At 42.3% G+C, this 130,574-nt stretch overlaps 4 protein-coding genes and 1 pseudogene across 4 annotated transcripts; 4 read left to right on the top strand and 1 right to left on the bottom strand.

Moving 5' to 3' along the window:
• Positions 1-14,259: 14,259 nt before the first annotated feature.
• LOC115642735 (olfactory receptor 1019-like) lies at positions 14,260-15,247 on the top strand. The gene is made up of 2 exons (XM_030546452.1): positions 14,260-14,504; positions 14,644-15,247. The coding sequence occupies exons 1-2, from the start codon at positions 14,260-14,262 to the stop codon at positions 15,245-15,247; spliced, it is 849 nt and encodes a 282-aa protein (XP_030402312.1).
• A 24,978-nt stretch (positions 15,248-40,225) lies between these two features.
• Positions 40,226-41,158, top strand: LOC115642734 (olfactory receptor 6F1-like). The gene has a single exon (XM_030546451.1). It carries the CDS (start codon positions 40,226-40,228, stop codon positions 41,156-41,158), a length of 933 nt encoding a protein of 310 aa, XP_030402311.1.
• A 25,400-nt stretch (positions 41,159-66,558) lies between these two features.
• Positions 66,559-111,948, top strand: LOC115642733 (olfactory receptor 11A1-like). Its single transcript, XM_030546449.1, has 2 exons — positions 66,559-67,320; positions 111,859-111,948. The coding sequence occupies exons 1-2, from the start codon at positions 66,559-66,561 to the stop codon at positions 111,946-111,948; spliced, it is 852 nt and encodes a 283-aa protein (XP_030402309.1).
• A 42-nt stretch (positions 111,949-111,990) lies between these two features.
• LOC115642732 (olfactory receptor 6N1-like) lies at positions 111,991-112,863 on the top strand. The gene has a single exon (XM_030546448.1). The coding sequence runs from the start codon at positions 111,991-111,993 to the stop codon at positions 112,861-112,863; it is 873 nt and encodes a 290-aa protein (XP_030402308.1).
• A 9,990-nt stretch (positions 112,864-122,853) lies between these two features.
• Positions 122,854-123,794, bottom strand: LOC115642798 (annotated as a pseudogene).
• Positions 123,795-130,574: the final 6,780 nt, after the last annotated feature.

Genomic DNA, 130,574 nt, shown 5'->3' with positions numbered 1-130,574 from the left:
TGAAATGCAGAAATAAAATTTCTCAATACTTTAAATGACTGCTTCATGGAGCAGCTGGTATGGGAACCCACAAGGGGAGAGACAACTCTAGATCTAATCCTGAGTGGAGCGCAGGAGCTGGTCCAAGAGGTAACTATAACAGGACCACTTGGAAATAGTGACTATAACACAATAGCATTCAACATCCGTGTGGTGGGAAGAATATCTCAACAGCCCAACTCTGTGGCATTTAATTTCAAAAGGGGGAACTATACAAAAATGAGAGAGTTAGTTAAACAAAAGTTAAAAGGTACAGTGACTAAAGTGAAATCTCTGCAAGCTGCATGGGCGTTTTTTAAAGACACCGTAATAGAGGTCCAGCTTCAATGTATACCCCAATTAAGAAACACAGTAAAAGAACTAAAAAAGAGCCACCATGGCTTAACCACCATGTAAAAGAAGCAGAGATAAAAAGACTTCCTTTAAAAAGTGGAAGTCAAATCCTAGTGAGGCAAACAGAAAGGAACATAAACACTGCCAAATTAAGTGCAAGAGTGTAATAAGAAAAGCCAAAGAGGAGTTTGAAGAACGGCTAGCCAAAAACTCCAAAGTAATAACAAAATGTTTTTTATGTCCATCAGAAGCAGGAAGCCTGCTAAACAACCAGAGGGGCCCCTTGATGATCGAGACACAAAAGGTTTGCCTAAAGAAGATAAAGTCATTACGGAAAAACTAAATGGATTCTTTGCTTCAGTCTTCATGGCTGAGGATGTTAGGGAGATTCCCAAACCTGAGCTGGCTTTTGTAGGTAACAAATCTGAGGAACTGTCACGGATTGAAGTGTCACTAGAGGAGGTTTTGGAATTAATTGATAAACTCAACATAAACAAGTCACCGGGACCAGATGGCATTCACCCAAGAGTTCTGAAAGAACTTAAATATGAAGTTGCAGAACTATTAACTAAGGTTTGTAACCTGTCCTTTAAATCAGCTTCGGTACCCAATGACTGGAATTTAGCTAACTGTAACACCCAATATTTAAAAAGAGCTCTAGAGGTGATCCCAGCAATTACAGACCAGTAAGTCTAATGTCGGTACCGGGCAATTAGTCGAAACAATAGTTAAGAATAAAATTGTCAGACACAAAGAAAAACATAAACTATTGAGCAATAGTCAATATGGTTTCTGTAAAGGGAAATCATGTCTTACTAATCTATTAGAGTTCTTTGAAAGGGTCAACAAACATGGACAAGGAGGATCCACTGGACATAGTCTACTTAGATTTCCAGAAAACCTTTGACTAGGTTCCTCAGCAAAGGCTCTTACATAAATTAGGCTGTCATGGAATAAAAGGGAAGGTCCTAGATTGAGAACTGGTTAAAAGACAGGGAACAAAGAGTAGGAATTAATGGTAAATTCTCACAATGGAGAGGGCAACAAGTGGTGTTCCCCAAGGGTCAGTCCTAGGACCAATCCTATTCAATTTATTCATAAATGATCTGGAGAAAGGGTAAACAGTGAGGTGGCAAAGTTTGCAGACGATACTAAACTGCTCAAGATAGTTCAGACCAAAGCAGACTGTGAAGAACTTCAAATAGATCTCACAAAACTAAGTGATTAGGCAACAAACTGGCAAATGAAATTTAATGTGGATAAATGTAAAGTAATGTACATTGGAAAAAAATAAGTCAAAAAATACATACATTATCCTCGGGGCTAATTTAGCTACAACTAGTCATCGTGGATAGTTCTCTGAAGATGTCCACGCAGTGTGCAGAGGTGGTCAAAAAAGCAAACAGGATGTTAGGAATCATTAAAAAGGGGATAGAGAATAAGACTGAGAATATCTTATTGCCCTAATATAAATCAATGGTATGCCCACATCTTGAATACTGTGTACAGATGTGGTCTCCTCACCTCAAAAAAGATATGCTGGGACTAGAAAAGGTTCAGAAAAGGGCAACTAAAATTATTAGGGGTTTGGAGAGGGTCCCATATGAAGAAAAATTAAAGAGGCTAGGACTCTTCAGCTTGGAAAAGAGGAGACTAAGGGGGGATATGATAGAGGTATATAAAATCATGAGTGATGTGGAGAAAGTGGATAAGAAAAAGTTATTTACTTATTCCCATAATACAAGAACTAGGAGTCACCAAATGAAATTAATAGGCAGCAGGTTTTAAACAAATAAAAGGAAGTTCTTCTTCACGCAGCGCACAGTCAACTTGTGGAAATCCTTACCTGAGGAGGTTGTGAAGGCTAGGACTATAACAGCGTTTAAAAGAGAATTGGATAAATTCATGGTGGTTAAGTCCATAAATGAGTATTAGCCAGTATGGGTAAGGAATGGTGTCCCTAGCCTCTGTCAGAGGATGGAGATGGATGGCAGGAGAGAGATCATTTGATCATTGCCTCTTAGGATCACTCCCTCTGGGGCATGTGGCATTGGCCACTGTCGGTAGACAGATACTGGGCTAGATGGACCTTTGTTCTGACCCGGTAGAGCAGTTCTTATGTTCTTATGGGGTGGAGGTCTCTCCTTTTGTCAGTACTAAAGCATCCTTGAAATTTCTAAATATTATAGATGACAATTTTCTAACATAAAAAGTGTTGCATCTAACACAGGGAAATTCTGTACTGAACCTCATCTTGACAGATAAGTAAGAACCGATCATGGAACTAAAAATTAGTGGTAGCTTAGGCATAAGTGATTATAGCTTGATCACATTTACAATGTGCAAACAGAATAAAATCCAAACCAATGATCGATCGATCAATCTAATCTATCTATCTATCTATTGTGTTTTAAAAGAGCCAATTTACAATGTGCAAACAGAATAAAATCCAGACCAGTGATCGATCAATTGATCTAATCCATCTATCTATTTATCTATCATGCTTTAAAAACGCCATTTTCACAATGCTGAAAATAATCATAAGTCAAATCAGCTGGGAGAAAGAATGAACAGAAAAAAATGTGACTGATCACAGGGTATTGTTTAAGAATATTTTACTAAATGCCCAAAAGACCACAAGCTCATAGTTGAAACAGAAGCCCACAGTTGTGATAAAATAAGAGCCTGGCTTACAGGGGAAGCACAAGCAACTTAAAAAAAATAACTCCCTCACTGAAAAGCAACTATATATGACAAAAATTTTACCTGTGTATTTGGCACAGATGCGGCCACTACTGGAATATGGTGTCCAGTTCTGGTGCCAACAAGTTGAGAAAATTGGAGGGGGTTCAGAGAAGAGCCATGAGAATGATCAATGTTTGGAACACATGCCTGAGATACAAGGAGAGAGAGTGAGTGAGCATGAGAGAGGGGTATGACGAGACATAGATGGGATTGTATGAGGTTCTACCCTGCAATCTAGTTGCTCTTAGCTTCTCCAGAGGTAAGCAGGCTGGGTGAAGAGAGGAGGGGATTTAACCCATTGTATGCCAGTGGATCTGGTAATATCCTGATGGAAGAAGCAGCCATGAGCTCTTCCCACTGATGTGCAGGCAGAAGATCTTCAGAACAGCACAAGTCAAATTCTCTCTCTCCCGAGGCTGATGTGCTGGCTGAGCTGTTTCACGTGGGTGAGATTGGCATGCAGGGCTGGACTCCCCTGAAGGTTTGCACACCAGCACTGAGTTTAGAAATGCTGATCACAAACAATAACACACCCCACAGTTCACTAGGGTTTTTAAGCTAGATTGTATTATGCTTAATAGAGGAGCAAGACATCTTTGCATTGATCAGATACGAGGGCATTGACCCAAGGAGGAGAACTGAGGCATCTTGAATCACAGGCCCCTGCTCTAACCCACTAGGCTACACTCTTCTGCAATAGCTGTGCATAAAACCCAGGAATCCCAGCTCCCAGCCCCCTTCCTCTAACCCACTAGATCCTGCTCTTCTCCCATCCCACAGCTGTGGGGGTGGAGGTAGAACCTATGAGTCCTGACTCTCATTCCGTCAGGAGAACTTGAATAGAATAGAAAAGAATTATTAAAGTGTCAAGAGGAATCAGACCCAAAGAGATATGTTTCCTGAAACATAAGTACTGCCTGTCCTATAACAGTCCTTAGTGCTGGAGACAGGGACTAGAAATCTGGACTCATGGGAGGGAAATGTGGCCTAGTCGGTGGGGAGGTAGAGTTGATCTAATTTCTCTGTCTCATTGTTCCATCTCTGAAATGGCACTAATAATACAACTGGCCGGGAACTTTTGGTTAGTTGGGGTTTCTTACTGTTATTGTAATACAAATATTAATAACAACATTTGAGATGCAAAAGCAGAGGAATTTCACTTTAGCACATGTCTGTATCCAATCTCAAGTAATATTTCACTTCTACTTTAAGAATTCTTCATGCTGATGAAGGTCAAAATCCAAAGAGTTGGGTGGCTGAATCTTTAAATCAGAGATCTTTTCTCCAAAGTGTATGTCAGACTTTTGAGTTATACAGCAATGTGTTGGCATTGGTCTGTTACTCAATAGAAGGGGCATGAAGCAGTGAATCTTTAACAGAGGCAGATTTCCTTCCCTGTGTGTGTCAGATGTCTGAGTAAAATATGTGGTAAGAAAAACAACAGAACAACAAAAAAACAAGTGAACAAACAGGGTGGGTCCTTGCGCGGGGTGGAAAGAGGTGGATCAAGGGCAGGGCCTCAAGGTAAGGGATGGAGTTGGGGGAGGGTCTTGGGGCAGAGTGGGGTTGGAGCACCCACCAGGAAAAATAAAAGGCAGCACTTTGTGGTCCCGCCAATTTACACAATGGCATCAGGACATTATTTAACACTTGCTTTTCTGACTGCTGGATTTTCCAAGGTGCCCAGGGGAACTGAGAGTGGCCAGTGCTAATTTTGGCTGGCAATTTCAAGGAATCATAAGGGATTATATTGAATTTGGACACCTAATTTCCTTTGGCTCCTTGAAAATCCCAGGCATGTGTGAGTTGTTCCAGTCATCCCCTCTAATGGGCCTGGCCTTGCAATGGCCTTCACTGGATGCCATCAGCCACTGTGTTGCAGTGACAGACCGACACTATCTCGCAATGTGCTAGACAAACCCTATGGAATTAAGACAAAAGCTTATTGACCTAGCTTTAATATCTTCCATTGCATTAAAATACAGTAGTGTGTATGCTGTGGTGGATTTGTGTGTTAGTCTTCTAGGATCTCATGTAATTCCTCTGTTCTCAGCCCTTGGACGCCATCCCCAGAGAGGTTCACATACACTAGTTCAAATTGGATTCTCCAGGGACCAGCAGACAAAGAGGATTTTTGGATAAATAGCCTGGTTTTAAACTGGCTCAGGGCCTTCTTCCTGATCCAGCAAATGGACAGGACCCATGGTCCATGGAGGGCCCCAATTCTTAGGGTAAAGTTGGAAGGACTGGGCCTACTGATGCTTCATATGCCTGGGAGCTTGTTCTGAGCTGAAGCTGTGATGAACTTGAATCCACAAGGAAACCCCTTGAATGGAGTTTGGAAGGATTGCTCCAGCCAGAGTCCCTGATGGAGTCGAGGTGATCTCTAATAAGCTTATAGCATAAGCTTGGGTTCTTTTATTGTTTTTAATATATACACCTCTACCCCGATATAATGAGACCCAATATAACACACATTCGGATATAACATGGTAAAGCAGATCTATGGATGGGGGGGGGCACTGCACACTCCAGTGGATCAAAACTAGGAGTTGTTAAGAAAGGTTTACTTGGTTGCCAAAAAAGCCACCATTTCCCATTTTTGAAAGAAGAAAAATTGGTCAAAAGCCTCATCTTGGCTCAGAGGGGAAGTGAAAATTGCTGTTAAAACAGAAACAAAAATATAAGCATAACAAATGAAAACAGAGCAGTAGATAATGAATACATATTAGAATTGTAATCACAGTCATCCAGGAGACTCCATCTTCCCTAGAAATCTTTTCCTTCAGGATTGCCTCATCGAAAGCTGCCGGTTGGTGCCTTCTGTTTGCCATACACAACACATTTTTCTCCACCTTCACAATGAACATTAGTTTCGCTCTCAGTAGGTGATGATCGCTACCGATATTGAATGATGGCACTACTGAAATATCCCGCATGATGCGTCGTCTATTGATCAGAAAGTAATCGATTTCAAGGAATGGTCTTTGAAAATTGTCTCATGCCATTTGAAGTCATCGTATATCGGGGTGCTTTACCTCTGATTGAACCGAAACAGCACCCTCAAAATCATCCAGATCTATGATCCCACAAGTGCATGCAAAAATGATGATGTGAATCAAGCAATGTCTCACCCTGTTAGATAGTACAACAGTCCATCAAGCTTCCATACACAGGCTAGAAAAACCCTTTAGCCTGGCACCAGTACTTCCCCAAGTCCAGTCTTCGTTTCTCAGGTGTTTCCAAGTGTTCTCTTGTGTGGGGATTGGGCTGCTGTGATGATATCACTTCCCCCCTTTATAGTTTATTCCATATGGAAGAAATCCCTTGGTTTCAAGCCAATTTCCCAGCCCAGTTTATGGAAAAATATAGATACCAAAATGGAGCTCAGCATCATATGATCTCATCACACGCCCTTGCCTGCTGCCAATGAGTCATGCAGGCATTGTCCATAGGCTGACTGAAGCATCCACAGGTGAGGATAAGCTCTTCCATGGTCCATTGTCTTTGTTGCTGGTCCATTAGCATAGTTGTATCTGAAAGGCTAGTGGTGGGTGTTTCCAACTTCACAACATCTTTCAGTAACACACAAAACTTCATAACTTCATGTACAATGACAGCACATACAATCCAATGGGATATTTATGTTAAACAAATCAAGACTTTTAGAATGATACCTCAGAAGGCATTTTTTGTACAAAACATATCATAATTATATGACAATGTTGAATGTGGGGGTGCCAGGGTGTTGCTTTGGGGCACAGAGTGTCACAGTCCCCCTATGCCTGAGGGGAGAAAGTATTTATACAGGGGTGTCCCAACTCTTGGAAGTGTGGCCAAACCATTGACCTGTGTAATATTCTAATGTAGACCTCCCTCAGTCTCTACGGTTGAAGTTGCTCCACTGTCACTGAAGAAGGAAAACTAGACTAGACTCCAGGTCTCCCACCTCAGAGATGGAGGCCCAAACCACCAAGCTATCAAATCATCCATATTGACAGTCTCTTTCTGGCCCAGTGACTATTCAATTATTTAGCGCACAGTGAAACAGCTTCAACAGGAGAGCTGTCTATCAAAATATCCCATATCTCAGTGGTTAGCACACTGTCCTGAAAGATGTGAGAGACCTTGGCTCAGATCTTTGTTCTTCCTTTCAGGGAGAGCAGGGAGTTGAACCTTGTTATGAGAACTGGGGCTAAAAATTTACCCTAGCTTTGACCATAACTGTAAAAATTATATGAAAGTTCATAAGATGTCACAATAACCTATAATAACAAACTCTCATGGGAGAAGTTTTAAAGGGAGACAGAAAGACTGAATTAGTCTAAACAAAAAGCTCTTGTTGATATAAGTCAGGGACTGCTGAAATCATTCTTGCTAAAAACAAGAGATGTGGAGCCAGAAATCAGTGAACCAAAATTGATGTGTTGGATATTAGGCCTAATTGGTGGACAAAATAATAACAGGATGGGCTATTCCACCCATTGCTCCCCTTTGTGAGTCCTTAAAGAAGGTGGGGGTAAGGAAGAATGGACGCAGGCTACTGGAGCAAGGGTCATCATCATAGTTGCCACCCCTACCATCTTCTGGGAACTTGGGCTTCCTTTGTCCTCATCCTAGAGATGTCTGGACCAGACCAGGCCAGAGAAAGGGACACAGATAAGTCCAACACCTCAACCAGCTCCAGCTGAATCCCACAGGCTGGCTGCAATGAAAGGGCATTAACAGAGCAGCAATAAAAATGCCTCCAGCTCATCTCAACTAACTTCTTTTATTTTACTGAAAAGGACAGTTATTACCATCTTTGATACCATCTGCGAGACTGTAAAACAAGAGGTGTTTTTTTCTTCTATAAGCTTTCTTCAGCTAAAGGGAAAAGGAACAAGGGATGCTGTTAAAATGAAAGCTTTATTTAATACTTTATGCTGAGCATGCCTACTGGATCAGGTCCTGCACACTAAACAGGTCATTGCCTGCCTATCTTATGACAATTCACCTATCATATTGGGGCTTATGTGGGAGTTAAGTGCCTGAACTTCTAGAGTGAGCCAGGACTGCCCATACCCAGTGGCAGAAATAGAAATGCCTAGGGAAATTTGACTCTGAAAACATAGGTACCATGTTTTTGGCCAGAGTTTTAATTTGCAGTGAAGGCTAAAACAAGGATTTAGGTGACTGAGTCACGTTGTGAGTCACTTAAGCACCTGGATGCTTAACTGTAGATCTTCATGTCTGGAAACTTTAGCTTAAGGAAATTTCCCCAGATAGCAAAAAGAATGTAGCCACAATCTGTTGGCACAGATATAGATCTGCTGACAGAGAAATAAACATCTAGTGAAAGAAACATTTATTCTTTATTATATACACTTAAAAGTCCCAAATGAGGTCAGGAGTCCATTCTCTGCTGCTCAGTGAGGAGGGGGAAACAGTAACGGAAGACTTGGAAATGGCAGAGATGCTTAATGACTTCTTTGTTTCGGTCTTCACTGAGAAGTCTGAAGGAATGTCTAATATAGTGAATGCTTACGGGAAGAGGGTAGGTTTAGAAGATAAAATAAAAAAAGAGCAAGTAAAAAATCACTTAGAAAAGTTAGATACCTGCAAGTCACCAGGGCCTGATGAAATGCATCCTAGAATACTCAAGGAGTTAATAGAGGAGGTATCTGAGCCTCTAGCTATTATCTTTGGGAAATATGGGAGACGGGGGAGATTCCAGAAGACTGGAAAAAGTGCCCATCTATAAAAAGGGAAATAAAAACAACCCAGGAAACTAAAGACCAGTTAGTTTAACTTCTGTGCCAGGGAAGATAATGGAGCAAGTAATTAAAGAAATCATCTGCAAACACTTGGAAGGTGGTAAGGTGATAGGGAATAGCCAGCATGGATTTGTAAAGAACAAATCATGTCAAACTAATCTGATAGCATTCTTTGATAGGATAACGAGCCTTGTGGATAAGGGAGAAGCGGTGGATGTGATATACCTAGACTTTAGTAAGGCATTTGATACGGTCTCGCATGATATTCTTATAGATAAACTAGGAAAGTACAAGTTAGATGGGGCTACTATAATGTGGGTGCATAACTGGCTGGAGAACCGTACAGAGAGTAGTTATTAATGGCTCCCAATCCTGCTGGAAAGGTATAACAAGTGGGGTTCTGCAGGGGTCTGTTTTGGGACCGGCTCTGTTCAATATCTTCATCAACAATTTAGATGTTGGCATAGAAAGTACGCTTATTAAGTTTGCGGACGATACCAAACTGGGAGGGATTGCAACTGCTTTGGAGGACAGGGTCAAAATTCAAAATGATCTGGACAAATTGGAGAAATGGTCTGAGGTAAACAGGATGAAGTTCAATAAAGATAAATGCAAAGTGCTCCACTTAGGAAGGAACAATCAGTTTCTCACATACAGAATGGGAAGAGACTGTCTAGGAAGGAGTATGGCAGAAAGAGATATAAGGGTCAAAGTGGACCACAAGCTTAATATGAGTCAACAGTGTGATACTTGTTGCCAAAAAAGCAAACGTGATTCTGGGATGCATTAACAGGTGTGTTGTAAACAAAACACGAGAAGTCATTCTTCCGCTTTACTCTGCACTGGTTAGGCCTCAACTGGAGTATTGTGTCCAGTTCTGGGCACCGCATTTCAAGAAAGATGTGGAGAAATTGGAGAGGGTCCAGAGAAGAGCAACGAGAATGATTAAACGTCTTGAGAACATGACCTATGAAGGAAGGCTGAAGGAATTCGGTTTGTTTAGTTTGGAAAAGAGAAGACTGAGAGGGGACCTGATAGCAGTTTTCAGGTATCTAAAAGGGTGTCATCAGGAAGAGGGAGAAAACTTGTTCACCTTAGCCTCCAATGATAGAACAAGAAGCAATGGGCTTAAACTGCAGCAAGGGAGATTTAGGTTGGATATTAGGAAAAAGTTCCTAACTGTCAGGGTAGTTAAACACTGGAATAGATTGCCTAGGGAAGTTGTAGAATCTCCATCTCTGGAGATATTTAAGAGTAGGTTAGATAAATGTCTATCAGGGATGGTGTAGACAGTATTTGGTCCTGCCATGAGGGCAGGGGACTGGACTCGATGACCTCTCGAGGTCCCTTCCAGTCCTAGAGTCTATGAATCTATGAAAGATGATTGTCTCCATTTTAAAGATGGGTAAACCAAGGCACAGAAGGTATTTGCATACTTGCAGGGATTTTCAATAGCATCTGGGTGCCTAAAACTCATTGGTTCCAATGGGTGTTTGGCACCTAGTTACTTTTGAAATCCCACTAGGTGCCTAAATACCTTTACAAATCTGCCTGAGTGACTTGTTCAAAGACACAAAGAGGATCTGCTTCAGATGGATAGAATTTGAGGTAAGGTTTTCTGAGCTTCACTCCACTACTTTAACCACAACCCCAGGTGTGTTCCTTCTCAGGTTCAAAGCACTGGAAGTTATGCTGTAGACTTCAATGAAAGGAAAGCTCAAGGCCGTGATGGTGAAATACCACTAACTTTTTAACAATGCCCACTGGGAAACCTTAGAAAGTTATATGATCAAGATTGTTGCCATTTAAAATTAAATAGGAGAAAGCACATGAGGATTCTGTAAGAAACAATCCTACTGAGTCAAGAGAATGGGCAAGACACTCAAGGGGGTCTTAACCATCACTTGCGTCTGTGGGTCTATAATTTATAAATGCTCCTTGGATCACATTTTTGCAGATTAAGCAGAACAAGTATCCTGCAGCAATCTGTATCATCAGAAAGGTGAGGAAACCAATTAGAACATCTCCAAGACTTGGGAGAATGGACAACCAGCAGAAGGTTTTCAGAAACTGAATTTTTCAAGGTCTGTTTTCTTCTGGAGATCTGCTGCCTCATGGAAAGAGCATGGTGAATGGAGCATGTAGGTAAATGCATGTCAGAAAGAAACAATTTGTTTAATATCGGAATATGTAACACCCAGCATGAAAACACCTAGGTGCAGAACAGTGTCTATCCTTTCTTTGTGAAAAGAACAGACAGTAGTTAATATTTCATTTTATAGTTTCATTGACAAAAAAAGTACAACATGGGATGAAAAATAATAGATTTGAAGAAGGAGTAGAAGTGCAGTTCATAATTTTGCAGAGATTATGTATTTAAGAACCCAGTCATGCAAAGACGCATAGGTGCTTTGCTTTACAAACTCTGAAAAATCTGTTTGATTTTCCCATTGATTTATCTGAACATATTTAAAATATTTTATGAATTAATTAGATCTTATCAAAAAATAGAAAACACTGTGAGGAAATGCATAATTTGAAAGATTTTTGTTAATTCATTTCTTTGTCTTTTTGGTGTGATTTTCCATTTTTTTACATTTTCAGTGTAATTAAAAATATTCTGTGCATGTGAAAGGATTTTAAAAACATTTTTAAAAGAACAAAGAAGAAATAAATCTCTCTTTCTCAAAAGTAAGATGGAAACAATTTTCACATAGGAAGGGATTAATATTGTTCCACCTTCATATGAAAAATATTTTTAAAAATTTGAATTTCAAAGACAAAACAAGCTTTGCTTTAGAATTTCAATTAATGTTTAGATTTATTTCTGCAAGGTGTGAAATGGTAAATCCCATTGTACAGATGGCAAAGTGAGGTACCAATGCTGAGAAATTTTTGAAGGGAACTAAAGGAATCATAGAAGATTAGGGTTGGAAGAGACCTCGAGGGGTCATCTAGTTGAACCCCCTGCTCAAAGCAGCACCAACACCAACTAAATCTTCCCAGCTAGGGTTTTGTCAAGACGGGCCTTAAAAACCTCAAAGGATGGAGATTCCACCACATCCCTAGGTAACCCATAACAATGCTTCACCACCCTCCTAGTGAAATAGTGCTTCCTAATATCCAATCTGACCTCTCCTACTGCAGCTTGAGACCATTGTTCTGTGTTTGTGATCTGCCACCACTGAGAACAGCTGAGCTCCATCTACTTTGGAACCCCCCTTCAGGTAGCTGAAGGCTGATATCAAATCCTCCCTCACTCTTCTCTTCTGCAGACTAAACAAGCTTGATTCTCTCAGCCTTTCCTCGTAAGTTATGTGTCCCAACACTCTAATCATTTTTATTGCCCTCTGGTGAATTCTCTCCAATTTGTCCGCATCCTTTCTGAAGTGGGGGGCCCAAACTGGATGCAATGTTCCAGACGTGGTTTCACCTCTGCCAAAGAGAGGGGCATAATTACTTCCCTTGATCTGCTGGCAATGCTCCTACTACTGCAGCCCAATATGCCGTTAGCCTTCTTGGCAACAAGGGCACATCCCCACGTCCTTTTCTGCAGAACTGCTGCTTAGCCAGTCGGTCCCCAGTATGTAGCAGTGCATGGAATTTTTCCATTCTAAGTGCAGGAGTCTGCACTTGTCCTCTTTGAACCTTATCAGATTTCTTTTGGCCCAATCCTCCAATTTGTCTAGGTCACTCTGGACCCTATCCCTACCCTCCAGCGTATCTACCTCTTCACCAGCTTAGTGTCATCTGCGAAATTTCTGAGGCTGCGATCCATCCCATCAACCAGATAATTAATAAAGATATTGAACAAAAGTGGCCCCAGGACCAACCCCTGGGGCACTCCTCTTGATACCGGCTGCCAACTAGATATCAAGCCATTCATTACTACTCGTTGAGCCCGACAATCTAACCAGTTTTCTATCTATCTCTTAGTCCGTTCATCCAATCCATTCTTTTTTAACTTGCTGGCAAGAATATTGTAGGAGACTGTATTGAAAGCTTTGCTAAAGTCAAGATATATCACGTCCACTTCTTTCCCCATATCCACAGAGCCAGTTATCTCATCATAGAAGGCAATCAGGTTGGTCAGGCATGACTTGCTCTTGGTGAATCTATGTTGACTGTTCGTGATCATCTTCCTCTCCTCCAAGTGCTTCAAAATGGTTTCCATGAGGATCTGGTCCATGGACTGAGGTGAAGCTGTAGTTTCCTGGGTTCTCCTTCTTCCTTTTTTTAAATATGGGCATGATATTTGCCTTTTTCCAATTGTCTAGGACCTCCCCCGATCATCACGAGTTTTCAAAGATAATGGGCGATGGCTCTGCAATCACATCAGCCAATTCCCTCAGCACTCTCAGATGCATTAGATCTGAACCCATGAACTTGTATATGTCCAGCTTTTCTAAATAGTCCTTAACCTGTTCTTTCACCACTGAGGGCTGCTCACTTCCGCTCCATCCAGTGTTGCCCAGGACAGCAGTGTCTAAGCTGACCTTGTCTGTGAAGACCAAGGCAAAAAAAGCACTGAGTACTTCATCTTTTTCGAAAACATCTGTCATATTGCTCCTGCACCTTCAATGAGGCTTCTTTAAAATACAGCCAGCTTTCCTGGACTCCTTTCCCTCTTATATTAGCCACCCAGGGGATCCTGCCCAACAGTTCCCTAAGGGAGTCAAAGTCTGCTTTTCTGAAGTCCAGGGTCCATATTTTGCTACTCTCCTTTCTTCCTTTTGTGAGGATCTTGAACTCAACCATCTCAGGGTCACTGCTGCCCAGGTTGACCAGGGAATCAGGAATTCATCCATCCATACTGAGGAAAACACCAAAACATATGTTTAACTTTAGGCATGCACTTTCTCTCCTCAATCAAGATGGATTCCAGCATGTGCTTGTACATTTTTGGGGGCAGAAAAATTTCCACCAGCCCTGATAAGAAGTTACCATTTTCACAGAAGTTTTAAACCTTTATTTTAAAAGAATCTGTCATTAAGATGGAAAAAAATTGAAACATAGAATATAAACTTTGGGTAGCTGCTGAATTTCCATGATGGATTGATTGATGTAAATTAGGACTGTGCAGCCAGAATAAATATTGAGCATCAAGTGTTATTATTTAGGTTGTTACATGGGAATATATCTAGTAAGTAATAATAATAATTAATAATAAACATCAGTGCTTAAAGCTTACTTATGTTCGAAAGAGCTTGATAGACAGAAATGTTCCCTGAACTACAGAATGTGGTCTGAAAACGAAGAGATGGTGGAGCATATGTTTAGCATACATATACTCTTTCTCCGTTCCACTGTCTTGTATTATCCACATGTTGTTTTCAACTGAGTATATTCACTTTATTTGTTCCTGCATGCAGGCAAAGTGACAAACATGGACAATCAAAGCACAGTGACAGAATTCAGACTCCTGGGCCTCTCGAGGTTCCCAGAAATGCAGCCGTTACTCTTCATGTGCTTCCTGATTATCTACCTGCTGACCTTGGCTGACAACCTTTCCATTTGCTTGGCTATCTGGACGGATACCACTCTCCATACTCCTGTGTACTTTTTTCTGGTCAACGTGTCTCTCTTAGACATCTCATACTCTTCTGTCATTCTCCCCAATATGCTAGTGACATTGGTTGCCAAGAGTAAATCTCTTTCCTTCTCCAGTTGCATTGCCCAGCTGTATTTTATCATCTCCTTTGCTGGATCTAAATCTTTTCTTCTTGCTCTGATCATACTCTTCTGTCATTCTCCCCAATATGCTAGTGACATTGGTTGCCAAGAGTAAATCTCTTTCCTTCTCCAGTTGCATTGCCCAGCTGTATTTTATCATCTCCTTTGCTGGATCTAAATCTTTTCTTCTTGCTCTGATGGCTTATGACCGCTACATGGCAATATGCCAGCCTTTGCACTATGCAACCATCATGAACCACAGGACTTCTTTGTGCTCTGCCATTGCTATATGGATAGGTGGTTTTGTCTACTCAGTGTTACATACATTCTTCATAGCCAGGCTACCTTTCTGTGGTCCCAATGAAATCAACCACTTCTTCTGTGAGATTCCTCCTTTGATCAAATTGGCCTTCATGGACACCTATTTTAATGAGGTGTTGGTTTTTCTGCTCAGTGGAGTAGTAGGTGGAAGTTGCTTCCTGCTGATTTCCACATCATACGCTTACATACTATCCACCATCATGAAAATCTGCTCAACCCAGGGCAGATTCAAAACCTTCTCAACTTGTGTTTCCCACCTCATCACCGTCCTGCTGCTTTATGGCCCAGGTTTCTTCACCTATCTCCACCTCTCCTCCAGCTACTCCATGGACACTGGGAAAGTGGTCTCTGTGTTTTACACCGTGGTCACACCATGCTGAACCCAATGATCTACAGCCTCAGGAACAAGGATGTGCAAGCCGCCTTCAAGAAAGCCATGGGAAGGAGTAGGAAATAGCCATGAAGAGGGAGCCAGTTCTTTCTGTGAATGAAACAATGTGTTGCCCCAAAAAAAGTCTCCCTAAATTATTTGGCAGCTGATTGAGCACCAGGATTCAGAGTAGGGATGGAGGGAACTTGACTTTTTCTTCAGTTACCTCAGCCCCAAGTCTGGTGCATTCCCATTTAGCATAGATACCAATCAAAGACATTCCCATCCATTATGGCAGTGTACCTGGCCATTCCCACTCGCCAAAGACATTGATTTATTACAATAATCCCACTCACCCAATCTAAGGGCTTAAAATATTCCCAGCCACCACATCCACAAGAGAGGCACCATTCCATCCATGACTCTGATCTTGTGAGATCATTCTAGACTCATGAGACATTGCTGTGAAAGTTTAGTAGCATATATCTCATGTACTTTGTACTGAAAACACCCTGGAAACTTTATCATTGTTAAATTATTTCAGTAATAAATAAATTAATTTTGTTTGGTCTGAGCATGTCCACCGCTGACTCACTCCATGTGGCCAGACACTTAAGCCCCAGTATGATTTTGAACTGAGGGAAGATAGGAGTGTTAGAGGGCTTTCCCTTCACCCTTCCTCTGGTTCTTGTCATGCAGACAGAAAGCAGAAGACCAGAAGTCTGAAGTGCAGGCAATGCAAAGTTTATTGGGGTTAGTTCCAAGCAAGCATATCCATAGCTCTACACGCAGCTGGAGTCTGTTTCCCAGTGTTCTGTTCCCAGCTCTGAAACCACAGAGCCTTGCCTGTGTCCCCATTCCCACCTCCTCCTTCTTAACAGGACCAAATATACCTGAAATGAACATCTACAGTCCCACCCATTTTTGTACCCCATGGGAGGGGTGAGGAATGAGATTGTGCTATGGTCAGAGACAGGAATTTTGGGGAAATAAGAAATAGGAAATGGGGGCATAGATGTTAGAATGCTTTCCCTTCATCCCTCCCCTGTTTCTTGTCACACAGACAGAAATCAGTGTTTATATTAAAATATATAAATGTGGGGGCAGGGGAAGAAACAAAAAATGCCTCCAAATGAATAACTCAACCCCACCAGTTTCTTCAGCACAAAGCTTCCAAAATGTAAAGTGAGGCATTGGAGTCAAACTTAATGGATGTTAGTCACCTATTAAGTCATCTGCTGAGTCATTGCTGACCTCATTTCCCCAACATACTACGAAGGGATGAGTAAAACTCGAGGCCTCCTGGGGGGGGGAAACAAGTGGGGCAATTTGCCCCAGGTCCCGGGGTCCGCAAGGGCCCCCAAGAGAATGGGTGAGGTTCCTGCCTCAGCCCCTGCCCGACCCTGCCTCCGCCCCTCTCCAGGAGCCTCACTTGGCGCATCATATCCAGGAGCATCCATGAACAGCGGTGCAGCATGGCTCCGGTGGGGCCTGAGCTTTGCCCTGCTCAGAGCTGTGTGGTAAGGGGGTGAGGCTGTGAGCTCCAATTGGTTAGGATTAGCTCTGCAACGCTGTTCAGGGACACTCCTGGATAGGACACGCTGAGGCTCTGGGTGAGGGGGGAGCCGGGGGTAAGAGGCTGGGCTAGGGGAGTTGGATAAAGGGCAAGGAGTCCCGGGGACAGTCAGGGGACAGGGAGGGGGCAGAGGTTGGGGGGGCGGTCAGGGGACAGAGAACAGTGGGGTTGGATCGTGGGAGTTTTTGGGATCTGTCAGCACTCAGAGGGGGGGGTGGATAGGGGTCACGGCAGTCAGGGGACAGGGAGCAGGGGTGGAGTCCCGGAAGGTGGTTGTGGGGGGGGGTCTCTGAGGGACGGTGAGGGGGCAAGGAGCAGAATGGATTGTGGATTCTGAGGGGGGCAGGCAGTTGAGGGGCAAGAAGTGGGTGGGGGTCACATAGGGAGCAGGGCCAGGCTGTTTGGGAGGCACAGCCTTCCCTACCCTAAAGCTAATTCAGCAGTTTGAGGCTTGCAGAAGAGTCAAACTGTTAGCATTTCCATTAGGGCTACCATTCCTTTTGTTTCTTAAATACCAAATTATAGTCTATATTTAATTTCAGTGCCATAGGGAGATTCATGTCAGGGAAGGGTAGCTTCATTTAAAATTAGCTACTGGGGGAGGGATCACGTGAGAAGAGCAATATCCTACACCACCTACCTCCTTCCCAACCCTGCCAAAGGAGAGCTCTTCTCCCTTCCCTGCATTCCCTGAGGCTTCAGAGGGGTTAATTCAATGGTTCTCAAACTTTTGTCCTGGTGACCCCTTTTACATAGCAAATCTCTGAGTGTGACCCCCCCCTTATAAATTGAAAACACTTTTTTATATATTTGACACTATTATAAATGCTGGAGGCAAAGCGGTGGTTGAGGTGGAGGCTGACAGCTCGCGACCCCCAGTAATAACCTGGTGACTCCCTGAGGGGTCCTGATCTCCAGTTTGAGAACCCCTGGGTTAATTTAATTTTTAGCACCCTGTGTCCATTCACATGCATGTGCTATTTTAAGCATGTCAGTTTTCACAACATAGGCTCCTTCCAGATTCTGGAACAAGCTCAGATGCTCAGTTCGTGGAGTATGTACATAAGCTATACTAAAGACAAACCCACAGTAACCGTCTCCAGTTTGTTAGGGATCCCATGGAGCCAGTGTCGAGGAAACAGATAAATGCACGGAGATTAAGTCCATTAATGACTATTAGTTGGGATGGGTAAGGGATGGTGTCCCTAGCCTCTGTCAGAGAGTGGAGATGGATGGCAGGGGACAGATCACTTGATCTTTATCTGTTAGGTTCACTCCCTCTGGGGCACTTGGCTTTGGCTACTGTTGGAAGACAGGATACTGGGCTGGATGGACCTTTGGTTTGACCCAGTATGGCTGTTCTTATGTTCTAAGCTAAATGAATCCAAAGTTATGGAGACAGATATGAGTTACGGAAGCCAGCAGAGTATCAGAAACCTGGAAAATTCTCTGACTGGATAGGCTCAGGCATTTGGTCACAAGCTGAGGTGGTTCAAAAGTTTTGGATCTTTTTTAAGCAGAATTTTTTATTGTTTCTATAAACAATCAAACACAGCAAACAGCAAATATTTGGCCATACGCTTCTGAAACCCCAAACCATCTTCAGGTTTTGGCAGTCTAATTTCAGCTTTTCAATTAAAATAACCACAACAAATTTTGAAGGAAAGCAGACATTGTCCGTGATTTTTTTCTGCTTTTTAAAAACCCCTAGTTTTTGATCCAAAAAAAGTTTTGACAGAAAATATTTGTCCATCCCTTTTAATGAGCTTTAGTGCCTTTTAGCTGATGCTGAGAACCAGTGATATCTTGTAAAGAAGTTCTCTCAAAACTGGGTTTGTGCCGAGATGTGGAAGGTTTATTTTTCCCAGGGCTGCCTGTGGGGGGGGCTAAGCGGAGCAATTTGCCCGGGCCCCGCAGGGGCCTCCATGAGAATATAGTATTGCAATTTTTTTATGGAAGGGGCCCCCGAAATTGCTTTGCCCTAGGACCCCTGAATCCTCTGGGAGGCCCTGGACTGCAATACAGTGACATCATTTTACATCAGCCTAGAGTGTGGCTCTATTTATTTACTCATAGCTCTTTTCCCCCAGCTTTATCTACTAAATGCCAAAAACATCATTAACACACAGTTAAGGTTTCTCGGTGTTGCCTCTTGCCCTTCCAGAATATGGAAAGTGGCTAGACTTAAAACTCTGAAAACGAGAAAATACAAAGTTAATGTATCAAAGATTTGATCACCAGGTGTAGGAACAAATATTGGAAGAATCAAGAAAAAATATTCCATCTCATGACTTTTCAGGGACTTTTATCTCATAAGAAACATAAGAACAGCCATACTGGGTCAGACCAAAGGTCCATCTAATCCAGTATTCTGTCTTCCGACAGTGGCAAATGATATTTCAGAGGTAATGAACAGAACGGACAATCACCAAGTGATTCATCCTTTATTGCCCATTCTCAGCTTCTGGTGAACAGAAGATAGCGACACCATCCCTGCACATCCTGGCTAATAGCCATTGATGGATCTATCCTCCATGAATTTATCTAGCTCTTTTCTGAATTCTGTTATAGTCTTGGCCTTCACAACATCCTCTGGCAAAGAGTTCCACAGGTTGACTGTTCATTGTGTGAAGAATGCTTCCTTTTGTTTGTTTTATACCTGATGCTTATTCATTTCATGTGATGACTCCTAGTTCTTGTGTTATGAGAAGGAATAAATAACACTTCCTTATTTACTTTCTCCACACCTGTCATGATTTTATAGACCTCTATCATATCCCCCCTTGGTCGTCTCTTTTCCAAGCTGAAAAGTCCCAGTCTTATTAATCTCATGTCATCTCAGGAACCCCTTGCTCTAACAACCCCACATTTTGACCTCTAACCCTACATTGGGACTCTTTGAGGTTCAGCAATTTTAAAGACAATCCCAGTAAGCATGCAGGTATTAAAACACTTAGAAAAATCATGTGTTAAAGCAGTTAACTGTCAACCTTAACTGTAGTAGAGCTGTCATTCCTCTATAAGATACTATGCCCTACATTCTCTAACTAGTTTCAGATGCCTTCAATTTTGGGGTGCCCAACTTATCATCAATCCTCTGAATACCAGGCTTTTTTAAGGTGTCTCAAGCAGAGCACCCCAAAATTGAGGTACTGAAAATTACTGGATATGTTTGAAAATGTCTTATGTCTCTCTGTTACATCAGTGGAAGGCGTCATGGAGGGGAAGATGTATAGGATGATAGGAATAAGTGATGAAATGGAGAGAAACAGGACATTGAGAGAAGCGATGAGGAAATAAGTTTAGGTATTCCGAAACTTAACGCTTGTTCCTCAGGAATGTTTTTCTCAGGGCCTTTTTCACATACCTATTCCTCAGCGTGTATATGATCGGATTCAGCAGCGGCATTATCACCGAGTGGAAGACTGATACCACTTTATTGATGTTAGGCCAGGGGTCGGCAACCTTTCAGAAGTTATGTGCCGAGTCTTCATTTATTCACTCTAATTTAAGGTTTCGCGTGCCAGTCATACATTTTAACATTTTAGAAGGTCTCTTTCTATAAGTCTATAATATATAATTAATCTATTGTTGTATGTAAAGTAAATAAAGTTTCTAAAATGTTTAAGAAGCTTCATTTAAAATTAAAATGCAGAGCCTCCCCGACCGGTGGCCAGGACTCAGGCAGTGTGAACTGAAAATCAGCTTGTGTGCCACCTTCGGCACCAGTGCCAGAGGTTGCCTATCCCTGTATTAGACTCATACTTCACTGTAGGGTGGACACACATGAAAATGAGGATCCCAAAATAGATGGTGACCACTGAGAGGTGTGAGGCACAGTTGGAAAAAGTCTTCTTGTGGGGAGCAGCTGATGACATCGTCAGTATGGTAGCTATGATTTGGACGTAAGAGGCCATGGTGAAGAGGACAGCAGACATGATGATGACAGTGCTGAAGGCATTGCCTAGAAGTTACAACATTTCCCCAGTTTTCACATTAGTCACATCTCCTAGAAAAGTTACATATAGTCCTACAGTAACGCATAAACAATTGCACTTGTAATACAATGGACTCCAAATATGTTAAATGTAATTCAAAAAAATCTAACTTAATTCAATAAGATTATGACCCCAAAACTCCTTTCCAATTGACAAGAAGATTACAGGAATGTTCTTATTCTGGCATGCACATTCCGAATGGCCAAAGATCATAATGTGAGGCCTTAGATAAAAACTGGGGTCGCACTGGTCATTAATATTATTGTGAAATGTACGTACAGATAGACCGTAATGAGTTATGTAAATATGACGAAAACACATTCCTTGAGTCTGTACCACTGTCTGAGTCACCAGCAGAAGTGAAGAAAACAGGCAAAAGATGTGTATTGACCTCTCTCTCTGTCAGATGTAAATTAAAAATTGTAAGCTAACATAATGGATGCCTGTTTACATATGAAGTTATCAAAGAGATGTGAAGTCAGTAAGGAAAAAAGTAGTGTGTGTTGTGGGACAAGCCATGGGCAGTTAAACTGTCTCTGAGTACAATGAACTTTGGGGTTCCCCAACCCAGATGCCTGCTCCGTCCACTCGACCTGACTCCTCTTCTAATTACTAAGCCAAAACCTACATCCCAGTGCATAAGAATGTCTTTTTGCAGTGGGTTAGTGAGATAAGTGTTTTCATTTGTATGTGCCCAAAAGCTAAAAGAAAGGGTGAAAACTTCGCATTAGCATATGGCACCCAGCTGTGTTTGAGTCTTTTTAATCTGTTGTCATCTTTTCATTTTTGCAATGATCTTTTACTAAAGAATTATTGGAGTCCAGGTCCGGGGGATCCCCTCCCAGCTCTGCCACTCACCTGATGAATCATTTTACCCTCTCTCTACCTCACATTCCCTGTATCTAAAGTTGAGGATACTGATATTTACTTAGTTTGTTCAGGCATTTTGAGGTCTATTGAGGAAAAGTGCTGTTTCAAAATGAGGTTGATGAAGAGTATTCCCAATTTGCATAGGACAGAATAAAGTCATTTTAAACCCCCTCCTTCTTTAAGTTAAGTTTAGTCTCTAGAAAATGTGTTATGATTTTGTTTTATATGTAAACATTTGTTTACAGTCTTCTTACTCACTATCACTTGAATCTTGAACATTTGATAATAAACTTATTCTGCTGTCCCTTGTTGAAGGCAATGTCTTGTGCTGAATGTGAGTGTTTCTGTATCAGTTTGTGTGTCCTGGCTACCTCTGCTGGAGGACATGAGCCCTGATGGTGTATGTGCATGTGAGAGAGAAAAAGAGAAAGCAAGAGGGTGAGCTTTGGCTGTCTGCTAGACTGAGTGAGATCTGCTCCGTCTCCATGTTAGTGTGTTTAATGTTATCGATATAAATTATGACTGTATAGATCATTGTTGCAACCAAGATCCTGTAGTGGCACCAAATATTGTACAAAGATTGTTGAGTGAGGTGTCTATGACAAGGTTATGATTTGCTGGTTATGATTATGCAGTATGTATGTTTGTATTGTTTTCATAGTTGAAGTTATGAATATGGGCTATATACTTGTATCTCAAAAGTATTTAATTCCAAGTAGCCTCAGTGAAGCTTTTGGTAAGCTTCCTAAGAAAGGACTAGTCACAGGAAGTGCCAATCAAGAAACACTTAACTGATAATGGACTTTGGGAGACACTAATCCACATCTAAGCTTTCCTGGGAATGTTCAAACAAACATGTAAACAATGGCATTGGCCTGCAAATTGAGTCATGCATAGACATGTGACTTGCCCATGTGACTCCAAACTCCATCTTGCTCCTGTGATTTTTCCACAATAAGAACAGAAGGGTGTTGTCATTGTATAATTCCCCACTCTGAACCTTAGCGTCCTAAAGATGGGGTACCAGCATGAATTCGTCTAAGCTTAATTACCAGCTTAGAACCTGTAGCGCTGCCACCAACCAGGAATTCCAGTGCTTGGTACACTCTCGTCCCCCAAAACCTTGCCCGAGGACCCCCAAGACCCAGACCTTCTGGATCTTAAAGGAAAGTAAACCCTTTCCCCCACTGTTGTCTCTCCCAGGCTTCCCCTCTCTGGGTTACCCTGGAAGATCACTGTGATTCAAACTCCTTGAATCTTAAAACAGAGAGAAAATCCACCTTCCCCCCTCCTTCTCTCTCTCCCTCCCAGACTCTCCTTGAGAGAGAAAGTAATCCTAACACAGAGAGAAAATAACCTTTCTCTCCCCCTTCCCTCCTTTCTCCCCACCAATTCCCTGGTGGATCCAGACCCAGTCCCCTGGGGTCTCACCAGAATAAAAAAACAATCAGGTTCTTAAACAAGAAAAGCTTTTAATTAAAGAAAGAAAACAGTAAAAATTATCTTTGTAAATTTAAAATGGAATAGGTACAGGGTCTTTCAGCTATAGACACTGGGAATACCCTCCCAGCCTAAGTATACAAGTATAAATTAAAATCCTTTCAGCAAAATACAAATTTGAATTTCTTCCAGACAAATACACATTTGAACTCCTCCCAGCCAAATACACATTTGCAAATAAAGAAAACAAACATAAGCCTAACTTGCTTTATCTACCTAGTACTTACTATTCTGGACATATAAGAGACTGTATCAGAGAGATTGGAGAGAAACCTTGTTGCACGTCTGGTCACTCTCAGAATCCAGAGAGAACAACAACCAAAATCTAACAGCACACACAAAAACTTCCCTCCCTCAAGATCTGAAAGTATACTGTCCCCTGCTTGGTCCTCTAGTCAGGTGACAGGCAGGCTCACTGATCTTGTTAACTCTTTACAGGCAAAAGAGATATGAAGTACTTTTGTTCTATTAACTTTTACTTATCTGTTTATGACAATGACTGTGAAAAGTACCCACACCATCCCTATTCCCAGTGGCCTATTACAGCACACATGGTACAACTTTTAGATGTCAAAGGGCTATACAAATGTTCTGGGCCATCAGATCTGTGCATTTCCTTTGCAAAATCAGGGCCATGAAACGAAGGTGCAGAATGGTGCTATCACTTACTAGGCAAAGTTGGAATTGGCTTTCACTCTGTACAATATTGGTTGGTTTATAGAGCTACTGAAGTAGCTGCATCCAGCAGCATGAAAACAGGATGACTTGGGATCAGATCCCCATATGTAGATTTATCTATGTAGCTAAACCCATCTTCATGGCAGCTGAGTCTCTGTATTTCTGGAGTTCACCATCCAAGATAACATTCCTAATGAAGATCAAAGAACGAAGTATACATCCCAAGGCCGTGATTTCCCAAGGGGCTTAAGGGATTGAAAGTCAGTGGAGCAGGGAGTCAAAGGACCAGATTTTCAAAACTATTTATTCATCTATAGATGCAGATAGGTGCCAAGTGGGATTACAAAACTGTCTAATCTGGTTAGGATCCCAGAACTAGATTTTTAAAGGCATTTAGGATCCTCACTCCCACTGATTACAATGGGAGTTAGGCATGAAATTCCTTTAAAAATATTACTCCTAACTCCTATTGATTTGTAATGGAAGAGAAACACTTAACCTCCTGAAGTGCTTTGCAAAATTGCACTAGGGACTGCTGTGTATTTTCAGGTGTCCAATAACCTTTGAAAATCCCAGCTCCCAGGTTTCATCCACTGATCTCCAAGGAAGTGGACGTCTTTCCATGGACGTTGGTGGGATTGGGTCTCACCAGAGGAGTGCTGGACAGGAGCATTGGAAGGGGCCTATTCCAGCTTTAGGTTGGAGGAACAGCTGGTAGTCAGCTGAAGTGGAATTTATGCTCAGTTCTGCTATTGAACCAGCTGGTGCCTCAGTAGAGCCACAAGTAGAGGAGGAAGATTAAGATCAAAGGGACCTGATTCTGCTTTCGCTTCCAAAAGTCTAAATCAGGACTGACTTTCCTTGGCATTAGGGGGATGAGTCATGCTGACAAGCACAGTAAAGCAAGGGTAATAATAATCATTTGTAGCTTGCTCTTTTCCCTAGTAGATCTCAAAGCACTTTACAAAGGAAAGCACTAGCATTATCCCCCTTTTACACACTGTGGGGATCAAGGTCACCCAACAAGTTAGTAGCAGAGATGGGACTAAAACCCAGGACATCTAGGGCCCAGGCTACTGCTTGCTCCACTACACACCACAGTGCCTCCGAAGTGTATATAACATCTAAAAGTGTGTGAGTGACTGGCCATTCAGGCCTACTCATCAGAGGACATACATTAATTTGACTTCTCACCAAACCTGTCAGATTTTAGTTTAACTCAAGGAAAACACCATTTCAGGGAATTTTGGGATTCAGGATCCAATCAAGAGCCTGAAAGGTTGATGCAAGATTCCAATTTCCCCCTGAGGGATGGTTGTTCTTGTGGCGCGGTCAGGAGAATGTTCTGATCCCACTGTAGTAGTTTAGTAGTAGGTTTGTTACCGTATTGTCTAGGAGCCCTAGTCATAGCCATTATGCTAGGCACTGTACAAACACAGATCAAATTATGGTCCCTGTCCCATGAGAATAATGTTTGCTTATGAGGATTAGAATGTGTTGAAACACAAGTAGAGAGCAGGCCATTAGGCCGAAAGTTAAGGCTTCATATTAGCTAAAATTCAATTGTTAGCATGAGTGAGCAAATGTTATTCATAGAAGTGAGTCACGGGAGAACCTCGGGTCACGTAGTCAACAAGCTTTTGTTTTAATTGGTTTTAGCAGGTGTTGTACAGGGATTTGGAAATGTTTTAAACTATTGGTAACTGCAGTATTTTCATTGATGGAAATATAATTAGAATAAAGTTTGATATTCATAGCCAATGAAGAAGTACAAGATATTTGGTTTTTGAAGGTATGGAAGTTTGGATATGGTAGCAGAAGAATAGATATGGTTAAAAGGTGGATTTAAGGTTAGTTAGGTTATTATAGTTGATTATAAAAGGCCAAGTGTGCTTCATTTAGATTAGTGCGCTTATCCACCATTAAGGTATCATTAGAGGAAGGAGTCTATACCCATTTTTCTCACTCATATGCACCCATATCCCCCCATATGCACCATTTCATCCTGGAATGGTAATATGAATGTAGTATATGCCTGTCTTGTAATGCCTGTTTGATTTCACTAATTATTTTATTTAAAATAAAATCTTCAATTCTTCCACTTACTGTATCATTCACAGTCCTCTGTTGAATACAATGATCTGTTCAGTTGGGTTCTATTCCTTATTTTTAAACTATTAATTGGGAACACATACATTAGGATTACAGGGTACAGTCTTGTGTGACACCAGCTCCCTGTCTGTTTGGTAGGACACTGACTGTCCCACATGCCTAGAGGCAGGCATTGCAGGAGCTCCAAGCATGGAGATCTTCAAACTCTAGCTATCTCCAACAGCAACAAGCATCAGATGCTTCAGAGGAGTACAGCAGGCTCCAGACTGAGTCTTGAGTATATTGTTTGCACCGTCTGGTCTAGTCCCCAGTAGGTGGAATTCAACCCTATACAGAATAACCTTCAATAAGTCACTTCCCCTCTCCCTGTGGCTCTGTTCCACCTTCCCTCCCTATGTCTGTCTTGTCTAATTAAATTGCAAGCATTTTGTGGCAGGGATTGTCGGTCATGACTTGGGGTTTCTAGTCCCAGCTCTGCCACTGAGGTGGATAATCTCATTTGAGTTCCCCTTCGATTCCCCATCTGTGAAATAAGGATGATGATATGGTCCTTTTTTTTTGCAAAGAGCTTTGAGATCTTTGGATACAGGAAAACTAAGGCAGACAGCCTCTGAGCCCAGAACTCAGCTGTAAATGAGAGAAGCGCCAATGATGTCAAACATATTCCAGCACTTTACACCACTCTAGATTACAATCTGGAAATTTAAATCAAATGCTTTCATAACCTGCCTTTACCATCCTCTTTTCTTCAATAACTTATGTCTCTTCTTTCAAATTTCCTTTTTTCTCTAAACCTTATTCAAACTCTCTTTTTCCATCTTTACACTCTCTCACTCTCTTCTTTTAACCTTTTTCTCTCCATGTACTCAAGCACAAACATGCACAACGCTTCCCCTAGTCAAACACATATACACACTAGCAGTTACTTTTTTTTTATTTATTGTGTGCCTTGTGGTAGAATCTTAAGGTCTCACCTATGGGTGGGAGCCCATCATGCTAGGAACTGTAACAACATAGCATAGAAGCCATCCCTATTTCACACATCTTACAATCCAGAAGACAAGACAGACAAACAAGTAGAGGCAAACAACAAACAGATTCCCAGATGTTCCTCTTCCAATCCTAATATGTCTTTTTAAGATGAGGAGACCAGAACTGTACACAGTATTCAATGTGTGGGAGTACCATTGATTTACATTGAGGTATTATGATATTTTCTCTCTTATTATTTATCCCTTTCTTAATGTTTCCTAACACCTTGTTAACTTTATTGATTGTGGCTGCACGTTGAGCAGGTGTTTTCAGAAAACTATTCACAATTACTCCAATATCTATTTCTCGAGAGATAAGAGCTAATATAAATCCCATCATTTTGTATGTATAGCTGAGATTATTTTTTTCAATGTGCATTACATTAAACTTACAAACACTGAATTTCATCTACTATTTTGTTGCCAAGTCACTGAATTTTAGTGAGATCCCTTTGTATCTCTTTTCAGACAACTTTGGATTTAACTATGATAAGTAAATTTTATTATCTACAAATGTTGCCACTTCACTGTTTGCCCCATCTTCCAAATCATTTATGAATATGATAATAGCAGATCTCCCAGTACAGACCCATGGGGAAATCTCTCCCTATTGTGAAAACTGATAATTTATTCCTACCCTTTGTTTCCTATCTTTTAAGCAATTATTGATCCATGAGAGGACCTTCTCTCTTATCCCATGACAGCTTACTTTGCTTAAGAGACTTTGGTGAGAGACCTTGTTAAAGGCTTTCTGAAAGTCCAAGTACTCTATATCCATCAGATCCCCTTAGTCCACATGTTTCTTGCCCCCTCTAAGAATTATAATAGATTGGTGAGGCATGATTACAAAAGCTGAGTTGACTCTTCCTCAACATGTCATGTTTAGCTCTGTGTCTGATAATTCTGTTCTTTACTACATTTTCAACCAATTTGCCTGGTACTGAAGTTAAGTTTACCATCCTGTAATTACCAGGATTGCCTCTGGATTCTTTTTAAAAAATCAGCATTAAATTGCAGAAGGTGATGGGTTAGCCAGGAAGAGCTAGTTAATATCTTTCACACACACTGTTTTAACATCACAAAATGTGGTTTATTTGAAATCAAAATTTTCCATAGGAAAAATGTTAATTTTGACAAAATACCTTGTTTTTCTGTTGGAAAATCAAAACTATGTTTAATTTAGATGTGACATTAAAAAGAAAACAGCATTTTTGTTCTAAAAGATCAAACTGAAACAAATTGTTTCAGTTTCAAATATGGATTTAAAATAAAAAACTTGTTAGTGGTTGTTTTCCTTTCCAAATTCACATATTGACTGAGATTGAGAGTGATGTGACCTGTTTCAACGTAATTTTCCATCAAAATGTCAGTTATAACTGATTTCTTTTATTATAAATTGACAGTTTGAAATGAAAGGAAGCCAGTGGAAACAGGGTGGGAAAGCGGGGCATAAGCCCTAAAAGGAGCATGGAAACCTGTCAAAAATGCATGGTGATGAATACTATCAAGAGATATACTACTTACGTCCTAACCATAGTAGGAATATGTCCATAATAGTCCTAGTGAGGACCCACCCATGCCTGCTCACACTCATGTACTTCTTTCTCTGCAATCTCTCCTTCCTTGAGATCTGGTACCCCACAGCATGTGTTCCCTTTGGTCTCATGCTGGGCACAAGCCAAACCATCTCTTTCACTGTCTGCCTCCCACAATTGTTTTTCTTTCTCTCCATGGTTCTACAGAATGTTTCCTCCTGGCTGGCATAACCTATGACCACTGTCTGGCCATATGCCACCCATTGCGCTACAGCTCCCTCATGAACAGCAACTTCTGTGCTCAGCTGGCACCCCTCTCCTGGCTTTGCATGTTCCTGGCTGTCTCTGTGCTGGCGTCTCTAATATCCAGGTTTGCTTTCTGTGGCTCTAACATCAACAATCATTTCCTGGATAGCACTCTCCTTCACTGACACATGCCTCATTGGGAAGGTGATATTCATCGTCTCAATCATTGTTGTCTTGGTCTCAGGCTTGATAACCCCGATCTCCTACATTTACATCATCTCCACCACCTTGAGAATCCCATCATCCCAAAGCCAGCAAAAGTCCTTTTCCACTTGCTCTGCCCACATCACTATTGTGACTATCTGGTACGGATCCATCAATTTCTGTATGTCAAGCCTTCTGCACAGAGCTCATTGGATTTGAACAAAACAATCAACATCTTTAACACTATGGTAACTCTGCCCTTAAACCCTTTCATTTACACTCTAAGACAGTGTTTTTCAAAGTTAGGGTTGTGACCCAGTAATGGGTTGCAGCAAGTGAGGCACTGGGTCACCTTGCTCATCACCTAGGGACCCTAGCAGCTCTGGTCAGCACCGCTGAATGGGACATTAAAAGTCCTATCAGTGGTGCTTCTCAGCTAAGGCAGGCTAGTGCCTATCTGTTGCAACACCACACTGTGCCCCAGAAGTGCCAGCAGTGGGTCAGGCTTCTAGGCACGGGGGCACATGGCTCCGTGCACTGCCCCTGCACCCAAGCTTGTGGGTGAGAGCCACATGGAGCCACTTGTGTGCCTCCAGCTAAGAGCTGGACCTGCTGCTGGCTGCTTCTGGGGTGCAGCACAGTCCACAGTGCCAGGAAAGGCAGGAAGCCTGCCCCTGCACCCCAGCTGCACCACTGAGGTAAGCCCATGCCCCAACCCCACACCCCAAACCCCTGCCCCAGCCCTGAGCCCTCCCAAACCTAGAACCCTTTATCTCTGTCCTTACCCCAGAGTCTGCAACCCCAGCCCAGAGACCTGACCCCCTCTCACAACTCAATCCAGTGCCCCAACCCTGAGCCCCCTCCCACACCCTGAATCCTTCATGCCCAGCCCCACCCCAGAGCCCTCATCCCACACTCCAACCCTCTGCCCCGGCCCTGAGCCCCTCTCACACCTCAAACCTCTCATTCCCAGCTCTGTTGGATTGTGGGCATCTACAGTTTTCTTCAACTGGGTCCCCAGAAAAAAAGTTTGAAAACAGCTACTGGAGTAGATGATCATAATGGTCATTCTGATTTTAATGTCTATGAGTCTGATATGTTAGGATTGGATGACACTTAGCATGATCTTTATATATGCCTCCATTATTAATTACATTATGACTAAGGGAGTTAGGTTCCCAACTCCCATTGGATGTCAGATCTAGTTTGAAGCTGGCATTTTCAAAGAAGCCTGTGGGAATTATTTTCCCAAATCTCAATGAATTTAAATATATCTCAGGTTTCTAATTTAGGCTTCTGTGAAACTGTCCCATATTCTGGTGTCTATAGAGAAGGTTTTGGAACAAAATGATAAATGAAACAATAATAAGTCATCAGGACCAGAGGGTATTTACCCACGAGTTGGAAAAAACTCAAATATGATATTGTGTACTACTAACTGTAGTATTTAACCCATTGATTAAATCAGCCTCTGTACCAGATGCCTGGCAGATAGTTAATGTAATGCAAGAGGCAATCCTGGCCAATTACAGGGATAACTTCAGTATTAGGAAAATAGGTCACAACTACAGTAAAGAAGAGAATTATCAGACACATAGATGTACATGATATGTTAGAGAAGGGTCAACATAGATTTGTAAAAGGAAATCATGCCTCACCAGTCTATCAGAATTCTTTGAGGAATCAAAAAACGTGGACAATGGTGATCCAATGGACATAGTATACTTGGATTTTCAGAAAGCCTTTGAAAGGATCACCAATCAAAGTCTCTTTAGCAAAGTAAGCAGTCAACGGATAAGAGGAAAGGTCCTCTCATGGATTAGTAACTAGTTAAATACTCAGAAACCAAAGGTAGGAATAAATGGTCAGTTTTCACAATGGAAAGAGGTAAAGAGCAGGGTCCCCCAAGAATATGTACTGGGACCTGTGCTGTTCAATATATTCATGAATGATCTGGAAAAATGGGTAGACAGTGAGGTGGCAAAGTTGCAGACAGTAGAAAAATACTCAAAATAGTTAAATCCAAAGCTGATTGTGAAGAAATATAAAGGTGATCTCGCTAAACTGGGTGACACATCAGTTCAAAGGCAGATGAAATTCAATGTTGATAATTGCAAAGTGATGAACATTGAAAAACATAATCCTAACTATGCATATGAAATGATGGGATCTAAGTTAGCTGTTACCACTCAGGAAATTGATCTTGGAATCATTGTGGATAGTTCTCTGAAAACATCCACTCAATGTGCAGAAGCACTGAAAAAAACTAATGCAATATTAGGAGCCATTAGGAAAAGGATAGATAATAAGACAGAAAATATCAGAATGTCCTTATAGAAACCATAACCTTGAATACTGAAAATAGTTCTGGTCACCTCATCTCAAAAAAGATATAGTAGAATAGAAAAAAGGAGAGAAGGGGGCAACAAAAATTATTAGAGGTATGTGAGATGGATTAGACCACAGAAACCTCCTGGGAGCTGTGACCCGGATGTGTCAAGACCACTTTTACCCCTGCTTTCCTGCCTTGCCAGCTTAGGACTTCAGTGCCTTGCCTGGTTTGAGCCAGACTTGCTAGTCTGCTGCAAACCCAGACCCAGGTCTCAATCACATCCCCTAACAGCTGTAGGCTTACCCTGAAAGCAGCTAACAGAAGTGTTCTTGTCTTTAACACTCAGATGCCCAATTCCCAATGGGGTCTAAACTCAAATAAATCTGTTTTACCTGTATAAAATGTGCAAATCTATGTCTAATCAAACTAAATACTGATAAGATCCTCACCAGTTCCAGAATGCTCTCTTTTACAGACTAATCACCTTTTAGCCTGGGTCTAGCAATCACTCACACACCTTGCGGTCACTGTTCTTTGTTCCAGTTTCTTTCAGGTATCCTGGGGAGTGGAGAGGTTCTCTCTTTAGCCAGCTGAAGACAAAATGGAGGGGTCTCCCACGGGCTTAAATAGACTTTCTCTTGTGGGTGAAGACCCTCTCCTCTCCCCTATGCAAAGTCCATCTCCAAGATGGAATTTAGGAGACACTTGGCCAAGTAACATGTCCATGCATGACTCACAGTTTCTTACCAGGTAGCAGCCATGGGTCACATGCTACCTTGAATGTCCTCAAGTAGACTTCTTATGTGGATTAGAGTGTTCCAAGATTCCTTGTCCATTAAGTGTTTCTTGATTAGTTACTTAATTTCAATATTCCTTTCTCCAGGAATGACCAAATGGTCTATTATAGTTATTTAGAAATCAAACCAGTACACAGCCAATATTCATAACTTTGAATACAAAAATGATACATGCATACAGATAGGATTAATATATTCAGTAGATTATAACCTTTACATAGATATGTTTCATAATATATGTGGCATAGCACATATTCCAGTTATGCCATATATATTCATAAGCATATTTCCATAAAGCATTAGGGGGTACAGCATCACAGTATGAAACACCTTCCCTATGAGGACTGATTAATAAGACTGGGACTGTTCAGAGTGGAAAAGAAATGACTGAGTGGGGATAGGAGAGAGATCTATAAAATCATGAATGTCGTAGAGAAAGTGAATAAGGAAATGTTATGAAACCATCAGTTTCTATTAGCCAAGATGGTCAGGGATGCAATACGATGCTCTGGGTGTCCCTTAAACTCTGACTGCCAGAAGCTGGGACCAGACAATGGGGATGGACCACTCAATAATTACCCTGTTCTGTTCATTCCCTTGCAAACATCTGGTATTGGGCATCACTGGAAGACAGTCTACTGGGCTAAATGAGCCATTGGTCTGACCTAGTTGGCCATTCTTGTGTTCTTTGAAAATCCCACTTTAACAATTGAGCTCCTCTCCTTATGTTTACTGTATAAAATTTGTGTTTCACTAGCTGGAATTTAAGTATTGCCATGGAACCTGGAGAAAGAAGGCCATACTGTTTAAAAAAATCACCTGGTCTGGAGGGGAAGTGAAGGCATTATATATATAAATACACACACACACACACACACACACACAAATACACCCTTCACCTCCAAACCAGGTGAGGTTTTTAAACAGATATATATCTATAGATATATAGGTATATATTAGAATTTAGGAAAATTGATACAGGAAGCAAAGGGACACAAGGAGATATTTATGGCCAGCAGAGTTAAGGACAATTATTATGTTGTTGTTTTTTAAATATAACAAAAAAAATCCTGAAAGTGCTATTGGGCCATTACTAGATGTAAATTATAGAATTATCCATAATAATGCAAAAAGGCAGAAGGGTGTAATAAATATTTCTGGTCTTCATTGGGGAAATCAAAAACAGATGATGTAGTCATATTGTATTGTGATAATCACACAATTTCCCTTCCATTAATATCTCTGAAAGATGATAAGCATCAGCTGTTATAGTGGGAAATTTTAAAATCAGAAGGGCTGAAGAATTTGCATTCAAGAGTTTTAAAAGAGCTTTCTGAGGAGATAACTGGACTGTTAATATTGATTTTCAATAAGCCTCAGAGCCTGGAAAAGTTCCATAAGACCCGAAGAAAACTAATGTTGGGCCAATATTTAAAAAGGGAAAATGGGATGACCTAGGTAATTATAGGCATATCTACCTGCCATGGATCTCAGGCAAGATAATGGACTGGCTGATACGGGACTCAAGAAATAAAGAACTTAAAGGGAGGTACTATAATTAATGCCAGTCCATGTGGGTTTATAGAAAATAGATCCTGTCAAACTAATTGGATATCATTTTTGGATGAGATTACAAGTTTGGTTGATAAAGGTAATAGTATGGATGTAATAGATTTAGACTTCTATAAGGCATTTGACTTGGTACCTCAAGACACTTTGATTAAAAAAATAGAAAGATATAAAATCAACAGGGCAAACATTAAATGGATTAACAGATTGATAACTGATAGGTCTCAAAATGTAACTGTAAATGAGAAATCATCATTGAGCAAGGTGCGTTTGTAGTAGGGCCAAGCAAGAATTGGTTCTTGGCCCTAATCTATTTATCATTTTTATCACTCATCTATAAGACAACATAAAATCATCACTGATAACACTGGTCTACAATTTTTGAGAAGTCGTCTGCTTCAGAGATAATATGTGATATTTATTATGTATTTTGATGTGCTGAATTCAATATGACAATTAAAACAACTAATTGGCTACTGTTTCTAAGATATTTAAGTTTTTACATTTTATGTCTATGTATATTGTATAGATAGTAGAGTTTTAATCATAAATTGTAAACCTAGGTCTTTTCATGTGTTTATGGTTACTTTACATGATAATATTTCACCTGTCCTGTTTATGTAACACTTTAAAAATCAGCAAAAGGGCTATATAAATAAAATTTATTGTGAAACAAAAGGCAAAAAACTATTATGCACATAGTTTAGTCCTATTCAGTGTCTACTCGGTGCTTCTTGGCTTGTCTCTTGCATTCATTAAATGGAGCATCTCTTGTCACTGTCCAGCAATAGTCTGCAAGCATTGATGGGCTCCATTTGCCCTGATAGCCTGCCAGGAGATTCCACTGCTGTAGTCTGGAGCCCAACAGCTCTGCCTTACTCTTGGGTAGTTCCAAATCCCTGACAAGGTCATTCAGTTCACCTTGTGTTATGAGGTGTGGTTCAGAGGAGGAGGATGGGAGAAAATGTGGGTCCTGTGACATTGATGGCTCAGGACCAGAAGTTTCATCCTCTTCCTCTTCCTCATCTGACTCAAGTGAGAATGATTCTGGTGCATCAGGAACCGGCAGTCCTTCTCCTTGGGGTACTGGGCGTATAGCTGATGGAATGTTTGGATAATGCACAGTCCACTTTTTCTTCTTTGACACACCTTTCCCAACTGGAGGCACCATGCAGAAGTAACAATTGCTGGTCTGATCTGTTGGCTCTCTCCAAATCATTGGCACTGCAAAAAGCATAGATTTCCTTTTCCTGTTCAACCGCTGGCAAAGATTTGTTGCACAAGTGTTGCAGCATATGTGTGGGGACCACCTCTTGTCCTGATCTCCAATTTTGCAGCCAAAATAAAGGTGATAGGTTTTCTTAACCATAGTGGTTATACTACGATTTTGTGATGCAAAAGTCACTTCACCACAAACATAGCAGAAGTTATCTGCACTGTTCACACAAGTACGAGGCATCTCTGCTCACTTTGGCTAAACAGAAATGTGTCCCTTTGCAAAATCAAACACTGACAAATAAGAGAGTACGACACTGTACGATTTCTAGAGCTGATATAGGACAATTTGTTCAGCAGAGTGATGTAAGCTTCATTATGATTGCATCATCCATGACTTCTAGGAATAACATGATGCAATTCATATCATGTATGATGCAATACCAGCTTCAGATTGCATCATTCATTGTTTTGCCTAAAAAGCAAGTACTGTCCAAACCCAGTCATAGATTTATTCATAGATCCAGTCAAAGATGTATTTTAGTCTTTTTTGGTTTCAATTGAGATCCCTTCCCTTTATAACTCACTTATCCTCCGCCATTCCCAAGTCAAGGGTTGTATATACTGACCCAATAGCGTATCTTGAAAACTAGAGCCAATCAACAATTTTAAGCATTTTCGTTCTCAGTGACCCAGAATTAGTAAAGTTGGACTACATTTGTTTCAGAAGCATTTTGGCTGTAGAGCAGTGTAATGTTGCAGATAACAGAAAAATTGGGGGAATGGTAAATAACAAAAAGGCAAAATCTTGGATGCCTTAATAATCTGTATGTAAGCAAACAATATGGGGGGACTCTATTGATGGGAAGCAGTGACTCTGAAAAAGATTTCAGGGCCAGAGTGAATAATCAGCTGAACATGAGCTCCCACTGAGATGTTGTGGCTAAAAAGTTAATGCATGAATGAGGAATCTCAAATAGGAGTAGATGAGTTCATTTTTAATCTGTGTTTAGAACTGATGTGGCACTGCTGAAATACTGTGTCCAGTTCTTGTGCTCACAATTCAAGAAGGATGTGGATACATTTGAGATGGTTCAGAGAGGAGCCAGGCAAATGGTTACAGAACTAGAAAACAATGATAGACTCAAAGAGCTCAAACTATTTAGCCTAACAAAAAGAAGATTAAGGAGTGAGTTAATCAGAGACCATAAATTCATTCATGGGGATTAAATATTTATAATGCACTCTTTAATCTGGCAGAGAGGGTCTAACAGGAAAGCTGAAGCTAGAGGAATTCAAACAGGAAATAAGGTGCTTATTTTTACAGGGAGAGTAATAAATCATTGGAACTATTTACCAAGTCTACTGATGAATTTGCTGTCACTGGCAATTTTCAAATCGACATTGGATATTTTTTTCTAAAAGCCAGGATCCAGGAATTATTTTGCAGAGGCTGTATGGCCTGTGTTATATGAGAGGCCTTGGTATCTATGGATTTGTGTACTGGTGCCTTCCCCTCTAACTGGAGTGCTCGATAGCTGTTTATCTGTAAATGGTGAATAGATCAGGTACTAGTGGATTGCACTCAAGTATATGCAGCATAAATCCTTGCTTTTCTAGGACTAATAAAACTCAGAGATGTGGCTTCTTCTGGGAGCTCTTTGTCTGTGCCCAGCAACAGGGAAGGGTCAAATTACGGTATTTATCATTATTTCACAGAAGGGGAAAATGAGGCAGCGGGGAGAGGAAGGGGGCTGGCATAACATACTGACATTCACAATGCAGAAAGCATTTGGGAAAGACAGGGTTAGTATGCTTGTTTCCTATGCTTTAACCAGGAGACCAGCCTGACTTAGCAGAATATGTTACACACTCTAGTGACATTCTATTGAGTTCACATGTCCCCAGGGTGTGGGGAGCTGAAGGTGGAGTACAAAACAGGTTCCCTCATGTGGTCAATTTGAGATGCAGTTCATGAACAAGGTAGGTAGGAGTAAAGACAGTTGGATGGTGATGGAAAGAGATTCTAACTGATGTAGAGATCTATTGAATTTGCCAGATCCTTTCGGTTTTGAACTGGCAAATTCTTTTATACACACAATATTTCACAGCACACTAACAGTGTAAGGGTTCTATAAAAGGGAAGTGTTTTAGAATGATCCTCTTGAAACTGCTACAGTGGTATAAAGTGACCTTCATGGAAATGAGAATCTGGTATGAAATCTTCTTATAATTGATATATGTCTAGGTGCAGGAAAAGCAAAATATAGCACCTTACAATGCAGCACTGAGCAGCAGCCAGAACTATGTGTGTCCTCTGGAGAGAAAAAATTATATTGACAAGCTCCGTCAGCACAGATGGTAAGTTACATCCACTAGACAGGCATAGCTGGAGCTGAAATTGAAAGCAACCGTATTGTGAAACAACTTCACCTTTTTTGGTAATGCAAGCCAGCTGGAAATTCCTCCTGCTGATCCAAAAGTTTACGTCACTGAGGAGTTACCAGACCTGTACTGGAAGACTGGACTTAACTTGTTCCTCTGTTTTAATGTAGTGCATAGTCTAGGAGGAATACAAGGAAATAGTATTCTTTATCGATTCCATAACTAATACAATCAATTCATTCTTTGGCATCAAATATGTGGACAAAAACACAAATATTTTAGCTTTCATCAAAAATGTTCATGGTTTTTTTTTGTTTTTCAGTTTTCATCAAAAGACCAACATGTTTTGGTTAATTAAAAATGTTCATTTTTAAATCAAAAGATTCCTTTGATAAGTTATTGGAGTAGTGGATGGGGAGAAAACAGTAGCTGTGATTTATCTTTATTTAGGTAAGGCTTTTGATACAGTTCCCCATGACATTCTCATAAGCAAATTAGAGAAATAAGAACTAGAGGAAACTACTATATGGTGGGTACACGACCCATTGAAAGATGGTACTCAAAGAGTAGTTATCAGTGATGTGCTGTCAAAGTAACAGGGTGAATTTAGTGGGTTCCTGCAGGTGTCAGTCCTGGGTTCAGTACCATCCAATATTTTCATTACTGATTTGGATAATGTAGTGGAGATTGTCCTCAATAAAATTGCAGATGACACCAAGCTGAGTGGGGTTGCAATCATTTTGGAAGAAGGATTAAAATTGTAAATGACCCTGACAAATTAAACAATTCGTCCATATTCAGCAAGGTGAAATTTAAGAAAGGCTAGCGTAAAGTACTTTACTTTGAAAGGAGAAGTCAAATGCACAACTACAAAACTTGGGGTAAAAGACTAGATGTTAGGTCTGCTGAAAAGGATCTTAGGAATCACAGATGGAATATGAGTCACAAATGTGATGCAGCTGCATAAAAGACAAGTAACATCCTGGGGTGTATTAAAAGGAAAGTGGTATGTAAGACAAGGGAAGTAATTATCCACACTGCTACTGTGGGTGAGGGTGAGGCCCCAGTGGAGTAGTGTGTCCAATTCTGGGCACCACACTTTAGGAAAGATGTGGACAAATTGGACAGGGTCCAGAGGAGAGAAGCAAAAATGATAAAAGGTTTAGAAAACTTGAAAAGAAGACTTGTGTGAGGGGAAACTAACAACAATCTTCAAATATATTAGGGGTTATTATCAAGGGAGTGGGAATTGATTGTTCTCCATGTACACTGAAGTTAGGACTAGAAGTAATGGGCTTAATCTGCAACAAAGTAGTTTTAGGATACATCTTAGGAAAACTTTCGAATTATAAGGGTAGTTCAACTCTGGAATCAGCTTCCAGGGGAGGTTGTAGAATCCCCATCACTGCAACTTTTTGTAAACTGGTTGGACTTTTCACTGATAACCCAGGGTTATGTGGCCTTGCTACAGGACAAAGGGCTGGACGTAATGACTTATTGAGGTCCTTTAATTTCTATAATTAAGATATTGGAAACTGAATTTTTCTGTTTATGAAAATCCCAAATTGTTTTATGAACATATTTTTTGCTAAAGTCTCTATTTCATCAAAAAGACACAAAAATGTTTAAAGAGAAATATAAATGTTTTAAGGAGCTCTAATAAATTAAACTCTTTAATTTACTGGTTCAGTAATTTAGCTCAGACAAATAGAGAAGTTATCTATACATAAACATAAGAATGGCCAGACTGGGTCACACCAATAGCCCATCTTGCCCAGTATCCTGTCTTCTGACAGTGGCCAGAGCCAGATGCTTCAGAGAGAGTGAACAGAATAGAGCAATTTTGAGTGATCCCTGCCTTCTTCTCCAATACCAACTTCTAGTAACTGGAGATTTCTGGATGTCTATATCTGAGATTAGGGCACAGGGTACAGAAATGGGAATTTGAATTCTTATATTCAATGCCCAGTTGCCTCTCTGCTTTGCATAAAACCCTTCACCTCCCTGACTTATTTTTTGCTGAGGTAAAATGGGAACAATGATACTTATCTAGTCAACCTTTCATTCTACTATGCCTTCAATCAGGCCAATAGCCTGCCAGTGTGTGTGTGGCTGAGTAGCCATTCTCTACACATAGCAGCCGTAAAGAACTAGTATTATTATCTATACAAGGATGATACGAAGCTGAAATACTGAGGAAGGACATTGCAGCTGGAATTTTCAAAGAAGCCTAAGGGAGTTAATCGTCCAACTTCCACTGAATGTTACAGAGAACTGGGTACCTAACCCTCATAACCTCTTTGAAAATATCCAGCTACAATGACGATTGACCATTTATTCTTCCTGCCATACACTGACATCTCTCTCAGCTTCGGGAGCAATGGCCTTTGCAGAATGTGGCAAAAATACATGCAATAACCAGGTGGGTTATAAGGCTGGTTTTTTTTAAGCATTTGGCATTTGACAGGGCTTGGAAGGTGATTCCTAAGTATTGTTCTGGTCTAGCTCAGACTGTGAAGGTGTGAGTGGAGCTAAGTCTAAGGGAGGTAAGTGGAAGAAGGGGCCTGTTTTGCAAAAGGAAACTGGGAGCCATTGCACTGTATAACTGGGAAGCTGTTTCTTTGTTGTCTGCCTCTACTTATTTGTCTTGTCTTCTGGATTGTAAATGGGGCGAATAGGCTAGAACATCAAGAGAGAAAAGATATCTTAGGGTCAGACAAGGCACTGCCTCCTCACGGGCCTCAGAGAATGAAGAGTGGCAATCTCATCTCTACTGTGGAGGTAGAAAGATGCATAAGAAAGGAGGGTGTTGAGTAGCACCCATTTTGTCTTCTCTTCTCTTAGTATCAGGTTTCTGGGGCCTGCACTATTGCAGATCCACATGTGTGTTCAGCATATTTAAATGTCTTATTATCTCTCATATCTTGACAGGTGGACGTCATGGCTGAGACAGAAAGAAATCAAACCAACGTGCAGGAGTTCATCCTTCTGGGTTTTCCTGGCACTTGGTATTTCCGGGTGGTCCTTGCTGTGCTGTTTTCTGTGATGTACGTCCTAACGATCCTAGGGAACATGTCCATCATAGCCCTAGTGAGGACCCACTCACGCCTCCACACCCCCATGTACTTCTTCCTCTGCAATCTTTCTTTCCTTGATATCTGGTGCACCACAGCATGTGTTCCCAAGGCCATTGGTGTCATGTTGGACACAAGCCAAACTATCTCTTTCACTGTCTGCCTCCTGCAATTAATTTTTCTCCTCTCCATGGGTGCCACAGAATGTTTCCTCCTGGCCGTCATGGCCTATGACCGCTATCTGGCCATATGCCATCCATTGCACTACAGCTCCCTCATGAACAGCACCTTCTGTGCTCAGCTGGCACTCCTCTCTTGGCTGTGTGGGTTCCTAGCTGTCTCTGTGCTGGCAGCTTTAATATCCAGGTTGTCTTTCTGTGGCCATAATGTCATTAATCATTTCATTTGTGACATAGATTCATGGATTGCACTTTCCTGTGCCAAGACACACCTCATTGAGCTGGCAACTTTCATCGACTCATTCATTGTTGTCATAGTCTCATGTACAATAACCCTGGTCTCCTACATTTTCATTATCTCCACCATCTTGAGAATCCCTTCAGACCAAGGCCGGAAAAAGGCCTTTTCCACTTGCTCAGCCCACCTCACTGTTGTGACTATCTGGTACGGCTCTGGTATTTTTCTGTATGTCAAGTCCTCTGCACAGAAATCATTGGATTTGAATAAAACTATCAACATCTTTAATACTATGGTCACTCCACTACTAAACCCTTTTATTTATACTCTAAGAAACAAAGAGGTGAAGGAAGCCTTGGGAAAGATAGTTAGGGGCATGTAAAGTGGTCAAAGACCCTAGATTTAGTAGAAATTCCAAGCTGTTAGGTTTGAGTGTCACTTACCAGTATCTGTATGGATAGAACCATTGTTAATTACATTACGCCTAAGGGAGATAGGTTCCCAGCTCTCACTGGATATTTAGGCTTTGCTGGGGCCCCAATCGTGGGTAACAATACCAACCAAAGTAGGCTGTCAGAATATCGGCTAACCAAATAAGCACATTCCTGATCTGAGACGATGCTACTGGAACACAAGGATCTCTTAAGTCACTGCATAAACAAATTGCTAACAGGGTGGTAGAGAAACACACAGACTGCTTGTAAAGAAAAAGATGGGATGACAGAATAATGGATGGGGATGTTTTGTTCGAACTACACTATAGAAGGATTGTAATAAGATATGGAAAGTAATATGTAACTTGTTGGTATACTGTATATGAGGAAGAGAGATAGGAGGGGCAACTTAGTATTGAGCAGACACCTTGTCGCAGGCTTAAATATGTTAGTAAACCTGTAGCATGATACGCACGGAACCTGTACCATGTTTTGTTGACAATAAAACTGTCCCAACCTTTGACACTGAACCGAGTGTGTGGTCTTTCCTTATGAGTAACTGTCATAGATCTCACCTCCACTCTGAACTTTAGGGTACAGATGTGGGGACCTGCATGAACACCTCTAAGCTTAACTACCAGCTTAGATCTGGTCTCACTGCCACCATCCAGATTTCTGAGTTATCTGGAAAACTCTCTTCCGCCCTAAAACCTTCCCCTCCCTGGGTAGCCTTGAGAGAGTCCTCCACCAATTCCCTGATGAGTCCAGATCCAATTCCCTTGGATCTCAAAAACAAGGAAGAATTACTCCTTCCCCCTCCCTATCCCCCCCCCTCACCAGTCCCTGGTGAGTCCAGATCCAATTCCCTTGGATCTAAAAAACAAGGGAAAAATCTATCAGGTTCTTAGAAAGAAGACCTTTAGTTAAGGAAAAGAAAGGTAAAAGAAAAAATACCTCTGGGAGACAGCATATAAGCTGATCTCACAGACAACAGATTTAAAACACAGGATGTTCCCCTGGATAAAAACCTTAGTACACACAAGAATACCCAATTTGATAATTCCTCTAATTGCACAAAGACAAGTTACAAAAGAAAATAAACATAAACCTATTTATTCCTTTCTAAAACTTACTACTCTGATAAAAGACTGGTTCCTTGATCTTTTTCACTCTGGCTGAAACTGAAAACTGACTCTAAACAAAGGAAACTTCCCTCCTTTCTTTTGAAACATTTTGTTCCCCCATTGGTTCCTCTGGTCAGATGTCAGCTAGGCTGGGTTAACTTCTTAACCCTATGCAGGTAAAAGAGGCATTAACCCTTAACTATCTGTTTATGACAGTAACATTGAAGTCTGCTGAGTCAATACGGTGCAAGCTACACTGGTGCAGCTAATAACAGACTTCTGGGCACAGCACAGGGGAAATATTAAGAGACACAGTAGCGCCAACTACACATATCAGACCAAATTTCAAGCTAGCACTTTCAAAGGAACCTGTGTGAATTAACTGCCTAAATCCCATTGAATCTGAATAGATGAAAAGTGGCTGAATTCCTTAGGCTTTTGAGGGACTGGCTTAAATTGAAGTGTCAAAAGAAAAAATGTTGGAACAAATTGATAAATTAACCAGGACCAGATGTTATTAACCCAAGAGTTCTTAAGGAACTCAGATATGAAATTGCAGGCCGACTAACTGTGATATGTAAACTATTGCTAAGATTGGCCTCTGTACCATATACCTGGCAGATAGCTAATGTAATATCATTTTTTCCAAAAGGCTCCCAGTCAATCTTGGAAATTAAAGGTCAGTAAGCCTGACTTCAGCACCAAACAAATTAATTGAAACTATAATAAAGAACAGAATTATCAGACACAGAGATAAACATCTTATGTTGGGGAAGAGTCAACACAGCTTTCGTTAAGGCAAATCATGCCTCACCAATCTATTATAATTCTTTGAGAGAGGCAGTAAACATGGAAAAGGGTGATGCAGGGTATATAGTGTGCTTAGACTTTCAAAAAGCCTTTGACAAGGTCCTTCACTAAAGGCTCATAAGCAAAGTGAGGAGTCATGGTAAAAGAAGAAATGTTCTCTCATGTATCAGTAACCGGTTAAAAGATAGGAAACAAAGTATATGAAGAAATTAATATTTTTCACAATGGAGTGAGATAAATAGTGAGGACCAGTACTGTTCAACCTATTCATAAATGATGTAGAAAAAGCAGTAAACAGTGAAGTAGCAAATTTTGCATATAATACAAAACTACTCTACTTCGTTAAGTCCAGTGCTAACTGTGAAGATTTACAAAGGGATTTCCTGAAACTGTGTGGCAGGACTACAAAACAGCAGATGCAATTCAATTTTGATAAATCCAAAGTAATGCACATTGGAAAATATAATCCAAACTATACATACAAAATTATTAAATTAACTCTTCCCTCTAAAGAAAGAGATCTTGTAGTTACCATAGATAGTTCTCTGAAAACATCTTCTCAGTATGTAGTGGCAGGCAAAAAAGTGAACACAAAGTTAGAAACCATTAGGAAAAGGATAGATAGTAAGACAGAAAATATCATAAAAATGGCTAGGGGTATGGAACAGTTTCCATATAAGGAATAATTAAAAACACTGAGATTGTTCAGCTTGGAAAAAAGACAACTGAGAAAGGATTTGATAGAGGTCTATAAAATCATGAATAGTGTTGAGAAAGTGAATAAAGATGTGGTATTTACTCCTTCACATAACAATAGGCATAGGAAGCACTGGATGAATTTAACAGGCATCAGGTATAAAACAAACAAAAGGAACTATTTCTTCACACAATGCAGAGTCAACCTGTGGAAGTAGTTGCCAGTGGATATTGTGAAGGCAAAAAGTATAAATGGGTTCCAAAAAGAATTAGGTAACTTCATAGATGATAGGTCCATCAGAGGTTATTAGCCAAGATGGTCAGGAATGCAGTCAGAGATGTCCCTAAACCTCTGAGTGCCAGAAGCTGGGACTGGATGACAGGGATGGAGTACTTGATAATTGCCCTGATCTGTTCATTCCCTGTGAAGTACATGGTACAAGCTATAGTCAGAAGGCAGGATACTTGGTTAGATGGACCATTGATCTGAAACAGTCTGGCCGTTCTTATGCACTTTGAAAATCCCACTTATGCACTGTAGCTCTTCTAGTTATGTTTATAGTATAAACTTTGTTTTCCACTAGTGAGAACTTAAGAAATGCCATGGAAGTTCAAGGAAGAAGGCCATACTGGTTAATAAAATGGGCTTGTATAGAGAGGAAGTGAAGACATAGATACATAAAATGCAAGTGAAAGAAAGGGGAAGTTGATAGTACTAAACTGAAATAACAAATTACAATTCTTAGAAAATTGATATGGGGAGCAAAAGGGAGAAAAGGAGAATTCTACGGCCAGCAGAATTAAGGAGAAGTCACTTTCCTTATATGTATGCAACACAAAGAATCTTGATAATGATATTGCTCCATTACTAGCTTGAAATGGCAGAATTATCAGTAAATAATGCAGAAAGGCAAAAGTGTTCGGTAAATATTTTTGTTCTGCATTTGGGAAAGATGATGATAATAACACAATATCCCTGTCCCTTGTATCTCAGGAGGATGTTAAACAGCAGCTATTTTATTTAAACATTTTCAAATTAACAGCACTGCAGAACTTTTATCCAAGACTTTTAAAAGAGCTGGCTGAATAGATCACTGGACTGCTAATAATGCCTTGAAATACTGAGGAAGTGCCAGAAGACTGGGAGAAAGCTAATGTTGGGCCAATATTTCAAAAGGGAAAATGGGATGACATAGGTAATTATATACCTGTTCGTCTGATATCAATGCCAGGCAAGATAATAGAGAAGCTGATCCAGGACTCAATTAATTAATGCCACTCCCCTTGCTTTTTATGGAAAATAGACCCTTTCAAGTAATTGGATATCTTTTTTTCAGATGAGCTTACAAGTTTGGCTAATAACAGTAATAGTGTTGATGTAATACACTTCGTTAAGGCATTGGGCTTGTTACCTCATGATAAGTTGAATTTAAAAAAAAACCCTAGAATGACATAATATCAACATTAGAGAGAAAATGTGAGTGAGGTAACATCTTTTATTGGACCAATATCTGTTGATGACACAAACTTTAGAGTTTTGACAGAGCTCACAGAGCTGAGACCTGAAGAAGAGCTCTTTGTAAGCACAAACTGTTGCCTCTCTCACCAACAGACATTGGTCCAATGAAAGATGTTACCTCACCCACCCTGTCTTTTTAGTGTCTGTAACTGACACATCTACAGCAGCACTGCATACATAAAACCAATATGGCAACCATTAAATGGATTAATAGCTTGCTAACTGGTAAGTCTCAAAATGTAGTTATAAATGGAGAAGCGGCATCTCGAAGGTATCTTTCCAGTATGGTCCTGCAAGTATTGATTGTGGGCACTATGCTATTTCATGTTTTTATAAACAACTTAGATTAAAGCATAAAATCATCACAAGGTTGTAGATAATGCAAAAATTGGGGGAGTGGTAAATAATGAAGAAGTGAGGTTCCTAATATAGGGAAATATGGATTGTGTGGTAAACTGGATGTAAGCAAATAATAATATATATTTTAATGTGATTAAATGTAAATGTATACCTACAGGAACAAAGAATGCAGGCCTTACTCACAGAATGGGGGACAATATCCTGAGAAGCAATGACTCAGAAAAAGGTTTGGAGGCCAGGACAGATAATCAGCAGAACATGAACTGCAATGCTTGGATGCATAAACAAGGGAATCTCAGGAAGGAGTATAAAGGTAATTTTGTCTGTGTATTTGACACTAGTGCAAACATTGCTGGAATCCTGTGTACAGTTCTGGTGTTTGCAACTCAAGAAAGATGTTGATCAACTGGAACTGGTTCAGAGAAGCACCACAAGAACAAATGAAGGATTAGAAAACACACCCTAAAGTGATAAAACTCAAAGAGCTCAAAGTAGTTAGTTTAACAAAGAGCAAGTGAAGTGCTGACTTAATCAAAGTCTCTAAATTCCTGAATTCCTTTCTGGAAGAGAAAGTTCTAGCATGATCCAATGGCTGGAAGTTGAAGCTAGACAAATTCAGACTGGGTATAAGGTGTTAATTTTTACAATGAATGTAATTAATTATTAGAACAATTTGCCAAGGTATGTGGTGGGAATTTTTAAATCAAGATTGGATTTTTTTCTAAAAAAAAATGTAGTAGGAATTATTTTGGAGAGGCCAGACTAGATGATCACAATGGCCTCTTCTGGACTTGGAATCCATGAATCTATGGATTTGTGTACTGCTGCTTTCCCCTGTTACAGGAGTCCTCTGTAGTTGTATATCTGTAAACCGTGATTAGATCAGGTGCTAGTGGATTGCACTCAAGTATATGCAGCATAAATCTTTACCATTCTAGGACTAATAAAACTCATAGATGTGGCTTCTTCTGGGAGCTCTTTGTCTGTGCCAAGGAACTGGGAGGGGTCAAATTATGGTATTTATCATTATTTCACAGAAGGGGAAAATGAGACTGAGGGAGGGGGCTGGTATAACACACTGAATTTCACAGTGGGAAAAACAGGCCTCGTGTGCTCGTTTCCTATGCTTTAACCAGGAGACCAGCCTGACTTGGCAGAATGTGTTACACACCCTAGGAAATCTGTGACATCCTGTTGAGTTCACATGACCCCAGGGTGATGGGAAGCTGAGGGTGGAGTGCAAAACAGTTCCCCTCATGCAGTCAATTTAAGATACAGTTCATGAATAATGTAGGTAGGATAAAGACGGATGATGATGGAAAGAGATTCTAACTGATGAAGAGATCTACCTACTTTGAGAGAGTTGTCTGGTTATGACATGGCAGAATCTCATTTATATGCAGGGCTGGCTCCAGGCACCAGCCCAACAAGCAGGTGCTTAGGGTGGCCAACGGAGAGGGGGCAGCACGTCCAGCTCTTTGGCGGGAGGTCCCTCACTCCCTCTTGGAGCAAATGGCCCATCACCGAATTCTGAAGTGGTGGAGGTACAGCTGATCATAAATGCAGCTTTTTTTTTTTTTGCCTTACTTGGGGCAGCAAAAACCCTGGAGCTGGCCCTGTTTATACAGAGTACCCTGCACACCATTTTAGCATAAAAGGAAAGTGATGTAGAATAGCACAAAGACTTTAAGTCCCTACGATACTGCTACAGTGGTGTAAAGTTACTTTCACAGAAATGAGAATCACCTAAGAAATCTTCCTGCAATGTTTATATATATATGTATTTGGGGAAAGCAAGATATGCCATCCTATAATGCACCACTTAGCAGCAGTCAAGGCTGCTGTGTGTCTTCTGGAGGGAAAAAGTTTGGGAATGAAGGGAGTTTATATTGACAAGGTCCGTCAGCACAGCTGGTGAGACAAATCCACTGGCCAGACACACCTGGAATTGTAAGAGAAAGTAACTGTATTGTGAAATAACTTCACCTTTCAGGGCAATGTGAACCAGCTGGAAATCACCACTGTCATTCTAAAAGTTTGCCTCATTGAGAAGTCAGGAAGAATGGATACAGCTCATCTTTATTTTTTAAAATATTTTGTAGTCTAGAATGAGCAAAAGGAAATAGCGTTCATTTTAAACTGTATACCTAATAGAGTCAATTGGGTTTTTTGCATCTAATATTTAAGGAACAGAAGAACATAACATAAGAACGTAAGAACGGCCATGATGGATCAAACCAAAGGTCCATCTAGCCCAGCATCATGTCTTCCGACAGTGGCCAATGCCAGGTATCCCAGAAGGAATGAACAGAAAAGGCAATTATGAAGTGATTATCCTGTCACCTATTCCCAGCTTCCAGCAAACGGAGGATAGGGACATCATCCCTGGCTAATAGCCATTGATGGACATATCCTTCATACAGATATTTTAATTTTCATTCAAACTTTTAATGTATTTTTTCACTGAAAAAAATATATATTTTTGTTTAGAAACTTTCAGTTTTATATCAAAATTTTTTTTTGACAGGGTTATTGATCTAGTGAATGCGGGGAAGCTGTTGATGTGATATATCTTGATGTAAGTCAGGCTTTGACACAAACTAGAGAAATGTAGTCTAGATGAAATTACTATCAGGTGGGTACACAAACGTGTAGTTATGAATGGTTTATTGTTACACTGGGATGATGTATCTAGTGGAGCTCTGCCGGGCTCAGTCCTGGGTCCAGTACCGTGCAATATTTTCATTAATAACTTGGATATTGAAATGGAGACTATGCAATGGAGATGATGCCAAGCTAAGAAGGGTTAAAACCACTTTGGAGGCCAGGGTTAGAATGCAAGACAACCCTGAAAAATTAGAGAACAGGTCAACAATCAGCAAGATGAAATTCAAGCAAGACAGAACTTAAGAAGGGAAAATCAAATGCATAACTACAAAATGGGGGATAACTGTCTAGGTGGTTGTACTGCTGAAGAATATCTGGGGCTTATAGTGGATTCCCCATTGAATATGAGCCAAATATGCAAATGGAATTATAACCAATAGTAAAAGGTTCTATTGCCACATACATAAAAAGAAAACAAGGAAAGAAGTTGGACTGCTAAGCACTGAGGATGGAGTAGAGATGAAAGATAATCTAAGCATGGCCTTAAACCTGAACATGTACTTGCCTCAGTTTTTAATAAGGTTAATAGAGAATTTAGGAGTAGTGGCAGGGTGGCTAATGGGAACGAGGATATGGAGGTCGAAATTACCAAGCCCAAAGTGGAATAATAGAATATCAGGATTGGAAGGGACCTCAGGAGGTCATCTAGTCCAACCTCCTACTCAAAGCTGGACCAATTCCCAACTAAATCATCCCACTCAGGGCTTTGTAAAGCCTGACCCTAAAAACCTCTAAGGAACAAGATTCCACCACCTCCATAGCTAACCCATTCCAGTGCTTCACCACTCTCCTAGTGAAAAAGGTTTTCCTAATATTTAAACTAAACCTTCCTCACTGCAACTTGAGACCCTTACTCCTTGTTCTGTCATCAGGTACCACTGAGAACAGTCTAGATCCATCCTCTTTGGAATCCCCTTTCAAGTATCATCCTAGTAGCCCTTCTCTGTACCTGTTCCAGTTTGAATTCATCCTTCTTAAACATGGGAAACCAGAACTGTACACAATATTCCAGGTGAGGTCTCACCAGTGCCTTTTATAATGGTACTAACATCTCCTTATCTCTACTGGAAATACCTTGCCTGATGCATCCTTAAACCGCATTAGCTTTTTTAACAGCCATATCACATTGGCGGTTCATAGTCATCCTGTGATCGACCAATACTCTAAGGTCCTTCTCCTCCTCTGTTACTTCCAACCGATGTGTCCCCAATTTATAACCAAAATTCTTGTTATTAATCCCTAAATGCATGACCTTGCACTTTTCACTATTAAATTTCATCCTGTTACTATTACTCCAGTTTACAAGGCCATCCAGACCTTCCTGTATGATATTCCGGTCCTTCTCTGTGTTAGCAATACCTCCTAGCTTTATGTCATCCACAAACTTTATTAGCACATTCCCACTTTTTGTGTCAAGGTCAGTAATAAAAAGATTAAATAAGATTGGTCCCAAAACCAGTCCCTGCTTTGAACAGGAGGTTGGACTAGTTGACCTCCTGAGGTCCCTTCCAATCCTGATATTCTATGATTCTGTGATTCAGTGTTCTTGGGGGCTGGAAGTTTAGAGGATCAGAGAACTTCTTCTCTCCCTCGACAGCTAAAGGAGAATTCTTTGGGCCTGAATTTTAGTTAAAATCAGACTTCTTATAATTTTTCTGGTAACTTTTCCCTCCTTCTCACTTCTCAACCCCACTCAGCCAGTTCCACCAACATGTAAGCATTAAAGTGTGACTTTCTAGGCTAAAAGGACCCTAAGAGCTTCTCCATATGGAGGGTTAGGTTGAGCAAGCTGCGGGATGTAAATCTACAAAGTCATAAAGCAACTCTACAAGTCATAAAACAACATAACAAAAAATGCCCATACAGGTCTGTCTCATCTTACGCTGGGGTTATGTTCTGCAGTCAGCACTTAAAGCGAAAATCGCGTATAGTTAAAATTACATTGAGTGTAATGGTGGGTGGAATCGCTCCCACTACAGAAACAGTATTTAAATTGTCATTTTTCTCTTTTTTTTTTGCATTTTTCTTGTTTTTGCTGACAGTGTAAAGCTGAAATTGTGCATGCTAAATGCGCCAGACCTGTACTGGGTCAGACCACAGGTCCATCTAGCCCAGTATCCTGTCCTCCAATAGTGGCCAATGCCAGATGCTTCAGAGTGAATGAACAGAACAGGTAATCATCAAGTGATCCATCCCTGTCACCCATTCCCAATTTCTGACAAGAGATGTTTAATAGGTGCACCATCCCTACCCATCCTCACTAATAGCCATTGATGCTGCCCATCCTCCATTAATTTATCTAATTAGTTTTTTGAACTCTTTTATAGTCTTGGCATTCACAACGTCCTCTGGCAAAGAGTGCCACAGGTTTAATATGTGTTGTCCTATCTATCTATCTATCTATCTATCTATCTATCTATCTATCTATCTATCTATCTATCTATCTATCTATCTATCTAAGATGCCTATTGTGGTGATGTCATGGAGTGAATACCTTGGTAGTTTTGGAACCATAAGAATGAAGTTCCAGTGGGACCCTTCTGGTATAGTGTGACAACCCCTCTAGGCACAGTCTCACTAGGGCAAGCCTCCTTGATTTCAACTCCTCCTGTATTTACACTGTGAGCACCCCACAGTGAGTCTGCCTGAATGGGACACCACGGGAAGCCTTACAATACCCCCCTCAGATGGGCCGTGCACCCCAACTTTGCAGTCAATAGTGACTCTCAGCCAGTATAGTAAAATAGAAATGTTTATTAATTGATTGGGACACAGCATAGAACAGATATTGTTAGACAGAAACTCAGCAAAATCCATCTTGGGGAATCCAGAGGCCCTGGGCTCTTCCCCCACCCCCCGAGTCCCAAAAGGAGACTAACTGGCTTCCAGCATGCCCACTTGCCCCTCCTCCATCCTTTGTCTCTTTCCTGGGCAAACTGGCATCTGGCTTCCACTTCTTGCTTTGTTCTCCATCACCTCCAGCTGGCTCTTGCGGAGGATGGATCCCGGCCACGACAGTCACACCTGCCCACTAGGTGTCTCTGCAATGATCAACACACCCTTGTCCCACCACGTAAATACTGAGGTAACACATAGGGAAAACTGAGGCACACAAATTTGTGATGGGTTGGATCACAGAAACTCCCTTGGGACTGGCACCTGATGTGCTGGGACTGCCTCTGAGCCCATTTTCCCAGACAGCTTGGGACTTCAGTACCCTGCCTTGTTTGAGCGAGACATGCTTGCCTGCTGTAAACACAGATCCAAGTCTGAACCATGTCCCTCACAAGCTGCAGGGTTAACTGAAAACTTCTGGTGTCCCATGTTCAAGAAGGATGAATTCAAACTGGAACAGGTTCAGAGACGGGCTACAAGGATGATCCGAGGAATGGAAAAACTGCCTTATGAAAGGAGACTCAAAGAGCTTGGCTTGTTTAGCCTGGCCAAAAGAAGGCTGCGGGGGGATATGCTTGCTCTATATAAATATATCAGGGGGGTTAACGTTAGGGAGGGAGAGGAATTATTTAAGTTTAGTACTAATGTAGGCACGAGGACGAATGGGTATAAACTGGATATTAGGAAGTTTAGACTTGAAATTAGACGAAGGTTTCTAACCATTAGGGGAGTGAAGTTCTGGAACAGCCTTCCGAGGGAAGTAGTGGGGGCAAAAGACTTTCCTGGCTTTAAGACAAAGCTTGATAAGTATATGGAGGGGATGTTATGATAGGATTGTTAATTTGGGCAATTGATCTTGGATTACCACCAGATAGGTCTGCTCAATGGTCTGCGGGGAGATGTTGGATGGAATGGGAACTGAGTTACTGCAGAGGATTCCCTCTTGGGTGCTGGCTGGTGACTCTTGCCCACATGCTCAGGGTTTAGCTGATCGCCATATTTGGGGTCGGGAAGGAATTTTCCTCCAGGGCGGATTGGCAGGGGCCCTGGAGGTTTTTCGCCTTCCCCTGCAGCGTGGGGCACGGGTCGCTTGCTGGTAGTTTCTCTGCAGCTTGAGGTCTTCAAACCAATTTTGAGGATTTCAATAACTCTGTCCTGGGTTAGGGGTTGTTATAAAATTGGATGGGTGGGGTTCTGTGGCCTGCCTTGTGCAGGAGCTCAGACTAGATGATCAGATTGGTCCTTTCTGATCTATGAGTCTATGAGTCTATGAGTCTATGTAAGTGCTCCTGTCTCCAGCATCCTGATACCCAGCAACCAATGGGGACCAAACCCCAAATAAATCCATTTTACTCTGTATAAAGGTTATACAGGGTAAACTCATAAATTGTTCACCCTCTATAACACAGATAGAGAGATATGAATAGCTGTTTTCTCCCGCAGGAATTAATTACTTGCTCTGGGTGAATTCATAGTCAGAAGTGATTTTATTAAATATAAAAAGTATCATTTAAGTGGTTCCAAGTAATATCAAACAGAACAAAGTAAAGTACCAAGCAAAATAAAACAAACAAACAAACAAAACTTAAGTCTAAGCCTAAACACAATAAGAAATTAAATGCAGGTAAATCTCACTCTCAGAGATGTTCCAATAAGCTTATTTTACAGACTAGACTCCTTCCTAGTCTGGATCCAGCAATCACTCACACCTCTGTAGTTACTGTCTTTTGTTACAGTTGCTTTCAGGCATCTCTTTGGGGTGGAGACGCTATATCTTGACAAAATGGAGGGGTTTCCCAGGGCCTTATATAGTCTCTCTTGTGGGGTGGGAACCTCTTGTCTTCTTCTATTCAGAATTGCAGCTATGAGATGGAGTTTTAGAGTCCCCTGGGCAAGTCACATGTTCATGCATGACTCAGTTCTTTACAGGCCAATGCCACTGTCCACATACTAGTAAGAATGTTCCCAGGAATGCTCGGATGTGGACTGGCGTCTTTCAATGTTCATTCTTAGTTAAGTACTACCAATTACTTGAGTAACCTCTTCACATTATGCTGACCAAATCTACCTTATGTGCTTCCTATAGCAAACATTTTAAATATAAGCATAGAGCCAATGCTCACAACTTCAGATATAAAAATGACACATGCATACGAATAGAATGAATACATTCAGTAGAACATAAACTTTTCAAAGATATGTTACATGGCATATGTAGCAGAAACATATTCCAGTTATGTCATATTTACATTCATAAACATATTTCTATAAAGCAATGTCACAACACTATTCAGACAAAACATTAAAAACATCCCCACTTGTTACAGGTGTCAAATAACTATTAAAGAAACACGGCAGTATTATAGAGGAGGAAAATGAGTCATAAAGTGGTTATGTGAAATACCCAAGGTCACATAGTAAGTCAGTGATACAGCTAAGCACTGAACCCATATTTCCTATACTCCCAGCCAACAACTATATTATAACGAACAGAAATATTTCTGTCTTCATGGAGTTAAATGACTAATTAAGAATAAAGGACACACACCCATTTTGAGCAGTCACATCTTCCCAGTCTTTTCTTTCCAACAAGAAATAAATTTTCTATCTACCAGCCTCTTTAGGGCTTCGCGTACTTCCCTGTTCCTCAAACTATATAGGAGGGGATTCACCATGGGGGTCACTATGGTATAGAAGATGGAGAAGACTTTATTCAGATCTAGGGAGTGGTCAGCGGCTGGTACCATGTTCATAACAATCACAGTCCCATAGAATGCGGTGACCACTATAAGGTGAGATGAGCAAGTGGAAATGGCCTTTTGTGACCCAGCAGTGAACAGGTGGTTGAGGATGGCAGATAGGATATAAATATAGGAAACACGTTTAACAAAAAGGGGACCAATGTCAGAGTGGAAGACAAGAAGAAGGAGACCTTTTTGAAGAGGTAAGTATCTGAGCAGGCCAGCTTCAGGAGCGGGAAAAAATCACAGAAGAAATGATCTATTTCATTGGGATCGCAGAATGTTAAGCTCGACATGAACAGAATGGTGACCAAGATGATCACAAAGCCACTGATCCAAGAGGCAGCTGCCAGGAAAAGGCACATGCCCCTGCTCATAACAGCTGCATAGGGAAGCGGATAGCATATTGCTAGATACCGGTCATATGACGTCATGGACAGGAGGAGACACTCGGTGTCACCCAAGGAACCGAACAGATAAAACTGGGCCCTACAGACACTGAAAGAGATCGATTTTGCCTCAGTGAGGAAGCTGGCTAGCACACAGGGGAATATGTTGGTTGTGTAGCAGATCTCCAGGAAGGAGAGGTTACCCAGGAAAAAGTACATGGGGGTATGAAGGCTCCCCTCAGCAGACAGTGTGATGAACAGGAGGGTGTTTTCCACCAGGACTACAAGTTAGAAAAGTAAAAACAACACAAAGAGTAGGATCTGTACTTCATGGCTCTCTGAAAATCCCAGCAGTATGAACTCCATGACTGACATTTCATTCCATAGGAGGAGCTTTGCCATATAGGATTTAGCTGGAGAAAAGTGACATTAGAATGCAAGTAAGTATTACGAAGACTAATCTGAAGTTTTTACTCTGCCTTTACTCATTCCTCAGTAAGGGCTAGATTCTGGCCTGACTCATTTGGTGAAATTCACAGGGGCCAGCAGAAGAACTATTCTATACTTCGGTCCCAAGTGCACTTTGATACAGTTCAGCCCCGTCTGTGGTCCAGCGGGAGCACTGCCTCTATGGCTCCTGGTTCCTCAACCATCATCTCTCTTGGGCAGAGACTTGTGTCTCCCTCCCTCCTGACTCCCCACCATATTTCCAGTCTTCACAGACTGTGCTGTGATTTTCCCAGCAAGACCATCTGCCTCACTGGGCCTGCTTTGCCTTCGTTCCTCAGAAGCTATAAACAGTATAATTGCTCACTGTTCAATTACCACACCACCCTTTCTAAGCAAGCACATTGATTCTGAAGGTGAGATCATTACAGAGAAAACACTAAGAACATAAGAATAGCCATACTGAGTAAGACCAAAGGTCCATCTAGTCTAATATCCAAAGGTCCATCTAGTCTAATATCCTGTCTGCCTCCAGTGGCCAATGCTAGGTGCTTCAGAGAGAATGAACAGAACAGGGAATCATCAAGTGATCCATCCCCTGTCACCCATTCCCAGCTCTGGCAAACACAGGCCAGAGACACCACCCCTGACTATCCTGGCTAATAGCCACTGACGGTCCTATCCTCCATGAACATATCTAGTTCTTTTTTGAACCCATAAAAGAAGTTGCACACCTGCTAATCATCTCACTAGAGAACATCCCAACTCCAACCAGTGCTCTGGCCAGTCCTTCAAATACCACTAAGCGTATTTTTTGTGCATACAAATTCGTAACTGGCTTGGTTGAGAACAAGTACACCCATGCAGCTGTGAATCACTTCTATATACAGTTTCAGTCTTTGACCTGCCCTCATTTAAGAGTTGTTCTATAGACAAAGGGTCACCTTTTCCTTCAGTGTGGGGGTTACATTATCATATACCTCTGCTTAGAGAGTTCCTGGGGAACCCATTTAACTTAAAAAGTTCACATTGTTCCAAATAGTTCTTTGAAGCTCATAACCCTTCCCAAGCTTTTCATTAGTCAGGTCTCCTCCTTATAGATCTTACCACAATAATACAGAAACATTTACATTTTTAATACAATGAACTCCTAAAATTACTTAGTTCAATATGGTTTAATGTAATTCAGTAAGGTCTGCCCAGGATATTGCAGGAAATTGCCATGTCTGTCACACATTTGTGCTCCATTTAAATTCCACTTGGGACATTTGTAGTGCATAGGCTATTCGCTGGACAATCGGCACATCCATTTCTTGCAATCATTTCATCCACTGAGTGATATTCTATCCCATGACTAGTCCCAAGTGCTATTCAAAATGACAAGGGATGGCAAAATTGAAGCCTTTCTTGAAAAACCACTCACAGAGCTCAAAGATCAGAGCCTGAAACTGTTACTCCATTTTTTCCCCTGATTTATACAGCCAAATTCCCACTGAAGTAATCATGAGTTTGGGACTTTAGGAAGTGGCCCATTGTTTATGCAACCTTCATCCACTTTGGAAATCTCAGTGTGTTTCCCAGACTTTTCATGGTAAATTTTCCCCCTTTTGGCAGCAGCTATAGTACTGATCCCTTCTGAAAACTGGCCTCTAGATCCCAGTTACATACATATTAATCACCATCATCTAGAAATAGACATCACTTTTAAGAATCAAGAGAAATTAACAAGTGTCAATATATTAACTTCCCATCATACCTGGTCAGATTCTTATTCAATTTAAATCCACTAACACCTGTAGCAGCAATTCATTTTTACACCAGTGCAAATGAGATCAGAATCTGGCCTGTGTTTTCTTTGTAGAAATGCACTGTAAAGGCCCTGATCAGATTCACATGTTCAGTAATTATTCAGGACAGTATCAATCACCTTTCCTTCCTGATGTTTTCCTCTTCTTTCCATAAGAATTGCAGATAGAAGGAGAGAATGGAGAGAATGGATTTGAACCTCTTGTCTTCAAGTATCACTCTGTCTTGTAGCCAACAGATGAAAAAGTAACCTCTCCTTCTACCTAACAATGTGATATTTATAGCAGACAGCAAGATCTCCCTTGATGCTCTTGAGGGGCATAAGAATTACTGAGTTGGAGAGCTAATAATTTTGTTTTGAAGATTTTGTAAACAGCAATTTTAATTACAATTGTAACCTCAGATGAAGCAGCATTGCAATAGCTAGTCCATTATGGAAGGTCTCTAGTGGATGAAGAGTGTGGTCTGCAGCATGAAATCCTCACTGAAACACGCCAACACCACTGTATTCCTGCTGTGCTAGTGAAAAACACTCTTGCATGTCATTAACTTAACTTCTGAGTAATCCCATTGAATTTAGGCATAAAATGTCCCACATGCATAAGAGTCAGTAGAAAAGCCTGTCAAGCGAGTGTGTAACCCACCGCCTGCTTGGTGTGACACTCTGTGCCCGTCCACTAGCACCTAGACCTGCTAGACTTTAACGAGTTTGCTAGAACCTTAGCTAAGAGGCACATGGCTTTTAGCTCCTGCAGTAGAGGCTCATGCACTAAGCTTTAGTGTCCCAGGTTCAGTCTCCCCTGCCAATGACCATGAACTGTTGGTGTTACAAGTGCAAGACTGTTCTTATGTTCAACGTATTGTATGGAAATATGTGAGCTATCAACTCAATTCCCGCCCGTGCTTGAGACTGTGGGGCTCTGGAGGGGAAATCAACCTGTGTTGACTGCACAGTCCCCATTACAAATTAAAAGCAGTTGAGCCTCATATGTGGCCTTGAAAAATCCCACCCTTCGTAATATGGGGACAGATTTATTGTAGGGTTCTGTTTATAAATACAAAATGGTCATGCAGACCCTAGTATAACAAAAAGTGGGGTTCTTTACCTAGAAGCTAGACCATGTACAGCTCGCATGGCTGGTGCTTTACTTCAATCAGTAGACACACATGTTTTTAGATCCAGAGGTCTTATGATCAGTTCCCCAAGACAACCCAGCCAAGAATGCCCTAACACTAGGTTAAGAGGCGCTGTAGAAATGGATAGTTTGAAGAGATGAAAGTTACGTTTTGTTTACAGAGTGTCTACACTGCAGCTGGAGGTGTTATTTCCAGCTCAGGCAGACATACCCTCACTAGTTTTGACTGAGCTAGCACACTAAGGTAGCAGTGTAGCAGCAGTGGTGGAGGCAATAGGGTGGGCTGCCTGTCCTGAGGATATCACTAGGGTCTCCATGGGATTCTGCTAGCCAGTGCTGCCAAAGCTGCCCTTCCCTTTTTAGCTGGCTTGCTTGCTCAAAGCTAGTGAAGGTATGTCTAAACTAGATGCCGTGTAGATGTACCCAAAGGTAGAATTGGAACTTGTAAGGATGCCTATCAAAGAGTATTAGGGAAAATACAGAATAAAAAAAGCAAGAAAAACGCAGAGTGATGGAAGATCACAAAAAGTTAGACATATTTGGTGATTTGTTTTTTCATTTTATTAAATTTGCTGTTGTGATATTCTTACCCCCTCAAATGCACCTGATTCATCCCCACAGCTTAATTATGTTTGCCTTGTCTCAAATATCGGACACCCTTTCACTCTATCACTGGTCTCTGCACATTTTCAGCTAGCGCCACCTTCCTCAGCCTCAGACTAACATTTAGCTAGGTCAGAGGCCACAAACAAGGACAAGTCAGGCCTGAAGCTGGGCTATTCTAAGAAGACAAAGTGATTTAGGAACCCAATTACCATTGTTGAGCACCTAACTCCTTAAACTCTTTTGGGCTTCTAACTCACTGGGCATCTTTTGAAAACCCTAACCTACAGCAGGCTTTAAAGTCTTTGTGCTGGTTTCACCAAAGTTTGCCCCCAACGCAAAGAGTGATCACCGCTCATCATCATCAACACCTCATTGCTGGCAATGATCATGACCAGAGCTGGTTGGAAATTGGAAACACTTTAATGAAAAAATTTTTTTTCCACATTTTATATTGAAAATTATTATCTAAAAAATTCCTGTCAGAAAATTTTCATTTCTCTGCATTTTCTGGGTTTTTCTTGTTTGGATGGTTTATTCTCCCTCCCCATCCCCTCCTGTTCCTTTCTCTTCTCTCATCTTCCTCCTTCCATGCCCTGCCCCCCCCCCACATTTCCCCTTTTTTTTACATTTTCCATTTTGCCACTAAAAAATGGGAATAGGGAAAGAGAAGAGAAAGCGAGGAAATAAAAAAATAGAAGAGAATTAAAAAAATAGTTTACAATTTCATTGAAAGAAACAGAAAATTATATATATATATATATATTCAAAAAAATTACCAGTTTAGAAAAAGGACCATTTTTCAACAACAACAAAATTCAAACAGCTTTAATAACTACCATAGGCACTGACTCTGTGGGTTCTCCAGGGATGAACCACTCATGGAGAAAAAAAATGGCAGGTGCTTAGCATCAACTGGCAGCCAAACTCCCCTACTTCCACCTGAACATCTTCCCCTCCCTCCCAGTGCCTCTCGAATGCTGCAGAACAGCTGTTCAGCAGCATGCAGGAGGCACTGGGAATGAGGGGGAGGTGCGGAGACAGGGTGCACTTGGGGTATGGGGTGGAAATAGTCAGGGAAGAGGTGAGGTGGGGATGGGGCCTTGGGGGAAGGGGTGGAGTGGGGGTGGGGCTGGAGGTGGAGCAGAGGCTGAGCACCCTCAGGGAAAATTAGAAGCCAAAGCCTGTGATAATTCCTAACCACACTGAAAAAGAAATAAAACAAAGTCATATATGCTGGACGGACCCCTGACCACAGCTCAAGACATATGATTTTTAAATTGAATGACGGTCACACGGGTCAAAATACTCAGTGTGAGCTTGTTTCCCCAAGATTTTGAAGCATCTAATGACCATCCACATGCATTATCTCCAGATTATTTATCCTAAATAATTTAGCTCGGATGCTCTGACTTCTTCTAAAAGCCATAAGGCTCCTAGTGGCTCTTCTCAGGGCCTGCTTGACCTCTTTGTTTCTTAGGCTGTATATGAGAGGATTGACCATGAAGTAAAGACGGTGTAGAAGACAGAGAACACTTTGTGTAGGCCTCCCATCAGGTTATGGTTTGGCAAGATATACATAATCATTAGGGTTCCACAGAAACTTCTCACCACAATGAGGTGAGAGCAGCAGATGGAAAAAGCCTTCTGTCCCCTAGTGGTGGAAGGGATCCTCAGGATAGTAGTGATGATATGAACACAGAATGTCACGGTTAATAGAAATGGTGGAAAAGGTTTCAATGGCAGACGAAAGCCAGAAGTTGTATCTGATGGGTGTCACTGCAGGGCAATTTTATCATTGGTGTGAAGTCACAAAAGAAATCGACAATTTCATTGAGGCCATAGAAAGTTAAAGGTGACATTAGAAATATTATTATGCTAATAGATAGAAATACACTGAATCATAGAATCATGAAATATCAGGGTTGAAAAGGACCTCAGGAGGTCATCTAGTCCAACTCTTTTAGCACCCTCAGATGCAGATCATCCAGTCCCATGGAATTGTGCTTGTCCAGTTTTTCCAAATAATCCTGAACCACTTCTTTCTCCACAGAGGGCTGGTCACCTTCTCCCCCATACTGTGCTGCCCAGTGCAGTAGTCTGGGAACTGATCTTGTTTGTGAAGACAGAGGCAAAAAATGTCATTGAGTACATTAGCTTTTTCCACATCCTCTGTCACTAGGTTTCCTCCCTCATTCAGTAAGGGGCCTACACTTTTCTTGACTTTCTTCTTGTTGCTAACATACCTGAAGAAACCCTTCTTGTTACTCTTAACATCTCTTGCAAGCTGCAACTTGAAATGTGATTTTGCCTTCCTGATTTCACTCCTGCATGCCTGAACAATATTTTTATACTCCTCCCTGGTCATTTGTCCAATCTTCCACTTCTTGTAAGCTTCTTTTTTGCATTTAATATCAGCAAGGATTTCACTGTTAAGCCAAACTGGTCGCTTGTCATATTTACTATTCTTTCTACATATAGGAATGTTTTTTTCCTGCAACTTCAATAAGTATTCTTTAAAATTCAGCCAGCTCTCCTGGACTCCTTTCCCCTTCATTTTATTTTCCCAGGGGAACTGTAGGCAAAAAATGTCAAAAGCAAGAAAATAACTGTGGGTACCTAAGTCCTCATTTATATGTTTGAGGATCAGAATTTCAAAAGCATTTCAAATTTGTGACAAAATTAACCTTTTTTCACCATCAAAATTTCACCTTTTTTCATCAATGTTTCGAAATACAACATTTTCAACCAGAAAAATAGGACAAATTTTTCAAGCCCACATGCATGAAAAATTATCTATTTCTTTGTATTGATATTTCAAATTTGATGGAAAATTTCAGTAACAAAATGTGAAACTCCAAACATTTCAACTAGATATACGCTGAGTAGGTGGTGAGTGAGGGTGAGGGACAGAAGGACATGTTTATTTGAGCAGGTCTCCTCTCTCCTTTACTTTCCCTATAAGGATTGAAGTTTTTTTCCTTTGACTGTTTGTATAGTCTAGGGAATAAGCATGTTATTAACATCCCCCTTCTCATTAATTTTGAAAACCCAGCAGCAAAAGAGTCAAGATGCACCTTCCTATTGGAAGGATAAATACTGAGTCAGGAAAGGCACTCATTTGCTGTCACTGGATATAACACAAGAGATACCATGTGGGACAAGAGAACCAGGTCTCATTTCTGAGAGAACTGAAGCATATGCGATACATGAGGAGTCCAGACAGCCTGCAGAAACAGCATATGTGATACTGAGTGAAGGAGTCAGATCAGGGTTTAAATATTGTGTCCATCATTCTTTAAGGTAGAGTAACCATTTAATCACTCCTTTTATTTGCAAATATGAGAATCAGATATGGAAATGAAGTTTAGAGATTAAGTGATCTTGTTCATCCACCACCACCACCACCCCCCTGCCCCAGAGGAGGATTTTATCATATTGTTGCACTTCCTTCACAAGCTTGCGGAGGCCCTGGATAGATAAGATTATATGGTAAACAGCTGTAAAGGGCTTCAGTCTCCAATGAAAATATCAGCCTTAAGCATTCATAGATTTCCAGGCCAGAAGGGACCACTGAGATCATCTAGTCTGACCTCCAGCATAAGACAGACCATAGAACTTTCCCAACAGTAATTCCTAGAGCAGATCTTTTAGATAAACATCCAATCTTGATGTAAAAATTACCAGTGATGGAGAATCCACCATGACCTGTGGTAAATTGTTCCACTGGTTAATTACTCTCACTGTTAAAAATGTACACCTTATTTCCCCTCTGAATTAGTCTTGTCTCAAATTCCAGCAACTGGATAGCGTTAGACCTTTCTCTGCTAAGTTGAAGAACCCATTATTACATATTTGTTCCCCATGTAGGTACTTATAGACTGTCATCAAGTCACTTCTTAACCTTCTCTTTGTTAAGCTAAATAGATTGAGCTCCTTGAGTCTATCTCTATAAGGCAAGTTGTCTAATCCTTAATCATTCTCAGGGCTCTTCTCTGAATCCTCTCCAATTTGTCAACATGTCTCTTGCATTGTGGGCAACAGAACTGGACACAGGATTCCAGCAGTAGTCGCACCAGTGCCAAATACAGAGGTAAAAAAACCTCTCTACTCCTACTCAGGATTCCCTGGTTTATGCATCCAAGGATTGCATTAGCCCTTTTGACCACAGCCCGGCACTAGGAGCTCATGTGCACCTGATTATCCATCACCCTCCCAATCTTTTTATGAGTCAGTCCTTCCCAGGATACAGCCCTACATCAGTAAGTATGGCTGACATTTTTTGTTCCTAGATGTATATATTTACATTTAGCCACATTAATATGCAAATTGTGTGTGCCCAGTTTACCAAGTGATCCAGATCACTCTATGTCAGTGACTTTTCCTCTTCTTATTTACCATTCCCCTAAATTTGGTTTTGCCTGAAAACTTTCTCAGGGAAGATTTTATGTTTTATTCTATTGATGAAGCTGAGACTGTCTTCACTTCCCTTTAAACCAAGTTAGTTTTTTGCACTAATACTTATTTTCTTCCTTGAGTGCGGCTTTTTGGGTGACCAGTGAATCATCCTTAAATGTTTCACTTTTTTCTGATTAAATTATTCTTCCAGCTGATTTGTCTCATAATTGTTTTCAGCTTTGTGCAATTGGCCCTTTTAAAGCCCCAAGTATGTATACATATATATATATATATCACTGCTCTAGATATTATTCTTTTTGCACATTGTATGCTTGGTTAAGTCATGATCGCTTGTACTTACGTTACCATTAATTTTTAGTTCTTTGATCCATTCCTTTTTATCTGTCTAGATGAGATGTAATATAGAATTCCCCCATATAGGAGGCAACACCTTTTGCATTAGGGAATCATCATCTATAATATTTAGAAATTCAAGGGATGTTTTAGCATGGGACCTGCAGCAAATGTCACTCAAATTGGAGTCCCCTATGATCACACATCTTTTTTTCTTACACGTTGTAGACAGGTGGGTTCATTCTGTTCCCTAGTGTGATTTGAGGTTCTGTCACAGTCCCCATCTTGTGCTTTATCTATTAAAATATAGATCCATAAGAATTCAAGATTATTTTTTTCCAAGTAGCAGTGACTCGGGAACAGGTAATGCCATTTTTGATGTAGACTGTCACTCCACACTCCCTTTTGCCCTTTTGTTCCTTGCTAAATAGGTTATAACCATTAATTTTAACATTCCAGTCACAGGAATCGTTAAGAGGCAGATGTTTCAGCACCCGCTAGCAAATCCTTACTGGGATTGTCAAAGGGGCTGAGGGAATTTAGGCACCAGCTCACATTGAATTTCAGTGGGAAGATTTTCACTGGTATTTGGGTGCTTACATTTGTAGATAGCTGCCTAGTGGGGTTTTCAGATGTGCCAACATTGATCTCCCAGTGATATCACTGATGTCCCAGTGAACTCCTAATGTAACCATTCATTGAAATCAATGAGAGTCAGGCCCATGCTGTGCTTAGGCATTTTTGTCAAGCCCACTAGATCCCTGTCTACCCCTAAAGATACCTAAATACATTTGAAAAGCTAGCCATAGGAGCTTAACTCCCTTAGGCTCCTTTGAAATTCCTAGTCAGGGAGAGAAATTGTTGCTGCTGGGGACTGAAGACTTTTGAAAATCTAGTCACTTATTTAGGTGATTGAATCAGGATTCCACTCTCATTCTCATGTTGTTTCTTTTTTAGATTGTTTTATTACTCTTATTCTTATTAATTATTGTTATTATACCAATCACTGTAGAATCTATGTCCTGACAAACTAATTTTTAGCTTGGGACATCTCTAGTTATGTCTGGGTGAAATCATTGATATCCCACCTGAAGCAGAAAACGCAGGTGCAAGAATGACTGAAAGAAACAAATGTTGATAGCAGGAAGGAAACTAGGTCTGCAAATCCTTACTGAAGAAAGAAAGGAATGGCTGAAGCCCAACTCTCTGCTGATTCTCTGATACAAAACAGTTATAGCCATTATGACAGAGAGTTGTTGTTGTTGTTTTTTTACTTAAACTGAAGGGAAAGTGTGTGCATTAAAAACTGTTCATAACACCTTTGGAAACTATGACCTATTTTTTACTGACTCAGAGGAAGCAATGAGATTGATTCCCTCTCTCAGTCACCCTGGTGTAAATCAGGAGTAACTCCCCTGAAGCGCTTCATCTGAAACATCCAGTACTGGCCACTCCTGGGGATGTGTTGTACTTCATGATTTATGGTGTCAACTGACCAACTCTACGAGGAAGGTATGACAATCTGTAACCCTATATTCACCCCTTTTAGAGGACTATGATAAATCTTGTACAAAGTAAGCCTTGTGAGGTATATTTTAAACTCATAATCCGCTGATTATTATTGTTTTTGTAAAATATGTGGGGTATCATTGTATGTAGAGTTATAAGATTCCACTGTATGATGTTACCAAGACTTGTTCCAACATATTATGGAGGACAGTCACAAATCAGTTCCACAGAGACAAAAGGCTAGCCAAGAGCCGCTGCCTAGGAAATGAGGGAGGGACATGTCGCCACTTCCAGAGATCCTCCCAAGGTAAGCACCACCCAGAGTCCGCAACCCCTTCTGTGCCCCTATCCCCTGCACTAGCCTTAAGCCCCTTCCCACACTCTAACTCCTGCTGTTGGGGGGGCCCCGATGGTTCGAAGCTGCCCCAGCAGCAGCTGATGCGGTTGGTCATGAGGCTGCCTGAGCTGTTCAGGTGGTCCCCAGATCAGCCGCACAGGCCACTGCAGAAGTCACAGAGCTCCCGGAAAGTCATGGAATCCATGACTTCTGTGACTGACTGCAGCCTTACTTGTGATAACTTAAAAATCTATCTTGCTCAACTTAATACATTTGTTTTATTCTTATATCTAAACCAATGTATTTAGATTGAAGTATTTGGCATTTCCATTTTAGATAATGGGATTTGAGTGTATCACTTTCATAGAATCATAGAAAATTAGGGTTGGAAGCACCACAGGAGGTCATCTAGTCCATCCCCCTGCTCAAAGCAGGACCAACACCAACTAAATCATTCCAGCCAGAGATGTCAAGCCAGGCTTTAAAAAACCTCTAAGGATGAAGATTCCACCAACTCCGCCTTTTTATTGATGAAGTGACAGACTTTATATGAGCTTTTCTAGAAGCAGAGAGCTGGGCTGTACAAGATGCACATTTCTGGGACGAAGTCTGGGACTGGGAGTTTGCTGGTGTTCTAAAGTGTAATTCAAGAGTGGCTAGTTATAGCAGTTATACAATATAGCTAGGAGTGATTTGCATGCTGGATGTGCTGTAGCCCATGAAAGCTTGTGCTCAAATAAATTTATCAGTCTCCAAGGTGCCACAGGTACTCCTGTTCTTTTTGCAGATATATACTAACATGACTGCTACTCCTAAATGCTGGAGAATGTGTGTGAACAGACTAAGTGTAGTGGCTTTCAAAGTGAAGCACTGTAAAAGGCACCCGAGAATGGAGGGAACACAGCTGTTCAACTGTCCAGATTGTACCCTGGGGAATGTCACGGAAGGAAAAATGAATATTGAATTTAGAGTTTTGGGTTGTAAAAATTGTCTAAGGCAGTTGAGTACTCATATTCCACTATGAGGAGATAGGACACCAAAGAAGATGAAATAATTTGGATGGCACCAGCAAGGTGTGTAGATAAAGAGAGCACTTGTTTGAACTCTCATAAGAGGAGATGGGTTACCAGAATCAAAATGAAATTGTATAGTGGGAATATCAGACATTCAAACTGCTGGGAGCCAAATACATGGTTGGCTAAAATGTGAAGATACAGGAAAGTTCACCTTTCTGATCTTGGGTCTTGACCCACCTATTGGGAAAGTAAATAGCCCAGCACTTGGGTAGAGAACCCAGATTTCAGAAGAGAGGTGAGAATTTTGGTGTTCCTGAGATTAAATAAAAGATACTTGGCTAAAATTTACAAGTATCTCCTTAAATTTAAATGGCTGAGTTTATTTTCTTTCCCCTAGATGCAATCAGTGGCAAACACTGAGTGGGGAAATCAATCAAGCATCACAGAATTCATATTCCTGGGATTTGAGAATATTCAGGAACTGCAGGTTCTTCTCTTCCTGGTATTTCTAGTGATCTACATTGTGACTGTGACTGCGAACATGCTCATCATTGTTCTAGTTATGGCTGATCAGCACCTTCACACCCCCATGTACTATTTCCTGGGGAATTTGGCCTGCTTGGAGATCTGCTACACTTCCATCATCCTGCTCAGGCTGCTTTCCAGTCTCCTGACTGGGTACAGAACCATGTCTGTCATGGGCTGTATTACACAAATGTATTTTTTTGGTTCTTTGGCAGCTGCAGAATGTTACCTCCTAGCAGCAATGTCTTATGATCGGTATTTGGCAATATGTAAACCACTGCATTATCCTACCTGTATGACAGGCAGGTTCTGCCTTCAGCTCACAGCTGGATCTTGGATAAGTGCATTTCTGGCTATTAGCATAATAGTGTTGTTCGTGTCACAGTTAACTTTCTGTGGCACCAATGAAATTGACCATTTCTTTTGTGAGCTCACCCTGGTGGTAAAACTCTCCTGCAGTGACACCAACGTGGTGGAATTTTTAATGTTCCTATTTGCCTCCATTTTCACTCTACCTCCATTTCTATTAACCATTATCTCCTATGTTCTTATTATAGCCACCATCCTGAGAATCTCTTCCGTCACTGGAAAGCAAAAGGCATTTTCCACCTGCTCCTCTCACCTCATAGTTGTTACAGTTTTCTATGGGACACTAATGATTGTCTATGTGTTACCGAAAAACAACAAACTCAGAGTTTTAAACAAATTGTTTTCTGTTTTCTACACTATCTTAACTCCTATGGTCAATCCCCTTATATATAGCCTGAGAAACAAAGACGTAAAGCAGGCTCTGAAAAAATATGCCAGTATGTTTTTGGCTTTTCCAAGAATTCAGACAATCAGAGCAAATCCATTCAGAATAACACCAAGTTGAAAGAACAAAAAAATTAAAATTATTCAGAAACCAAATTGTTCAGAAAAAATTTAGTTCATTTGTTTTTTAAATTTTCTCCTTTCTTTTTTTCTATTGGAACTTGCCATGAAAATTTGTTGGTTTCTTGTTTGTTTGTTTTTTCTTTATTTTTCACTTTTTCACTTCTTGTTTTTTTTTCCTTTCTTCCCCCTTTTTCCCCTAAATCCTCCTTTTCATTGGCAAAATAGGCAAAATAAAAACATGGGGAAAGGAGGGAAAGGGGAAGGGAAAACTCTAGAGACATTGTGGAAAAAGCAAGAAACAAACATCAAACCACATAATAAATGATTTCTTCAACTCCATGTTTCAATAATAAATGTCATGACAATTTCTGATAAATTAAAATGTAGTCCTTTTCAAAATATGCTGAAAGAAAATGATTATTAAGAGCGTGGGTTTTTATAAGAAATCTTTACCATTTTTCAAACAGCTCCTTGTGTTAGATAAAACATTGTGCAGGGTCTGTAAAATTGAATAGTGAGACTAAGAGTTTTCAAAGTATCCAATGTGGTCATTCCTAAAGAAGGAAACGTTCTTACCAACTGTGCATCACACACATCTATTTCTTTAACTAATGTGAATGTTAAAACAATCAATAGCCTATAGGCTTGTCGGTCTAACCTAGAGCTTACCATCTCCGGAAAAGCTTAGGGTGCATCAGTTGTTTTAGCCCCATCTGGAAGGGCCTGTCTATGGACTGGTCTACACTAAAGCTGTAAGTTGACCTAGTTACACTACTTCACTTATGTAAATTATGTAACTTAAGTCCACATATCTTAGGTCTACTGACAGCGATGTCTACACCACACTGTGTTGACAGGAGACACTCTCCTGCCAACTTGCCTTCCACCTCTCAGGGAGGTGGAGTAAAGACATCCATGAGAGACCATTCTGCCATCAACTTAGCTTGTCTTCATCAGACCCTCTAAATCAACACCACTGCAGGGATCGCAGCAGTGACGATTTATCTGTAAATATAGACAAGCCCTATGTGTCAGTCTGTTTCCCTGCAAAAAGCCCCTGACAACTCTCTCTCTCTCTCTCTCTCTCTCTCTCTCTCTCTCTCTCTCTTTAAAACTGTTTCTGTCCTTTTGATCTGTCTTTTCCCAGCCTGGGCTGAAGAACCCTATAACTGAGCAGGATCCTCTGTAAATAACATCTTCACAGCTCAGTTTTAATTAGAAACCTAGACTGATACAAAATTAACATGGCACACATTAAATGGATTAAAAACTGATTAACTGACAAGTCTCAAAATGTAATTGTAAATGGGAAATCATCACTTAGTGGATGTGTTTCTAGTGGTGTCCTGCAAGCCTTAAGTCACTTAAGCTTTTTTGAAAAACCCATAAAATCTTCACTGGTAATGTTTTCAGATGACTCAAAGATTCTGTGAGTTGGTAAATAATGAAAAGGACAGATCACCTATGCAGAGAAATCGATATCTCTTAGTAAACTAAGCACAGTCAATAAAAATACATTCAAATATGGTCAAATGTAAAGTGGTACATTTAGGAGCAAAAACATAGGCCATACTTCAGCATGACGAACTTCATCCTGGGAAGCAGTGACTTGGAAAAAGACTCGGAGGATTAGCTAATCATGAGCTCCCATTGCAGCACTGGGATCAAGAGGATAATATGATTCTTGACTGTATAAACAGGGGAATCTCAAGTAAAAGTAAGTAGGATATACTGCCTCTGAATTTGTCACTGATTTAACCACTACTGGAATAACTTGTCTCATTCTGTTGGGCACAATTCAAGAAGGATGTTCATAAATTGGAGAGGGTTCAGAGAAGCGCCACAAGAATTTTTAAGAGATTGGAAAACCTGCCTTACAGTGACAGACTAAAGCAGGCCTGCACAACATATGGCCAGCCTGCAGAGCCTCACTGTGTGGCCCGCGGGAGGATTCTAAATCCCCTGCACATGGCACTCTGTGGGCAGTCCAGAGCCCTTTGAATCCTGGATGAGGCAGGAAATCAAAGGGCTTTGCACTGCCTGCAGCGGCAGGGAGCCCAGAGTCCTTTAAATCCCAGCTGCAGCTGGGAGTCAGAGGGCTCTGGGCTGCCAGCAGAGATTCCCAGCCGCAGCTGTGTCATAAACAGATAGTTAAGGGTTAATAGAACAGGAGTACTTCATGTCTCTTTTGCCTGTAAAGGGTTAACAAGCTCAGTGAGCCTGGCTGTCACCTGACCAGAGAACCAATCAGGGGACAGGATACTTTCAAATCTTGGTGGAGGGAAGTCTTTGTATGTGCTGTTAGCGTTTGGTTGTTGTTCACTCTGGGTTCTGAGAGTGACCAGATGTGCAACCAGGTTTCTCTCCAATCTCTCTGATACAGTCTCTTATATGTTCAGAATAGTAAGTACTAGGTAGATAAGATGGATTAGGCTTATGTTTGTTTTCTTTATTTGCAAATGTGTATTTAGCTGGAAGGATTGTATCTCTGTTTGTTGCAACTTGTATTTGTGCTGGGGCGAGGATTGTCTCTGGTGTCTATAAGCTGAAAGACCCTGTAACATTTTCCATCTTGATTTTACAGAGATAATTTTTACTTTTTTTCCCTTTCTTTAATTAAAAGCTTCTCCTTTTTAAGAACCTGATTTTTTTTTTATTCTTGTGTGAGACCCCAGGGGCCGGGGTCTGGACTCACCAGGGAATTGGTGGGAGAAAGGAGAGAAGGGGGGGAGGAAAAGCCTGATTTGTCTCTGTGTTAGAATCACTGTCTCTCTCTCAGGGAGAGTCTGGGAGGGGGAGAGAAGGGGAGGGAAGGTGAATTTCCTCTCTGTTTTTAGATTCAAGGAGTTTGAATCACAGTGATCTCCCAATGTAACCCAGGGAGGGGAGAAACTGGGAGGAAGAAAGGAGGGGAATGGTTTATTTCCCTTTGTTTTGAGATCCAAGGGGTTTGGGTCTTGGGGTCCCCAGGGAAGGGTTTGGGGGCCAGAAAGTGTCCCAAAACACAATATTTTTGGGTGGTGGCAGCTCTACCATTTCTAAGCTAGTAATTAAGCTTAGAGGGGTTCATGCAGGTACCCCATCTTTTGGAAGCTAAGGTTCAGCATGGGGAATCATACCTTGACAGGCTGAGATTTAAAGGGCTCAGGGCTCCCCAGAGCCTTTTGAATCCCTGCCCGCGGCCAGGGCCGGCTCCAGGCCCCAGCGCACCAAGTGCGTGCTTGGGGCGGCATGCTGCGGGGGGCACTCTGCCGATTGCCGGGAGGGCAGCAGGCGGCTCCGGTGGACCTCCCGCAGGCGTCCCTGTGGAGGGTCCACTGGTCCTGCGGCTTCGGTGGAGCATCTTCAGGCATGCCTGCGGGAGGTCCATCGGAGCAGCGGGACTGGAGAGCGGCACAGCGCCCCCCGTGGTGTGCCACCGTGCTTGGGGTGCCAAAATGGCTAGAGCCGGCCCTGCCCGCGGCCACTGATTGCCGCCTCCCCAGACCCCTGCCCCAACTGCCTCCCCAGGATCCCCACCCCCTATCTAACACCGCTGGTCCTTGTCTCCTGATACCCCTCTCCCAAGACCCCTGCCCCTAACTGCCCCCCAGGACTCCATCCTCTATCTAAATGCCTCTGCTCCTTGTCCCCAACTGCCCCCTCCTGAGAACACCCCAACTTCCCCTCAGGACCCCACCCCTTACCTGTCTCCTGATAAACCCCTAGGACTCCCATGCCTATCCAACTGCTGCCTGTCCCTTGACTGCCCCCGTGAACCTTCGCCTCAGCCAACCCCCCCGTTCCCTGTCTCTTGACTGCCCCCCAAAACCCCCTACCCCTTCTCCAACCCCAGCCCCCTTACAGTGCCACTCAGACCAGCGTGTCTGGCTCCATGCAGCTCCAGACACGTTGCTGCCATTCTCCTCCGCGGAGCCCACAGCTTTCCCCCCCACCCCAGCACCTGCCTTCCAGATTTGAATACTTCAAAATTCAGGAGTGCTCAAGCTCAGTTTGGGTAGCTGTTACTTCATTTCTCCCAAATCAAATATACTGATCCACTGTAACTTGCTGTAGAAAAAGTAGGATAAAATTGAGCAAGAAATGCTTATTAGGGCTGGAATTGCTATTTTCAACAGCCATTGCCGCCTTGTTTGTTTAAAAGGAAAACAGTGATATTGCATTGGCAAATTCCCCATAGAAAGAAAGAGTGGAACAAAAGAATAATAAAGGCACCTCAACTTTTCCTCATTTATGGAGGACAGTCTTATAATATGCATCCAGATATCCTCCAATCACACAAGCTGAAAATTGTTCCACTTTACTGCAGCTCTGTAACCACATGGGAACCAATCCTGTCTGTGTTTTGTGCACATCTAAAATTCCTGCTGAATGACCTGCCCTGGGAGCATTACCAGTGACCCAGGGCTGGGGCGGCAGGAGGTGTGTGTGGGGGACACTGGTGGGGGGGAGCACAGGGTTGGGGCAGCAGTGAGGTGGTGGGAGGGCACTGGTGAGGAGAAAAGGGGGAAGCCCAGAGCTGGGGTGCCAGGATGGGTGGGGGGAGAGCCCAGAACTAGGGCAACAGGGGGAGTACTGGGGGGAGCCCAGTGCTGGGACAGGGGGCAGCCAATTTTTTTTTTTGCTTGGGGCAGCAAAAAACCTAGAGCCAGCCGTGCCGGGTCCCCTTAGCCGCCTGAGCCTCGGGCCCTTTAATTTGACCCCGAGGTCTCCCAGTCACCTCTTCAGCTGGGAGCCCCCGGTTGATTTAAAATTAAGTATCACCTCCCTACCCCCAACCTTCCTTTTTGGCCCACAGCTGTTTTGGTGGGGTGGCGCTAGGAAAGGAGGGTTTGTTTCCGTAGGGCTGGGCGGCCTTGGGGCGGGATGTTTCTGCGGGGCCGGGAGGTTTTGGCCCTCAGCTGTTTTCTTTGGAGTAATGTGGCCCTTGCCGCTTTACGAGTTGTGCAGGCCTGGACTAAAGGAACACATTTTTATCAGAAACGGTAATTAACCATTGGAACAATTTATCAAGGGTTGTGGTGGATTCTCCATCACTGGAGATTTTTTAAAACAAGATTGGACATCTGTCTTATAAATATGCTCTGTTTTACAGGCATTAACTCAGGGAAGCCCTGTGGAATGTGTGACACAGGAGGTCAGACTAATGATGATGGCAGCGGTTCCTTCTAGCCTTTTCGTAGATTCAAACAAATGTTGGGCAGGAAGGCACCTCAAGAGATCAAGTCCAGCCCCCTGTGCTTAGGCAGGACCAATTAAACCTAGATTCATAGATTCAAAGATTCCAAGACCAGAAGGAACCATTGTGGTCATCTAGTCCAGGAGTGGGCAAACCTTTTGGCCTGAGGGCCACACTGGGGTTGCAAAACTGTATGGGCATCCCCAAACAGCCCCCTTCCACTTCCCATCCCCTGACTGCCCCCTCAGAGCACCCGACCCATCCAACCCCCCCAAATGCCTCGTCCCGGGACCGCTGCCCCTAACTACCCCCCAGGACCCCACCCGCTATCTAACCCCTGCTCCAAGTCACCCAACCCTTATCCACACTCCCGCCTCCTGACAGGCCTCCTGGGATCCGATGCCTATCCACACCCCCATTCCCCGTCCCTTGACCACCACCCCCCAGAACCTCCACCCTATCCAACCGCCCCCTGTTCCCTGTCCCCTGACTGCCCCCCGCCCCTTATCCAACCCTCCTGGCCCTGGTCCCAGTCCCCTTACCATTCCGCTCAGAGCAGCATGTCTGTCAGGCCAGAGCAAGACACTCTGCCACTCTGCTTGGCAGGAGCTCACAGCCCCGCCGTCTAGAGTGCTGCCCCCGAGGGAGCGGGGGAGGGGCCGGGTGCTAGTCTCCCCAGCTGGGAGCTCAAGGGCCGGGAAGGACAGTCCCGCGGGCTGGATGTGGCCCACGGGCCATAGTTTGTCCTCCTCTGATCTAGTCTGACCTCCTGTAGAGCACAAGCCATGGGACTTCCCCAAAATAATTCCCAGAGCAGACCTTTTAGAAAAAAACAAAAACAAAACATCCAATCTTGATTTTAAAAGTGCCAGTGATGGAAATTCACCATGAACCTTGGTAAATTGGTCCATTGGTTAATTACTTCATCATTAGAGAATTACACATTATTTCCAGAATGAATTTGTCTAACTTCAACTGCCTGCCATTGGATCGTGTTAGACCCTTGCCTCCTAGATAGAAGAGTTCATTATTAAATATTTGTTCCACATGTAGATACATACAGACTTCAATTAATTCACCCCTGAAACTTCTCTTTGTTAAGCAAAATAGATTGAGCTCCTTGAGTCAAACACTATTGGGCATGTTTTCTAATCCTTTAATCATTCTTGTGGCTCTTCTATGAACCTTCTCCAATTACCAACATCCTTTTTGCACTGTGGGCCCCACAACTGAACATGGTTTTCCAGCAGCAGTTGCACCAGTGCCAAACACAGAGGAAAAATGACATCACTACTCCTTTTTGAGATTGCCATCTTTATGCATCCAAAGATTGTATTAACTCTTTTGGCCACAGCACTGCGCGTGGAGGTGATTATCCACCACGACCCTGCAAATCTTTTTCAGTCACTGCATCCCAGGATAGAGCCTTTTTCTTGTGAATATGGCCTACATTCTTCAGTCCTAGATGTACACATTTCCATGTAGCCACATTAAAACTCATATTGTTTGGTTTTGCCCAGTTTACCAAGCAATCCAGATGACTCTGTATCAGTGACTTGTCCACTTCATTATTTACCACTCCCCCAATTTTTGTGTCCTCTGCATACTTTATCAATTATGATTTTGTTTTCTTTCAGGTCAAGGATAAAAATGTTAAATAGTGTAAGGTCAAGAACTGATCCCAGTGGGACCCAACTGAAACACACCCACTTGATGATGATTCCATTTTTATAGTTACAGTTTGAGACCTATAAACTAGACAGTATTTAATTTATTTAATGTTCATCATGTTAATTTTACATCATTCTATTTTTAATCAAAATACCATGCGATACCAAGTCAAATGCATTAGAGAAATACTATCTCAGTATATTGACTAAACACTATCACCTTTATCAACGAAACTTGTAATCTCATCAAAATAAGGTACCAAGTTATTTAACAGGATCTATTTTTTTAAATAATTTTATGTTGATTGTCATTCATTACATTTCTATCTTTAACTCTTCACTAACTGAGTCACATATCAGCCACTGCATTATCTTGCCTGGAATCAAGGTCATTCTGACAGGCTTATAATTAACTGGGCCATCCCATTTATCCTTTTCAAATATTGGCATAACATTAGCTTTCTTTCAGCATTCTGGAATCTCCCTAGTGCTCCAAGACATTGAAAATTAACATTATTGATCCATCAAGCTCCCCAGCAAGCTCTTTTAAAACTCTTGGAGGCAAGTTATCTGGACCTGCTAATTTTAGAATGTCTGACTTTGGTATCTGTTGTTTAATGTTCACCAGAGATATTAGTGGAATGCAAAGAGTGTTAACATCACTACTAAGAGGCATAAGAGAGTTAGGTGCCCGCCTCCTATTGACTTTCAATGGGAGTTGCATGCACGGATTTGAAATGAAAATATGGTTCATGGACCTGCAGTGGGAGTTCTGTTAAATCTCAGCTAAATTCCACTGTACTGAATGGAGTTATTCTGAACCTTAACTGGTGGTAGGATGTGGCCATTTGTCTTTTCCAGGCCCTGCCTCCAGTATTTCTCCTCACAATCCCACCTGCTGATCACAAGTTACTCTTTCTGTTGTATTCACACTGAGGGAAAGTGGTGTAGAGAGAGAGATGAACTAATAGTAAAAGGAATTGTTATACAGACAGATCTCATAGTTTTCTCTGCGAAAGTATGTTGCGTGGCCAAGACTTTCCTGTCTGGGAACCTAAAGACAGGTTTCTAACCCATGACTTTCAAAGGGGCCTAAAGGCGTGATACATAAGAGAATTCAATGAAAGTGAATGGACAAAAACAAACAAGTCAACAAAAAGCCAGCTATCTTACTCAAAGTCTTTCAGGGTTTATATGTGTTTGCTATTGTCCACCATCATAACTAGGGAGGGTTTTCAGAGTCCTTTCACCAAAAATCCTTAAAATATGACAGCATGAACTGTCTGGGAAGCATTTCAATTTTGTCCTTCTCTTGAAACAGTCTGTGCTCCTACCAACGTAGGCTCCGATTGTCAAAGAGGATTATGGGAGTTAGGTGCCTGCATCCCACAGAAAGTCACTAGAACTTGGGTGCCTAATTCCCTAAGGGTCCACTGAAAATCCCAGCCTAGATCTCAACTAGTTGAGTGAGTTCAGTAAGCTAGTTCAACCTGATGATACGGTCTTGATGCAATTATCATGGGGTGAAATACTTAGTACTGTAATGGTAGAAAGTTGTATTCTTCAGTCTTCCTAATTGCTCTATAAATTTCAAAATGCAGTCAATTCCCCTATGACATTAATTTAAATATGATTATCAAAAGCAATCTCAATGGAGAATCATGCATCAGTATGATCCAGGGAGGCTGATTTCTTCTATAAAGCTGATAACAACCCAGAGAAAGGCAAAGGAAGATTTTGTGTAATGCAGCATAGCCGGACCAGCCCAGCCTGTCAAGGAAAGTGGAGGGGTCTTTATAAAGAGAGTGAAAACATATGACGAAGATGAAAGACAGAAGAGCAAGGGTGGAAACTGGATCATGATTCCCAAAATCAGTCACTAGCAATACAACAGCTGCTCCTCCTACTCTGATATTACCAGTCACTCCTTCCCAGTCACTTAAAGGTAGGAGTGAATGAAAATTGTCCACCAACATTTTCTCTTGTTACAGGAAATTAGATTTTCAACAAAAGGAATGTTTGCATGAAAAATGTCTGCTTTCCTCTTGTGATGAGGCTGTGAGAGTCTTGTACTTAACGGGGCATCAGCCCCTGGACACCATTAGCCTGTTAGCCTCCCAAGCAATCACCAAGGTTTGGCATAAGCATGTCATAAGCTTTTATTGGATACCTCCCAGGCTATCATTTGTGAATGAACATGGCTTGCTAGGTGTAGTGAATTTGTCAGGCCTGTCTGGAGTTGCTGTTACTGAACAATGACTCCCATGGAGGGGTTCTTAGGGTCACAGGAGATCGAGGGAAAGAAAGGGTTAAGAGTAACTGAAAGGCTATATCAAAAATAGAATCATTTCCCCAGATTGCACCATTCACAACTATGTCCCAGCCCCAGACCCCTCCCTGGCATCTTCCCAGGCAGATGGAATGCCCAGTATGAGGCCAGAGATGCATATAGCAACATAGTAAACGCTGGTCGGCTTAAAGAAAATGCAAGGGCAGGGTGTCATAACCTAGTCCCAGATTTGGATCTTAGCGTCCAAAATATGGAGGTTAGCATGAAAACCTCCAAGCTTAGTTACCAGCTTGGACCTGGTACTGCTGCCACCACCCAAAAAATTAGAGTGTTTTGGGGCACTCTGGTCCCCCCAAAAACCTTCCCTGGGGACCCCAAGACCCAAACCCTTGAGTCTCACAACAAAGGGAAAGAAATCTTTTCCCTTCCCCCCTCCAGGTGCTCCTGTAGAGATACACAGAAGCAACCTCCGTGAATCTAAGCAGAGGGACTCCACCCTCCCCGTTCCCAGTCCTGGAGAACAGAATTACCTCCCTCTTCACCCAGAGGGAATGCAAAATCAAGCTAGTAAATCTAACACACACAGAGTTCCCTCTGAGTTCTTCCTCCCACCAATTCCCTGGTGAGTACAGACTCAATTCCCTGGAATTTCCCACTAAAGAAAAACTTTAAAAGGTCTTAAAAAGAAAGCTTTATATAAAAAGAAAGAAAAATACATAAAAATGGTCTCTCTGTATTAAGGTGACAAATACAGGGTCAATTGCTTAAAAGAATATTGAATAAACAGCCTTATTCAAACAGAATACAATTTAAAGCACTCCAGCAACTATATTCATGTAAATACAAAAAAAAACATATAAATCCTATCTGATCTTTTTGTACTTACAACTGGGAAACAGAAGATTAGAAAGCAGGAAATAGAAATCACTCCTCATCTGAGAGAGCATACAGGCAGACAGACAAAGAACTCAGACACACAATTCCCTCCACCCAGAGTTGAAAAAAATCCTGTTTCCTGATTGGTCCTCTGGTCAGGTGGTTCAGATTACTTCTTTCCAGGTGAAAGAGACATTAATCCTTAGCTATCTGTTTATGACACAGGGTCCTTTCCTGGGTCCCTGGTCTGGAGTCCCATGGAGGTCCCGGTTGGTTCTAGGTAGCTGGCACCAGGTTGGATCTTTGCCTCTGGATCCTGGTCTCCTCAGGCTTGGATCTGCCTGATCCATGCATTGGGTCCCACATCAATTCAGGGTCTGCCTTTTTGGGGAGAGGGAGCTAAGCAGAGAATGCCTGAGCTGTTATGCTTCTTATTCCAGACTCAAACTCTAAGCAGTTTGGAAAGTGGTGTCTGGAGGCCCTGGTGTCATTATTGTTGTAGTCCATGAGTAGGTCCCCTAGAAGCTCAGTCCAGCATTCCAGGAGCCGACAAACTCCAAAATCGGCCTATTTATAGATTACACAGGAACACAGGACATGCACATAATTTCCAGGTCCTGATTCTGGTCGCACTCATTCAGCTGTCCAGTGGGATTCTCTCCTACAGAAGTTAATGTTGTAAAGAACAATTTAAGTGGGGTCAGAATTGGACCAAGGCAATTTCTCATGTGAGGAAACGCTGCAAGATTGGGCCCATTATTATTGGAGCAATTCCAACATTCTTGCTTAGCTCCTTAGACCTTTACTGAGTGATATAAAACTCCGCACTGGCTAGCATACCTTGAGAAACCAGTCCCTATGTTGCTCTGTATAGCTTAATTAAAGTCCTTATTCAGCAAAGCACTTGGGGTCCATATTTTTAAAGGTATTTGGGCACCTAACAGGATTTTCAAAAGCACCTAGGCACCAAGAACTCATAGATTTCAATATAGGTTCTAATTGCCTTTGTACCAATCTGCGATTTTAAGCACCTACTGCTTTTAAAAATCTGGCCTTCATCACTTGCTTAATCCAGTGCAAGTTCAGGATTTCCCAATTCTGCCTTTGAAAGTCCTGTCTCTCCTATATAGTATTTTTATATTTATCTAGATGACCCACATACAGAAAGCAGAAGTGGGCAATCAAACGGTCATCACCAAGTTCATCCTCTTAGGATTCGGGGATCTCCCTAAACTACAGATTCTTCTCTTCCTGCTGTTTCTAGTGATCTACATTGCAACCGTGGCTGGGAACATCCTCATCATTGCTCTAGTTGTGGCTGATCAGCACCTGCACATCCCCATGTACGTCTTCCTCGGGAACTTGTCCTTTGTGGAGACCTGCTATAGTTCCATAATCCTGCCCAGGATGCTGGCCAGTCTCCTAATTGGAGACAGAACTATTTCTGTCTGTGGCTGCATCATGCAGTTTTATTGTTTTGGTTTCTTGGCATGTACAGAGTGTTATCTCCTAGCAGCAATGTCTTATGACCGATATTTAGCAATATGTAAACCTCTGCATTATGTAGCCCTTATGAATTGCAGATTCTGGGTTCTAGCAGCTGGGTCATGGCTGTGGGCATTTGTGGCTAGTACCATAAATGTATGTTTGATGTCACAATTAACATTCTGTGGCTCCAGTGAAATCAACCATTTCTTCTGTGATCTCAACCCATTGATTAAACATTCCTGTCATGACACCAAGTTGATCAGGCTGCTGAGTTTCATACTCACCTCCATAGGTGTCCCTTTCCCATTTCTATTAACCATGGCATCCTACACTTTTATCATCACCACCATTTTAAGAATCCCTTCTACCACCGGGAAGAAAAAGGCATTTTCTACTTGCTCCACTCATCTCATGGTGGTGACAATTTTCTATGGGCCTATAATCATTGTCTATATTTTACCAGACACTGACACTCTTAGAGACCTCAACAAAGTGTTCTCTGTCTTCTACACTGTCCTGACTCCCCTGGTCAATCCCCTCATCTACAGCCTGAAGAACAAAGAGATCAAGGAGGCCTTGAGAAAGATGATCTATAAATTGGTGGTGTTCACAGGAATTCAGAAGGAGTGACTACTGTGGGAACAAATCCAGCTGGCTGAACTAGCAGAGCAGGTAGCATTTAGGTGGCCTCAGGCTCATGCCCACTGGTGCTTCCATGGGGAATGTGAGGATATACTAAGTTTTGGGATCCCTGCATTCCCATTAAATACTAGCGCTCCTATTTACTATTTCCTTCACTGCAACCATAACTGTGATATGCCTTGCACTCCACACAGCAAAATTCAAGATTCCAGTTCCATATTTCATCTGCTCTTCTGCTCTAACTGAGTTTGGAAAACACATTTTGCATAGCCCTAGTTTTGGATTCCAGTGGGTGGGTTTGGATTGTTACACTAGTTGGTCTCTCCTTTATGTCCTGGATTCCTAAATGTTCCCGAATGTTGTATCTGGGAAGACTGTATTTTTGTAATATGTTTCTCTTGCAAAGATTAATAGGTTTAGAAAACCTAAATAGTTTCCTATCAATCAATCAATCAATCAATCAATCATCAGTCAATAAATGATAAAAATGTTATTGTTGAAACATTTCTTTATAACAACAAGTTATTGTTAAATAAAAAATTCTAAGTACTTGTGGAGAAAATACTACTCAATTCTGTATTTGAAAAATGTCAGGATCTATTCTCCTGAAGCATATTGGGTAAAATTAACAAAGTGCCTAAATGCCTTAAAAGCCTAAATCCCATTGACTTTCACTGAAACTTAGATTCAGGACCTTGTTCACTTTTGAAAATAGAACTTAGGCCCTAAATCACTTAGAGGCTTTGCAAGTTCTACCCACTGAGTAGTACCTGTGCCTTAGACGTTCATTCAAAGTAATATACAGGATCTAATTCAAGGCATAACAGTAGAGGAAGCCATTCAGCAGCGGTGCCCACAATATAATTAGGTTCAACATCCTAGGGGCAGGTAGGGTATCAAATAGTGATAGTTTTGGTTTTGTGGCTGAATGTTATCTGCTAGCATTAATGTCTTATGATTGGTATTTATCAATATGTAAACCACTCTATTATGCAGCCCTTGTGACTGGCTGTAGCATAAGTACCTTTCTGACTAGTACCATAGTAATATCTTTGTTGTAATGAATAATGTTCTGTGGCCACCAATGGAATTGACCTTTTCTTTTGTGACTTCACCCCATTGATCAATCTCTCCTGCCATGGCATCTCCTGAATGACTGGTGACCTTCAGATTCTCTTCTACAGAGACCCTGCCCAATTCCTATTGACCCCAAAATCCTATGCTTGTGTCATCACCATCATCCTGAGAATCCTTTCCACTACCACAGGAAAAAGGCATTTTCCACCTGCTCCTCTTACCTTATTGGGGTTACAATTTTCTATGGGACCTAATAGCTGGTTTGCTACCAAATACTGTTGCACTAAGAGACCTGAACACTGTGAAATCCTTACTGATCTTAAATGCAAAAAAGAAACTTACAAGAAGTGGAAGATTGGACAAATGACCAGGGAGGAGAATAAAAATATTTCTCAGGCATGCAGGAGTGAAATCAGGAAGGCCAAAGCACACTTGGAGTTGCAGATAGCAAGAGATGTTAGGAATAACAAGAAGGGTTTCTTCAGGTATTTTAGCAACAAGGAGAAAGTCAAGGAAAGTGTGGACCCCTTACTGAATGAGGGAGGCAACCTAATGAGAGAGGATGTCGAAAAAGCTAATGTACTCTGTCAAGGTTCCCTCCTACTCTGAACTTTGGGGTACAGATGTGGGGGACCTGCAAGAGAAGCTCTAAACTCAATTAAGCTTAGATCTGGTCTGGCTGCCACCACTCACAAGCACTACTTCCCTTCCATGGGTAGCCTTGAGAGACTTCATCAATTTCCTGGTGAACACAGATCCAAACTCCTTGGCTCTTAAAACAAGGAGAAATTAACCATCCCCCCTTCTTTCTCCCACCAACTCCTGGTGGATCCAGATCCAACCCCCTTGGATCTAAAAACAAGGAAAAATCAATCAGGTATTAAGAAAAAGTCTTTTAATTAAAGAAAAGAAAGGTAAAAGAAAACCCTCTGGGAGAGATTAGCATACCAGCTACTCTCACAGACAACAGATTCAAACACAGAAAATGTTCCTCTGGGCAAAAACTTAGTTACACAGAAAAATACCCAAATACCCAATTTGACTATTCCTCTAATTGTGCAAGACAGGTTACAAAGAAATAAACATAAACCTTTTTATTTCCTTCACTAATACTCGCTACTTAATAAGAGGCTGAATTCTGGAGCTTTCCCACTCCGGTCAAAGTGAAACTGACCCAGACAAAGGGAACTTCCCTCTTCCCTTTTGAACCATATTGTTCTTCCATTGGTTCCTCTGGTGTCAGCTAGGCTAGGTGAACTTCTTAACCCTTTACAGGTAAAAGAGGCATTAACCCTTAACTATCTGTTTATGACATACTCAATGCTTTGTTTTGCCTCTGTCTTCACAAACAAGTTCAGCTCCCAGACTGCTGCACTGGGCAGCACAGCATGGGGGGGGAGATGACCAGTCCTCTGTGGTGAAAGAAGCAGTATGAGACTATTTAGAAAAACTGGACGAGCACAAGTCCATCGAGCTGGATGCCCTGCTAAACGAGTTGGCAGATGTGATTGCAGAGCCATTGACCATTATCTTAGAAAACTCATGGCGATTGGGGGAGGTCCCGGATGACTAGAAAAAGGCTAATGTTCTGCCTATCTTTAAAAAAAGGACAATCCAGGGAACTACAGGCCAGTTAACCTCACCTCAGTCCCTGGAAAAATCATGGAGCCGGTCCTCAAGACAGGGTCTCCCGGAGGATTCAGAGGGTGTTTGGGGCACTTCGGTGGTGGATCCCAGAGCAGAAGGACCCTCCGCTGCGGGTCTTCAGGGCATTTTGGTGGCAGGTCCTGGAATGGAAGGACCCCCCGCCTCCGAACTGCCGCTGAAGACTCTGAGTGGAAGACGTTCTAGGGGCCAGGGCCCCTGGAGAGTTTTCCGTGGCCCCCAGACCAAGTGAAGGACCTTGCTCAAGGGGCCCCGGGTCCTGGGGCAAATTGCCTCACTTTCCCCACACACACCCCAGGCGGCCCTGCCTCAAGGAATCAATTCTGAAGCACTTAGAAGAGAGGAAAATGATCAGGAACAGTCAGCATGGATTCACCAAGGGCACGTCATGCTTGACTAACCTAATTGCCTTCTATGAGGAGATAACTAGGTCTGTGGATGTGTTATTCCTTGACTTTAGCAAAGCTTTTGATATAGTCTCCCACAGTATTCTTGCTGGCAAGTTAAAGAAGCATGGGCTGGATGAATGGACTATAAGGTGGATAGAAAACTGGCTAGATCGTCGGGCTCAACCAGTAGTGCTCAATGGCTCCATGTCTAGCTGGTAGCCAGTTTCAAGCAGAGTGCCCCTAGGCGCAGTCCTGGAACTGGTTTTGTTCAATATCTTCATTAATGATCTGGAGGATGGCGTGGACTGCACCCTCAGCAAGTTTGCAGATGACACTAAACTGGGAAGAGTGGTAGATATGCTGGAGAGTAGGGATAGGATACAGAGAAACCTAGAAAAATTAGAGGATTGGACCAAAAGAAACCTGATGAGGTTCAACATGGACAAGTGCAGAGTCCTGCACTTAGGATGGAAGAATCGCATTCGCTGTTACAGATTAGGGCTGAATGACTAGGTAGCAGTTATGCAGAAAAGGACCTAGGGGTTACAGTGAACAAGAAGCTGAATATGAGTCAACAGTGTGCCCTTGTTGCCAAGGCATTTTGGGCTGTATAAGTAGGGACATTGCCAGCAGATCAAGGGAAGTGATTATTCCCCTGTATTCTTCCCTGGTGAGGCCATATGTGGAGTAATGCATCCAGTTTTGGGCCCCCCACTACAGAAAGGATGTGGACAAATTGAAGAGAGTCCAGCGGAGGACAACAAAAAATGATCAGGGGGCTGGGACACATGACTTTCCAGGAGATGCCGAGGGAACTGGGCATGTTTAGTCTGCAGAAGGGAAGAGTGAGGGGGGGATTTGATAATAGCCTTCCACTATGTGAAGAGAGGTTCCAAAGATGATGGATCTAAACTGTTCTCAATTGTAGATGACAGAACAAGGACTAATGTTCTCAAGTTGCAATGAGGAAGGTTTAGGTTGGATATTATGAAAAACTGTTTTACTAGGAGGGTGGTGAAGCACTGGAATGGGTTATCTAGGGAGGTGGTGGAATCTCCTTCCCTAGGGGTTTTTAAGGTTAGACTTGACAAGCCCTGAGTGGGATGATTTAGTTGGGAATTGGTCCTGCTTTGAGCAGGGGGTTGGACTAGATGACATCCTGAGGTTTCTTCCAACCCTAATCTTCTATGATTCTATGAAGCATTTTATTAAATCCCAGCAACACTCCGTATTAAGAACGGCAAGAAGACAGTACCATTCAGTTCCCTTCGGGAGGCAGAAAAATACTTCACAAATCTGCAAACTCCTCCCTGCTGTTACCCGGGGTGCTTTCAACCCAAAGCTCTTGGTAACTTTTAATCTGTTTGAGGTGGAGTTAGGAAATAAATCAGGGGAGAGACGGCCGTCCAAGCGATAGATGGCTGGCACAAACAGGACAATACAAGAGTGCTTTCACTTAATGTTAAACTTTACTAGTCTCAAGCACTTACACACATCCATAACAGGTTAGTAAAACACCCCCAACCCTCAATAATTGCCAAAGCTGAGCGTGGCTCTCGAGTGGTACAGTGGCAGCCCGTCTGCTGCTGGGAAACACAAGATGCATCCAGAGGGAGAGACCAGTCCTGAAAAGTCTCCCTACCTCAAACTTTTCCTCCTTATTTTATACATTAGTACCACACATCATGACATGTCCCTTAAAGAACACTTGTCAAACAAGCAGTTTCAATAATCAAGCAAGAGGCTCCTTATAATTATTGATTTACCAGGTCTGGGTTTTTCCAGAGTTTGCAGCCTTGAGGCCCTGTTAGACACATTCCTGAGAGCACATCCTGCTCTTCTGAAATGAATGTATCAGCAACTTCAACACAAATCTTATCAGGAAGGACGTGGGGTCAAACTGCCCTTTCTGTGGCACCCAAAATTCCCTCCCCTCCTTCCTTTGTTAAGCTAAGCTTACTGACTTGGCTGCTTTTAGCAATAAGCCATAGTGTTTTAAGCCCTTCACTGATTTGCTGCCATCTCTCTGTACACTGCAAGAGAGAATGAGCCAACCATATGGAATTTATATAATGCTCAGTGACATCCGACACAGGTGCTCTAAACTAGTTGATGGGTGCTAGTTGATATTAATGTTAGTTTCTTTTCTTTTTTCTCTCTCTGGTTGGGGTTGAAGGGTCAAAGGGTTATTATCACATTACTTCTTATTGCCTTAATTCATGGGATAAGCACATCAATGTAAAATCTGTCATTTAATTAATAATTACACATATATTTGTATCTGTGCTTTATTAGAGGGTGTTTCTTTATGGACTAATGTATGAAGTTACTGTTGGTAATAGGTGATCATTATAGTTGTAATGTTTGGGGGCCAGTGTGCTGTGAGATTCACCAAGTTTCACCTGATCTGGATGCTCCCTCTGGGTGTCAGGTGTGTATTTTTGGGCAGTTTAAACAGATTCTCCTTTTAAATGGTATGGCACAAATGTGCATTTCTCACTCCACTATCTTTTTTGTTTTGTTTTTTTCCCACTTATTTAATTCCTTTTTCTGTCCCTCTCCTTCCCATTTTTGTGGAATATGTGCTGGGAAGTGATGCCTGCCCCTGGATTATATAACTTTTCCTGCTTAGGAATGTAAGAATTGTGCATGCTGCCTAGGAAAAAATGAAATTTCTCATTTATTCACCAAGTGACTTTATATTTTGTCTGGTACGTTTTAACAATAATGGCTCCAATAATTAAATGTGTTTTCTGGAATATAAAGAGCTTCAATAGCCTTATTAAGAGATAATACACACATACTCAATGCTTAAAGAAGAGAATGTTGACTTTCCCATGGTCCAGGAGAGACATCTGACAGAACTTGAAGCTTGTAAATTGGACAGGGATTGGGAAGGCCTCTCCATTTTTAGCTGTTTTAATTCTAAAGCGAAGGATGTTGCTATACTAAAGGATAAAAAATATGAATGTTAATATTCCAAGTGCAGCGTCTGACAGTAAGGGCAGATTGACTGTTCTCAAGGCTGAAATTGGCAATTCTATAGTCATCTTTGTCAACCTCTATGTGCTAAACCAGAATGATCCCAATTTTTTCATAATTTTTTTATGAGTATAAATGACCATGGGCCACCATCCTAATATTATAGCTGGAGACTTTAACAAAACTGTTGACCCAGTCCTTGAAAATTCTTCTCCATCTCCATATAAAAATGTGAATGCTCGCCAGGCACTCTTAAATACCTGGGTGATTTAGATTTAAGAGATGTATGGAGATTGCATATTCCAACAGCCAGAGACTATAGGGTTGGTTTGTTTTTTTAATTTCTGCAGATCATTCAACATAGTAAAGATTTGACTATTTTTTTTGTCACAAAACTTGATCAATTCTGTCACTGATAGTGGCATTATTAATGTATTGTTGTTATTATTATATCTAACCATGCTTATATGCTTATGTCTTGCATGTGCCCCCAAGTAATATGTGGAAGTTAAATATCTCTCTGCTGTTTGACACATCATTTGTTAACGCTATCAAGTGGGAGTTGAAACTTTAAAAAAAAACAAATGCTCCCTCTGCCCCAGTTCATCGGTGTCCCACTTTGGGGAGTTATTTAAGCCTTCATTGGAGGCCTCATAAATGCAGATCGCTCTTGGAAATGTAAACTCGCTTGGTGTTCCATGAGCTCATATGTTTTAAGAATTTCTCATCTGAGGTGGGTGAAAGGACCAATTTTATACTGCATGCAAAGCTGAAGCCCTCCCCGCAAAATTCCGTGTTTGGACATGTTCCCGATACATGGAGATTACCTGGTAACAAGGCAGCTTTGGTAGCTAAAAAATTAATGCAGCAAAAATGAAAAATATTCTCCCCACCAAGAACTGATGCCTGGCTCAGTGAGATGGCTGCCCTCACAGCTGACAAATGACTTGTATTCCACACTAGGCAATGGCCGGAAAAATCAAAGCAATTTGCACTGACTTCTTAAAGGTCTATGATTAACGTAGACCCTGAAGATAGATACGTTGCTTCCCCTCCCTTTATCCTAACCCTCTTCATTTATATTCTGTGTTATGAGGAGTCTGAGATTTCGGAATATTTCTTACATTGGGAAAAATTAATAACAATTATAAAAGAAAAAGGGAAACTTTAAAATGAACAACTGATACTTGTTCTGAAATGTCAAACCGCTCAGTTCTGACATTCTCAAACTTTTTTTTCCCATTCCTCCCCTCCCCCTGCATGAAATTGATTTGACTTTTTAAAAACTGGTTTAATCAAAATGACATTTTTGGATGGAAAACTGTCTCAACAAATTTTTTCCACCCAGCTCCACATCTGGGCCATGTGGACAAGACAACAACTCAGGGAGTGTCAAGGGATAGTAAAGTGGAAGCAAATCCTATTTATGGCATAAAGAAGCCTTTGTGTAAATGAGAATCAGGGCCCTTATGCATTGACTTCACCTCTCATCTTGATGTTTTGTGTATTTCGTATCTGAAATGCCAGTTTGTATCATGTTTCAGCTAACGAGAAAAGTTAACTTGCTGCATTGACCAGTGGATCTGCCACATGCCTTGATTCAAGGAGACATGGCTTCTCTGCCACTGTTCTGATGGCTGACCCTGGGAAAGACACTTCCCCTTCCCAGGCCTCAGTTTCCCCATCTGTGAAATTACCATTCATGGACATATAATCAGTATGTTGAAAATGTATGGAATAAAATTACTGTACACTGTGTAAGTACAACTAGTAAAGTGATGGAGGTGTATTTTTCAGTCACCCGGGCTCCTCACACACACAGGACATGACACAGAGGGAAGTTTCCCATGGGATTGCACTGGCCTCCACATTCACACTGTTTTAACAAGTGACATGGGGTTAATTCCCCAGAACGTCAATTTAAAAGTGACCACAATCAACAGTCTGGGAGGACATCCGTCTAGCAGCAGGAGACTGTGTGAAGCTGCGCTCCCCTATAAACCCTGTAAGAATCCATCCCAGGAAGTGCTGAGGTTCTGTGTAAGCTGCACAAACAAGAGCATCAAGCAAGAGCAGCCCAGGCCAGTAGCAAAAATGAGGTGTCTTTGCTGAGCAAAAGAGTGTGTGTGAGACAGTGAGGACAGCAGGTGCCCTTGAGGGAGAGGTCACCACTGGATGCTGAGGATTAAAGGTAAATTGGATCATTCCGATTGACCTCCTGAGGTCTCCTCCAACCTTAATCTTCCACAATTCTATGATTCCCGGGACAAGTGCTGGGGGGTTCAGTTAAGAAGGAAAAGTCGGCATGTTGGGAAGGAGAGTGGCCAGAGCAGTCACTCAGGCCCGCCCTGTAACTGTGCACTTAGAACTCTGTGGCACTGCCTGTTCCCTCCTCAACATGTCTCATCACAGCTCCTATTGCCGCTGAGCTGAGACCCCACATAGCACGACTCGGGGATGGCATCATGGATGCTGTACAGCAGGGACACAGCACCAATGTCCGCTTCGATCCCCCCTGTCCCTTAAGGTCTAGGTGGCCTCCTATTTCAAGCCCTGGGAGAGCTCCGGGCTCTTCCCACCCTACATAGGAGCAGAGCACTGAGGTGATGATAAGTGGAAAGCTTTTCAGATCAGGGAACAGAGCAGTGCCCCCTGGATATCTGACATCCACTATGGGTCTTCTTTGCCCTGTCCCATTTCTCATTCTCCCCCTGATACGTTTCCTCATGGTTCCTAACATAGCTTGGCTGAGACAGTGGCTGGGAGGACTGAGTTACATCTGCTCTATTGCTGCCCAGGATTTATCTGTAATTCCACGCCAACAGGCACATGCATGATAGCTGGGCTGCAAGGTGCAACTGGGGACAGAATGTGTGTGAAGGTTTCTAGGTGACTCATGGGATTCATAAGAGTGTAAGGGATCTGTGTGTGTGTCTCCTTGGGGTGTCCCTTGTGCATGAAGCACGGTGTATAGGGGATAGATAGATAGATAGATAGATAGATAGATAGATAGATAGATAGATAGATAGATAGATAGATAGATAGATTTGCTCAGGGAACTAACTTCGAACTTCATCGATTCATAGATGCCAAGGCCAGAAGGGACCATTGTGATCAGTTACGCTGAACATCTAAGCCAATGGTTCTCAATCTGCGGTTCATGGACCTCAGGAGATCAGCAGACTACGTCTAGGGGATCTGTGAAAGGTCGTTGTTACCACAGAAAGTGGTTTTTAACCTGTGTTCTGCAGATCCTTGAGGGGTCTGCAGAATACGTCTAACATTTCCACAGGGGTCCGCACCTCCATTCAAAATGTTTAGAGGTTCACAAATAAAAACCACTGCTCTAGGCCATAGAACTCCTCCAAAGTAATTCCTGTGTGACTTTAAGGGACCGGGGATCATTTCCCTGCTCCATTAAAAATGCCTGTGTGACCTTAGCAACTCACTTATGGCCACAGTTTCAAAGATGTTTAACCACCTAAAGCAGCATATACGCAGCTAATGGGATTTTCAAAATAATCTAAGTTGTTTAGGCATCTAAGTCCCATTGACTTCAGTGCAATTCTGGTACCTAGCCTGCTCAGAGGCTTTTGAAAATCCAGTAAGCAATGACATGCATCTTTAGTGCCTACATGCATTTAAACATCTGACCCTCTGCGTAAAACAGGCATACTATCATTTTCCTACTTCCCAGGACATGCTGTGAGGCTAAGTATATTATAGAACATGAGATGCTTTGATTATGGAGTCCAAATGAGGACCTAAGAATAAATGCATACACATAGTTCCACTAGCTGAGTTAAAAATGTACAAGAGATACAAGCTTTCATAGTACTGGAAACGAGGCCAACAATTAATTGTCTGGCCAAACAATTCCCCATGTAGATGCTGTTGCACCAGTATCTGTTATGGGAGCTTATAGCTCCTCTATAGAAACTGAGAGTGCCCACTATTAAAGGCACACTATTAAAGAAACCAGATTAAATGGACAGTTTCGGTGTAGTAATGCCCATGTCTATGATTCTATGATTCCATGTCTCTTACCGAGTCTCAAAGGTTTCAGCCTTAGAAGACAGTAAATGACCTTGTCGGAGTCCCATTGGTACTTTTCTGTAATCATGGATACTGCTTTATTGAGTTTAACAGGAGAGAGAGAAAAAAAATCTCCACTGTTTCTTGTTTCCTTCCCCCTACTAGATACGTCTCATGGGGAAAGGATAATGGGAAAATCGAAAGTCCATCACCGAATTCATCCTCCTAGGATTTGGGAATGTTCCAGAACTGCAGGATCTTCTCTTCCTCGTGTTTCTAGTGATCTACATTGTGACCGTAGCAGGGGAACATTCTCATCATTGTGCTAGTTGTGTCTGATCAGCACCTACACACTCCCATGTACTTCTTGCTGGGGAACTTGTCCTGCTTGGAGACCTATTACACCTCCACCATCCTGCCTAGGATGCTGGCCAGTCTCCTGACTGGGGACAGAACCATTTCTGTTGGGGGCTGTATTGTGCAATTATATTTATTTGGTTCTCTAGTAGGTGCAGACCGTTGTCTTTTAGCAGTGATGTCTTACGACCGGTATTTAGCCATATATAAACCCTTGCATTATTCAAACATTATGAAAGGCAGCTTCTGTCTCCAGCTATCAGCTGGGTCATGGCTATTGGCATTTATGGCTAGTACCTTACTTGTATGTTTGGTTTCACAATTAATATTCTGTGGCCCCAATGAAACTGACCATTTCTTTTGTGACTTCACCCCAATGATTAAGCTTTCGTATAATGATACCAACCTGGTCATACTGGTGAGTTTCATACTCTGCTCCACAGAAGTGCTTTCCCCATTTCTATTAACAATAACATCCTATATTTCAATCATCACCACCATCCTGAGAATCCCGTCCACCACCAGGAGGAAAAAAGCATTTTTCCACCTGCTCCTCTCACCTCATGGTGGTGACAATTTTCTATGGGATCCTGATCATTGTCTATATGCTCCCAGATGTTCTGTACTGAGAGACCTGAACAAAGGCCTCTCTGTCTTCTACACTGTCCTGACTCCCCTGGCCAACCCCCTCATCTACAGCCTGAGAAACAGAGAGCCAAGGAAGCCACGAGGAAAGTCATCCAAACTATGAGGCCCTCACAAAAAGTAGGCTGGATTGACTGATAGAGGAGACAACCTGTGTGGTTTAGCCAGCAAGTGAGGTAGCATCGAGGTTTCCCCTAGATCATGTTAGTCGTATGATCCGTGAATAATGTGGCGATAATACTAACAACTACATGTTTCCTCTATTTCTGTGTTCTGACTCTCCAAATTTTACAAGCACTGCCCTAGAATTCTTGTGGATAGGTTCAGCCCCTTAATATACTCTGACTCTTCTTGATGTTCTGGATTGCTAGATCCTGCAGACATTTGTATCTGGAAACATCATGATGGTCTTCACGAATACGTGGGTATGTGTATGTGTGTGTGTGCACGATCTTGCAAAGATCAGTGGGAGTCTAGAACTCATGGCTAGAGCTGAGTGATTTCAACACAGGATTTTTGTTCAGAAATGCATTTTTAGAACACAGAAAGTATTAATAAATTCAGATTGAATTCATTTAGTAGTTTTCTCTTTAAAAAGTGGTATTTTCTTTTTATAAAAACCTTTTCTTTCTACCATTTCAGACAGAAACGTTTCAACTATTCATTTAGAATGTTTCCTTTGGAAATTTATATTATTTTTTTAAAAGGTTGAAAAGGCGACACCAGTGGGTACTGAGACTGAGGTTGCTTCAGCTCTGAAGTGGCCCCAGGGGAATCCCCAAACTTTGGCCCCCAAAACCCATCATCCAACCCCAAGAAATATTGTTCCCATCTACTGAAACCCCCAAGATTCTCTGCACCTTCCTCTCCAAATCTGAAAGCAATGAAAACACAGAGAAGATCTGCCTACCTGACTTCTACAAACAAAATGGTACCTGAGCCTGATGGAATGTAGCTGATGGCTGTTCTGCTACTGGTGGCCACAGATTCTCTTGAAATTAAATCTACAGACCCTGCAGACCACCATGACTGAGATTCCGAGTGTGCTACAAGCTCTATACAGACGGATGGGTGAAACAGAACTCAGAATTTCTGAAGCGGAAGAGGATTTCAAAGAGCTGTAATGTAATGTTTGGGGGCCCAGGCACTGTGAGGATCATCAAGTTTCACCTGATCTGGTTTCCCAGTCTGGGTGTCAAGTGTGTATTTTTGGACTGTTTCAACTGATTCTCCTTTTTGACTGTATGGTACTGAGGTGTGTGTTTCTCGCTCCACTATCTTTTCTGATTTTTTGTATAACCATGTGAAAAGAGAAAAAATACATACTCAATGCTTGCAAGAGAATGCTGGCATTGCCTTTCTCCAGGGCAGACATCTACAGTACTTGGAGCTTGTAAATTGAACAGATTGGGAAGGCCTCTCAATTTTTAGCTGTTTTAATTCTAAAGTGAAAGGAGTTGCTATACTAATGGATAAAAAGTAGAATGTTAATATTCTGAGCATAATGTCTCACAGTGAAGGTCAAGTTACTGTCCTCAAGGCTGAAATTGGCAATTCTATACCATCTTTGCCAAACTCTGTGTGCCAAACCAGGATGAACTCATTTTTTTTTTCATAATTTTTCAATGAGTATAAATGACCATGGGCCACCATCCAAATATTATAGCTGGAGACTTTAATGAAACTCTTGATCCAGGCCTTGAGAAATCTTCTTCATCTCTACATAAAAACATGAATGCTCCCCAGACACTTCATATATAACTGGCTGATTTAGGTTTACAGATGTTTGAAGATTGGGTAATTCAACAGCCAGACACCTTGCAGCTCATTCAGTTTAGTCAAGATTGGACTGTTTCTTAGTATTTCAAGACTTCATCAGTTCTGCCACTGACTGTGTCATTATTAATTAATTATTATCATACAGTCATAGCCTCTCAGGGTTGAAAGGGACCTCAGGAGGTCATCTGGTCCAACACCCTGCTCAAAGCAGGGCCAAACCCCAAATAAATCATCCCAGCCAGCTCTTTGTCAAGCCTGACCTAAAAACCCTCTAAGGAAGGAGATTCTGGAAAGTGTAGGGGACAATTTCCTTGTGCAAGTTCTGGAGGAACCAACTAGGGGCAGAGCTCTTCTTGACCTGCTGCTCAGAAACAGGGAAGAATTAGTAGAGAAAGCAAAAGTGGATGGGAACCTGGGAGGCAGTGACCATGAGATGGTCGAATTCAGGATCCTGACACAAGGAAGAAAGGAGAGCAGTAGAATATGGACCCTGGACTTCAGAAAAGCAGACTTTGACTCCCTCAGGGAACTGATGGACAGGATCCCCTGGGAGAATAACATGAGGCGTTAAGAAGTCCAGGAGAGCTGGCTGGATTTTAAAGAATCCTTATTGAGGCTTGTTGCGGGGTGGTTACCCCGCTCCTGCCCTAAAGGGCTTAAAATAGCCCTGGGAGAGGGCAGTGGCAGGGAAAGCAGCTACTAGGCTGACTGGGGATGCAGTTGCAGCTGGGCCATGCCCCAATCAGGCCTCAACTGGCCCTATATAAGAGGCTGGGAGCCAGGAGCTCAACAGTCTCTCTCTGCATTCAGAGAGAGAAGGGCCTGGCTGCAGGGAGGTTAACCAGGTATCTGGAGTAGAGCAGGGCTGGGGAAAGGCCAAGGGAACCAGGGAGCTTTGGCCTAGGAAAGCCCCAGGCTGCTGGCCTGGTAAGGCCTATTAGGTACTGGGTTGCAGGAGCAGCCCACGGGTAGCCAGAGGCAGCAGGTCCAAACCCCTTTGCCTGTGATGAGTAACTTATACTGAAGTATACCCCAGTGAACAGTGGCTAGATGGAGACTGGACGGTAACCAAGACTGAGATGAAGTGGAGATAGTGGGTGGGGGTTCCCCTGGGAGGGGGAGACCTAGACTGTAGGGGTACTGACAGGGAGCAGCAACCAGTTAAAGGGACATGGGGATCCTGGGAGGGACATGGGGGCCAGCAGTGATGGTGAGACACCAACCTGCAAAAGGCGCTCCAGAGGCTGGATGAGCTAATTCCTCGAGACAACCAGCAGGAGGTACTGCAGCAGTGAGTCCTGCACATTTACAAGGCTGCAGGAACAAACTATCCCAATGCGTAGAAAAAACTGTAAATATGGCAGGCAACCAGTTTGGCTTAACAGTGAAATTCTTGCTGATCTTAAACACAAAAAAGAAGCTTACAAAAAGTGAAAGATTGCACAAACGACCAGGAAGGAGTATAAAGCTATTGCTCAGGCATGCAAGAATGAAATCAGGAAGGCCAAATCACACTTGGAGTCACAGTTAGCAAGAGATGTTCAGAGTGACAAGAAGGGTTTCTTCAGGTATGTTAGCAACAAGAAGAAAGTCAAGGAAAGTGTGGGCCCCTTACTGAATGAGGGAGGCAACCTAGTGGAAGTGTTATTCCCTGACTTTAGCGCAGCTTTTGATACGGTCTCCCACAGTATTCTTGCCAGCAAGTTAAAGAAGCATGGACTAGATGAATGGACTATAAGGTGAATAGAAAGCTGGCTAAATCATCAGGCTCAATGAGTAGTGATCAATGGCTCTATGTCTAGTTGGCAGCTGGTATCAAGTGGAGTGCCCCAAGGGCCTGTCCTGGGAACGGGTTTTGTTCAATATCTTCATTAATGATCTGGAGTATGATGTGGACTGCACCCTCAGCAAGTTTGCAGATCACACTAAACTTGGAGGAGTGGTAGATACGCTGAAGGGTAAGGATAAGATACAGAAGGTCCTAGACAAATTAGAGGATTGGGCCAAAAGAAACCTAATGAGGTTCAACAAGGACAAATGCAGAGTCCTGCACTTAGGACGGAAGAATTCCATGCACTGCTACAGACTAGGGACTGAATGGCTAGTCAGCAATTCTGCAGAAAAAGACCTAGGAGTTACAGTGGACGAGAAGCTGGATATAAGTCAGCAGTGTGCCCTTGTTGCCAAGAAGGCTACCAGCATTTTGGGCTGCATAAGTAGGGGCACTGCCAGCAGATCAAGGGACGTGATCATTCCTCTTTATTCTGCATTGATGAGGCCTCATTTGGAGTACTGTATCCAGTTTTGTGCCCCTGTCAAGGTTTTTTCCCCCACTTTGAACTTTAGGGTACAAATGTGGGGACCTGCATGGACACTTCAAGCTTAATTACTAGCTTAGGTCTAGTAACTCTGACACCAGAAATTTCAGTGTCTGGATCACTTCTTGTCCCCCCCAAAACCTTCCCCTCCCTGGGCAGCCTTGAAAGGCTTCACCAATTCCCTGGTGAACACAGATCCAAACCTCTTGGATCTTAAAACAAGGAGAAATTAACCATCCTCCCTCCTTTCCCCCCACCAGTCCCTGGTGAGTCCAGACCCAATCCCCTTGGATCTTAAAACAAAGAAAAATCAATCAGGTTCTTAATAAAAGAAGCTTTTAATTAAAGAAAGAAAGGTAAAAATCATCTCTGTAAAATCAGGATGGAAAATACTTTACAGGGAACTTAGATTCATATAGCCCAGAGGAAACCCCCTCTAGCCTTAGGTTCAAAATTACGGCAAGCAGAGGTAAAATACTCCCAGCAAAAAGGGGGCATTTACAAGTTTAGAAAACAAAAATAAAACTAATCCGCCTTGCCTGGCTATTACTTACAATTTTGAAACATGAAAGACTGATTCAGAAAGACTTGGAGAGCCTGGATGGACGTCTGGTCCCTCTTAGTCCCAAGAGTGAACAACACCCAAAACAAAGAGCACAAACAAAGACTTCCCTCCACCAAGATTTGAAAGTATTTTGTCCCCTTGTTGGTCCTCTGGTCAGGTGTCAGTCAGGTTTACTGAGCTTCTTAACCCTTTACAGGTAAAAGAAGCATTAACTCTTAACTATCTGTTTATGACAGACCCACACTACAAGAAGGATGTGAAAAAACTGGAAAGAGTCCAGCAGAGGGCAACAAAAATGATCAGGGAGCTGGAGCACATGACTTATGACGAGCAGCTGAGGGAACTGGGATTGTTCAGTCTGCAGAAGGGAAGAATGAGGGGGGATTTGATAGCTGCTTTCAACTACCTGAAAATGGGTTTTAAAGGGGATGGATCCAGTCTGTTTTCAATGGTAGCAGATAACAGAACAAAGAGTAATGGTCTCAAGTTGCAGAGGTGAGAGGTTTAGGTTGGATATTAGAAAAAACTTTTTCTCTAGGAGGGAGGTGGTGGAATCTCCATCCTTAGAGGTTTTTAAGGTCAGGCTTGACAAAGCCCTGGCTGGGATGATTTAGTTGGTTTTGGTCCTGCTTTGAGTAGGGGGTTGGACTAGATGACCTGCTGAGGTACCTTCCAACCCTGATATTCTATGATTCTATGATCTAGTTTGACCTGAAGAATGCTATCCAGAGAGCTCCCCCCACTGATTCCTGCAGCTAGTCCTATCATTTGGGTTTTACCTGTAACATATCAATTAGCAAGTCACTCAGCAAGACGTCAAGGAATGGAGAATCCACCACATCTCTTCGGGATCTGTGGGTGAGGCCTTTAGTCCTTTAAAAGCCCATTGGGTTTGTGGTTTACGTTGCTGTGTAACCAAAGTTGGGTTAACAGAAGCTCCATGGGGCCTGAGTTCAAAGGGATTTCATTGACCCAGCTTTCTGAAATCCAATGATCTATGAAGGGTGCCTACCAGTGTCTGCTAAGGGGCTTTGAGGGCACCACACACAGGGAATGGAAGCAAAAGTGATGTTAAGAATGAGATTTGCTGTGGACTTTGTTTGAATTAGCCCATATCTGTCTTTCTCCACCAGCATCATCATTATCCTTTTGTTCCCCATGCGTTGCACCTTTACGTTTCAAGGAGTCTGTCATTCTGTGAGTGGCAGCTGCCATTTTCTCTCCGGTTCTGAGACATACACCCTGTGCTCTCCTCTCCCAGACATTCTGGGTGGCACTTTCCAAACCTGCTAAAGGATTTTGGTACCATCTCCTAGGCAGTATTAACATTTCTTCCCACGAGCACAGTGGAGACTGGGATTTTCAAAGGGTGCAAGGGATTTAGGTGCCCAACTCCCATAGAAATTCAATTTAATCTCTTTAGTGGTTGGGGCAGTAGCCTAGGGGAAACCTAGGTTCAAGTCCCTGCTCCACCAGAGACTTCCTATATATTGGGCAAGTCACTTAGGCTCAGATCCACAAAAGGATTTAGACACCTTCCTGCCATGGCAGGCCCCTAAGCCTGACCTTTAGAAGCCACTGAGGTCATCAGAACACCTGCTCATCTGCCACCTAACTCTGGAGACACGTAAAAACCCCTGGACACCTACATTTCCCCGACTGATGTCCCCAAGGTGCCTAAATTTTTGCCACGAGGCTTGTGACTTTCTACCTGAGTCCCAGTGGCTGACGCCCATCTCACAGCAAAGCCATTGCAGCTCGGCGTTGTCCTGTCTTCCTTGTCTGGGGGTCATACCCAGACCATGCCCATGGCCACACAAGACAGCTGGAGAGGGAAAGGGAATTACAGAGGGGTCTCCTATGTCACACGTCACAGGAGAGTACCCTAGCCATTGGGATAAGAGTGCACTTCCTCCTTTATTCTGCCCCATCTCCCAGAATTCCTTGCAAAATGGCTTTGGTGCCTAACTCTAGGAGAGGGGTCACAGCTGAGAACAACAAGCAGAGGGAGGTGCCTTCCTCTGGCCCAGCCCCTGAAAGTGAAGGGACTTAGGCCCCACCCTCCTCCTCAGCACCTCCCATTGGCTCGCTTAGGCAGCACCCTGCCTAGTGTGCTTCCTTTGTGGATCCCATTCCTAGGTACCCAAACTCTCACCATGCATTGTATAGGGCACTTTACCTGGGGCTGGAGATGCCACTGGGTGGTTAAGTATCTTAAACACTCGCCAGTGCCCAAGTCCCTTGGTGGGTCTGTGCCCGAGTCTCTCTGTGCCTCAGTTTCCCATTGGTGCGATGGGAATAATACCACTCTGTGGCATTATGAGGATAAACACTTTGCAGAATGGGAGATGTTCTGATGCTACAGTCATGTGGCCCATAAAAGTACTTTAGAGTGCTAGATTAGTAAAACTGAAAAATGTATCCTTAATGTGGGGTTTTGAATGGCATTTCCTAGGGATTTCTAAAAAGAATATATATACTTCAATTGTTACATGTAACAGAAACAATTCCCTACATCTAACACCAGCAGGTTTTGAATCCAGGACTGTCCAATCCACTACACAGTACTCTGCCACTTGAACTAGAAGACAAAGTTAGTGCCTTACTGGTACCCGTTAAACTCTAGTACTTTGAAGTCTCACCATGCTATACGCTAGCAGAAAACCTGAGCAGTCAGCTATTGTCACCTCTCTGCTTCTTTATTATACATTCAACATCATGGTGTTTGGGTTACCTGGGAGCTAGGTGGTTCTTTCCCCCAGTAGTCTCCTCAGAGCTGCCTTCACCTCCTTGTTTTTCAGGCTGTAGATGAGGGGATTTAACATGGGGGTTAAGATGCTGTAGTGGATGGACACCAGGCAGTCCAACACCACCGAGGAAGCCGAATTGGGTCTGAAATACCTAAATAAGCCCTTTCCCATAGCATAAACCCACTACAATGAGGTGGGAGCTGCAGGTGGAGAAGGCTTTATGCCTGCCCTCTGCAGAGCGTATCCTCAGGATAGTGGTGAGTATATGAATGTAGGAGCCCAGGGTAAGGGAGAACGAGACCAGACCTATTGTCAGAGCAGAGATTAGAAACACCAGATCACTTGTGAAGGTCTCAGAGCAGGACAGAGCCACCAGGGAGGGTAACTCACAGCTGAAATGGTTGATTGTGTTAGGCCCACAGAAATGTAAGGCCAACAGAAGGAGCGTGTTAATGAAGACATACTAAGATCCGATCAGCAATGCACCAGCCACCAGCTAACTGCAGACGCTTTTGCTCATTGTCCTCATATAATGCAACGGGTTGCAGATGGCAGTGTATCGGTCATAAGCCATTGCTGAGAGAATAAAAACCTCACTACACCCCGACAGGAGGAGGAAGAACATCTGGGCAAAGCAGCTGCTGACAGAAATGGTTTTCCGCTCTGATAGGAGAGTCTCCAGCATCTTAGGCACCGTTACTGAGCAGAAGCAGATATCTGAGAAGGACAAATGGGAGAGGAGGAAATACATGGGGGTGCCCAGGTGGGGATCAGCCCTTCTCACCAACATGATGGACACATTTCCCCCTAGGGTGGTCAGGTAAATAGCTAGGAACACCAGGAAGAGGAAAGCCTGGAGATGCAGGTCACTGGAAAGTCCCAGGAAAATAAACTCGATCACTGTTGTCTGGTTTGCCATGGGCATTTATTCAGCCAAAACTGTGATCTGTAAGAACAGAAAGAAATCCTAGAATCAAAGAACTGGAAGGGACCTCAAGAGGTCATCTAGTCCATCACCCTGCACTCATGGCAGGACTAAATATTATCTAGTGTTTGTCTAACCTGCTCTTAAAAATCTCTAATGATGGAGATTCCACAACCTCCCTAAGCAATTTATTCCAATGTTTAACCTCCCTGACAGTTAGGAAGTTTTTCTTAATGTCCATCCTGAACCTGAACCTCCCTTGCTGCAATTTAAGCCCATTGCTTCTTAGCCTATCCTCACAGGTTAAGAAGTATAATTCTTCTCCCTCCTCCTTGTACCAACCTTTTATGTACTTGAAAACTTATCATGTCCCCTCAGTCTTCTCTTTTCCAGACTAAAAAAACCAGATTTTTTCAATCTTCCTTTGCAGCTCATGTTTTCTAGACCTTTAATCATTTTTGTTGTACTTCTTTGGACTTTCTCCAATTTGTCCACATCTTTCCCGAAATGTGGCATCCAGAACTGGACACAGTACTCCAGCTGAGACCTAATCAGCATGGAGTAGAGCGGGAGAATTACTTCTCGTGTCTTGCTTACAACACTCCTGCTAATACATCCCAGAATTATGTTTACTTTTTTTTGCAACGGTGTTACACTGTTGACTCATATTTAGCTTGTGAATCATTGGGAAGCACTCTTTAATACCAACACCTTCTTCTCCATTGTTATACCTCCCCAAGCCTGCAACATTTCCCTGTGGCAACTTTGCCAAAGGGATTTAGATATAGATAGATACCTAGGGCCACATTTTGAAAGCTCGTATGGGAGTTCAGTAGGAATTAGGCAACTAGACACTTTTGAAAATCCCATTAAGTGGCTGGACACCTCTAAAAACGTGGCCTCCAGTTCCCAATGAAATCAGCGGCTCCTGTCCTGCAGGGTGGGGCCCAGCTCTGGGCATTGCAACCTGACGCTCAGAGTCACAGCACTGCTCGCTAAACATTTGGCCTGCCCACTGCTCTGCCATGAAGATGGACGGGCAGTTGGGCCAAACCAGAGCAGTTCTGTGAAAAAATGATAAAAGGAAGAAAGAATTTCATGCAGCTCTGCCTATCTGTATCTTTAGACACATCTCTGTCTATATACTTTTGAAAATCTAGTTTTTGGTGCACTGAGGTCCCTGAATGGGGCATGAATAAGAATGGAATCCGTGACTTCTGGCTATAAAAGCATGGGCTGCTAAATCTTTAACTTTAAAAGCAGGTGTATGGGATATAGGCTATAGTGGACAACGTCTGTCTAGTCATAGAATATCAGGGTTGGAAGGGACCTCAGGAGGTCATCTTGTCCAACCCCCTGCTCAAAGCCAATCCCCAACTAAATCATCCCAGCTAGGGCTTTGTCAAGCCGGGCCTTAAAAACCTCTATGGAAGGAGATTCCACCACCTCCTTAGACACACAATAGCAGATATAAAGGTAGCCATTCTGCCGCAAAAAAACTTCAGCACTAGACTTCAGAGAGAAACTGCTGAGTTCTAGTTCATCTGCAAATTTGACACCATCAGCTCAGGATTAAACAAAGACTATGAATGGCTAGCCAAATACAAAAGCAGTTTCTGCTCCCTTGGTTTTCACACCTCAACTGCTAGAAGAGGGCCTCATCCTCCCTGACTGAACTAACCTCGTTATCTCTAGCCTGCTTCTTGCTTGCATATATATACCTGCCCCTGGAGATTTCCACTACATGCATCCGACGAAGTGGGTATTCACCCAAGAAAGCTCATGCACCAAAATGTCTGTTAGTCTATAAGGTTCCACAGGATTCCTTGCTGCTTTTAAGGATAATGAGGAGGTTTCCCATCACAGTGACCAGATAAATGGCTAAGAGTGCCACAAAGAGTAAAACCTGCCTCTCTGGAGAAGCAGAAAATACCAGGAGAAGAAACTCAGTTACCACAGTCTGATTCAAGTTCATCATTTCTTCATAAGCGTTCAACTGGAAGACAAACAGAGACAGGTATTACATGGTGTATCCACCATCTCCAAGCCTTCTATCAACCAAGATTAGATGCCTTTCTTCAAAGGTCTGTGGCTCTAGGGAAGCCCAGCAACCACACAGGCATGCAAACAGGGTTTTATTCCTTTCTCAGGAAAATGTTAAAAATGGTGGCTTTCATTTGGAGTGAAACCCAGTTTCAAAAGACTGAAATCTTTCATGAAACAGGATCACTTTTCTCCTTCAACTCAACTCATAGCTAGAGCTGGCCAAAGTATTTATTCTGAATCGCAGTCATTACAAGTGGGCTTGAATGAAAAGGAAATAAAGGACTATGCATCAGTCTCTATCCTTTTGGTCAATGATACCTTGGTCAACAATGAGCACAATTGATTTCAAAAGAGAGAATCTGTTACCTTTTCTCTCAGGCTGGGATTTTCAAAGAAACCTAAGAGATTTATGCTTCTTAATTTCAATTAGATTTATGCACTTGAAAATTTCAGTCTCACTGCTGATTTCAATATGACCATTCAAGCAGTGAGGTACTAACTCAACATGTATAAGAATGTTGATCTGTGCGATCAAGATTACTCGAGACAAAAATCCCATTCACTTGGATCATGATTTTCTTGAGTCAAATGCTGGAAAGTCATAAATATTTCACACAGAATGTATTCACACTCTGTTCCTCAGGCCCTGATTTCATAATCAGATTCACGTGGATTAACCTGTAATCCATGTGTGAGAACTGAAATCAATGTTTTCTCCCTTTCCCCTATGTTTTAGCTGACTTCTCTATTTAGATTAAAAATTCTTTGGAACAGAGACTTTCTTTTGTTCTATGTTGATCCATACTTAGCCCTAGAGGGCCCATTCTTGGTTGGCCCCTAGAAGTAGCGTAATGAACATGGTAACTACTACTACTAAGAAGGATGTTACTCTGCATGGGCATAAAGGAACATCTGCATGAATCTTGTTTCAGAAGCAGGTTATAGCTTCAGTTAGATGCTTTGATTGATGGAAATCATCATGAAACAAATGACCAGTTAATAATGATTGTCACAGTTCAGGGCCAGCAGCACCTCTGACCTCTCTCGGCATCTCCCTGAGTGCAACTTGTTCTGGTGACAGGTTTCTTGCCTTCACGTCTCTGGGGTGGAATCCGACAGTTCTCCCAATATCAGACAAAGGTACAGCCCGTTGGATACCAACTGTGTTTGAGCCTGTCATGGTATAAACCCCCACTCTGAACCTTAGCGTCCAAAAGATGGGGAACCAGCATGAATTCCTCTAAGCTCAATTACTAGCTTAGTACTTGTAGTGCTGCCACCAACCAGGAATTCCAGTGCCTGGTACCCTCTGGTCCCCCCAAAACCTTGCCTGGGGACCCCCAAGAACCAGACCTTCTGGATCTTTACACAAGGAAAGTAAACCCTTTCCCTCACTGTTGCCTCTCCCAGACTTCCCCTCCCTGGGTTACCCTGGAAGATCACTGTGATTCAAACTCCTTGAATCTTAAAACAGAGAGGCAAATTCACCTTCCCCCCTCCTTCTCTCTCCCGCTCCCAGACTCTCCCTGAGAGAGAAAGTAATCCTAACACAGAGAGAAATCAACCTTTCTCTCCCCCTTTCCTCCTTTCTCCCCACCAATTCCCTGGTGGATCCAGACCCAGTCCCCTGGGGTCTCACCAGAATAAAAAAAACAATCAGGTTCTTAAACAAGAAAAAGCTTTTAATAAAAGAAAGAAAAAACAGTAAAAATTATCTTTGTAAATTTAAGATGGAATACTTTACAGGGTCTTTCAGCTATAGACACTGGGAATACCCTCCCAGCCTAAGTATACAAGTACAAATTAAAATCCTTTCAGCAAAATACACATTTGAACTCCTTCCAGCCAAATACACATTTGCAAATAAAGAAAACAAACATAAGCCTAACTCGCCTTATCACCTAGTACTTACTATTTTGAATCTATAAGAACCTGTATCAGGGAGATTGGAGAGAAACCTGGTGGCACGTCTGGTCACTCTCAGAACCCAGAGAGAACAACAAAATCTAACAGCACACACAATGACTTCCCTCCCTCAAGATTTGAAAGTATCCTGTCCCCTGATTGGTCCTCTGGTCACTTCCCTCACAACTATAATAATTTTATTTACCACTAAAAACTTTGGCAAATATTTTTACCTTCATATATAAAAGAAATGAAAAAAAAGTACCAAGCTTTTATTGAATTGATAGTAAGAGATTAACAATCACAGCAATCAAACACATAGAATTTGCCCATGTTTTTTAATGTAATGATTAATGATTAACTAGACAGCTAGATAGACATTATGTCTTAGGGAATTTTCTTTTTCATGCTTTTTCTCCTCATTTTTTGTACTGAAAATAAAAACCAAACAAATATTATAATTTTCATCCTTTTAAATAATATTATATTAATTGTCCGAAACACAGCAGCCTATAATAGGCATACTGCAATACTTTTGGCTACTGCTATTAACAAATTATTTAACTCTAACTCCTAGTACTGTAAGGTTAGCATCCCAGGCCTCCTTTTCACCTTTGCCATGTTATTGATGTTTGTGTGTATCATGACCACAGCAGTCTCTGGAATCTCTCTAGTCTGGTGATTAGAGCTGGGTGAAAGTTTTCCAACACAACAGTTTTCCATCAAAAAAGGATGATTCAAGTAAATAAAAAAGAGAATGTACCAATGTTGTTGTATTTTGACTGAAATATATAAAAATGTTTAATATAATATAATATAATATAATATAATATAATATAATATAATATAATATAATATAATCATTGAAATGATAAATTCAAAATAAAGGGTTTCAAACTTTAAACAATGAAACATATTGACCTGATTGAAATGAAATGCTTTGGTAAGGTTGTTTCAATATTTCCAAACTGAGGGGATTTTTGGCATGTTGGTTTCATGGGAAATTTCAGAAATATGAGCAGCAAAGAATCCAGTGGCACCTTATAGACTAACAGATGTATTGGAGCATGAACTTTCATGGGTGAATACCCACTTCGTCGGATGCATGAGTTTTTCTTCTAGCTGTGAATGAATGAAAGTTTCAAAATGTAGAATTTCCTGTGGAATAGAAATTCCAAGATTTGATCTGCTCTGTGTCAATTTAATAACAGTCTGCAAGCAGAGTCTTCCTCCATTTCAAATTAAACAAGCCATGTCAGCAATAGGTAGCATTTTCTGTACATTTATCTGGAGCCAGATCAAAAACATTCCCAAGGAAGTGTGGGTTACAATACATATGTTTATCCAAAGGTTCAGGCCCCCTTCTTGGTTATTCACAGCACAACAAGTAATAGTGCTAGCACTGTAGCATATAGAGGCCCCAAGCACCAAACACTTCCCTGTTGGGCTGGGTGTTTCACACACATGTAGTAAAGAGACAGCAGCTGCCCAATGAACTTACAGGCAGGATGAAACAGGTGGACAAGAAAAAAAAAGTTCAGTAACAATGAGTAACGGTAGGAAGAGGTCTGCATCTCCTTCACCCTTTTTCTTTGCAAGCCCTCCCAGATACACCAGGTCTTTCACCAGCTAACATACACTAGCTTTATGGGAAAACATAAAATATTCCCAGCCTGTCAATCTCTCCTATTCCTTTCTTCCAACTCCTGGATGGACCCACATCTACACGACCACACTACACACCCCTCATCAGATCCCTACCCCAATAATTCCACTTCTTTCCAAGCCCCCTTTATTCTCTTCTCTCACTAGCACCTTTGCACCTTTGCCCAGGCTGCCAGGCTGAGATTTTGAAAGCTGCCTGACAGTTTGGGCACCTCATTCCCATTACACTTCACTGGAATGGTACCCAAAGCCATGAGCTGCCTTCTCTGAACCAGTTCTGCACAAACGTCTCTCTCCTACTTCATTTCAGTCTTCAGAGCAATGCCTTATTCTAGAATCCCTCTAGTAGTACTTCCAGTCAAAGAAAGAAAGCAAGAAAGCAAGCAAGCAAGCAAGAAAGAAAGAAATTAGGATGCCGGTGCTACTAGCCAAGCAATGCTCATTGCCCAGTTTTGTGTGTTCTGTCCCACTCCATCCATCCATTGCCTGTTGTTATCTCCCCAGCATTTTGTCTTGCCATGATCAGCTGAGTCAATAGGCTCTTAGGAACAAAGACGATGAATTTACTTCTATTGTAAAGCACAGTGCATCCCACCTAGCTCTCAATACACAGTTTAAAGAACAATGTAAGACAATGTCATTATTAGTTCTCTAATAAAATCAAGCAAATCTCTCACCTGACTTGAGAACAAAGGGCCATTTCTTCAGTGGCTCATCAGGCAGATATAAGTATGAGCAAAATGACGTGTCTCAGGATACGAGACCCTACGTGTGGTCTCACTGATCTCCACAAACAACTGCAGCCTCCCCAGAGCAGTGTCCGCCTTGAACACCAGTGTGAATAGCAAGGATTCATAAAGTTTAACATAACCAGCTAATGTTTCAGCACTCAGGTGAGTAACTCTTCCTCTAGCAGTTAGTCCCAGAGTTCTCCTGCCCTCCTGAGTAATGATCAAACATTGCCCAAAAGAATAAGGGTTGCAGGATTAGGTCCTTAAGGGAATGTCTATATTGTAAATGGGAGCTAGCTTGGTTCCAGCTAGGGCACTAAAACTAGCAGTGTGGACATTGCAGAGATGCAGGGAGTGAGCTATGTTTGAGAGCCAGATCTGCTGCCTGAGATGCAATGTCTACACTACTAGTTTTCGCTTATCTGTGGTTAGTGCAAGTCTGTGTGCTCAGGCTGGGAGACTCACATTCACCTGCAGTGTAGACCTAGCCCTAAGGGTCTTCTTCAATCCACCGGGTTGTCCACTGAGTTTTGTTTGCAAAAGTGGCCTCCTCCTGAAGCCCTTACTCACACAGCTAGTAGATACTCATGCAAGTGCTCATAGCAAAGCCAGCATGGTCACTAGAGTGAGTCACTGTTGCTCATGTAAGGGTGCAGGATCAGGTCCAAAGAGTGAAGAATTGGGCCCAGGTCAATTACACAGAATGAATTTGGAGCTGAATCCTGGTTATGAAGCCAGCAGGAGCTGTGTGTGCTCAGCACCTCTCAGGAATGCGCGAACAAAGCTTGTGTTGAGTCTACACATAAACTACTCCCTGAATTAATGTAATCTGGAGCTCTGCACTGGGACAATTTGTCACCCACAAAGGGCCACATTAAATAGTTTGATTCATGCAAGACTTTTGTATCTAAGTGGGCTGTGAGTGCCAGCACTTGGGAAACAGTGCTTTCTCAGTCTTTTAAAATCTTCCAGTCCAGATTGGCTGCCTTTCAAACATAAGTTATTGGGATCAGTACAGGGGTAACTGGGTGAAATTATCCATTCTTTCCTATTCAAGAGATCAGGCTAGCTGATCTAATGGGTCTTTCTGTCCATCAAATCTATTAATCTATTAAAAACACCAGGAACAACTAAAATCTTTGGCGATTATTTCCAAAAGTTGTTTCCGGATTTGGGCCTAAATTGCAGCATTGCTGACCACCTCCAGATCATACTAAAGCCAAAGGGAGCTGAAGGTTCTCAGAAGTTCCAAAAATAACTTAAGCCCGATGGCCAAAATTGTGCAGCCTGTCCACTAATTTGGGGTGCCTCCATTTTTGGTGCCCAGTTTGTGAGAATGGAGACCTGGGTTTTCTGATTTGAAGAGCACTCTGAGCTTGCATGGATTTCTATTGAGGTTGTAGGTGAGCAGCAATTTTGGAGAGAAAGACCAGATTGGTTGATGTTAAATTGTGGCTATTTAACAAAATTTGGCTTGCAAAGACCCTTCACCTGTGGGGTCCAACTTTTGGTAGAATCAGATCTTTAGCACAATGTCCTTCTGTTGTTACTTAGGAGCCTAGTACTTTCTTCATCCTTACTTTTGTCATGTGAGTTGTACCATTGGAGCCCATCATAGAACCATAGGGTTAGAATGGACCACAACCCCTTCCAAGATGCAGGATTTGTTGTGTCTAAACCATCCAAGACAGATGGCTATCCAGCCTCCTTTTGAAAAGCTTCCACAACTTTCGGAGGTGTCTGTTCTATTGTCCTATGAATAGTGATCTGCAAAATCCATAGATTAATAGATTTCAAAGGCAGGAGGGACCACTGTGGTCATCTGGTCTGAACTCCCACATAATACATGGCAGAGAATCCGCTTAGTGTTTCCTGCTTCTAGCCCAGCAAATTGGAATTGAATTTGAATGCATCATTCAGAAAGGCATCTGTTCTTTGTATAGGCTGGGATTTTGAAAATTCCTGAGAGACTGGGTTGCCTAACTAATTTAGATTCCAAGACTCCAAGATATGAAGTATGCAGCACTTCTCTTGTCAAGTCCATGCTCAGGAAAATAGTTCTATTATATATGGTTCTGTAACCAGGACTGAATTAAGGCAGGATCCAGGGAGCAGCCCTTAGGCTGGAAGGCTGCCCCTGGACCTACAGAACTACGGAGATTGCCTACTTCCAGAGAGTATTGGAATCTGCTGTGGGGACAACATTGGCAGACCACTGAGCCAATGGTATCATAAGCACTTTGTTGAGTTGGTGGCCGTATGTCTGGATTGAATCCAGGCCTTACTCCACTTCACCCCATAAGTCAATTTGCTTTCTGAGGCCTGTTCTTTATGGGCCCAATTCAGCAAAGTATCTAAACTTATGCCTAGTTTTTAAGGATGTTTGTTGTCCCATGGAACTCTGGGAATTCTCTTGTGCTTAAAGTTAAGCATGTCCTCAAGTACTTTGTGGAATTTGGATATAAACTGCTCAGATGCCAAGGGAACTTTTACCCTGAACACTTAGGCACCTACAGGATGAGGCAACAGCCAAGTAGGGGTTTTGTGGATCATGGTGGAGCCTAAAACTGGGTCTTAAGTGCTGAAAGCTGGGATTTAGGTGCCTAAGTACCTTTGTGGCTCTGTGCCCTAGGCCTCACTTACTACTGCGTTGTCACTCAGTGAGCACTGTGGTGGGTTCCTCAGATTGTCAGCCATGGGCGGTAGGTATAATAGGCCACAGAAGGCTCTGCCACCCTCAGCGCTTCCACAGCCACACCTATCGGACCCTAGTTCCTGGGCTTGGTGGCAATGTTTTTGTTTTATTATGCCTCATTCAGGTTCTAGGGCATCTGAGGAAGCACATACCACCTCCTCAGCTGCTCCAGAACCTGCATAGGGCATATCAAAAGCATCTTCTAACAGACGCTTTTGGCTTTTCCCTGGAAGGGTTGGGTCCCAGGAGGGGAGGCATGGCATGGCTCCTGCCAGCCCAGCCTGGTGGGAGGTGGGTGCTCAGAGCTTCGGCCAGCCCAGGACTCCTCCGGCCGTGGCGGGGAATGCCCAGGGCTTTGGCCAGCCTGGGGCCCATGCGGCTGCAGGAGATGAGGTGCTTGTGGCTCCGGCTATATGGGGCAGGTCCTTTTGTTCTGCCTTATGCAGTGTCCTAGACCATGACAGGGCCTCTGTGCACTATGGCAACAATAATACTGTTGACTCTTTCCGACCCGGGCAGCTAGTCATAGTTTGGGACCCTAGGGGAGTTCCCAGCTGGAAGCAGAAGCCAATGGAGGATGGTGTTCGCTCGGATGCAGTCTTGTTTATTTACAAGGGATGTACCAAGTCCTGCTTCTCCAAACACATGAGGAGCTAGGAACAAAAGGACCAGTTCCTCAGCTCATGGCCCCAAGCCTTTCTATCCAACAGATCCACAAGCTCTCCTCAGATTTTATCAGAGTTTCACTGTGTTCACAGGTTACTGGTTGGCTTTGTTGCCTCTGCCTCTCTCTCTGTTCTTGTCTGGTCTCATTTTCTGTGTGTTCTCTCACAGACCTGGTCACAATACCCATAGAATCTTGAATGCTCACATGGTGCTACTTTCTGGACAGAGCTTGTTGGCCTCTTGTCTTTTACAATTATCTCAAATGAAGGGCCCATTGACACATCACTTTGAATGAGGTTTTACTCAACCTGTAACAAGTTTTCACCCAGCTCATAGCAATATAGTAAGAGTAACCATACTTAGCAGGGTTATTGTATTGCTGGATGTGTCTTTTTGACGGACATAAAATGAAGTCCTCTCATTAATATGCTCAGTAATGGACTAAATACAAACATATATAAAGGATTTTTTGGTGATGCTTGTCCCCTAAGGCATGTACTTAATTTTAAAAAATGCTGATAATGCACAACATTGTAATGATTCCCTTTAGAAGAGATTTTCACTAGATCACTCAGGGGAGGTTCCTGTCTCCTATAAAGAGAATAGGAAAAGGGTAACATCATTTCTGGTGCTGCTTTTCCAGAATGACATAGGTTCTGGCCAGTGGGCTGGTCTCCTTCCAACCAAACTCTGGACCACTTGAAAAAAGACTTGATGAACTGAAGACAAAGATGAATTGACACAATCCCATCAGCTGCTATCTGCTCCATGACCCAAATAAGGATAATAATCCTACATTCCTGGTGCAGGAAAAAGGTAACATTTATGGTATATGAAACTACAATAATTTCCTTCTCCATTCAGGCTTCCACAGTGCACTGTAAATGCATAGTGAGACAGAGGGCAAAATGTTCAAAAGAGCCTATGTCCCTTCATCAGGGGGTTACTAAGTGAATAAGGTTCTTTTGAAAATGGGACTTAGTAACTTTAAAACATTCTAACCAGAACCCCTTACCATTCTTTAGGTGACGGGATGGATCACATGATGATTGCCTTTCTGTTCATTCACTCCGAAGCACCTGGCATTGGCCACCATCAGAAGACAGGATACTGGGCTAGGTGGACCTTTTGGTCTGACCCAGTATGGCCTTTCTAATGTTCTTAGCCACATATGCAAAAAAAAAAATCAATTGAATAAGGCCAAGATTTTCAGACTTGACTCGTGTTTTTGTAAGCTTCTTTTTTTCAGTGCCTAATAGCAGACGTTTTAAAGGGGCTTGATTTTCAGAAAGTCCTGAGCGCCCACCTTCTGAAAATCACTAGTCACTTGCTACTTGGTATAAATTATTCAGTGAAGAACAGCAACATTTGCTGAAGAATTTTTGTGACCAAAGAGCATCCAATCAGTTCTATTTGTAACTGTGGTACTTGCGTTTGCTGTACATCATCGAGAAGTCTTTTTCCAGTTTTCTGCTCTGTGTGGCTCTTTCAGGGAGCAGTTTAGCTAAGAACTGTTGTGCAGTCCTGTGCATAGTCTTTAAAGAAGCATGGATGCCAGTGATAGAAAAAAAACTGCTGGACTATTATTTGTCAAATAAATATTTGCCAGGATTTTAAGGGGCCCAATCTGAGACACTTTAAAAGGGCCTGATTTCCAGAAAGAGGTGAGAACATATTTTACATCTAAACAGTGAGACTTGGTCTATTGTAGTTTTGTATATATGCATGTGAGAGGCAGAAAGAAGCAGAAAACAAGAGAGGCAGAGGTTAGCATAGCCTTGGGATAAAAGCAAGAGAAGAGCTACTTTTGGGCACAGGACCCAATGGAAAGGCAGACTTGGATTGCTGAATGAGGAAAGTGCCCTCTGCACATTCTTTGTAAATAAACAGGATTCCCTACAAACATCTCTGACTTTTATCACAGATCTCTGCTACCTGTGCCAGCCGAGGGACAACAGTATTTAAATTTATTTCCCCATGTTAACTGCTGAAGACTCCCTGTCACACTTGTGCTAAAGATTTCCCTCTGTTGGGGTGTGACTATGTGCCCAGTGAAGACCCTTCACATTGTAAACTGTCCAGGGAAAGGACTTGGTTCATTGCTGTGTCTTGTACTTAATAAATAACAAAAGTGAGACACAGAGAGGTTAAGAGACATACTCAAAGTCACCAGCAAGTCAGAGGTAAAAGCCAAAATCAAGACTTTTGATAGGAGAGGTCTATCCTGGCACACAGTCGCATGCTTTTACCTTGACATAGTGCTGCCTGTCATCAGTTATTATCCCCGGTGTCCTGAATGCTCAGGGTTCACAGCAAAGTTTGGGCCTGGAGTTGGTCCATAATTTGCTGAATGATCAATTTTCCTCAGTTTGCTGATTCAACAAAATGTAAATGTTTCATGGGAACATACCGATTTTGGCACATTTTTTATGACAAATAAGTGAGGTATTTTATTTCTGTAACTTCAAAGCACCTAGATTCGACTATCATCTCAGGTTTAATAGACTAGAATAGAACTGAGTAGAAATGATAAATTAAAAGAGAAGTGCTTTATCGTTATCTCAACAAAGCAAGTCAACATTTTGATAAGGTTCTTTAACTGTTTCTGAAAAGAAATTTCTCAGAATTTTGCTGGAAATGTTGCTGTTTCATTGTGATCTGGGATGAAAGGCAATTTCAGAATGTCAGGATTGCCCATGGAATGGACATTCTGAGTTTTGGCCAGGTCACATCATTGAAAGAAGAGAAATAAATGAAGCACAGCTTCAAGATACTTCTTCTTACTCACGATGGGGGTGGAGGGCCAGTACTTTTGGTCTATCTTGCTAAACTCCATTGCTCTTCTAGACCTAGGCTAGTATCCAGGAGTCCTGATGCTAAGATACCCCTTCTCTAGCCCACTAGACCCCAGGCCTTTTTCAGAGTTAAGATACAACCCAGGAGTCCTGGCCTCCATTGTTCTAACCACTAGACATCACTCTCCTCCTTCACTGCTGTAAACATGAGTCAGCACTACTTCTCACAAGGACACATAGCTTCAGGTATTATGAATAGTTTTTTTCGTTGTCTCGTAATTATCTGCTGACTCTTTTTCCTTCAGACCCTCCCTATGGAGGAGTTAGGCAGTGGAAACCTCACCATCATCTCTCACATCCTCTTCCTGGGATTTGGGGACTTCAAGGAACTGTAGATCCTTCTCTTTATTGGCTTTCTAGCTGTGTATATCATATCCATGGCTGCCAACCTCATCCTGGTAGTGTTGGTGGTGCTGGATCCGCATCTCCAGACCCCTATGTATTTCTTCCTCTCCAGCCTCTCCTGCCTGGAGATGATCTCCACCTCCAACATCTCCCCTGTGATTCTTGCTGGTCTCCAGGCAGGCAATGTGACAATATCTCTGGGCAGCTGCTTTGCACAGCTCTATCTGTTCGGCTCCCTGGCCACCGTGGAGTGCTTCCTGCTGGCAGCCATGTCTTATGACCGGTATTTGGCCATGTGCCGCCCACTTCGCTACCCTTCCCTCATGGATGGCAAGGTCTGCGGGCAGCTGGTGGTTGGGTACTGGGTGGGCGGTTTCCTATTCATGGGGATTGTGTCACTGTCACTTATAGCCTTGAGCTTCTGTGGGCCATACAAGATAGACCACTACTTCTGTGATTTCCAGTCCATCCTGGAGCTCTCCTGCACCGACACCTCCATTGTCCAGGTGCTCACGTTCTTCCTGTCCTTCATCCCAGTCTCCCCATTATTTCTGACAGTCACTTCTTACATTTGCATCACCTGGGCTGTGCTGAGGATCCCCTCTGCCTCAGGGCGGCACAAAGCCTTCTCCATCTGCTCCTCCCACCTCACTGTAGTTATGCAGTTCTATGGAAAGTTGGTGGCTGTGTACATGTTCCCCAGGAGCAGCACGGAGGTTCCACAGAAAAGAGCTCTCCCTGCTCTACATAGTGCTCACCCCACTCCTCAATCCCCTCGTCTACAGTCTGAGGAACCAGGAGGTGAGCAAGGCCTGTGGGAGAATTGCCAGGATGATCTCATCAGGGGGCTTATACCACCAGCCAGTCTCCAGCTTTTGGCCCACCCAATAGCTGCTACTGCATGAGAGAGGCTTGGGGACACCACTATGGGGAATTCTAAAAGCTGCATTATCCTCATTCCACTGCTCCCTGATCATCATCCTCTGGGCCCTACTGACCCAGTCTCTGATGATCTCTATTGCTCTCTCTTGGAGTCTTTTGGCCTGCTGGTCTCCCTCCACCCATGCTGCTCTCTTTTGGCTAGAGTTGGGTACTACCAGCCCCTGCTGGTCCCATGGCTCATCTCTGGGTTCTACCAACCATTGCTCGTCTGTGCTGACCCCTGCCTTTCTCTATTGTCCACAGCTGTGATCTTCCGGCCTCTGCTGGGCTCGAACTGCTTCTACCAGCCTATGTTTGTAGCACAGGAGCCCCTAAGTTCAATAGATCCATTGCTCCCTTCCAAAATCTGGTTGTCAACTGGAAACAGTTGAATTTTTTCCACTTAGATGGGGAGAGGGTGAACAGAGCTTCATTCCCATTCATAGTGCATCCAAGAGGGAAGCTACTGCTCATGCATCCATTATGAGGCTCTTCATATCCCAAAAGGGGCATGTCTAGGTGTGCAGGAGGTATATCCTGGACTCCCCCAGTTCTGCATATTCACAAGCAGTGGAAGCGAGGGCCCTTACAGGACAAGCTGATCTTCTGCTGTAGGTGTAGAAATTGCTGCTGCCCCTGATTATTTCCCCAATGCCCTTAGAAGGATTTGTCCTTCACAAACACATGTCAAAATTTGAGCTGGTTGAAAAATTTCTGATGGGCATTTCACTGAAATCCACAGGAGTGTCAATTCTGATAAACATTTATTTAACAAAAATGTTTTGCAATTTGTTTTATTTTCTATTCTACTCTAAATTCGCCTCTGTGTTCCATTGACCTGAAACAAAGTTATTTCAAAAATTTCATTTGGCAGAAATGTCAAAATTTGATGGTTTGTTCCAATGCAAAACAAAAGCATTTCAAAATCACCGGACTTCATGTCAAATGGAAATACCAGACCTAGGAGCTGAGTTTTATTTTTCCCTCGAAGTGCTCTACCCCCACTCTGCCCTGAGGACCTGCCCCCACTCCACTCCTTCCCCCAAGAACCCTGCCCGCCCATCGCTCGCTGCTCTCCACCCTCCCTCCAGATCCCCCCTCAAGCCACCAAACAGTTATTTGGCAGCGGCATCGATCAGCTCTTTGGTGGCACCACCGATTAGTTGTGATTTATTTTTCCATCTGTATTCCAGCCCTGGAATACTCATGGAGTCAACACCTATGATTCCAGGTCCCGCACAAACTAGTCAGAATGCTTTAAATTGTCATCTGATTTTGGTTACCTTCTTTTTTGGGGTGCCAAAACTGTTGCACTGAAGCTGTGCATGTTCACCCTCTTTCAAAACCGGGTCTAAAATTTTCTAGTTAGAGGCCTAAATTTAAATCTCTAAATATGGGGCCTGATTTTCAGAAGGCCACTTCATTCAATGGGAGCAGTGGATGCTCAGCACTTCTGAAAATCAATATATACTTGGCCAATCAGCATTTAGTGCTAGGCACTCAAGTTAGATACTTCCTCACCAGGAGCCAAAATGTAGCCCTATGTGAAGCCCCACAATGTAAACATAGGCTCAAGTTTGGGGCCTCCAGAGTTGAAGGTTCAAGCCCCAAATATATGAACTAAGGTGTTGATGCAATAAGTCCTCCAACAACTGCTACTTTGAAGAATGATCAGGCAGTGTCATAAACAGATAGTTAAGGGTTAATAGAACAGGAGTCCTTCATGCCTCTTTTGCCTGTAAAGGGTTAACAAGATCAGTGAGCCTGGCTGTCACCTGACCAGAGGACGAATCAGGGGACAGGATACTTTCAAATCTTGAGGGAGGGAAGTTTTTGTGTGTGCTGTTAGTGTTTGGTTGTTGTTCTTTCTGGGTTCTGAGAGTTACCAGAAATATATACAGACTCTCCAATCTTCTGAAACAGCCTCTTCTGTTCAATTTAGTAAGTACTAGTTAGAAAGGTGGTTTTGTCTTTTGATTGTTTTCGTTATTTGCAAATGTGTATTTAGCTGGAAGGATTGTATCTCTGTTTGCTGCAACTTGTATTTGTGCTGGGGGAAGGACTCTCCCTGGTGTCTATAAGCTGAAAGACCCTGTAACATTTTCCATCTTGATTTTACAGAGACAATTTTTACTTTTTTTTCTTTCTTTAATTAAAAGCTTTTCTTTTTAAGAACCTGAATTTTTTTTATTCTTGTGTGAGATCCCAGGGGATGGGGTCTGGACTCACCAGGGAATTGGTGGGAGAAAGGAGAGAAGGGGGGAGGAAAAGCCTGATTTCTCTCTGTGTTAGAGTCACTGTCTCTCTGTCAAGGAGAGTCTAGGAGGGGGAGAAAAGGGGGTGGGAAGGTGGATTTCCTCTCTGTTTTAAGATTCAAGGAGTTGAATCACAGCCATCTCCTAGTGTACCCAGGAATGGGAGGATCTGGGAGGAAGAAAGGAGGGGGGAATGGTTTTTTCCCTTTGTTGTGAGACCCAAGGGGTTTTGGGTCTTGGGGTCCCCAGGGAGGGGTTTGGGGGCCAGAAAGTGTCCCAAAATGCTATATTTTTGGGTGGTGGCAGCTCTATCATTTCTAAGCTGGTAATCATGCAGGTACCACATCTTTTGGACGCTAAGGTTCAGAGTGGGGAATCATACCTTAACAGGCAGACAGACTCAAAACTGAACAGGCATGTTAGTGCTCTGAGTCATAGACTGGGCATAGTCATAGTCATAGTGTTAGGGCAAGCTACTTGTCTTCTCTTTCATGGCCTGGCCTAGCCTTGCCCAACCTGTTATCTTTAATTTGCTGTTGAGATGTTGATTCCCACCTCTGACTGGCCCAGGATGTCCACCTTCATCGCCTGCTTGTTACATCTTTAAACGAGACTCGCTGTGCTGTCTCTAGTGTTGCCACTCATGCTTAGGAGAAGCTACTGGTAAACAGGCAGAAACTACCTCATTATCATCTTTGAAAATGCTCCTTTAAGCTCTCCTTTCCTGTGATGCCTATAAAAAATGTGACTATGGTTAGACCACTGGTTCGCTGAGATCACTGCCTCTCATGCTGACCAATACTGCCTCATAGTTGCCTTGCATTCTCCCATCCGTCTGTATCCATCTATTCTCTCCTGTCTTATATTTAGATTGTAAACTCTCTGGGACAGGGATCATTCTTTTGTTTTGTGTTTGTACAGTGCCTAACACCAGGGAGTCCTGGTCCATGAATGGGGCTCCTAGTTGCTACTGTAATACAAATAAATAATAATAATACTTGATCAGGATTGTGTGACACAAAGAAAGAAGGACCTCTTGTGACTCTGAGTCGAGGGGGAATTCACACTTGGCGTGGTCAGATGGAATAGTGTGTAAGGCCAACCTGAGGGGATCATTTATGGTGGACTGGTGACATTATGGAAACTGATGTGAAAACTAGAGAGAGACTGGCCTTTGGGAAACAGATGTGTTGGTGTAATAGTTGTGATTTAATGTCCAGGAACCTCCAAAGCCTAGGACACCCTCAAAGAGACTTAGGCGCCTAACTCCCATTGGTACTTTTTGGCACTAGTGGTGTCTACATTTCTGGGGGCCCAAACTAAGATGATTTAGAGGCCAGATTTTCAAACGTGTTGAGTACCCGCAACTCCAGTTCAAGTCAATGGGCGCTGCAGGTGCTCATCACCTATCAAAATCAGGCCCATGGTGTATCAAGTTGGGCATGAAGCACACTTTCCTATCTACAGTCATATAAGGCCCCCTATTGCCATAGGATTGATTGGAGTACATCCCAATCTCTAATGTATTTATCCTCACCACGCCCTTGTGAGATACGGGCAACTGAGACGTGCGGAAACAAATGGCAGATTTTCAAAGGTGATTTTGGTGCCTAAACATGCAGATAGATGCCCAGAGGGATTTCCAAAAGTGATCCAGGCCCAGATTCTCAAATGGGATTTAAGTGCCTAAATTAATGTCAATGGGAGTTAAATGGCGGGAGCTTTAGAAACCCACTAGGCATCTATCTGTATCTTTGGGCACTCAAATACCGTTATTAATCTGATCTGAAGTGACTTGCCCCAGGTCTCACCACTACCAGTGAAGAGCCCCACGCTGAGCTCTGTATCCATACATCCCCCGATTTTGGCAGGTTCAAGATCCTAACCCAGCTCCAACTACACACTCAGCCCAGAAGAAAAGTCTGTCCTATCTCGGGGACTCTCTTTCTGCCCTGCCACCCCCACCAACATGATACAGTTCTGTGGCGATCTGGAAGCCTACTTTCGCCATCTCCGACTCAAAGAATACTTCCGGGACAACACTGAACAGTGCACTGATACACGGGTGCCCTCCCACCAACAGCACAAGAAAAAGAACTCCACATGGACTCCTCCTGAGGGTCGAAATGACAGCCTGGACCTATACATTGAATGCTTCCGCCGGCGTGCACAGGCAGAAATCGTGGAACAACAACATCGCTTGCCTCACAACCTAAGTCGTGCAGAATGCAATGCCATCCACAGCCTCAGAAACCACCCTGACATTATCATCAAAGAGGCTGATAAAGGAGGTGCCGTTGTCATCATGAACAGGTCTGACTATCAAAAGGAGGCAGCCAGACAACTCTCCAATACTAAATTCTACAGCCACTTCCCTCAGATCCCACTGAGGAAAACACTAAGAAACTACAGCATCTACTCAGGACACTCCCTACACTAACACCAGAAGAAATCAACATACCCCTAGAGCCCCGACCAGGGTTATTCTATCTACTACCCAAGATCCACAAACCCAGAAACCCTGGACGCCCCATCATCTCGGGCATTGGCACTCTCACTGAAGGACTGTCTGGATATATGGACTCTCTACTCAGACCCTATGCCACCAGCACTCCCAGCTATCTCCGCGACACCACTGATTTCCTGAGGAAACTACAATGCATTGGTGACCTCCCAGAAAACACCATCCTAGCCACCATGGATGTAGAGGCTCTCTACACAAACATCCCACACACAGATGGAATACAAGCTGTCAGGAACACTATCCCTGATGATGCCACAGCACAACTGGCTGCTGAGCTCTGTGCCTTTATACTTACACACAACTATTTCAAATTTGATGACAATATATATCTCCAGATCAGTGACACTGCTATGGGCACCCGCATGGCCCCACAATATGCCAATATCTTCATGGCCAACCTGGAACAACGCTTCCTCAGCTCTTGTCCACTCACACCCCTTCTCTATCTACGCTACATTGATGACATCTTCATCATCTGGACCCATGGGAAGGAGACTCTCGAAAAATTCCACCATGATTTCAACAGCTTCCACCCCACCATCAACCTCAGCCTGGACCAATCTACACGGGAGGTCCACTTTCTTGACACCACGGTGCAAATAAGTGATGGTCACATTAACACCACCCTATATCGAAAACCCACCGACCGCTATGCCTACCTTCATGCCTCCAGCTTCCATCCCGGGCACATCACACGATCCATTGTCTACAGCCAAGCACTGAGGTACAACCACATCTGCTTTAACCCCTCAGACAAAGACCAACACCTACAAAATCTCCACCAAGCATTCTCAAAACTACAATACCCACACGAGAAAATAAGGAAACAGATCAACAGAGCCAGACGTGTACCCAGAAGCCTCCTACTGCAAGACAAACCCAAGAGAGAAACCAACAGGACTCCACTGGCCATCACATACAGCCCCCAGCTAAAACCCCTACAACGCATCATCAAGGATCTACAACCCATCCTGGACAATGATCCCACACTTTCACAGGCCTTGGGTGGCAGGCCAATCCTTGCCCACAGACAACCTGCCAACCTGAAACATATTCTCACCAGTAACTGCACACCACACCATAATAACTCTTGCTCAGGAACCAATCCATGCAACAAACCTCGATGCCAACTCTGCCCACATATCTACACCAGCGACACCATCACAGGACCTAACCAGATCAGCCACACCATCACTGGTTCATTCACCTGCACATCCACCAATGTAATATACGCCATCATATGCCAGCAATGCCCCTCTGCTATGTACATCGGCCAATCTGGACAGTCTCTACGGAAAAGGATAAATGGACACAAATCAGACATTAGGAATGGCAATATACAAAAACCTGTAGGAGAGCACTTCAACCTCCCTGGCCACACTATAGCAGACCTTAAGGTGGCCATCCTGCAGCAAAAAAACTTCAGGACCAGACTTCAAAGAGAAACTGCTGAGTTTCAGTTCATCTGCAAATTTGACACCATCAGCTCAGGATTGAACAAAGACTGTGAATGGCTTGCCAATTACAGAACCAGTTTCTCCTCTCTTGGTTTTCACACCTCAACTGCTAGAACAGGGCCTCATCCTCCCTGATTGAACTGACCTCGTTATCTCTAGCTTGCTTGCTAGCACACATATACATACCTGCCCCTGGATATTTCCATTACATGCATCTGAGGAAGTGGGTATTCACCCACGAAAGCTCATGCTCCAAAACGTCTGTTAGTCTATAAGGTGCCACAGGATTCTTTGCTGCTTTTACTAACCCAGCTCTGAATGTTACAGCAGATAACAAAGTTGTGTGCTATCTGGAAAAGGAAAGCTGCTCTGGATTTGGTAGGACCCTACCTATAGTACAAATAATGGTTTCATTGGAGCTAGGATAGTTTACTCCAGCTGAGGATATCCTCCTGCAACAATATTTTCCATGGGGAGGATATTCAAAGCCCTCTAAAGCAGACAGATGCCCCAATCTCATTAATATTACTGAGAGCTGGGTAGCCAAATCCCTAAATGACTTTTAAAATCTGAATCTGTAAACATAAGGGGGCAGAGCTAAGGTGGTGGGTGCAAAATTGTCCTGAAATGAGTCCATTATTGTGCAGCCTTTGTGTTTTCTAATGCATAATTGTGTGATGGATTTTCCTAGATTTTCAAGTAGGAAGATTTCAGAAGGAAAAACACAAAAAAAACAGCTTCTGTTTCCAGAAATTTGAAATCTTGCTAGCAATTGGCACAAGAGGAAAAATAGAGGTTACATTTTAAGGAATTATTTTTCATTATTTGCTTTTAAATAGGTTGATGTTCATAGTTCTTTTTAAACCTATCTCAGCACACACAGTGCTCATGCTGTTTATCTAATGCATCAACTTTCTCCTGCTCAAGCATATTGCCTGATATATATCTCCTTCTGTGTTTTAACATAATAAACACTAATAACACAAACCTCCTTACAATGTTTGGCCTAATAATACATATGTGAACAAAAATGAGCATTGCACAGTCAGTACAAATAAATAAAAGAAAAAGAATCTGTGTTCTTTTTTAAACCTGGTGTAAACAATTGTGTTACCTGCAAGATACTCAGGAGATACACCAGAGTTGCCCCATAGATACTAACAAAACAGCACATTGTTATTCCATAGATAAACCTGAATTAATCAACTACATTGCTATTACTCCATAGATACTACAGTATTACAACAAAGTTACCACATAGATACAGTCAGCAGAATGTGACTTTTATTTTTGTAATTTGAACGGATAATATTGATATTTATTTTTAAGCATTTTTTCAGTTTTTATTGATTTAAATTTTCACTGTTGTGGAAAATTATGTGGGGGTCAAATAATTTTTTAATGGCAGCAGACTGAGATTAAAAATGTAAAGCTTTATAACTGTTAAAACACACATTGTCAACATCACATGTAAATATATACAAAGTAAATATCTTTAAATCAAACTCTAATAACTGCTAAAGCAGCATTTTTTTTACTTTGCTGAACTGTAAATTTCACTTATTATCAATGTAAATATTCTTTTTGTTGGTTTCTGCATGTACAGTGAAATTTACCTTTACCAACATTTACAGATAAAAATCTAATCCTCCCATGTCTATGCATAGATAATAGAGATTTGCTACAAAGTTGTTCCACAGACTATATAGGTTTATTGGATAAAATCTGCATAATTGCTATATAATTTCTTCATAGATACTACATACTTACAATAGAGTTACTCGATAGATATTACAGATTTACAACACTATCATCCAACAGATATTATAGGTATTACATAAAATGTGAAGAGTTACTGCATAGATACAACAGAGTTGCTCCATGTGCTGTACAATTACAATATATATTTCCCCATAGATATTGCAGAGATACAACTAAGTTGCTCCAAAGGTGCTGTGATGTTACCACTATATTGCTCCATATATAACAATGAATACTGCATGGATACTACAATGTTACTACTTAGATACTAGAGTTGCTACAAACATACTCCATATGCATTACAGAATTATTCCATAGATACTATAGTTATTAATTGTAATATATCACTTTTGAGATGGTGCAACCAGAACTGCACACCATGGATTTATATAATACCATTATGATATATTCTGTTTTATTATATATCCCCTATGTAATAGTTACTAACATTTTGTTAGCTTTTTTGACTGCCTCTGTATATTGAGGGGATATTTTCAAAGAACTATCTCTGGTGACTCCAAGATCGCTTTCTTGAGTGGCAACAGCTAATTTAGACCCCATCATTTTGTATTTCTTGCTGGGATTATGTTTTCCAATGTTCATTACTTTGCATTTATCAATGTTGAATTTCATCTGCCATTTTGTTGCCCAATCATCCAGTTTTGTGGGATCCCTTTGGGAAGCTTCACAAACTGCTTTAGGCTTAACTATTCTCACTAATTTTGTATTGTCTGCAAACTTTGCCACTTCACTGTTTGTCCCTTTTTCCAGATCATTTATGAATATATTGAACAACACTGGTGCCAATACAGATGCCTGGGGGACACCACTATTTCTGTCTCTCCATTTTGAAAACTGACTATTTATTCCTACTCTTTGTTTCCTATCTTTTTAACCAGTTACTGATCCGTGACAGATTTTCATTACCAATCTGCCCAGGACCACAGTTGACCAGGCTGTGGCCACAAGCTCTTTTGGGGAGGAGATGACGAAGCACACAATAAGGGTCTAAATTTTAAAGCTTTTTTGATAAAATAATAAAATAACAGGAGGTTGTGCTGGTACCATTCCCATGTCATTCAGGGGAAGAAAGAACGTGTTAATGCCCCCTGGTCCTAAACCACTTTCATACTCACACACACATGGTTTAACGTCAGAAGAAGAGGAGGGGAAGGTGGAAGGGAGTGCTGTCCTGGGCCCAGGCTGTCCAAGAATCTGTCGTGCTCTCCAAGTTGCTCCAGCTCTCAGGAGGGTTTTAAGTCCTGGGCTGCTTTGGGAGTGTTTTTGTCCAGAGCCCTCTGTTCCTGGTGCTCTTTGTACCAGTCCAAAAAGGCTTGCTATGGTCTTGTTCCCTTTCCCAAAACATCCTAGCTTCAGGGACGCCTGAACTGGTGCCCCCTCTTGTTATCTCGCCTGTGCTTTCAGAATGGCAGCCCTGGGCTTTGTTTTCCTCTCCTGTGGCTTTGCTATCCTGCAGGTGCAGGTCAGTGTAGTTGGTTTCCCACAGCCTCTCAGGCAACTTTCAAGCCCCAGTCTTTCTCATCTGTCCGCCAAGTCTCAGCTGTGAGCAGAGTCCTTGGGTGGAGGCCAGTATCTTATCTTCAGACTGAGCTTGCTAGCTGCAGGGTTGAGTTAACCCATTCTCTGCTCTCTTTCTCCTCCCCTTTCGGCCTTTCTTACCTACAAAGGAAACTTCCACTCTCCACTTACATATCTTTGACCTTCCCCAAAATGCTTTGCAATGCTTGCAACAGAGTTAATCACATACAATGCTGATCTGCCTTTCCTAGGGGACTCCCTATGGGGAGGAGGGCATTGGGGTGTGACACCTTCCCTCTCGTCCCATGATAGCTTACTTTGCTTAAGAGCTCTTGGTGAGGGACTTAATCAAGGGCTTTCTGAAAATCTAAGTACACTATGTCCACTGGATCCCCCTTGCCACATGCTTCTTGACCCCCTCAGTTTCTTCTTCTTCTTCTATTTCCCTCTCCACAGTCCATATCTGCCCAGCAGCCTCTTCATGGCACTGATGATCTCCTTGTTCCTGACTGTGTAGATGATGGGGTTCAGCAGGGGGAAGACCGCGGTGTGGAACACAGCCACCACTTTGTCTAGGGGGAAGCTGCGGAAGGGCCGGCAGTAGATGTAGGTGGCCAGGCTGAACATGATGATGATGATTATGATGTGGGTGATGCAGGTGGAGGCTGCTTTGCTCATTCCCTTTGAGGAGCCACCTGCCCTCAGCCGGACCAGCAGGGCCCCATAGGAGATGAGCAAGAGGATGAAGCACAGCAAAGTGACCAGGCCACTGTTGAAGAACATGAAGAACTCCAGCACATAGACATTGGTGCAGGCCAGCTTGATCACCTGGGTGATGTCACAAAGAAACTGTCCAGCTCATTGGGGCCACAGAAGGGGAGCTGGACAATGGGGATGACCTGGATAAATGATTGCATAAACCTCTTCGCCCAGGCAGCCCTTTCCAGGGCCCAGCAGACCCCTCTGCCCACCACAGTGGTGTAGCGCAGAGACTGACAGATGGCCACATACCTATCAAAGGCCATGCCCATGAGCAGGTTGATTTCAGCCCCTCCTAGGAGGTGGAGAAAGAAGAGCTGGGCCAGGCATCCCCCATAACAGATAGTCTTGTGGTGGGACAAGAAGTGGCTTAGTACCTTCGGGGGGATGACAAAGCAGTAGCAGATGTCCAGGAAAGCCAGGTTGGCCAGGAAGAAATACATGGGGGAACCCAGGTGGGGGTCACCCCAGATGCTGAGGATGATGAGGATATTGGCTGGGAGGATGATAATGTAGAAAAGCAAGAAGAGGACAAAGAGGAAAAGCTGGACCTCCCAGGTCTGGGACAGCCCCAGCAGCAGGAACTCTATCACCTCTGTGTGGTTCCCATGCTCCATCCCATCAGCATGAGGTCCTGAAATAGAAAACAGGGTGAATGTTATTGTAAAATGTACTATGCACATTATCGTAGTGGTGAGGTGCAACTTATACCATGGCCCCCATTTTACCAGCTGCTGCAAACATCCCAACTGAGATCAGAGCCCCCATCATACCAAGTGCTTCACAGACACTCAGCGAGAGACAATCGCTGGCCAAGATGTAACACATAGGGCTATAACTAAGCCTGATTAGAAATTTTTCCATCAAAATGTTTAGCTGGTGATGAAATGAACATTTTTGTGAGAAGTACCTGCTTCCCTTGTAATTAAAAAAAAAATTGTTTCCTTGGAAAAACTCAAACCTTTCGCTTTGAAATTTTGGGGATTTTCAATGCAAAGTCAAAAATTCCCCCCCACCCAATAATTTTGACCCCAAAGACCTTTTCTTTTCATTTTAATCTTTGGGGATTTTTGGCAGGGGAATGATGGTGGCATGTGTGTGCATGCGTGTCACCAAAATAATTTGGATGGGGTTTAGTGAGGAGGCGTTAGTCAGATAATCAAATCAAGAAAATGACAGAGCCATAGAAGCAAAGAGATAAGGGAGACGGGGCACATGGGGAAAGAGGAAGGCTAGTAAAGAAGAAGCATGTGGGAATTGTTACTGTGAGTGGTAATGTCTTGATATTCCTTCCTTCCTTTTTTTGTTCACTTATTCTTTTATCTCATCCCCATTTATGTATGTATTCCTCCAATTTCTTATGCATGCATTTGATTAGTTGTCTCTTCGTTAAAAATTAATTGAAATTATTAATGTAATTTAATCAGTACAATGGGGGCACTGATTAACACATCCATTTCTTCATTTATTTACATGTTCATTCATTGTTATTCGTGTATTTGTTCAATACACCATTTATGTTTTATTTATACATTGTTTTCTTCCACTGTTTGTTCATTCATTCATGTCTTCATTCTTTTTCTTTATGTGTTATACATGCATTTATTATTTCCTTCCATTGTTTAGTCATTTATTTATACATTAATTTAATCATCTATCCACTTTCTTATGTATTTATACATTCTATTCTTAATTTAAACATTAATTTATTTAGACATTAATTTATTTATTAGTTTAATCATTCATTCATTCTTTTATTCTTTCACTTAGTTATACATTCGAATAAATATTATATATACATTATATATATATTCCTTCATGTATTGGTGTTCATTTATTTATTTCATGCATTAATGCATTCTTTTAAAAAATTACTTATATTTTCATTGACTAATCAATTTAATCATGTATCAATCCCTTCATGTATTTATTTATGCATTCCCACCTCGACTTATTCATTTACTCATTTATCAATCCAGTCATGGATTCCGTCTTTCCTCTAATCCTTCATTTATATGTACATTCTGTTATTCATTTATTTATTTACATAATCATATATTTATTCCTTTATGTATTTATCTGAACATTCACTGATTGCTTCATTGATTTATTTATACAAGTATTTATCCCTTAATTATTAATTATCTTTACCCAATTACATATCCCTTGATGTTCATGTCTAGACTTTTATTAATTCATTATAATACGTATTTGCTCTTTTATTTACTAATTAATGTATGAATTTATTTATATTTTAATTGTTTATTTCTGCATTCCTTCCTTCCTTCCTTCCTTTCTCCCTTACTCATTTATTAATTCTTAGGTCCTGGTTGTGCAGACACCCTGCAACCCCCTGTCAATCACTGGGTTGACTCAGCAACATAAAGTTCAGCGCACACACTGCAGTACCATGTGTGTATGTGTGTGTGTGTGTTACTTAGTTCCTACTCTTCCCATTTAGTAATGAAGATACTCCTGTATTTATCCTTTCTTTTACTCATTCATTCCCCAGTTATTCATTCTCCTCCATTGATAGTCTTAATAAATATGCACCATGGCCAGGAGTGAACAGTGACATTAGAAATGCTCCTACATCTCCCTACTGTATTCCCTGAAAATCCCAAACACTGATCTGTCTGGGAATGTCTGGGATAGCCAGGGGCTGCAGGTTGGGATTGATGGGGACTGGCAGAGCTGTATGTGTGGAAAATCCAGGGCTGGGATAACAGGGATTGAGGGGCTCTGGAAAAGCTGGGGATGGGGGAAACCCAGGACTGGAAAGAAAGAAAGAAAGAAAGAAAGAAAGAAAGAAAGAAAGAAAGAAAGAAAGAAAGAAAGAAAAAGAAAGGACTCACCCTGCACTGCCTTAGCCCTCAGTCAGGTTTCATCTCTGTCCCCTTCTGAGCTGTGGCAGCCTCCCTTCTGGCTGCCCCTGGCTATATCCCCTCTGTCTGGGAGGGTGCTGGCACCGGGGGTGGGAGGACGGAGCTCTGGGGCCCTGGGGAGCACAGTTGCTGATCGGCACCACAGGGCTTGTTAGTGAAGCAGGGCTGATCCCCGGGACCCCCAAGGGAGGAGAGACAGATAGGAGGGGGAGTCTTGACTTCCAGCATCTCTGCCCCATCCTCCTCCAACCACTAGACTGCACTCCCCTTCCAGAGATGAGTAAAAAAGCCAGGAGTTCTGATGCACAACCCCTCTGCTCTAATCTCTAGATGACACTTCACTCCCAGAACCAAAGAAAGAACCGAGGAGGCCTGACTCCCAGCCCCATCTCCCGATCACTCAACTACTACAACTGTCACATTTCATCACCAATGTTCTTGTATTAAGAAGCACAACTCAGTGTAGTGTACCAATGAAAATGATGACATACATATATATGTATTAATATTAGTACCGCATTGCTTACTGTCTTACTGATCTCCTGTTTACTGATCATTCTTTTTTTGTGTTCTTCACTACTATTATTAATGTCATCACTCTTCATAATGGTTCTGCCTCTCATGACTTTGAATTATTCAGCTGGTTTATTAATAGAACCATTTGTTTTACATTATCTTAAAATTAACATAATCATTAAGAGTTATCATTTATATCATTAATCACACTATACATGCAATTGTTCTCTTCTCAGGTGTTAATTTTTCTGTTCATCTCCACACTTACTGTTCTATTAAGGATATACTGCATCTTATTAAGATTAATAGACCAGTAAGTGTGGAGATTGCCTTGTGAACACGTCCCTTCTCCTTCATCATCTCAGCAACTGCCTCTCCATCTAGACACGATTATAGAGACCATGTCCCTTGCCAGTTCAAGTTCACACAATATCCCAACATAATCTACAGCAACTACATAAATGGCAACATGATATAAAAAAGCCTTTGGGGCTGGATTAAAGGTTATACACTATAAACCAGTGTCTAGGGTCTCAGTTGCAGGAGTCATGGCATTACAGTAGAATCTCAGCTTCCATTTTCTAAACTATAGCAATTTCCTAGACTTTGTGGTTGAGAATGAAAACTTGAAAATGTTACTAAGACTAAGACAAAAGCCAAGTGTAACCAGTAGAGAAAATCTGTTTGAGTCTTGCATAAGCCAATCACTCATGGAGAGGAAGGAGCTGTTCTGTGTTAACCAATACAACACCTGCCTGAGTCTGCAGAGAGCCTGAACCAGTCACAAAGATAGCTCCATACAGATGAGGCACAGGATGCTGCTCCAGGACTTCTCTTGCCATCAGTAGACAGATGGGGCAATTCTGGGTGATACAACTCATTTTTTTATAGATCTGTCTCCCCTAATGCAAATGGAGCAGATCTTAGAGGGTGCTCCTGGGGAAATAGAAAGATACATCCTAGATGGGAAGCCCAACTCTGTAAACAAGGCGGAGGGAAATCGGAATAAAATGGGTGGAGTTAGCAGAGAAAAATAAAGCTAGTAGCAGTTGGAGCGAATAGCAGAAGGGGCAACCTAATACAACACCCTACAACCAGGGGCAACCCAAGGCCCCACCTACACCCCAAGGAAAACCCCAGACACCTTATCGTTCCACCACACCATTCTCCAGCAACCCACCTTGCCCCAGTGACCAGTCAGCTGGGCGATGTTTTAAATGTAATGAGCTGGGCCATGTGAAGGCCATCTTCCCCAAGAACCCCAACAGATTGAAGTTCATTGCACCGGAATCACACCAAAGGTCCTCAGGCCCAGATACCTCCCAGATGCCATCAGAGTGAAGGGAAACTGTGAGTGTAGGCAGGCAGAGGGACATTGGAACACAGGTGTCAGCTATCCACCAGTGCTTAGTGGACCCCAAATTCTTCAACCCAGGGGCCCAAGTGATGATTCAACCCTTTAAGTCAAACTCTTTAAACTTGCCTACAGCCAAGTTTCTGTCCAGTACATTATCCCATGCCCATGCCCATGCCCATGCTGCTGGGGGAAGACTTGGCCAGCCATATGAAGCTAGCCAAGAGGGTGGGAATGGTCACCTGCAGCCAGGCTTAGCAAGCCTCCACACCTATCCCTGTTCCTGAGCCTTCTACAAGGGCCCCAGCTGTGTTACCAGAAACCCAGACTCAGGTGGTGGAACTGGATCTCATGTCAATGACTGCAACAGCAGTAGTGGATCCAGTCCCAGAGACTCAAACAGAACCAATCCCAGAACCGGAACTGATGGAGCAACCAGAACCAGGACTATTGCCAACACTGAATCCAGCACTTGCAATCCCGTCTGCAACTCTGGAAGCAGTAACTCTAAGCAACATCAGGACTAAAAGTGTGTACCAGGCATTAACAGACATTTTTGCCAGGATAGGATGGCCCTCCAACATCCTTAGAGATTTGGAAACTAATTTCCTGGCAGGAACCACGAAAAGCCTTTGAGAAGCTGTCATAAACAGATAGTTAAGGGTTAATGTCTCTTTTACCTGTAAAGGGTTAAAAAGCTCAGTGAACCTGGCTGACACCTGACCAGAGGACCAATAGGGGGACAAGTACTTTCAAATCTTGGTGGAGGGAAGTCTTTGTTTGTGCTGTTTTTTTTGTTGATTGTTCACTCTTGAGGCTAAGAAGGACCAGACTTACACCCAGGTGTTCCCAATCTTTCTGAATCAGTCTTTCATGTTTCAAAATTGTAAGTATAGCCAGGCAAGGCGGATTAGTCTTATGTTTGTTTTCTTAACTTGTAAATGTGTCTTTTTGCTGGAAGGATTTTTACCTCTGTTTGCTGTAACTTTGAATCTCAGGCTGGGTTGGGGGAGGAGTTCCTCTAATCTATATGAATCCTGTAAAGCATTTTCCATCTTGATTTTACAGAAATAATTTTTACCTTTTCTTTCTTTAATTAAAAGCTTTCTTTTTAAGAACCTGATTGATTTTTTCCTTGTTTTAGAATCCAAGGCCTTGAGTCTAAACTCACCAGGGATTGGTGGGGGAAAGGAAAGGGGAGGGTTAATTCCTCTTTGTTTTTAAGATCCAAGGAGTTTGGATTGGTGTGAAGTTTCCCAAGGCAACCCAGGGAGGGGAGAGTCTGGGGGGAAAAGGAGGGGATGTGTAATTTCTCCTTGTTTTAAGACTGAAGGGGTTTGGGTCTTGGGTTCCCCAGGGAACATTTTGGGGGAACAGAAGTGTGCCAGACACAGACTTCTGGCTGGTGGCAGCGTACCAGATATAAGATAGGAATTAAGCTTAGAAGGATCCATGCAGGTCCCCCACATTTTTACTCTAAAGTTCAAAGTGGGGGAAAAAACCTGGACAGAAGCTCATGGGGTAAACCACATGGTTTCCACCCCTTACCACCATCAAACAAATGTCCTGATGGAGAAGTTTAATGAAACTTTGGGGACCATGATATGTAAAATCATATATGAGCACTCCAATGATTGGGACCTAGTGTTACAGCAGTTGCTTTTTGCCTACAAGGCTCTACCACATCCTAGTCTGTTTTTTTCACCATTTGAGCTTGTGTATGTCCGTGAGGTTAAGGAGTCATTACAGTTGGTGAAGCAGCAATGGGAGCAGTTTACACCTTCTCCAGGAACTAACATTTTGGACTTTGTAAACAATCTACAAAACACTCTCCAAGACTCTTTAGCCTTGCTAAAGAAAACCTAAAAGATGCTCAAAAAGAACAGAAGTCCTGGTATGATAAACATGCCAGAGAGCGTTCCTTCAAAGTAGGGGACCAGGTCATGATCCTGAAGGAGCTTGAGGCCCATAAGATGGAAGCATCATGGGAAGGGCCGTTTATGGTCCAAGAGTACCTAGGAGCTGTTAACTATCTCATAGTGTCCCCCACCTCAAGCCTAAAGTGTACCATGTTAATTCTCTAAATCCCTTTTATTCCAGAGAATTCAAGGTTTTCAGTTTACAGCCTGGGGAGGAGATTACACTGAGTAGCTTGAAGGTGTCTATTATGAAAGATAAGTGATGATGGCATGGAAGAGGTGAACATCTCCATGACCCTAGGACATACCTAGAATCAACAAATCAAGGAGCTGTGCACTAGCTTCACACCGATGTTCTCAGCCACTACTGGATGGTCTGTACGGGCATACCACTCCATTGACACAGGCAATGCTGTCACAGTGTAATTCGCCCCTCTGAGATTGCATGGGCCTCTCCAGTAGTTCTAGTTCCCAAATCAGACTAAAAAATATGCTTTTGTGTGGACTAACGTAAGCTAAATGCTGTAACTCACCCAGACAACTATCCAATGTTACGCACAGATGAGCTATTGGAGAAACTGGGACATGCACAGTTCATCTCTACCTTAGACTTAACCAAGGGCTACTGACAAGTACCACTAGATGAATCCGCCAAGGTCAGTGTTTATCACCATAAGGGGCTGTATCAATTTAATGCGCTCCCTTTTGAGCTGTGAAATGCACCCA

The sequence above is a fragment of the Gopherus evgoodei genome, unplaced genomic scaffold (assembly GCF_007399415.2).
Source record: "Gopherus evgoodei ecotype Sinaloan lineage unplaced genomic scaffold, rGopEvg1_v1.p scaffold_45_arrow_ctg1, whole genome shotgun sequence".
NCBI lineage: Eukaryota > Metazoa > Chordata > Testudines > Testudinidae > Gopherus > Gopherus evgoodei.
Note: the sequence above shows the minus strand (reverse complement) of the source record. Positions and strands in the feature narration are given on the sequence as shown.

Bases quoted from the DNA above. Each gene is read 5' to 3' on its own strand.
- LOC115642734 (XM_030546451.1), top strand. From the start codon at position 40,226: ATGGCTGAGACAGAAAGAAATCAAACCAACGTGCAGGAGTTCATCCTT.
- LOC115642732 (XM_030546448.1), top strand. From the start codon at position 111,991: ATGGCTGCCAACCTCATCCTGGTAGTGTTGGTGGTGCTGGATCCGCAT.
- LOC115642735 (XM_030546452.1), top strand. From the start codon at position 14,260: ATGGACAATCAAAGCACAGTGACAGAATTCAGACTCCTGGGCCTCTCG. The intron at 14,505-14,643 runs ATTGGTTGCCAA...TATGCTAGTGAC, and splicing joins CTCCCCAATATGCTAGTGAC to ATTGGTTGCCAAGAGTAAAT.
- LOC115642733 (XM_030546449.1), top strand. From the start codon at position 66,559: ATGCTCATCATTGTTCTAGTTATGGCTGATCAGCACCTTCACACCCCC. The intron at 67,321-111,858 runs GTAAAGCAGGCT...TTTTTCCTTCAG, and splicing joins ATAGCCTGAGAAACAAAGAC to ACCCTCCCTATGGAGGAGTT.